General features: G+C 35.0%; 15 protein-coding genes and 1 non-coding gene across 24 annotated transcripts in view; 8 read left to right on the top strand and 8 right to left on the bottom strand.

The window, feature by feature from the left end:
- LOC109725334 (ATP-dependent DNA helicase Q-like 4A) overlaps positions 1-6,192 on the bottom strand; it is a 19,214-nt gene extending 13,022 nt beyond the window's left edge. Inside the window, exons 1-12 of one of the 4 annotated variants that reach the window (XM_020254488.1) lie at positions 5,966-6,192; positions 4,683-4,790; positions 4,373-4,558; positions 3,650-3,707; positions 3,171-3,383; positions 3,015-3,080; positions 2,137-2,319; positions 1,867-1,997; positions 1,331-1,718; positions 1,095-1,226; positions 449-535; positions 236-363 (exon numbers count right to left, since the gene is read on the bottom strand). In XM_020254488.1, coding sequence (XP_020110077.1) covers positions 236-363; positions 449-535; positions 1,095-1,226; positions 1,331-1,718; positions 1,867-1,997; positions 2,137-2,319; positions 3,015-3,080; positions 3,171-3,383; positions 3,650-3,707; positions 4,373-4,558; positions 4,683-4,705 — 1,595 coding nt within the window. In that variant the 5' untranslated portion in view covers positions 4,706-4,790; positions 5,966-6,192. Of the gene's footprint in view, positions 1-235; positions 364-448; positions 536-1,094; positions 1,227-1,330; positions 1,719-1,866; positions 1,998-2,136; positions 2,320-3,014; positions 3,384-3,649; positions 3,708-4,372; positions 4,559-4,682; positions 4,791-5,965 lie in introns of those variants that run through there. The other 3 variants (XM_020254486.1, XM_020254487.1, XM_020254489.1) reach the window with 3 other exon arrangements.
- On the top strand, positions 9,176-17,838 carry LOC109725707 (uncharacterized zinc finger protein At4g06634). Of its 2 annotated transcripts, XM_020255005.1 has the most exons (7): positions 9,176-9,382; positions 10,772-10,830; positions 13,923-14,122; positions 14,899-14,988; positions 16,125-16,130; positions 16,235-16,378; positions 16,884-17,838. In XM_020255005.1, exons 1-7 carry the CDS (start codon positions 9,297-9,299, stop codon positions 17,418-17,420), a joined length of 1,122 nt encoding a protein of 373 aa, XP_020110594.1. In that variant the 5' UTR covers positions 9,176-9,296; the 3' UTR covers positions 17,421-17,838. The 2 variants fall into 2 exon arrangements, with proteins under 2 accessions (XP_020110594.1, XP_020110595.1); XM_020255006.1 differs by lacking the exon at positions 16,125-16,130.
- Positions 22,024-33,152, top strand: LOC109725448 (MLO-like protein 4). The gene is made up of 15 exons (XM_020254639.1): positions 22,024-22,175; positions 25,082-25,139; positions 25,681-25,901; positions 26,420-26,536; positions 26,631-26,691; positions 28,150-28,241; positions 28,659-28,733; positions 28,835-28,920; positions 29,069-29,118; positions 29,219-29,259; positions 29,350-29,520; positions 29,633-29,668; positions 31,233-31,300; positions 31,970-32,030; positions 32,659-33,152. Exons 1-15 carry the CDS (start codon positions 22,062-22,064, stop codon positions 32,938-32,940), a joined length of 1,533 nt encoding a protein of 510 aa, XP_020110228.1. The 5' UTR covers positions 22,024-22,061; the 3' UTR covers positions 32,941-33,152.
- On the top strand, positions 34,870-34,942 carry TRNAR-UCU. Its single transcript has one exon. It is a non-coding gene; the product is annotated as a tRNA-Arg (tRNA).
- LOC109726070 (NAC transcription factor 32-like) lies at positions 44,289-46,781 on the top strand. Its single transcript, XM_020255500.1, has 3 exons — positions 44,289-44,549; positions 45,143-45,417; positions 46,134-46,781. Exons 1-3 carry the CDS (start codon positions 44,387-44,389, stop codon positions 46,590-46,592), a joined length of 897 nt encoding a protein of 298 aa, XP_020111089.1. The 5' UTR covers positions 44,289-44,386; the 3' UTR covers positions 46,593-46,781.
- Positions 49,487-55,911, top strand: LOC109725465 (aldehyde dehydrogenase family 3 member H1-like). Its single transcript, XM_020254661.1, has 10 exons — positions 49,487-49,798; positions 51,904-51,972; positions 52,091-52,187; positions 53,118-53,324; positions 53,642-53,757; positions 53,863-53,967; positions 54,173-54,345; positions 54,435-54,525; positions 54,748-54,897; positions 55,480-55,911. Exons 1-10 carry the CDS (start codon positions 49,607-49,609, stop codon positions 55,717-55,719), a joined length of 1,440 nt encoding a protein of 479 aa, XP_020110250.1. The 5' UTR covers positions 49,487-49,606; the 3' UTR covers positions 55,720-55,911.
- On the top strand, positions 57,307-64,034 carry LOC109725911 (E3 ubiquitin-protein ligase RGLG3). The gene is made up of 12 exons (XM_020255313.1): positions 57,307-57,362; positions 58,725-58,898; positions 59,229-59,313; positions 59,417-59,557; positions 59,868-59,981; positions 60,710-60,807; positions 60,894-60,973; positions 61,108-61,213; positions 61,776-61,903; positions 62,514-62,655; positions 62,776-62,832; positions 63,582-64,034. Exons 2-12 carry the CDS (start codon positions 58,767-58,769, stop codon positions 63,663-63,665), a joined length of 1,167 nt encoding a protein of 388 aa, XP_020110902.1. The 5' UTR covers positions 57,307-57,362; positions 58,725-58,766; the 3' UTR covers positions 63,666-64,034.
- LOC109726034 (probable mediator of RNA polymerase II transcription subunit 26a) lies at positions 69,416-71,457 on the top strand. Its single transcript, XM_020255464.1, has 8 exons — positions 69,416-69,787; positions 70,070-70,138; positions 70,256-70,338; positions 70,445-70,497; positions 70,583-70,705; positions 70,804-71,039; positions 71,135-71,231; positions 71,330-71,457. The coding sequence occupies exons 1-8, from the start codon at positions 69,416-69,418 to the stop codon at positions 71,455-71,457; spliced, it is 1,161 nt and encodes a 386-aa protein (XP_020111053.1).
- LOC109725454 lies at positions 72,456-73,496 on the bottom strand. The gene is made up of 2 exons (XM_020254646.1): positions 73,200-73,496; positions 72,456-72,906 (listed from the first exon to the last, which is right to left on the bottom strand). The coding sequence occupies exons 1-2, from the start codon at positions 73,395-73,397 to the stop codon at positions 72,739-72,741; spliced, it is 366 nt and encodes a 121-aa protein (XP_020110235.1). The 5' UTR covers positions 73,398-73,496; the 3' UTR covers positions 72,456-72,738.
- Positions 78,511-87,631, bottom strand: LOC109725813 (isocitrate dehydrogenase [NAD] catalytic subunit 5, mitochondrial-like). 3 transcript variants are annotated; one of them, XM_020255183.1, is made up of 8 exons: positions 87,568-87,631; positions 87,198-87,455; positions 85,911-86,231; positions 80,421-80,582; positions 80,275-80,349; positions 79,608-79,717; positions 79,459-79,531; positions 78,511-78,959 (listed from the first exon to the last, which is right to left on the bottom strand). In XM_020255183.1, exons 2-8 carry the CDS (start codon positions 87,366-87,368, stop codon positions 78,768-78,770), a joined length of 1,104 nt encoding a protein of 367 aa, XP_020110772.1. In that variant the 5' UTR covers positions 87,369-87,455; positions 87,568-87,631; the 3' UTR covers positions 78,511-78,767. The 3 variants fall into 3 exon arrangements, with proteins under 3 accessions (XP_020110772.1, XP_020110771.1, XP_020110770.1); XM_020255182.1 differs by lacking the exon at positions 87,568-87,631 and having other exon boundaries at positions 87,198-87,558; XM_020255181.1 differs by lacking the exons at positions 85,911-86,231; positions 87,198-87,455; positions 87,568-87,631 and adding exons at positions 81,557-81,877; positions 83,036-83,366.
- Positions 89,854-102,999, top strand: LOC109725389 (tRNA uridine 5-carboxymethylaminomethyl modification enzyme MnmG). Of its 2 annotated transcripts, XM_020254548.1 has the most exons (14): positions 89,854-90,042; positions 91,954-92,042; positions 93,167-93,318; positions 94,357-94,448; positions 95,462-95,575; positions 96,068-96,398; positions 97,271-97,450; positions 98,285-98,365; positions 98,627-98,845; positions 99,377-99,519; positions 100,432-100,598; positions 101,021-101,238; positions 101,697-101,789; positions 102,192-102,999. In XM_020254548.1, the coding sequence occupies exons 1-14, from the start codon at positions 89,897-89,899 to the stop codon at positions 102,390-102,392; spliced, it is 2,226 nt and encodes a 741-aa protein (XP_020110137.1). In that variant the 5' UTR covers positions 89,854-89,896; the 3' UTR covers positions 102,393-102,999. The 2 variants fall into 2 exon arrangements, with proteins under 2 accessions (XP_020110137.1, XP_020110136.1); XM_020254547.1 differs by lacking the exon at positions 91,954-92,042 and having other exon boundaries at positions 89,854-90,137.
- LOC109726032 (LRR receptor-like serine/threonine-protein kinase GSO1) lies at positions 103,865-106,166 on the bottom strand. The gene has a single exon (XM_020255463.1). The coding sequence runs from the start codon at positions 105,887-105,889 to the stop codon at positions 103,865-103,867; it is 2,025 nt and encodes a 674-aa protein (XP_020111052.1). The 5' UTR covers positions 105,890-106,166.
- Positions 119,707-121,164, bottom strand: LOC109726031 (probable LRR receptor-like serine/threonine-protein kinase At4g26540). Its single transcript, XM_020255462.1, has one exon. The coding sequence runs from the start codon at positions 121,162-121,164 to the stop codon at positions 119,707-119,709; it is 1,458 nt and encodes a 485-aa protein (XP_020111051.1).
- LOC109726030 (leucine-rich repeat receptor-like protein kinase PXC2) lies at positions 121,212-122,627 on the bottom strand. Its single transcript, XM_020255461.1, has one exon. The coding sequence runs from the start codon at positions 122,625-122,627 to the stop codon at positions 121,212-121,214; it is 1,416 nt and encodes a 471-aa protein (XP_020111050.1).
- LOC109725390 (probable magnesium transporter NIPA4) lies at positions 125,430-134,067 on the bottom strand. 2 transcript variants are annotated; one of them, XM_020254550.1, is made up of 9 exons: positions 133,697-134,067; positions 131,307-131,363; positions 130,891-130,981; positions 130,642-130,802; positions 129,997-130,124; positions 129,765-129,902; positions 128,847-128,939; positions 127,407-127,512; positions 125,430-126,074 (listed from the first exon to the last, which is right to left on the bottom strand). In XM_020254550.1, the coding sequence occupies exons 1-9, from the start codon at positions 133,881-133,883 to the stop codon at positions 125,989-125,991; spliced, it is 1,047 nt and encodes a 348-aa protein (XP_020110139.1). In that variant the 5' UTR covers positions 133,884-134,067; the 3' UTR covers positions 125,430-125,988. The 2 variants fall into 2 exon arrangements, with proteins under 2 accessions (XP_020110139.1, XP_020110138.1); XM_020254549.1 differs by having other exon boundaries at positions 125,430-126,089; positions 133,697-134,055.
- LOC109725879 overlaps positions 140,206-141,016 on the bottom strand; it is a 5,144-nt gene continuing 4,333 nt past the window's right edge. The window contains exon 4 of the mRNA XM_020255275.1: positions 140,206-141,016. This exon is cut by the window's right edge and continues 554 nt beyond it. Coding sequence (XP_020110864.1) covers positions 140,796-141,016 — 221 coding nt within the window. The 3' untranslated portion in view covers positions 140,206-140,795.

Here is a 141,016-nt window from a genome sequence, read left to right as displayed (position 1 = left end):
ACACAGTCGCGTTGTTTAGCCTTGGGCGGACAGAGGAGGTGCTGTCCGTCCGGCGTTTGTTTGATGCGCCCGAACCGGACTAAATTGGTAGCGGTCTCGGGGCGTGACAATCAGTCTATAAGACTAAATATAAAATTATATAAATCATGCATTATAAGCACATAGATGCAAGTTCGCAGTTAACAAGCATATTAGTATATTTAATATCCATAAAAACAAAGTGATTTCTACTTACTTGGCAACTTTTTCAGGAGTGACATACAATAGTTTATATTTACACAGACTAGACGTTAGCTCTCTAAATATCTCCTGCTGTTCAGCCCACTCCATATTGGCACTTAGATAAGCAGCAGGAATATTTGCCTGCTCCAAAGATATAATGTATGAGTTGTCGCCAAATATTTTAAAAAAAAAGGGTTACATACTTACATATGTGAAGAGTGCATACCTGCAATAAATGCATGATCTGATCCTGGATAAGTGAGACGAGAGGAGAAATCACTAATGTAATTCCTGGACTTATTAAAGCAGGAAGCTGCAAGAGTTTAAGATTTAGGCTTTTGCAGGAAAGAGAAAACTAATCTTTAGTATAAATAATTGCAGTAACCGTTAAAAAGAAACATATATTTACACTATTGGACTGAATAATCATCTATTTACATATTTATGTCCTACATTTTCATGTATGCCCTTCGGTGATATAGCTTCTTACATATATAGCACTGCACTCGATAATATTCCTCTTTGGAGATCTTTTTCCAACCCGACCAACTTCACCATGAATTGGAATATTGGATAACCAAAGCGCATTTATTCAAGGCTAAATAAAGAATATAGATTTCAGAGGGGTATATTTGCAAATAGATGGTCTTGTGGGAATATATATGTAAAATTCCCATAAAATGGTATGCATCATTTTAATTTTACAGAGAGGTTAAGACAAACATTAGGAGCTATCATGTTGCCTTGTCATAACCTCATAAATTAAACCTCATGAAAGCAAGGTGTAAAAGGTGACAATACTAAGCAACATATCTAATGGGAGAATCCATCAGAAACCCACAGATAGGTAATGTCAAGTGCAAAAGGTTTACCTGGTATGTCAGGCTCTTTCCACCACCAGTAGGCATCAAAACAAAAACATCATATCCACTCATTGTTGCATTAATCACCTCTCTTTGATTGGGGCGAAAGGAGTGGTTACCAAACACTTTCCTGTTATTAGCCTACGCAGAAAGTAACGAACACTACCAATAAGTTCAAAAATACCAAAAGGAAAGAAAGTAGACGAAAAAGGAAAGAAAAAAAAATACATTGTTTAGCATAGTACCTCGAGTTTCTTGGTCCATGGAAAATCCATACTCTTCCACCTTTTGTCACTTGATCCTTCTATGTACTTAACATCGATGAGCTTTGGAGTGAATACTTCTCTTTCTACAGGAGCTGATGGAACACCTAAATTATCTGTATACGAAAATGGCATAGGCGAGTTCCAAGTCCCACCATATCCTGACTCACTTCCTATATGAACATTGGATCTAATTCTATCAGGATCCACAGCATAAGTGCTTGTTGTGAAAGTGCTAACTGGGGTCATTGGTTGGAGTCCCTGTGTGGCAGTTGTCGAGGCCATTGAATGTGATCTTTGTCTTTCATCATCCTGTGTGGACCTTTGCATATATTTCTCAAGTTGCTGAATCTTCTTATTTAGTTGCAACCTGGTGGGGAAAAAAAGAGGCACAGAATAACTTACTACGACCAAACAAGAAGAGATATCTAACTGGCAGTTTCCCCCGCCTTCAGCTTCCCTGCTGCAGAAAGCAGAAGCAACAGAAAGCAGAACATATATTGGCCTTAAGGACAAACCGCTCTTGACGAAGATTTTCAGAATGTTGAGGGCTAAGATCAGCAGCATTATCCAGAAGTTCATTCGATACAGCAATTAACCGATCCTTCAGCTCTTGTAAATGAGCTGCAGCCTCTGAACAAAAAGCCAGCTGCATAATTTAAGACTGGATCATTATCATTGTGCAAAATGTTTCATAGTAAACAAAAACAAATATATACGTATGTACATATTGTATATATGGAAGGCAAAATGAGTAGTGAATATACGCGTATAATGAGAAGGCTTACCTTCAAGCCATGAACACATATTTCACATAGTTCCGCAGGCAAATTGTCTTCTTCATGAAGCATGATATTACTTCTATGATCAACTGGAGTAAAAGGTGTATTTCTACAACCTTTAGACACTGATCCTTCTGGTGTGCAAGTGGCTTGATAATGTTCCATGACTATTTGGTCAACATCAATATTCTAACATAAAAAACTCAACTCGTGAAACTCAATAATTGGTCTAAAATCAAATTTTTAGAGCAAAAAGAGCTGAACTTAGGGCCTGTTCAAGATGTCTGGAGCTTCTGCAGAAGTAATTTAAGAGATAAAGCTATTGAAAGAAGCACTATCAGCTTTTCATTTAAACCCGGGTTAATTAAAAGTATGGCCCCTGAATTCGACCTCAATTTCAATTTTATTGTAACAATTTGGTCCTTGAGTTCTTTACATCACAAGTTCAGTCTTTCGATTAGCTTAAGTTTAGAAAAGAGTCAGCTCATTTTTAGACTTCACTTTGTTAAAAGTTCAGAAACTTGGTACAAAACTTGATAGAAGATCAAATTTCAAAGAAGAAGTTGGTTGTTGAAACTCTGGGGATCAAATTGAAATTGAATCGAAATCAAACTCCACAGATTAAATTGCAGAAATTGAAACTGTGAGGAAGAAACTGAACTGTCACACTTCAGGCGCTAAATTTGTATTTAACACATAAAATCCTGCTGACAGCTTCACTTTGCAGCAAAAGCAGAAGTTTCAAATTGAAGTTCTGCTTTTGGGGTCGGAAAGCACATTGCTGCTTCCTACCATAGCAAAAGCCCCAGACACTTCTCAGAGTAGAGAAGTTATTCCAAGCTAGGTCAAAAAGAGACAAAATAACATCAAAATTAAACTCCTACCTCTAAAATCGCATCATCATCCATGGCATCTTGAAAATTATCATGAACTAATGCATCGTCATTAACCTGATGGTTTTCATTACCAATAATAAAAGAGTTGCCCGTAGTTGATGTTCTAATGGGAGCTGGTTGCATCATGTTTGAACCTAAATAAACCTTTGTATTGGTGTCATTATTTGTCGTCAAATGCTGTTCTCGACAAAAAACTCCTGATCTTGGGAGATTGTTAGAATTTCCGCAATTATCAGGCAAACTTCCAAGATGAATCTGAGCATTATCTGCACTGTGGTTCCGCTGGAGAGGAGCAGTTAATCCAGGCCTTAAATAATTCTTACCTGCCGCATGAGTATTGCAGAGAGCATGCCAAGCCTACCAAAAGGGTTGTGGATTGTGTTCGGTTAAATGCAATGTCACATCAATAGAATTATCATCTTAACAAAAGGGTGGTCAGAAAATAGTCATGTGCATAAATAAGAAATATGACAATTGCACTTGACTCAAGAAAAGATTAGTTCTCAAGATTTTGAAGTAAAAATAACAAGATTTTGAAGTAAAAAGAACAAGATAAATACTAGTGGAGAATTTGAGTTAGTGATGTGCCATTTGTCAAAGATTTGCACTCTAAATTAGCATACCTTTGGAATTTGTGCATCTTGCAGTCTTTCAGGTCCTTGAATTTTACAAGCAACATGTCTGAAAAAGCATATGCAAGTAATTTCTGATATTAGACAAGGAAAAGGACCTTATAAAGGTTGAATCATACTATTATTATGAAACATGACACACCTGAAAATCTCAAAATATCAGATTATTGGAGACAATTGAGGACAAAGTCAAGCTACTGCTTAGCAATATTCTCTTACAGATTGAGACACCAGCCATTTGCTAGGAATATTAATTTATAATTTTTCTGTTGTTTGTTTGCTAGAAATGTATTTAGATTCAGAAAAATGGATTTAAAAATGAAAATATAAAAATTACTAGTAAAGTTTTTCAGGTTATATTGTGATTGCTTCTTAGTCCAAAACAAGTGCCAAATTTACGTGCATTTACAGTAACTCTAGTCACAAAAGGCATATTTAAGATCATGGATGACTGGTCAATCCAGTTGTGTCCACAATGCATGATGTAGAACTAGTGTTTTTCCTGATTCATGAGAGGACCATATTATCTGATCTTTTTGAATCCTTCCAAGCAAATTTTCTACTGGATGAATTGCAAAACACACCATGCAAGGACCTTCCACCACATCCTCTCCAGCAAGTGCATGAAAGCTTGTTAGTTTATTCGGGAATTATCAGGGGTGAGATTAAATTTTCAAACAAACATGAGGATTAGGTCCTTCAACGTCGATATACCTTGTTGAACTCACTCCTTCAGCCCTTTCTTCTGCACAAGGTTTCTGAGATGGTAAGGAGAACAGAAAGCCCGAACTCAAATATTTTCCTTGACAAGATAAATCTTCGAAAGCAGCTGCGTGATGCTGCCAGTTGGTCTTAGGAAGTTTAGTACCACAAGAAGATCCCAAATTTAACTTGCTTCTGCTGTGCATCCAAAAATAGAAACAAAAAGGAAAAATAGAAAAATGACAAGAATTTCAAAAGAAAAGGAAACCAAGAATTTAGAAGTTAATGCAATATATGACGATTTATGCATTAATAAACATACATTGATAATACTTCGTTAGTCATCACTGTTGACAAATTCACAGGCTTCAAATATTACTTGCCAGAAATAACTTACTAGCAAGGACTAGCAAGGATACGGCAGAAAGACCTGCATAAAAGAAATTTTCATTCTAGATCAGACACAGTTTAATTTTACAACACATAAGCAATATTAAATTACCAATATCTACATAGTCCTTGCCGATATAAAGCCTAATAAAAATTTAAAAACAACCTCATGATTAGCAAGAAGTAGCATTCATTCAAGAAAACTTGACCATTCAAACTAGCAGGCATAATTAACACACTTTGTAAAGTAATGCCCTGTATGTTTCTTTTTTCCTAAAAATGGAAGACAATGTTGTATGCAGTGACAACAACAGTTAGTTGAATTATGAAGTTTCGATGACCTAACGTGGATGAGTATTTGGAGACTGTTGACAACTGCAAATGCGCCTTCTCTTTCTTGATCCACATCTTGTGTATCTTCATACTTTATATCTTTATTTAATTTAATGGGAAATTTCTCTACCTAAAAAAAAATTGCATTTGCACCTAAAAAGCAAATTGGACTTAAAGGGAGATGCTTCGTCACACCTATAGTAGTCCAACAACACAAGATGATGGCAAAACATTCGGATATATAAGAGCTGTGATGTTTAGTATCCATAACTTGCGCTCTTTGTCAAGATGCTAACTCTAATACGTTAGCTGGTCTATGCAGGTTGGATTAATACTATTTCACCAACAGTTAGGGTCAGTTTTTTTACTACTCTCTTAAAATCCAAACAAGAGAAAGGAATGCACCAATGTTACAAGGTGTAATAAAAGAATTCAACAGTGTATTCGGAGAAAAGCTACCTTCAACAAGCAATGCACTTTATAAACCCTAGTTTACTGGAACGAATTTCTAAACCAAACGCTCTGACGGCTCTGTATTGTCGACTATACACTACATGAAATGGGACTGAAATGTTAGGTGCCAATCAAAAGATCTTCTCATCCAATGTTCACATAATCCCAAAAATCATTATCATATGGCCGAATCTATACAAATCCGACCATAATGCCTTCAAAATTTTGTCTAATAGTAATTAACCTAAAAGCATACGCATTATATAGGCATTTCCACAAACAGTTCATCCCATATTCACTCTAGGAGCTCGAAACCATCGTTTTCATCGCAGATGACACCAAAAAGGGCGATTTCGAGCGAGAAAACGAAGGATTCGACAGTAAAACCGAGTAAATAGAAGATTCAGGAGCCAATGATTCGGAATAAACCTTACGATTTTCACATCGCCGCAATGCGGAAGGGATCGGGGACGAAGCGATCGATCGAGGCGCGGAATCTGAGAGGGGAGAGACGGGGGATTGGGGATCGATCGCCCCCACGGAGAGGATCGAAGAGGCGGGAAAAAATGGGTTTCGACTCGCTCTTTTCTCTTTTCCACTTCGAATGAGCGCGGGATTATTATTATTATGCAATTAATTTTGGAATTAAAATTGAAACGTTGGGGAAAAAATAAATATATCGGATTCTACAAATTTGATGCGACAGGAAAAAAAAAAAAAAAAAAAAAAAGAAGAAGTAAGGTTCTTATTTGAACTTGGGTAAATTACACTCTTGATCCTCAAACTATGACGGATGTGAAATTAGTCCTCAAAAGTTTAATTTAGGACTTTTTCTGCATTTAGCTCCCTCAGAAAAAAAAAAAATTTCACAGATAGTCCCATAAAATTTATATTTGTAAGATTGACACCAAGTGTGGGGTAAGTTGAACGCGGTGAACTATTCAGATGAATGATTCATCATGTTCATCTTAAACTTATAAAAATTACCGAAGTATATAATACAATAAACACAGTAAATCATTCACTATGTCCAGACATGGTGAATTATTCATCGTATTTAATTTAACCTGGACATCCACCGCGCTCATGTGGCGCTTGCGTCGCGGAAATAGGGTCAATCTTGCAAATATAAATTTGAGGGACTATTTGTTAAAAAAAAAATTCTAAGGAAGCTAAATGCAAAAGAGCCCTTTAATTTATTAGTAATTTTTTATTTGAACTTTCTAAATTATTGCGGTTAAATTCCAGCGTGTCGCAATGTAAAAGTAATGTAACAATATTATAATTAATGACGTAGCAATTATTAAAATATTATATCACTTTCAAATCATCAATATATTAATATTTAATAAATTAAATTGAGTTGTAAGACTTAATTATAATAATTTAAAATTTTGGCCGAAAGATTGCTATAAATGAAAATTTGGGGACCAATGTGTCACGCGACTCATATTTTGATAGGCAAAGTGTAATTTATTGTTTGAATTTGGTTTATTTTAATTCAACTATTTGACCTTTTAAATTCTAAGACCTTTTTGTATGCATAATTCACATTGCTTTTTTTTTTTATTTGCAAAAGTAAGCCAATTTTTTTTTTTTATTTTGCAAATTTAACTTAAATTTTTTCAATCCGGCCAAAATGCCTTTCACCCTATAAAGGCGAGTAAGGGAGTGCTTATCAAGGCCTTCACATGTAGAAAGTGGGCACTTAATCTTACCAAAGCCTTTGACTATTATACTTGTCTAAAACAGGTTGCACTGTTAGATTAGTTGAGGATTTGTATTTTTGAAAAAAAGTACATGCACTTGTGACTTATCAGCTGTGCTTTTCGAGAGAGATAATATTTATGTAAGGATTTGTTTTTGCATTTAGTCATCTCTTAAATTTTTTTTTATAAATAGCCCTACAAAATTTATAATTGCAAAATTTGCCATATCTCCACCACGCAAGCGCCATATAAGCATCACGTCAGCGGCTGTAGGGGATTAAATTGAACACGATGAATAATTCACCGTACTTAAACATGATAAATCATTCACTATGTTTGGACAGACTGAACAATAGCCAAGCTCCGCAATGCAGAAGAACTCAAATAATCCTGCAGTGTAGTTTAGCTTAAACATGGTGAACCATTCACCGTGTCTAAACATGATGAATACTAGTTTTCAATAAACTTTGGAAATAAGCTTTTCAAAAAAACTAATTTTGTTTGAAACCAAACAGACAGAAAATTAAGAAAGAGATTTTCTATAATTTTTTTGGCTAAATTACAAAAAATTTCTTTATGAATATTCTATTTTTACTTTTCGTACATAACTTTCAAAAATTTATATTTTATCCTCTTAACATTTCAAATTGTTGTATTTATTTTCCCTCTGTCAGAGTTGCATCACTATTTCGTCCATTTTTTATAATCCATATTGAAAATGCCCTTCAAAATTACAAAAAATATACGGACCGTCTCTAGAGCAAGTGGCAAAGGGCTTGGTAGTTGGTGCCCGAGACCCAAGTTCGAATCCTAGTTGATTCACATTTCCAGCTAAGTTTATTTCTAAATAAAATAAACGAAACAGGTAGCGTGCTACCTATCTCTCTCAAAAAAAAAAAAAAAATTTATTTTTTCTTATAGAAGAAATAAAGGTAATTTAATAATTTTGTCCTCTTTCATTAAAAATGTACCGTCATGAAAATATTTTTGAAATTTGAAGGAAATAAAATATAATTTTTTAAAAGTCGGAGAAAAAAATACAAAATAGATTTTATAATTTTTTTTAATTTAGCCAATTTTTTTTTACACTTTTTTGGAAACCAAACAACCCTAATGGGAAGAGAGAAGTGGAAGCAGCCCAATTGGGACAAAAATTTGGTGGACACTAGTTTGGAGATTGTCCGGATCGGCGCTATGTGGCAACCTGTACCTATCTCGACCGCCCAAAAAATTTATTATTTTTACTAGATTAAAATATTTAAAAAATTATTTTTGTTGGGCGGCTGAGATAAGCTCGGCTTGCCACATTACGCCGATCCGGAGAATCCCTAAAATATTATGTTCGGGGACTACGTCCACCAAAGTTTTGTCCCTAGAATTCCCAAGGAGCAAAATCAGAAGCGAGAAACAGCAACAGCAAAAATTTCTAAACAAACCAAACCATTCCCACTTCCCAGAATAAAATATAGAATTAATTTCATATAGGTCTCTAAAAATATAGCGAATTACAAATACTTTTTCATAAAGTTTAACTTTCATATATTGTCCCTGTAAAAGTCCTGATATTTTCAAATATGTCACTGCCGTTAAAATTCGTTAGAAAAAATTAGTTAATTATAGATAAAATACTTAACCCTAAATAATTAATCAGGTGAATTAATCTTTTTATCCCTCTTTATTTAATAGTTGGAACTATTTGGAGGGATATATTTGTGATAGAGAAAAAGTTATTTCACTTATAAAATAAATAGTATTTTAACGGTAACAAATCAGAGGGACGTATTTGAAAATATTATGATTTTTGTTAAAATAATATATAAAAATTGAAGGGATATATTTATAAATTATATGTTTTGTAGGGCCCTGTATGAAATTAACCGTAAACATAAGCAGTAGAAGTGCTTCCCCGTTCGGGCCCGATCACTCCTCCTCCAAAGAAACATTCATCAACCCCTCACCTCTCTCTCCCCACCCAATTACGCCGCTCTCCGAGGGGGGGGATCGAGAGATCGATCGAAGAACCCGGATCGAGCGGTCGCTTCCACCGTCCGATGGAGTTCCAGGCGCATCACTACCCGTTCGAGAGGCGCCCCGCCATCAGAGATCGCACCCCCGCCGTCCGATGGTGCAAAGAGTGGTGCGTCTCCTCCCTCTTCCTCCCTCTCCCACTCTTCTTCGAATCGATCGTGTGGTTTCACGTTAATCGGTGTTCTTGGGAGTTTCTAGGGTTTTGGTGGCGTCGATTGCTCCGTTACGCGCTTAGATTTGAGAATTTTGTGTTTCTTAGTTGGGTTTTAATGTGAATTGGTGATCGTGGAGTTTCTAGTGTTTCGTTGTCGTTGATTGCTCCATGGGGTGCGCAGTTTTGGTAACAATATTTTTTATTAGTTGTTTTTTGGTCTAGTATTGTGTGAATCGGTGACTTTAAAAGAGTTTCTAGGGTTTTGGTGTTGTCAATTGCTCCATTATTAGTTGTTTTTGGGGTGTAGTATTGTGTCAGTCGGTGATCTTGGGAGTTTCTAGGGTTTTGGTGGCGTCGGTCGGTTGCTCCATTACGCGCTTAGGTTTGAGAATTTTGTTTTTCTTAGTTGGTTTTTTAATGTGAATTGGTGATCGTGCAGTTTCTAGTGTTTCGTTGTCGTCGATTGCTCCATGGGGTGCGCAGTTTTGGTAACAATATTTTTTATTAGTTGTTTTTTGGTCTAGTGTTGTGTTAATCGGTGATCTTAGAGTTTATAGGGTTTTGTGTTGCTAATTGTTCCATTATTAGTTGTTTTTGGGGTGTAGTATTGTGTCAGTCGGTGTTATTGGGAGTTTCTAGGGTTTTGGTGGCGTCGGTTGCTCCATTACGCTTTTAGATTTGAGAATTTTGTGTTTCTTAGTTGGATTTTTAATGTGAATTGGTGATCGTGGAGTTTCTAGGGTTTCGTTGTCATTGATGGCTCCATGGGGTGCGCAGTCTTGGTAACAATATTTTTATTAGTTGTTTTTTGGTGTTGTATTGCGTGAATCGGTTATCTTGGAGTTTCTAGGGTTTTGGTGTTGTCAATTGCTCCATTACGTGCTTATATTTAATAATATCATTTTTGTTAGTTGTTTTTGTGGTGTTGTATTGTGTCAGTCTTGGAGTTTCTAGGGTTTTGGCGTTGTCGATTACTACATTAACTGCTAAGATTTGATAATTGTATGTTTATAAGTTGTTTTTTGTGTGTTTGATACCCTAAACACTCTCATTGTAGACCCCATATCTTGTTTCCCTATAACTCGTTTTCTTGTCGGATTGATTGTGTAGTTTCATGTGAATCGGCGTCCTTGGGAGTTTCTAGGTTTTTGGAGAGTCGATTACTCCGTTATGTGCGAAGACTTGATAATTATGTCTATTATTTGTTTTTTTTTTTTTTGTCTAGATTTATGTGAATCTGTGATCTTGGGAGTTTCTAGGATTTTGGTGTTGTTAATTGCTCCATTGCGTGCTTAGATTTGATAATATATGGTTTAATAGTTGTTTTTTGGGTGTTTGATCTAGGATTCCGCAGGAGCTCGTTGCAACCGGTGGGAAATGCTCACTTTTGAAGTGGGTTAGAGGTAGCTAATTACTTCTCAACTAAGGAGGCTAGAATCTATTCTTTACTTGGAATCTGGGTTATTATGAAATTTGGGTTATTCTATTCACGTTTGTTATTTATTATTATCTTTCTTTTTATGTACCAATCAGCAGTACTCTTTTTTAATATATATGTATACATTTATGGGATTGTTTTTTTGTGTGAATGGATATGTTGGTAAATTATCTTCAGTTAATCTAATCTTGGATTTTTGAGCCTTTTTTCTTTGTGAGAATGTTATACTATCGGTTAATTGACGAATAAGGTATGGTAGTTGATATTAGTAATACATCTTTCTGTGAGGACGTAGAAGTGGACCTATGAGCTGATTGCCACCCTAACCGATAATGATATGGCCCTATTAATGTGGAACTTAATGTATATGCACCTTTTTCTCTTCATAAAATAAATGTTCTAGTTCAATACGATCGCTCTAATTGTGTGGTTTGCTTTTAGGTGAGGAATATTCTTTTCCTTTTTTTCTTTTTTTTTAAGCATATAGATCATGGGAAGTACTCTTATTGGTGTGGAGCATTGTGAATTTGGGCGCTTTTATCTTGTTTGTGAGGGTGCAATTGGCATTATGCATACTGATTGTGAGTTATTTTATTTGGAAGAAATTTTGATCTCTTCAAGTTATTTCTAATTATTGACATTGGCCCTTATATTGGAGTACTAGTGTAGTTAACCGCACGATGCGGCGGATAGATATTATCAAAACAATTATTTTTTTAGTCATTGTTGATCATCGATAATATTTTGGAGAAATAAGTCTAAAATATACAGTTCATCAAATACATAGAAAATGATACTCTAAATATGAAATGAAGAACATTAGTTTAAATAGTTCGCAAGAATTGGTAAAAAACTACTAAAAAATAATTTTTTATCTGTATTCACTCAACAATCTATACAATTAAACTCAAAGTCAAGAAGCAAGATATAAAATCTTTAGAATTAAACAGTATACAGGAAACATGAATAACGTAAACAATTGTACATGCAAATAAATCACAGGATATGTCCGAAATTTACGGGTTCTCCCTTGTAGAGAGGAGCAATAAGGGTACCAAAGGCTGAGATCCTCCTTGCCGATGATGTTGAACCTCTGACGAAAATACTTGTGAAGAACCTCCCCAACGACATTTGATGCCTTGTTCCCCACCTCAAGAATCTGATCTATAGAGTTGAAAATTAGATTGATCAAAGACGAAATCAATAGAAAATAATGCGAAACCCTACCAATTCGAGGCGATTTTGAACCGTGGGCGAGATTTGCCAAAACTTCTTGAGCATTCGTAGAGAGAGAGATTAGTGATGGATAAATACTGCTAATAATTCAATAGAGATGAGACGATTATATTAACAAAATCTCTAAAACAAAATAAATAAAAAATTAGTAGTTAGCAAGGCTTCTATCAAGGGTCTTGATGAACTGGGTTCAAGGAGTGGCTGAGAGCCAACTTCAACCTCTGCTCTGAAATCCTACTCTGCACTGGATCACTATCACTTCCGGCCACTTCACGAAGCAAATGAAGTCGCCTCTTTCGGCCCTACAGGGCCCTCTGCCGATCTGAAGGAGGATCATTCCATTGATGCCGCTTGAATATGCTTCGCGGGGGTACAGAAGAGGCAGAAATCCTAAAAAGAGGGAGTTGATGAAGATAAAGAAAAGAGGGTTTATAAAGAGCGTGTGGAAAAAGTGCCAAAACAAAGTCTCGCATGATCTCAGACCATTGGATATATTGCGGGGGCGCCGCCAGTCGCTGCGCGCGCCGGAAGAGGAGGAGAGAGGGGAGCGGCGGGGTGTGGAAGGAGGAGAGGGGGGAGAGAGAGAGAGAGCCAGAGGGGAGAGGGGGATGAGGCAGAGATGGGGAGAGAGAGAGAGGGAGACAAAGCCCAGGGGGGGGATGCCATGTGCGCGGTCCCCTCTCACGGGGACACGCGAGCAGAGAGAGAGAGAGAGAGCCCAACTCGCCATGTGCGCGAGTCCCTTCTCGCGCGGGCACACGAGCAGAGAGAGAGAGAGAGAGAGAGAGCAGAGAGGGAGAGAGAGAGAGAGAGAGAGAGAGAGAGAGAGCCCGCCCCTCCGTCGGAACTGAGCAGGAGGGGGGGTTGCTGGGAAGGCGACGCGTGGCACTTTAAGGTTGCCCTTTTATTATATGTATTGATTGATGAGGAAATAATCGGTTTATGTCGATCGTTCGATTGAAGATTTTAAGGGTTTGGATTAAAAATGATGTGGGGTGTCTTTTTTGCCAAGACTCATAGTGGTTAGGGAAGAATGGGGAGTTATAGAAAGGGGGGAAGACGGAGGGACGCGGGGAGAAGAAAGGAAGAAGGGAAGACGGGAGGACACATGAGTTATATAGAGAGAAAAAGAGGATATGGTGGCTGTGGAGAAGAATGAGGAGTTATAGAGAGGAGGAAGACGAAGTGACACAGGGAGGGGAAGAGAAGACGGGGGACACTGGGGTTACATAGAGAGAGAGGGTAAGCAAGCCATCTAAATGTGAAAAAAAAACTCTCAAAGCAAGGATGTTGCGTCACGTCAGCAAAATTATTGGGAAATAATATATGTTTATAGATTTATAGATTTATAGATTATAGATATAGTGTATATCTACATTTTCCTGTTAGTAGCAATTAAAAAGAATCAGATGTAGCATTGCTATAATTAAGGCTAGCAAGGGAATGCGAGCCCGGAATTGTCTTTCATGAGATATATAGTTTATGAGTTGAAGCATTTGAAAATGGCATCGTTCAGATACACTGGAAATCATGGGTGAGGAGGTCCTTTGTTTCTGTTTATGTTTTGGAAACTATTCTTAGGTTAGTGTGCAGGCTCATTGGATATTAAACCTCTCTTTTCTTTATGCCTGAGTCAAGCCTGCTGTAGCGCGTTGCTGCCTTCATTCTTTTTATGAAAGAGAGGGAGTATTGTCATTCTCAATTTCAGGTAGTTCATAAAAGGGCATACCATCTAATAGTTATTGTATTATCCTAGTCATTCATTTTCTTTGCTCTTGTATGTATTGTATCTTATTTGTTTTTCATATGATTTTTGTATAGAGGATAAGTTGAAAGCTCTGGAAGAAAAAGCTGAGGAGCCAAAAGTTGAAGAGCTGAAACCGGAACCAACGACTGAGGTTCTTTTCCTCTGCAGCTATGAAGGTTGTGGTAAGACTTTCATCGATGTAGGGGCTTTAAGAAAACATGCTCACATCCATGGAGAGAAGCAGCATGTTTGCCACTTCGAGGGCTGTGGAAAGGTGATTCATAGAGTTACGATGTTCTTCATATTGCAGTGCATTGGTAGGAATCTATTAAACTGACGTCAACGTGTGTGCGTGCTCTGTTTGTAAGTTCTTGGCTCGCTTGCCTTATGGGATAACTTCTCTAATCTTGAAGCAGCTGCAGGCGTTTGTCAAACAGAAAGTCTGGAGATTTTTATGCGGTCTGAGCTGAAATGCTTCTAAGCCAAAAATAGAAGCACCAGTAGAACTGTTATTATTTTTTCAAACACCGCACACAAAACAGCATGTTTAGAGAAGTTCCAGTTTAGAGAAACAAGTCGTTAATCCTTCTCTCAATTTTTCGTGTTTTTATGTACGTTGTACGTTATTCTCTATCCAGCATTTCCGTTGAACGAAGTCATCTCCTGAGTTATTAATTATGATTAAAAATCCATTTAGATCCTTGTTGTATCTGGTAAGATACGAGCACTAACTCTTAGAATTGAAGGCGCACACTTTTGTTACTCTATTTATTTCCTCTAAGTTGATATCATCTTCTTTTTCTGTATGTAGAAGATCACGATTCGTATTTCATGTCAAATGAATAAGTAAAGCACCTTTAGTCTCCTTTTGTAGCCTTTAGTGCTACTTGATTCTATACAGGATATTAGCACATTTCTTTTTCTCTTCTTATGCATACGTTTCTTTGTTGATCAAAATTAATATATGATATTTGTTGGATGCTTTAGCATGAATATCATTGGACCACTTACTGTTTGTGTCAAAGTAAGAAACATTTCTATATTTTGCAGAAATTTTTGGACAGTTCGAAGTTGAAGAGACATTTTCTTATACACACAGGAGAAAGGGATTTTGTTTGCCCTCATGAAGGCTGTGGTAAGGTGATTATCTTGCCTTTTTTGGTAACTATTTTTTTGGTAACTATTTTTAAGTTCTTTTATTTTTTTCATACAGTTATTATACATAGTTGCTACTGTACCTTTCAGAAATTGTTGCAACTTCCTGTTTCTGTGTTTGCCATCAAATTGATTTTATCGAACAATGTAATGAAATAAGCCATCACATCTTTTGGAAGAGGGTGATCATCCTACTGAGAAATGGTTGAACTAAATTATTTTGTAAAGTTTGATCATAGCTCCATATATGTCCTCAGGCCCTGTTTTAGAAAAGAATATCCAGAGAATAAGACAGTTTATCCCGTCTATTCTGCCAATAACAGTAAAATTTGACAGGAATAATTTATTCTTTTCAACCGTTAACAACTATTCCTTCTCACCCTTGGAATTAGGCTATTCTCCAGTTTATCCTTCGTCTTGTTCTCCACAGTCCACACTACACTTTACCCCACTTTCATCCACCCTGTCGCCTCATTCTCCATACCGCACTTTTTCCACTCTTCTCTACTATTCTTAAGAAAATAACCAAACATAATTTTGGTTTTCCTAGGGAATAAGGATACATCGAACTAAACACAAAATTCCTTTTATTCCTCTCTCTATTCTAGAATGTTGAGTTATTCCAAGAATAAGAATATTTGTCCCTTCAAACATTATTCTGTTACCAAACACTAAAGTTTAACTGTATCAGTTTAATAGCTGAAGTTTTACTACGTAATAGCTTAAGTCCTCCCATTGATCTACCTCCAGAAAAATACCACATCATTATCAATGTTGAGATTGAACCCTCTAAAAAGCTGACATGGCAACGAGCTCTGATGATGATACCACCGGCATGTTGTCCTTTTTCAAATAAAATGTTAGAGAACTAAATTGTTATAGGGGACAACTTGAGGCACTAAATTGTTAGAACTGAAGCACCAAGGCCGTTTTTAAGTAGTGTCAAACTTCAAGGACTAAGTTTGTTATCAACCGTAAAATTAATGGAGGGACTGTCTCATCAAGACGAACAAGAAGAAAGTTCATCTTCTTATTACTTGGTTTTTTTTTCCCCCGAATATCATAAATCATTCTTTCTCATCTTTGTGATTGTTGGAATGCTAACCTGAGTTCCTCTCTAGGTCCAGGTGAATGGGTTGATTATATAATTGCGTGAATCGATGACTTAACCTTCAAAAAAAAAGAAAAAGAAAAAAAAAAGAATTGATGATCTGGAATCTCTAAATTGCAGGCTTTCTCATTGGATTTTAACTTAAGAGCCCACATGAAAACACATTCATTGGAGAACTATCATGTTTGTCCTTACCCAGAATGTGGGAAAAGATATACAAATGAATGCAAATTGAGAACTCACATCAAGACCCAACATGAAAAGGTAAGATTGCTCTTACTCACCTTTTCTTCTTTTGTCTCTTCCGATTGGTAACCTATTGAAACTCAAAAACTGTCCAGTTGCTTTTATCTTCAGTATGGACGTGTTGATAAATATGCAGTCAAATTTTTTTTCTTGAAAACATTCGGAAGTCACTGAGATATAACTTTATGAATTTGATAGGCAACATCATTTGGTACTGGCTTCTCTTATTTTTGTTTCTTGAAACTTAAATTACATATAATTGGTTATTGTTATTGCTGATTACTGCTGTTTGTTTTCTGTTGCCAAAGAAATCCTATAGATGTGTATAGGGTGTAAACAATCAACCACCACAGATTTTGAGTCAGAAAAAGAAAAAGAAAAAAAAAAAGGGTGGCAAATGAGGCCACAAACTTGCTATTTTCACTGCCAATTTACTGGTTGCAAAGTTCTACAGCGATGTGTTAATAATAAATCTTTCCTTTTTTTTGTGTGTGTGTGTGTGTCCATCTCTATCATTTTTCAGAACGCAGCCATTGATGCACCTAAGCATACTCCGCCAGCAGAGAAAGTCCACACCACCCCGAAAACCCCTGCACCAAATTATGCTTCTGCCACCTCCGACCGCCCGTACGCTTGCCCTTACGACGGCTGTGGAAAAGCTTATATTCACGAGTACAAACTCAACCTTCATCTAAGACGTGAGCACCCGAACCACAATTCAGATGAAAACATCGGCAAGAACACCCCCCATACCACCGACGAAGCCGAATCTGGTGCCGCAAAGACCCCTAACCCTAAGAGGAAACATAACCCAGTTTTGCAGAAGGCGCCACCGGCTAAAATTGTTCGGAAAGCACCTAATTTGGTTCCCCCTACAGCTGCTGCCGCTGCTACTAATTCTAGTATCGGGAATGCGAAGAAGCAGTGGGCGAGCAAAGAAGTGTACGAGGAAGAAGAAGAGGACAGCGAGGAGACTGAAGAGGATCGGGATAACATCGAGGAGGGCTGGAGGAATCGAGAAGCGAACGGGGATGATGAGGAGACGGAGGATGAGGATTGATGGCGAGGCCTAGAATGTTTTGATTTGGGCCGGTGTTTGTTGTATATAATTGCCGATATTGGAGCCGTTTAGACGCGTAATCTCAACTGGAGCAGGTATATTTCCCAAGCTGTCGTGCTTTTTAGACATGCCGAAATGTTTCCGCAAAATGGAATCAAAATTTCCAGGATAACTGGAGCTCTTTATCGGTCGTTAATAGCTCAACTTTGTACTGTATTAGCTACAAAACACGCGGTATGCTTTGATTATTTGTTGTTGTAATTTTTCACCAGTGCGAAAATGTTCAATATGCTGTTATGTTTTGAAATGTAGCAAATATCTTCTTAGTTGTCAGATTACGTTGTCAAATGTAGCAAGATTAGCTTCTGACCCAGAAAAAAAATGAATAATAGAAAGATTAGCAAATTTGGCTTTTAAATGGGTTTCTGCATTGATGGTGTTATGTGGTTTTGTTTTTATTTTATCGAGAAAATCTGTTATCGATGTTCATTTTAGTATTTTACCAACTGATCACTGCCCTGTCTGGTTTTTCCTAATTTGTTTTAAAATGATTAATTAATAATTTATTTCGAGATTTTAATCATTCTCAAATCTCTTCTTTGTTGGTTTTATGAATTTTCTGTTGTTATTTATTTAAATTTTAGATGATTTTTGATAGAAGCTATTGAGAGAGAGAGAGAGAGAGAGAGAGAGAGTCGCTAGGGCACTTTTTCCGATCGTTGAAGTTGAATCCGGACTGAATGAATATTTATTCGAATTAAATTTACCTTTTCAATTTTTTTAATTAAAATATAGTTTAAATTTAGAAATTAATTTTAAATTTGAATTTGTATTAAAAATTAAAATTTAATCAAGTATTTTGAGTCTAATTTATAAATTTGAATTTAAATTAAAATTTAATTTATATAAAATTTTATTCAAATTTTTATTTAAAATTTAAATTAAATTTATGGATTCAAATTAAAATTAAAATTTGTAATTTTAAGTTTGAATTTGAATAAATCGAAATTTAATTTTATATTTTGAATTATCCACTCAATTTCAAAGTTTAATTTTTTTTTAAAAAAATAGATTTAAAATTTTGACATTATTTCAAAATTTTGATATAAATTTGTAATATTTAATTTTCAGTTTGAATTTAAATTAATTTATTATAAAGATAAATTTAGTATATTAATTTGATTATATTTTTTATATCTACCTTAACCAAACACCGACAATGGGAATGATTTATTCCAGTTCTGATTCAGGTAACGAATCAAACAAAATTAGGTAATGAGTCATTTCGATTCCGATTCCAGCTTATTTCAATTCCGATTCTGATTCCGATTCCAACTTCTAACCAAACGCGCCTTAACTTTGATATAATTTAAAATCATAGAGTACTAAAGCGAGAAAGTGCGAAACTATACTGATCGTATTTAAAAGTTATTCTAAATTTAAGACTGAAAAAGTCAAAAGTACGTGTGACTAGTAATATTTTTAGATGCACAGTACAGATCGCTTTGCCGCAGGAGTCTGCGTTTTACTCCACACGAAAAAGTCTTGTTTGTGACAATCACAGCGCGCTACCTATATTTCAACCAATTAAATTTTTTTTAAGATATAATAAAATATTTTTTAAAAATTATAATTAAATATATAAATTTTAAAACCAAATATGATTGGCGGGAGCCACTGCGATTATCTATGCGACTGTCATATTTTAGGGCGCGTTTGGCATGAGAGATATTTCAGAACAGAATGGAATATTCTTTAACTTCTAGCCAAACGCGAACAGAATTAGGGAGAACGGATTGTTCTGATTAAAACGGAGTTGTTTTGGTTTATTCTGGAACAATCCGTTAAAAATTATTTTTAGGAGAACTGAGAACAACTTTGTTCTTCACTTTATTTTATTAGAAAAATAGATATATAAATAAATATATTAATATAAATATTATTTTTATGATAATATATTTATAATTAAATTTTATTATATAATATAAATTAATTAAATATGATATATTATTTATTTTATTCAGCTTTATCATTTATATTTTAATATTTTATTTTATATTAAGTATTATATATAAAAAATTATTTTTTCACGTATTATATATATTTTTCAATTTGTATTGAAATTTATACTATTATTAATTTAAATTATAAGGATATTGTTAGTATTATACTTTATTCATTACATATATTATAAATAAATTATATAAAATAAATTATTACATAAAATAAATCATTGTATATACTAAAATAAATATACTATTTTAAATTAAATTATTACATAAATATAAAAATAATTTTATATAAAATATACTAATATAAACTAATTATTTTACTTTTAAAAATATATTTAGACATTGTTCTAGACTTTTTATCCAAAAGTTACTAAGCATATCCTCTGGAATATTCCCGAATGCATCCAAACACAAATTTGCAATTGTTCTATCTTGTACCGGAATATTCCTTATTCTCGGAAACAACAAAAATTGTCCTCCAAAACTTAGTTATCGAACCAAATAAAGTCTCAGAGATGTCAATAGATATGGATGTCCGAAATTTTATCCGAATCCAAACCCGAATGAAACGGATATATCCGATGCTAAATGGATATGGATTTGGATATGGATATCAAAAATAGAAATCCGACGGATATGGATTCGGATATGGATTTTGACTGTACCCGACCCGACCCGAACCCGAATTTATTTTGTATTATATAATATATATATATTAAAATTTGATGTTATATTTGAATTTGTATTTTAAAAATTTAGATTTAATATAATATATTTTGAAATATTGAAAAAAATAATAATAATTTTGGGTTCAAATTTTAGGGTTCGGGTTCGGGTTTCCGATTTTTGGTTGGGTTCGGATTTGGATATGAATTTTTAAAATCCGTCAGGTTCGGGTCTCAGGTTTGGCGTCGGGTTCGAGTTCGAATTTTTGAAAATACGCTCCGAATCCGACCCGTTGACATTTCTAGATACCTACGGCATGAATTTGCGGAAGGATATATAAATTATTTGTTTAACATTTAAAAGGATGTATTTCAATTTATTACTTCTACAAAAAAAAAAAAAAAAGAAGCTGATTTAGAGGGGCGAATTGGAAATCGCAATACCTTCCGGAGCCTCGATGCAAATTAGCAACTTGCTTTAAAAATCCAGCCACTCTCCCCAACTAGTTTTTAACTGCAATTTATTTATTTTATTTAAATTTAAACTACCAGGATGTCGGAAACACGCCCATGTGCATCTCTCGCTTCCTCCACACATTCCTCCCCGCTGTTTTTTTTTTTTTTTCCCGCCCCTCGACCCACATTATTAATTTATTATAATTTTTTTTTTTTGCATTTGGCTTCTCAAAAAATGTATTTTTATAAATAATCTCACTAATTTTATAATTATAATTTTGATCCTATTTCTGCCACGCAGGCGACACGTCAGCATCACGCGAGCAGGGATTGTGGAAATGAAATAAGTTGAACATGGTGAATGATTCATCGAGTCTAGACACAGTGAACGATTCACTGTGTCTAATGTATTATATTACTTATGTGCGGAATCAGTATATTTATTAAACACGATGAATCATTCACTGTGTTTAGACACTGTGAATGAATTGTCGTGTTCAACTTATTCTACATCCTATATCTCTGTTCGTGTGATGCTGACGTGGCGGGTATATGGTCAAAATTGTAATTATAAAATTAGTAGGATTGTATGTAATTTTTTTTTTTTTAAACGGTAGGGCAAATGCAAAAAAAAATCCCTTTATTATTGTTATTATATAGGCCATGGCTACTATACTACTATGAGTATTTGAGCCATCGTACTCATAAGTTGTTTTCAATGATAGAGCTTCCGAATCGACGATCCACTCCGTTAAATATGATCTAGAGTATTTGAAACTTCTAAAAAATAAATTTCTTAATTTTTCGAAATCATAATAAAGTCTATCTAGTGGGCATAAAATGAACGCTTAAAATCGAACGACGTTCTAAAAAAGGATGATCAGATCTTTCAATTCAAGATCGGAGTTATTGATCTTTATCTATGTAGTGAATAGAATTTTCTATCAAAAATTCAACAAATTCCGATTCTTTTACACCGTTAAACTAGCAAGTATCTCATACCCGTCGTTAAAATTTGTCAAATTTTTGACCTTCTGATCGTAAGGTAAATAATGTCGAAAAATTATAAAATTTGATTTTTAGAAGTTTTAAATGCTGTAAATAACATTTAACGGTATGGATCGTCGATTCGGACGCTCTATTATTAAAAATGATTTATGAGTATAAGGGCGATCGTACATTCGTACTCATAATAGTATAATAGTATAGTAGCCGGACCCTTATTATATATATATATTATTATATATATTATTATATATATTATTTGTACTAACCACTCCCGGTACGCTGGGGAGCTATGAGCTACCAAATCCCACATGCAAAATCAAGAGGGAGTTTTATTATTATTTTTTTTTTAAAAAAAAAGCCGAGGAATCTCCTCGGTTCCCTCGCCCCCGGATCCCACCCACCCTGCCCCTCCCCCTCCCCCCACATCCCCAAATGCTTGCTTCCCCCAACCACAGTAAGAAGAAGAAGAAGAAGAGGAAGAAGGGGAGGAGAGAGGAAGAATGGGGGAGGGTCGGTCGCTGGCGGAGACGCCGACGTGGTCGGTCGCCACCGTCACCACCGCCATGGTCGCCGTCTGCTTCCTCGTCGAGCGCTCCATCTCCCGTTTCGGAAAGGTAACTTTCTGCCGCTCTGTTTGTTTGCTTGTCGGCATAAGTTAGTCGAAAAATATATGCATTTGGTGTAAAAGTTTTTCTTGATATTCATGATTTGGTAAGATAATAACGTATTTCGCCTGCGAGATGACTTATGAGTGATCACATTCTTCGTCTGCCGAATGTACGCTTACGAGATGATTTATCTTATTCTTATCTGAAAGAATGACTTGAAGGCCGAATATAGTATCCAATTCTAGACATTTTGATCACACTCCTCGTCTGCCAAATGTACGCTTACGAGATGATTTATCTTGTCCGAAAGAATGACTTGAAGGCCTAATGTAGTATTCGATTCTAGACATTTTGATCACACTTTGCGTCTGCCAAATATACGCTTACGAGATGATTTATCTTATCCGAAAGAATGACTTGAAGGCCTAATGTAGTATACAATTCTAGACATTTTGATCACACTCCTCGTCTGCCAAATGTACGCTTACGAGATGATTCATCTTATTCTTGTCCTAAAGAATGACTTGAAGGCCGAATATATTATCCAATTCTAGACATTTTGATCGCACTCCTCGTCTGCCAAATGTACGCTTACGAGATGATTTATCTTGTCCGAAAGAATGACTTGAAGGCCGAATATATTATCCACTTCTAGACATTTTGATCACACTTTCCGTCTGCCAAATGTACACTTGCGAGATGATTTATCTTGTCCGAAAGAATGACTTGAAGGCCTAATGTAGTAGTCGATTCTAGACATTTTGATCACACTCCTTGTCCAAAACTACACTTACGAGATGATTTATCTTATTCTTATCCGAAAGAATGATTTGAAGGCCGAATATAGTATCCAATTCTAGACATTTTGAACACACTTTTCGTCTGCCAAATGTACGCTTACGAGATGATTTATCTTGTCTGAAAGAATGACTTGAAGACCTAATGTAGTATTCGATTCTAGACATTTTGATCACACTCCTCATCTGCCAAATGTACGCATACGAGATGATTTATCTTGTCCTAAAGAATGACGTGAAGGCCGAATATAGTATCTGATTCTAGACATTTTGATCACACTCCGCATCTGCCGAAGGCCCAAAACTACACTTACGAGATGATTTATCTTGTCCGAAAGAATGACTTGAAGGCCCAATATATTATTCGATTCTAGACATTTTGATGACACTCTTCGTCTGCCAAATGTACAATTTTTTCAAGTAAGTCATGTGGATTTATATCTCTTTGGTTTACTCAAAGAAGCTATAATATCTCTTTCAATTTTTTTTTTTCGGAATAAGATAAATCAGCTCGTAAGTGAATTATGCTATCTTATCAAATCATGAATATTCAAAACCTTTCAAAAAACAAAAACCAAACCCCTACCTTTTAGTGGCACGAGAAAATCTTCATAGCAAATAAGTTACGAAGGCCCTATTTGGATGCATAAATATCTTGTTCGGTATATTTCCATAATTTACTTGAGAAGTTTATACAATTGGTAGATGAGGGGTGTTATCAAATATTTAGAGTTAGATGCTATATTCGGCCTTCAAGCCATTTTTTTGGATAAGATAAATAACTTTGTAGGTGAAATATATCCTACCAAATCATGAATATCAAGACCTTTTAAGGAGAAAAAATCAAACTTTTGCATAAAAATTACACTAGAAAATTCTTATACCGAATAAGTTATTCTTGAATACTTATTACGCCAAACAGGGCTGAATAAGTTATCTTTGGATAAGTTATTCAGTATAAGGATTTTCTAGTGTCATTATAAGTTTGCTCTTTAAAAGGTCTTGAGATCTATGATTTGGTAGGGTAACATATTTCACCTGACATCTGATCTATCTTATTCCCAAAAAAGAACTTGGAGGCCAAATGTGGTAGCCAATTCTAAACATTTGATCACGCTCCTCATCTACCAAATGCGCAACTTTCATCAGTGAATCAAGGAGGTATAACGAACAACATATTCATGCATCCAAACAGGACCTAGTAATGTGTCAAATTTGGCTGTTCCAATCATCCGATGTTAAGTTTATTATCAAAAGGATGATGTACAAATACCATACTAGCGGTTTTTTTTAATATTATTTTTGGAGTTCCTTTCCACCCGAAAAGGATATTTGTTGTTAGAAATGAGCTTTTTTCTTAGTTCAATCATCTGCTTTGTTAAATGTTTAGCTCTAATTCATGTCTTTAGTGTGTATTGTGAGTTAAAAAATCACTTAGCCGGCATTCGGATCATTTTTTCATACCAAAATCAACATTAGATGACAAAATGGTCCAATTTGGTATATTTTAAAAAGTTCAAGGGTTGTTAAATTTATTTTAAAAGAATCAGGTGCACAGTTTCTCTTGGTAGGTCGATCCTTCTGATAACATGGTACGATAGTCCATCGTAGGAACCCTTAGCTCCTTAATTCAATTCCCAACGTGTTAATGGCATACTTTTTGTCTGTTACTCTTCCATTACCTGGTCTGTCACGTTTCATCATTTTGTTTAGAATAGTTTAGGTAATGTGGTATCAGAGCTTGTCCTACGCCCCTCCTGAGGTCTCGGGTCACATCCACCATTTAGCGGCATAAAGTTTTGTCTATTGCTCTTTTGTTGTCTCCACTATGTATATAAGCGGGGGTGTTAAGACTATTCCTAAATTGTTTTCTATTAGATTAATAATAACATGTTATTAGAGCTTATTCTTTGCCTCCTTAGCACCAAGAGATTCTGGGTTCAGTTCCCACATTGACCATTCAATGACATATATTCTTCTCTGTTGCTAGTTTCAATTTCTGCATCCATTTAAAGGCGTGAATTCTTGTGTTTCTTTTCTGTTATCAGTGCACGAGACATGACTCATATGGACTCCATCATGATCTCTTCTTTGTTTGGTTTTAATCTGTTGCAGTGGCTGAAGAAGACGAAGAGGAAGGCGATGTTGGCTGCTCTGGAGAAGATTCGCGAAGGTAAGCTCCGAGAACTTCATCCCTAGAACAAGTCCATAGACCGCATCACTTTTTTGTGCCATTTTTAGTTATTCTGTTCTGTGCCATATATGTATGAAGTTTCTTTCTTCTTGTTTTTTTGATAATTATATTTTTTCCCTTTTCATTTTGATCTTCTAAAAACAGCAGCTCTAATGGAGCTTCTGCTTTCTTGCGCACTTGTTTTTTTGGCGGGGCAGTAAGGAGTAGTGCTGTTCGATGACATAGCTTAGACAGCTCTATTAGCAGAAGCAATAAAATCTCCCCACCCCCTTCTCTCTGTGGTAGAAACAGAAGCACTGAATTGGAGCTTCTGCTCGAGGTCTTGGGGTTAGGCGCTCATAATCTAATTACTGCTTCTTGCTATAGCAAAATCTCCGCGCTTTTCTGTTTGCTGAACGCGTCACTAGAGGCAGCTACAATGTAAAGCAAAAACAACATTAGTATCTTTCCTTTCCTTTTGTATATTGCTTTACTGATTTCTAGGGTGTTTGTTGATTTGCTTGAATGGAAAACAAAAAAGAGCTTATGCTACTCGGGTTCATATCGCTAATGCTGAGCCAGACGGCGAGGTGGATCTCCGAGATCTGCATGCCATCGTCTCTCTTCTCTAGTCGTTTCTATACCTGCTCCAAGAATGACTTTGAAGATCTATTGAGTGGCGACACCGAGTCAGGCCTTTCAAATCAAACAACACTTGCCAAGACCTTCTATGGTGGCTCACCTCCACATCAGTGTAGTGAGGTGTGTGATTTTGTTATTGCTGTAAATGTCCTTTCCTTTGGCAAAATGAAAAGAGTATCTTTGTCTGTTTATCCTGCAAATCAACACATTTAATCCTCCTTTTGTCATTGGTTTTAGTTGACCGTTTAAAATTGTCAGTTTCATGTCTCGATGACCATTAAGTACCTTTAAACATTTTGCCTAACGTTCATGTTATCTTATATGAACCTTAAACCCGCAAAACCACTTTCCCTAAACCCCTTCACTTTTTCGGGAGGAAAACATAAATTTTAGTGGAACATAATTGAAAGGGTATAACAGTCATTTAGATAATGATGATCAATTTTAAACAGTGAACCGTTGCAGTCAGTGAGAGGGATAAAGATGTTAATTTTGAATTTTAACTTTAATTTGCTAATATCAAATTTGGATGGATAAATGTTTTGTATATGTGTGCGTATCTGAGTGCACATTTGGGTACTTAGATCTCGATGTGAATGCCTTTTTAAAGAAAAATATGATCTGTTATTTGCTTGCAGGGTCATGAACCATTTGTTTCACTCGAAGGCCTTGAGCAGCTACACCGCTTCTTGTTTATTCTTGGGATTACTCATGTTTTGTATAGCTTCGTCACGGTTGTATTATCCATGTTTAAGGTAGGAGGCCTTTGTCCGACTGCGAACTTAATTCTTTTATTGTTGACTTTTTCATGGAGTGATGTTTTACTTCTTTTTATTGTTTGTAGTGCAGATATACAGCTGGAGGAAATGGGAAAACCAAGCCTATCCTCTATCTAGTCAGGATTTGCAAGGTAAAGTTGTCATTGGATGTAATTGTGCTTCCTGTGATTCTCTCTGCTAATGATAAAAGCTCTTATGAGCTATCATGGTTATAAATGTATCACTTATCTTAGAAAAGTTTGAAGTGTGGGTTGGGTTAATACAAGTTGCTTTATGCGTGGTGGTTGCTGACGTTGCTTGACGGTGCTTGTTTGGTGAATGTGAATCCCGGGGGTTCGTTGCAGTTTGAGTTATTTCAAATGTCATGACGGGCAAAATCATAGCATTTTAGTGAGCTAAGCAGTAGGTTCATCCATCTCGATCTCATTGAGACCTTTAGGCTACATTATTACAACTTTCCAATGTTTTGTGTTTGGATTGACCTAGTGAGTATGTATTTGTCAAATCTCTATTCGTGTCTTTTATGAGCGTAATCAGTTGTTGGGTCAATCACGCACAAAGTCGCTCATGTATATTTGTTTAAGTTACTAAACTATACAGCAGAGAACTTGTTTCACTCTCACTGTAAGAGAATATAGATGTGTAGCTTAATTTTATGGGTGTTGTATCTTAGTCTGATTGATTAAGGTCATGTTTGGATGCATGAATATCTTATTCAGAAAAACTCATTGATTTGCTCAAGAGGCATGTAGTATTTGGTTGTTGAGGAACGTGATCAAATATCCAGAATGGAAACCATATCTGGCCTTCAGGTCATTTTCTCGGAATGAGATAAATCATTTTGTAGGTGAAATATGCTGTTCTACCAAATTATGGATTTTAAGACCTTTCAAGGAGCAAAAGTCAATCTCCTAACTTTCAACCACGCAAGAAATACTTCATATTGAATAGTTATCATTGGATATCTTATTCCGACGACCAAACAAGGCCAAAGTGATATCACACGAAGGAAAAGTGATTAAATGTCTAGAATGGATACCATATTCAACCTTCAGGTCATTTTCTCGGAATGAGATAAATCATTTTGTAGGTGAAATATACTGTTCTACCAAATTATGGATTTTAAGACCTTTCAAGGAGCAAAAGTCAATCTTCTAATGTTCAACCACGCAAGAAATACTTCATATCGAATAGTTATCATTGGATATCTTATTCCGACGACCAAACAAGGCCAAAGTGATATCACACGAAGGAAAAGTGATCAAATGTCTAGAATGGATACCATATTCAGCCTTCAAGTCATTCTTTTGGAATAAAAAAAATCACTTAGTAGGTGAAATATATGTCTACTAAATTATGGGTCTCAAGACCTTTCAAGAAGCAAAAGTCAATCTCCTAACTTCCAACCACACAAGAAAATCTTCATATCAAATAAGTGATTATTGGATATCTTATTCTGACAACCAAACTAGGCCCAAGAGATATCACACGAAGGAAAAGTGTCTTTTCCATTATTTTCTATTCTTTATGCACCAAATTGTTTGTGATAATTTGTCAACATGCTTCTTTTTTCTGTTTTTCTGTTTTAGCTAGGAGAAGTAAAATGATGAGAAGGCAGTCCACATTTGTTTTTCATCATACATCTCATCCGTGGAGCAAGAACAAGATCCTTATTTGGATGGTAATTTCCCATTGCTGCTCTAAATCAGTTTCCTATGATACATTACACAATTTTATCTTATAAATGAGTTAGTTTATTTTAAACATAAACTTGACCTACATATGTAGTTAATTTTAGTACGACTTATTAAAATCTTTAAAATAGTAGAAACGGTATTTTCTTGTCGTATCATTGGTGAATGATGGTTGATGATTGTTTAGCTTCACTTTTCCTTATTAATTCTTTCTTGTAGCCCTGTTTTTCTGTTTGTGGCCTACTCTGCTCTTTAGTGATTTGGGAACATGTAATGAGATTGGTTTATTTATAGTTTTTAATATTATATTCTAATTATTTGTAATGATGAACTTACAGATCCAAATTACAATCATTTATATACTTTTGCATGACTCTGACATCGGTAACCCTAATTCTATGTAGCTCTGTTTCATACGCCAATTTAAGGGCTCTATCACAAAGTCAGACTATATGGCTCTGCGTTTGGGCTTCATAACTGTAAGTATCTAAGTCGCTGTGAATTGGTTGTTATGCATTTTATATCATGTTATGTGAACTAATATGGTTATGCTTTGATTGACTTGCATTTTCATTTCCAGAATCATATGCTGCCGCATTCTTATGATTTCCACAAATACATCGTGCGGAGCATGGAAGACGATTATCACGGAAGTGTCGGCATCAGGTATATACTAGGAACTAAAGGATCTTATCCCCTAATATTTACTTACCACTTTTAAACTCTTTATCCTGTTATCTGCATTTAGCCTTTTGAATCCAGATCTTTTCCAGTGCTAGTGCTGTTTGAGCTAAAGTTTTTATTGGCATTTCAGCTGGCCACTCTGGGTGTACGCCATAATATGCATTTTTGTAAATATTCATGGTAAATTACTCTTTTTCTTAACACTTTTTTGTCGGCATATTTATACAAGGCTATTCTTATTTCTAATCTCCTGTGATTTTTTATTTTTTTCTAATTGCAGGTCTTAATATCTACTTCTGGTTATCCTTTGTCCCTGCTATCGTAAGCATTTCATTATATCATCATCTTTTTGTTAGAGTTCAGTTGCATATTTCTCCGAGGATGTAATTCTTATTTTTGTATATACGAAAGTTGGTCATGCTGGTGGGGACGGAGCTTCAACACGTGGTCGTTCAATTAGCTTTAGAGGTTGTTGAGGCAACGGGGCCGTGTGTTGGGACACAGCTGAAGCCGCGTGATGATCTCTTTTGGTTTGGGAAGCCGGAAATCCTCTTGTGGCTAATACAATTTATCTCGTTTCAGGTATGCCTGTAATGCGCATATACTGGATAAATTATTTGTTACCATGTCGTATGAGTTGGTTATTAACTTATTCTAATCTCTTTCTCTCTCCTCTCCCCTTCTCTTCTTTCAGAATGCATTTGAGATGGCAACACTTATTTGGTCGCTGGTAAGATACAATTCTAGTATTCTATCTCTCAGTATTTGGTTCCTCATAAGCTAGGTTTTAAGTGCCCATCGGTATAGGCCGTGTCCATCATGTTGTACCGTGCCATTTCGTGCTAATAAGATATTAGCACAATACAACTCCTCTGCCAATGACACGGCTCAAAACTCTATTTTCTTTGAAATGAGATGGTAACCTCAATAAAATGTAACAAATTTGATAAAGATATATAATAAGCTATTAGAATATATTAATATCTTATGCCATCGTGTATCGGCACACATATTATTTTTGATCTTGACCGGCCACACATCGGCACGGCATGGCACATACCGTGCTAGCAAGTTTTCAGCATGACCCCATGCCACAACACTTAAATCCTTGCTTGTAAGTTTATCTATAGAATTGAGTAATCAATTTGTGCAAAATGCGGATCTAGGCCTTCTGCGATCCATAACCTGTGTTACGTAAACCCGGTTGCGGGATATGGGATAGGAAACAATATGGAAATGGTGATACTACAAATTCTCAAAAATAAGGATATGATACGTAGTGTTTGCAGGATTAAGAATATTTCAATGATGTTTATATTCATTTTATAACAATACATACTAAAATGATTTAGATGTTAGGGAAATACGAAGCAAGAACCCAAAAGATGAAGAAAATTGCTGTATACTATTTTTTTCTGTATACAAATGAACCCTCAATTGATCATTCCTTATACTCCCTGTACCTACCTTATATAGTTATATCCCTCTCACATCCTACAAGTTTTTTTTTTTTTTTTTTTTTTTTTTTTTTTTTTTTTTTTTTTTTTTTTCTAAAAATTCGGATACTTTGTAGCTGTATCTGACAAGTATCAGTTGCATACCTGTATACAATACGTATTCGGATGCAGCCACGGCTTGTAAAATTAAAGTATCTATGCATCCTAATGCATAAGAATATATGTTAATAGTTTTAGCAATTGTCTAAAGTTTGTATTTTTATATTTGAACCCCTCAAATATGGTATTATTTAATTTTCTCGCTCACTAAATTTACAAACTATTCGATCAAACAACATAATATGCCATTTAAGTTACAGAGTGTTTTGTCAATAATTTTATGGAAACAAGTTCTAAAGAAACTTGACAAAAGCAAACAATATGATTGCTGAGGCCTTCACAATCAAATTAAACATGAAGTTCAGGTACCTGTTTCAAAATCACCTATAGTTGCCGGGGCGGGAATTCTTCCTAACTTTCTTAAGAAAAGACTTGGTATGCATGCAGTCAGCTGAACGGCGGTGAGACTATTTAATTCCACATCAAATTCTTATTATCTGAAGAATCTGTGGATAGTATTTTTCTTGATTTTGTTTCCGTGCAATATGAAATACGAGGAATCTAGTGACCGCAATCAAATTCACTATTCTTATGGATGGAAATATTACCTAGATATATATAACTCATCCTTCTATTTATGCACAAGGCTCACAAACTCTCTGATTTTTTTTTTTTTTAAATATTATTTTTCGTACTTGCTGTAATATCTTCTTGCATGAATATGATCACTCTTTGCAGTGGGAATTAAGTGCACAGGCATGTTTCATGAAGAACCATTACATGGTCATAATTCGCTTGGTTTCAGGGTATGTGCTATTCACTGTAAACTTCTTTTACTCGTTTAATTAACAGCCGAGAACTGAAATGAGCTGGCCGCGAAATCCTATTTAGTGAATGAGATCTATATAATAATTTCATTGCGGAATTATGCCCTTACTTTCCATGATGCTTTTTTATAGCTCATTTGCTTCATAAAGGTGTTTGTTTTTTATTTTTTTAAATAGAATTTTGTGTATCAACAGGTGTAAGAATTTTCTATCTATGTTTGTTACTTTTCTTTTGTTTTTTTGCTTCCAAATCAAGCTGTTATCTATCACTTAGCCGGATGTATTGTATGCTAACTAACTATAACAACAAAAGGAAAAAAGTCTTTCCTTCAACGCATCAAATTATACAGAATTAATATTTTTTTTTTCAAAAAAAGGGATTACCGTCTTTCGACAATTTATCAGTAGAAACTTGTATGTCTTTAACATTTTCCGTTAGCGTTCAAACTTGTTGGTTTATTGCAACTAACTTAACATTTCTCTCTATCTCTATTTGTGCAGAGTCCGATCGTATCTTTGTCTAATATGTGCATTAAATAAGAAAAGAAAAATTGCATTTAATAGATACCACTATTATCCTATATTTTTACAATGAATAATAGCTCGGCCGCATTCTGTGATTCTGATATTGGTCCTTTGGTATCACAGGTTGCTAGTTCAATTTTGGTGCAGCTACTGTACACTGCCTCTTAATGTGATTATTACTCAGGTATCGTAAACTTATCTGAGCAAAACCTTATCTGTTGATTTCTTTTCTTATATGTAGTTATTGACAACATTATTTTTTTGTGTAATTCAAACATTAAAACAGGAAAAACTTCAAATACCACCTATGTGGTTCAGCCCCTTTTCACTTTAGTACCTTATGGTTTAAAGTGTATCACTTTAGTGTCTTATGGTTTCGTTTTTTTTCTTTCCGTTATCTCTTTCCGATAATTTTTTTCGTTAACTCAGTGAGAAAATTAAAACCACAGAGGACTAAGTGAAAATTCGGGAGAACACAGGGTGCTAAAGTGAATATTCGATAAACCACAGGGGGGACGGGGGGAATGTCTAAAGTTTTTTCTCTATATATATGTTTTAACAGAGAGTTAATGGTAGTGCTTATGGAAAGAGAAAAACGAAACCACAGGATACTAAAGCGATACACTTTAAACCACAGGTTACTAAAGTGAGAAAACGCTAAACCACAAGAGGGATATTTGAAGTTTTTCCATTAAAATATCACTAGTTCAATCTTGTGCATTAATGCTTTTTTCTTAACTCTCAATTTCCGTGTCTTTTTGCTTTCATTCCTCAATTCATGGAATACTTTTCCTGTTCTTCAAAATCGGTAGATGGGATCTAAGTTCAAGAAATCTTTGATATCCGAGAGCGTGCGGGAGTCGCTCCACAGTTGGTGCAAGAGAGTCAAAGGGAAGGCTAAGCGCGACTCGTCGTCGCTCTCGCGGCTCGAAACCGTTAGGTCGACGTGCTCGTTGGAGTCGACCGTCTACGAAACGGATGAAACGAACACGGTCGGCACGTTGTCGAGAACCATTTCGAGGGCCTCTTTAGACGAGCTCGCCACCACCGCCACCGTCGACGAGGAGCCGGCACAAAGCAAACCTCACCTCTAATTGTAAGCATTGCTAGAAAAATCCATAGGTTATGTGCAAACATCTCCACAAAGGAGATTTCGACCCTCTCAGCTAACATATTATTTGATTTTAGAAAATTTCATGTGGTTGAAGATACACAAGTATTTTGTTGAAGTAACAGAATGTTCTGTAGTTCCATCGAAAATGTTACAAACATGATTACCTTTTGATAATTTATTTAAGATAAAAAACGTACAGAACTTATCTGAACTATAGATCATTTTGAGTTGGCTGCATAATCTTTTAAAATTTGATTTTACTACACAATTTTTCAATTTGTTTGATTGGAGTCAATCAACGCCACTCTTTGATTTTGATTTCAAAATTTGATTGTGTCATTTACTTTTACAGGTTTAGTATGTTTCATGCAATTCTCGCAACTATAATTTTATTAAAGTAATTAACTAGTTTTAAATTTAAAAGTCAAAGTATTATTGGTTGACTCAAATCAAACAAATTGAAAGGTTGGATAATAAAATCATAATTTTGAAAAATTGAGTAGCTGATTCAAAATAGTTCATAGTTCCGGTAAGTTATGTACGTTTTTACTTAATTTTATTTAATAGTCGAGGGGTTTGAATCCACAGAAACTAAAGTTCAGGGACTTTGCATTTCAATATCCTGTATGGTTGAAGTTGTGTCTAATGCCTAAACTCTGTTTTGTTTTTTTTTTTGGGGGGGGTCTAACTATTTATTCCTGTGATTCTAAATTGGTACTAAAAGGCAATGTGTGGCATGTATGAAGCAACTACTTTTGTTGTAATAGTGAGATCACATCTTCTTTAATGATGTGAGAGTGAGGGGTGTTTGGTTTCTCTAAAAATTGTGGAAAAAGAAAAAAAAAAAGTTTTCGTGAAAAACATCTGTTGGCTTAAAAAGGCCAGTATTCAGTATCCAGTCCTATGGCGGGAGGCCAGGCGGAATCGAGTTATATTCGAAATGGCGGGAGATTTGATTGGGCCGAGTTTTGTTCGAAGTGGTATGAGACTGGTTGGGTCGAGTCGTGATCGAAATTCGTTGACGTTGTGTCTGTACGCTTTAAATGAATTAATTGTGTATTTCTAATAGCTCAAGCTTTTGAGATTAATTTTTAGTGCTAACGATACAACAATATTTTTTTCATGATTTTCGGATGAAAAAAATTTGAAAAATGAATAGGAGAGTTTTTCATGAAATCTATAAAAAAAAATTTTGGAAAATTATATTTTCTAACAACCAAACAGAAAGAAAAATATTTTTTCGACCAGAAAACTATTTTCAGAGATTTTTGTTCTCAGCAAACCCTAACAATCTAATTTCTCATTTATCATGAAAAGATTTAAACTTTTCGTCAAATATCGCAAATGAGTTCTCTGAAATACTTTTGAAATATTTATTTTATATATAGATATCATCGTCCTCGCTAAGCAATAGGTCTCGAATTCAAGTCACAGTTATATACTTGCTAAATTTATCTTATTTAAAAATTTTTAAAAATTAAAATTATTAAATTATAATTTGGCTAAAATACAAAAAAAAAAAATTCTATAAATACCCCGACTTTTCACTTTTCTCCTCCAATTTTCAAAAATCCACATTTTACCCCCTTAAATCAAGTTGATGCATTTAACCCCCGCCTTCAGGTTCCGTCACTATTCCATCCATTTCTTATAATTTATACTAAAAAAAATACTCTTAAAAAAGACAGAAATACACATTCTTATAGAACAAGTAAGAACAATTTGGTTATTTCACCTTCTCTATTAACACCGTAACCTTTTGAAAGTATTTTGAAACTTTTAAAGGGGCAAAATATAGATTTTTGAAAGTGAGGGGGGTAAAGTGAAAAGGCAGATTATTTAGCCTTATTATAATTTCCTTTGACATGTAATTATATATAATTTATAGGGGTAAGCTGAAAAATGAAATGCGCCCGTGGCCTAATGGATAAGGCGTCTGACTTCTAATCAGGCGATTGTGGGTTCGAGTCCCACCGGGCGTGTATTTTTTTATTTTTAGGGTAAACTTCATATACCACCCCTATGGTTTCGCACTTTCGCACTTTAATACCCTGTGATTTAAAGTGTATCAAGTTAGTGTCCTATTTTATTTTTATCTTTTTATCAGCTTCTCTGTTAATGTTTCGTTAAATTATGTACAAAAAACTTCAGATATTCCATCTAGGTTTATCGAATATTCATTTTAGTACTTTTTAGTTTTAACTTTGTCAGTGATTTAACGAAAAAAACTAGTGAAATCGATAATAAAAAGATAAAAATGAAGCCACAGGATACTAAATCGATACACTTTAAACCACATAGTACTAAAATGAGAAAGTGTGAAACGATAGAGGTGGTTTTTGAAATTTTTCCTTATTTATTATTATTATTATTATTATTATTATTATTTGCAAATTTCTGTTTTTTTATTATTATTATTTTTAGGTTTCGAGCTCCTCATCTGTGTCTTGATTCGCTGTTACGTATTAATTATTCTTGAGTTCCTTTTTTTTAATATTATTTTTGAGTTTCATTTTTCTATTATTATTATTTTCAAGTTTCCGGCTCCTCATCTGTATCTTGATTCGCTGTTACATATTAATTATTCTCGAATTCCTTTTTTTTTTTTAATTATTGCTTTCGACTTTCGTTTTATTATTATTATTATTATTATTATTATTATTATTAATTTCAAGTTTTCAGCTCTTTATCTCTCCCTCAATTCGCTGTTATGTGTTAATTATTTTCGAGTTTCTATTTTTCTTATTATTACTTTTGAGTTTCGAGCTCACCATCTGCGTTTCGATTCGCTATTGCTTGTTAATTTTGCCTCTGTTAGATAGTTTATCTATACGAGTCCAGTTAGTATTTATTTCATGCCATTCTCGTCATCAGCCATCTCGTTGTAAAGCCCCTGATCTACGTTTTTTTCTTTTTCTTTTTTGTTATTTTTGAGTTCCTATTTTTCTTAATATTGTTTTCGAGTTTCGAGCTCTTCATCGGTGTCTCAATTCGCATTTACGTGTTAATTTTACCTCCATTCAATAGTTCGTTGACGTTTTTTAATGCTAAATAAAATCTAAAAAAAATTTAAAAAGTTTACGTTCACAGATTCAGTTAGTACATACTTCATGCAATTCTCGTCACTAGCCATCTCGTTGGGGAGCCCCCCAACCCCAACCACTATTCGCTGTCAAGTGTTAATTTTGCCTCCATTCAATTAATAGATGGTTGGATGATTTTTACTCCTAAACTTTAAAAAAGATTTAGAAAGTTTTATCAAAATGGTGCACATATCAGATAAGTTCTATTCGTTTTCATTTTATTTTTAATGGCATAATCTCTCTCTCTCTCTCTCTCTCTCTCTCTCTCTCTCTCTCTCTCAAATATTTACTTGACCACTTAACAAAAATAGTAAAACCCTATTCTTTCCTTTTTTAATATTGTTATTAGCAAAATATCTCAGTTTACCTATTATATGTTTTAGCATAATCTCTCTCTCTCTCTTTCAAATATTTACTTCATATATGTAACGCCCCAATAGTCCCACATCGGATGGGATACTGATTCCGATCAGTTTATATGAGGCTATACGCTAGTAATAATAACTGTGCTTAAGCATTTTGGGCCGATGGTTTGGACCCAACGGGTTATAATTGCTAGCGGGTCGGATCGTTATAATTGGTATTAGAGCCGAATACCAGCCGGAAGTGTGAGAAATAAGTCCTATGCAGGACAAAATGCTACACCAACAAGTTTGGTGGGCTCCACCTCTTAAACTCGTAGGAGCCACCTCTAGAATCTCTGGTAATTCTGGGAGTTTGTAACGCCTCAATAGTCCCACATCGGATAGGATATTAATTCTACACGCTAGTAATAATAACTGGGCTTAAGCACCAGTTAAGCATTTTGGACCGATGGTTTGGACCCAACGAGTTATTTTTGCTAGTGGGTCGGATCGTTACAATAACATCCTCTCTCAAGAAGAAACTTCACATATTTACTTTTGGGTCTCTCTCTCTCTCTCTAACATGCTTGCACATAAGCAAAATTTATTATGTGGCATTTTCAACTTCTATATATAGCTGAATAAAATTTACTAAATTAAAGCTCTTGCTTTTGGTGTTTAGAATAAGGATTTAAGTGTCTACCAGTACGGATCGTATCCACCGTGTTATATTTTGCCAAAAAATATCAGCACGATAATTCCATGCCAATAGCATACCTTAAAATTCTATAATTTTCAAATTAGTCAGTTTGTAATTTTCTCCATAAAATTTAAAAGATACGTAATAAAGAATTAGAGTATGCTTTTGCTAAACAAAATACATGTTTCATGCTATCATACGTCGGCACATATGTATTTTTCGTTAGATGTGACTCGAAATTTAATAATTGACTTCAGTTTTGGCTTTGACTCGCCGATAGTTTCGCGGTGCGACCAATTTGGAAAGTAAATTGTGAAGGAAAAATAAATTCACCGGGGGGTGCGGGGGGCGGAGCACCCTGCGGTACAGATCGGATCCGAAATCATTAAGAGTTTCCTTTTTTCGTTTTTTGCTCTAGAGGCGACAGATGGTGGTTGGCTGTACTCGAACATTATATTCCTTTTTTCGATAGTGTAGTTCTCTCCTCCCCCGCCTATGATTTTTTCCTGCAAAAGATTTTCATATAAATTTGTGTGTTCTTTTTTATTTTTGTTTGTGATTTGATTATTTCGTATTCGTCATTTTTGTTTTTGTTTGTGCATTTATCGTAACATTTTTAATGAGACACGTATAGTGCGACTCGTGCCGTATCATATCGGTAAGTTTACAGCACAATCTTGTGACGATATTTAAATTCTTGATTTAGAGTGTCAATTTAGTTTTGCATAAAAAAAAGTAGCGCCGACTTTTTTTTAATTTTTCTTTATCGATATCTGGTGGAGAAAAAGCACGGCGGAGATGAGCTTCTAAGCACCAAAAAGCAAATAACTTTTTTTTTTTTGATTCTTCCAACTTCAACTTTTACATTATATAATATTCCCACGTAAGCTCAAGGCACGTGGAATGAACCTTTTTTTTATTCTCCTTTTTAACTTCATCAGTTTTTCTCAAAGATCCAAAAAGGAGATAAAAAGAAAACTCACAAACTGGATAGCAAATATATCTAAAAAATACAGTGTAGCTTTAAAAAGAGAGATTTTGACTGAGGGAGGGTTTTTTTTGGATAAACTTCAAATACCCCTATGTGATTTCATATTTTTTTATTTTAGTATTCTGTGTTTTAAAGTCTATCAAGTTAGTACTCAATGATTTAATTTTTCTCTTTTTATTATTCATTTTACTAATTTTTCTTATTAAATTAGTGACGAAGTTAAAATTAAAGGGTACTCAAATGAATATTCGATAAATCTAGCTAGGGTATATGAAGTTTTTTGTATATAATTTAACGAAATATTAACGGAGGAAAAAAAAATTTGTGACAAAGTTAAAACTAAAAGGTACTAAAATAAATATTCGATAAATCTAGACAGGATATCTGAAGTTTTTTTGTATATAATTTAACGAAATATTAACAGATGAGCGGACACAAAGAGAAAAATAAAACCACATGGTACTATATTGATGCACGTTAAACCACAGTGTACTAAAGTGAGAAAGTGCGAAACCATAGAGTACTAAATTGATACACTTTAAATTACAGAGTACTAAAGTAAAAAAAGTATGAAGCACAGGGGTGGTATTTGAACTTTTTCCTTTTTTTTTTTTCTTTTAAGAGAGAATTTATTTTTTTTACTATAATATATATAGAGAGATAATCTCTAGTTGACGAGAGATGTATGAAAATAAAAGAAAAAAAAACAAAGGAGATGATCCCATCTCTATCTCAGAGTCCAACCTCTTGAATTATTCTGATCACTTTCTTTTCATGCCGTACTATAAAACACATCACATAGTATTAGACAGACCAGATAGATTAAATTTATTGTGGTTAATTCATGGATAGCAAACTTTATGAATATTAGGAGGCGTAGCTAAGAAAGAGGACAAGAGATTCAAAATTCAAAAGTAAAACATCAAGGCAGGCTCTGTAATATATACAGATATGTACATTGATCTCTGGTTGATGAGAGATGTATGAAAAAAAAAGAAAAAAAAAAAGAAACAAAGGAGACGATCCCATCTCTTTCTCAGAATCCAATCTCTTGAATTATTTTTTTTCCGATCATCTTCTTTTCACATTGTACTATAAAATACACCACATGACATTAGACAGAGTAGATACATTAAATTTATCGTGGTTAATCCATAAATAACAAACTTTATGAATATTAGGAGGCGTAGCTAAAAAAGAGGACTCGAGATTCAAAATTCAAAAGTAAAACATCGTGTCATTTTTCATGGGCAGTTACAATCGCTCTGTAATATATATACAGATATGTACATCGATCTCTGGTTGATGAGAGATGTATGAAAAAAAAAAAAGAAAAAAAGAAAAAAAACAAAGGAGATGATTCTATCTCTTTCTCAGAGTCCAACCACTTGAATTATTTTTTTCCAATCACCTTCCTTTCACATCGTACTATAAAACACACCACATAGCATTAAACATAACAGATACATTGAATTTATAAAAAAATATTTTTTCATTCTCCCAAATTAATAATACTAACAATAAAATTAATCTATTATTTTATTAATATATAATAGGTTCATCCAACTTGGTCATATCCTAATAAGATTCCCTTGGACAAATGTGTTGCTGTTATTTACCAAAAAAAAGAAAAAAGAAAAATCAAAAACTTGGTTCAATGTTCTTATCAATTGACCCCTTTTTCTTTTTTTTTTTTCTTAGGCTCGTGTAGCTTTCAAAAACTTAACCTTTATTAGTTGTATAATATCTCCAATCAATGCATCAAAAGTAGTGGGCCAACATGGTCTTTGTTGAATTATTTATTGCCTAGACTTGGTCCACCATATCAGATATAGACCGTCCAGTTATCTGCCCTTCATTTGATCCGATCCCGCAATCTAAAAAGTAGTTTTCATAAGCACAATGTTTTTAATATAAAAGAATATATATGTGCTATTACTGATTGGCTCAACTTAGATAAAAATAGTTTAACGGAATGTTTTGTCTTAAAAGAAAAAGACGATCCATGGAAGAATATTTTTGTTTGTCTAGATCTTCGGCATGGAAATCGCGCTCTTTGTCGATCGATCAACAAGCGCAGGCGTTCGAAAGTGACTTGCAAACCGCAAATTATGTTTTGGGAGCGTACAGATCAACTTTGTGCATAGAATGAGGTCGTGATATATTATCTCGTTACCAATGCAGAGTCGACGTCATATGTACAACCAGAGCTTGCAACCTCTCTAGTTTTGCGACTCTGACGAAATAAACAGACCGTGAGCTATTATGCTGCGAAGTATTTTTAATATTTAATAAATTTAAATTCTAAAATAAACTGTACTGGTTTTAAGAAAATGTAGCATAGAATAGCCAGAGTGATTGGGCGGTCCACAGCTTATGCGGTAGATCAGATCCACACAAATTTCTCATTCAAATACGACTTAAAAAAAAGAGATTTTATTATGTATTAGTCACACCACATTATTTATTAATAGCCAATCATATTTATCTTTTTTGAATAAAAAATATTATAAATTTTTTAATAATTATGACGGGACGTGAATTTATAAAAAATAATTTAATCGGTTAGTGACACCATATCGACAGTACGATTGGTACGTTTTTTATTTTTTGGACGATCCAGATCCGTCCACGTCAGCGGCACAAAACGCTCCCGGTCTCCGCGAATCCACGTCACACCCCACGTGCCACGTCACACCATCTAAAAAATTAAATAGATTAATAAATTAATTAATTAATTAAAAATTATAAATGTCCCAATCATATTACCCTTTCGTGGACGCAAAAAAAAAGAAAAAGAAAAAGAAAAACATGTTCATCGTTATCCTCACATCCACATGCAAACGACAAAAAAGAAAAAAAAAAGAAAAAAAAAAAGAAAAAGTCTCCGCGCATTCGCCGCGTCCCCAAATTTTTAATTTTTATGGCCTAGACCGGATGTATAAGTAAATCTCATGCACCGCACTACTAAAAGAATCCTATAATGGCCGCACAAAATTCAGAAACTATAACAATTTTAGAAGTAATTTTTGACGCGAAAATCGCGCACTTTGTCGATCGATCTATAAGTGTAGGCATTTGAAGGCGACTGGCGAAGCTATAAATTATGTTCCGTGAGTTACCAGAAACATACTCATTAATTTTATGCGTGGCGTGAGATCGAAACAGAGTCGAGACGTATAATCTGAGCTAGCGATCATCCTACTTTTGCGACTCCGGTGAAACAAACGAGCCCTAAGCTATTATACTGCAGAGTATTTTTAATATTTTTGTTCAATTAATTCAAAATTCTCTAAAAACTGAAATAATTTTAAGAAAGAATAACTATAGTAGTTGGGTGGTCCACAGCTTATGCGGTAGACCAGGTCCACACAAGAAACTTGTCATTGATGATTCGTCACACCACACGAACCAGCTCCGTCCACGTCAGCGGTCCAATAGGCTCACGGTCTCCGCGAATCCACGTCATACCCCCCACGTGCCACGTCACACCTCCTAAAAAATATTAAAATATTAAAAATCAAACTATTTAAAAAAACAAATTAAATAAAATAATTAATAAAAAATTATAAATATCCCAATCATATTGCCCTTTCGTGGACGCAGCAACTCCTTAAAAAAAAAAAAAAAAAAAAAAAGCAAAAAACACATTCATCGTCATCCGCGCCTCGGAACATTTCGCCGCGTCTCTAAATTTTAAGGTATCATTTGATTCAGATATAAATAAAAACTATTTATTCCAAAAATAAGTATATATTTTGGTGTAAGTGACAATCAGATCAACTTTGTGTTTGGATGAATATATTTTATTATTTCCGCGAATAAGAAAAATAGTATTTGGATATATAAAATAGAATAAGAAAAATAAGGATAGTTATATATAAAAAATAATGATATTATCCCTTTCATTATATTTAAATTTAAATTTTTAAATTTTATATTTATTTTTAAATTTAAAATTTTGTTTTTTTAATTTTAAAATTCAAAATTAAAATTTAAAATTTAGAAACCAAAATTTTAAATTTCAAACTTTAAATTTAAGATCAAATTTAAATTTGAAAATTTTAAAATACCAAATGTAAAATCAAAATTTTTAAATTTAAACTTTAGAGTTTAACATTATAAAATTTAATTTTGAGATTATAAATTATAAATTTTAAGAATAAAATTATAAATTATAAATTTTGAAAATAAATTTTTAAATTTTAAATTTTAAAAATAAAAATAGGGGTGGAAACAGCTGTTCCAACCCTTTGCGAGTTATTCAGAGATAATAATTTAATATTAATAATTTAATACTATATTTAGAATTAATTAGAGTTTAATTAATCTTATTCTCGGTTGTTTTGGGAATAAATATGGAATAATAATTCTATATTTATACCGGATTATACCAGCTTATTTCGTATAAAAAATAGCATTTGGGTATAAACAGGGAAAAAGGGCTTATCCCCCTTACCTTATCTACAAACAAAACAAGGTGTTAAATTTTTATGGCCTACACCGGGTGTATGAACAAATCTCGTGCACCGCACTATTAAAATCCTGTAATGGATGCCCCCAAATTGAGAATTTATAAAAATTTAAAAAGCATAAAAATTGGATAAAAATTAATTTCTGAATTTCAATTTCTTATAAATTATAGAATTCTTTTTCTGTCGTTAATTTTTGCCACTACTCGATACCTAAATAATAAAATTTTAAATTATATAATTTTTTCGGGTAAAGAACACTTTTGATCGATCCTTAAACTTTAATTCGCTGTAATGTCTGGATCGAATTTACAACTTATTATAATTAAATTTCAAAACTAGATTTAGTTGGTTAAATATTGACGGATCGTTCAAATAAGAACAATGTAGTATATTAAATATTTTGGCATAATTACATTAGAGATACATAAATATCTGGCCAATAATTTAAAATGTTCGAAAAAAAATTACAACGAATTGAAGTTTGAGGACCAGGTGTCATGCAATCCACCAAAAGTATAATTTACAATTTTTCTTATGTAGGATATTCAAATTTTGCTGATTATGTTTGTCAGATTAAATTTTTATTGTAAAATATAAATCATCAAAGAAGTAGGTTAAAATAATGTATCATTTATGAAGCATGTGAATTAATGATTCACACTGTTAACCGTTCTAAAAAAAAAATTATCAGATTTCGGTACAGAGCCTGATTATTTGGATGAAAATGGAGATGGGTGAAGTCATTTTTAGTCGTAAATGGTTATTTTTGTAATTTGGCTTGCCGTGATAAAAATACTATCGAAACTCGAGTTATTCAGAATAGCGTAATTAACTTCCGGGAAGGGATATGGTGTATAGCATGTACACATGCACGCGGTGCAGGGGGCTTATTTTAAATATCCGCCACTGTCGCGGTCCCACGTGTCCGGGGGCGGCGGTCCACCGCGGTGGTCCGTGTTCCGCACGTGCGCCGCCGTACTTAAATATTAATAAAATATAACAAACCCGCGGTCCACGCAACCGTGCGCGTGGTCCAGCTGGAAGGTGACGTCATGGTGCCACGTCACCCGCAACCCCGGCCCGCGGCGTCCCGAGCGGTCGTGCCACGTCGGATGGGCCCCACCGCGCCCCGTAGGCGCCACCCCGACAGGTTCTACTCGGTGCAACGCGCGTGTCGCGGGTATTTAACTGACACGTGGGGCCCACGTTGTACACGTCAGCTTTTCCTCTTTTTTATATGTGCATATTACATACGAATCCCTTTCGTTTTGATATCAGTCCCTAACTTCCGATCTTTTAGTAAAAAGGTAAACTATCAAAATATGCTTAAATTTTAATCAAAAAAAATTCTCGATTAACTTTTTTTTAAAATATGAAATTAGACAATTTTTTGAGTTACTTAGGAAATAAAATTATGTAAAAAGTGAAGGACTTGTTTGTAAATTTGCGAGTCAAATTTTCCCACGCGAAGAGACTCTGCGACGACCACACGTTCAACCCCTCCAAAGGGGCGCGGCGACGAGTCCAAAACAGATGTCGTCATCCATGACGTCATCCCCGCCCCTCCCTATATCTTCGCCACGTGTCCCATTTCAGCCGCTGGATCTCGGCCACGTCCTCCCTCCAAGTCAACGTGCGGATGACGCACACGCGCTCCTCCCCTGTCCCGCGGCCCACCAGATCTCGACACGTGTTCGTCCCCTCCCTTTATATATACTCGGCTCCTTCAATGTTCTCACTTTCAGTTTCAAAGCTTCAACACATTCCCTTCTTCTCTCTCTCTCGTTCCCTTCTGTTTTAATAATTTTCGCAACCTAAAAAAAAAAGAAAAAAATGGACGGCGGAGATTTGATCCTTCCTCCGGGATTTCGATTCCATCCGACGGACGAGGAGCTCGTGATGCACTACCTTTGCCGAAAATGTGCCGGGTCGCCGATCTTTGCACCGATCATCGCCGACGTCGATTTGTACAAGTACGACCCCTGGGATCTGCCAGGTCAACGCTCTATCTAAGACTATTTCTGTATCATTTCCTACCAGACAACCTGAATTTAATTTTTATTTTTTATTTATAATTATGTAAAAATAATATATGATTATCAAATTTATGGTTTTAGTAACTATCTGTCGTTAATTAATTTAATTTTATTTGTTAAATGATAACTAAATTTAATAAATTATTATTATTATTTTTACATAATTATAAATAAAAAATAAAAATTAAATTCAGGTTGTCTGGTAGGAAATGATACAGAAATAGTCTTAGATAGAGCGTTGACCTGNTCAAATTTATGGTTTTAGTAACTATCTGTCGTTAATTAATTTAATTTTATTTGTTAAATGATAACTAAATTTAATAAATTATTATTATTATTTTTTAATTTAATCCACTAAAATTAGTAAATTTTTATGGGGGGAAGTGTTAGTTATGAAAATTTTTTTTAAGATTGATTTATCTAATGATTACTACATTCATTGTAACCTGTCACTTCATTAATTTTTGTGCTAGTCGAATGAATGAATATCATTATATGATGATTTATCATTTTATCAATTTCGAGCTGATTGATTGATTGATCGATGGAGCAGGCATGGCGAAGTACGGAGAAAAGGAATGGTACTTTTTTTCGCCGAGGGACCGAAAGTATCCGAACGGGTCGCGACCAAACCGCGCGGCGGGGACCGGGTACTGGAAGGCGACAGGGGCAGACAAGCCGGTGGGGACGGCGATCAAGAAGGCGTTGGTGTTTTATGCCGGAAAGGCCCCAAAGGGCGAAAAGACAAACTGGATCATGCACGAGTACCGACTCGCCCATGTCGACCGGTCTGCACGCAAAAAAGACTATAGCACCAACACCTTACGGGTATGCATAACAAAATATTTTCTTTTTTTGTTTTACACGTGGCATGGTGCTATTGGTGGAGTTCTTTTTTGGGTGAAAAAATGTAATGGGGACCCTTTAATTATACTAATTACAGCTTAGTTGCTAAAACAAAACTTAGTGAATAATAGTTGTATTTGATGATAGAAACTTGTGTTATGCTTTTTTATTGGAGTTATAGAAATATTAAGTACACATCACATGACATTTACTTGTTATATTTTAGTTAAAAAATTTAAATAATGGTTGATGACAAAATTAATTTTTTTGTTAATAATAAATAAAAATTATTATATTATATATCTCATGTGGGTCCCACTAATTTGGCCAAATATCTTATGTGTGAAGAGCATCAAATCCTCATCACCTCTTATGGTACTTATCTCCTCTTTGCTTATTATTATAAAAAAGCTAAAGAAAGTGACAAAATGCTCTTATCTTATTGGATAAATATGCATGGACACCCCTCGAATATAAGTTATTTCGAATCGACTCTCTAAATTTTAATTAATATTTTGTGATTTTAGTAAACATAAGTAGTAGATAATGAGTAAGAAAATCGTGACATTTTTAGGAGAAAATTTTTAGGGGCGTAATTAAAAATTGTTAAAAGCTGAGGGTGTCCTCGGCGCATTTGTCTCACCTTTGTTACTCGTACGGAATTAACGAATAACGCGTTGCCACGTGTCGTTTTGCAGTTGGACGACTGGGTGCTGTGTCGCCTCTACAACAAGAAGGGCGTGGTGGAGCGGCCCCACGCCGGTTCGACGAAACCGGGCGCCGCCCCGAACCCGGTCCAGCTCCCGCAGCGGCCCAAGACGGAGCACGTGACCGCGCCCCACGCGCACGTGCCGGCGCACCAGGAGCTGATGGACCTGGTCTACCACGACCCGTCGGAGCCGCTCCCGCGGCTGTACGCCGAGTCCAGCAGCTCCGAGCACGTGCGCTCCCCCGACCCGGCCACGTGCGAGGCCCTGGAGGAGGCGGAGAGTCGCCACGAGCAGGGCACGTGGGGGATGCTCTGGGAGAAGGCCCTCGGGGGATCGTTTAATTACGACGATGCCACCGAAATCGCGTTCGCGGTGCCGCCGTTTTCGCCCGCGTTCCCCGACGCCGCGTTCCACGACGCGCTTTCCTACCTCCAGAGGCCCTTCTAACTTGCGCCGGTGAATCCCTTTTTTTTTTAAATTTTTTTTTGCTAACCTGCGCCGGGAGGGAGGGTAACCGTCCGATCGGTGGGGGTGACGTCATCGTGGCGTCAATCGCCGCATTTTGCGGCTGAGATTGAATCTCTTCGATTTCGGATATATATATTTATATATATCTATATATGTAGATATTTGTAGGGGTTTAAGAAAAAATTTCAAATGTCACCCCTAGGTTTCAAATTTTTTTTTTGTTTTAGTACTTTGTGAATTAAAGCATATCAATTTAGTACGTGGTTTTATTATTATTATTTTTATTATTCCTCCATTATTTTTTTTGGTTAAATCAGTGACAGAGTTAGGTTTCGTTTGAGATTGCGGGGAGATTACGTTACGTGCAGTGAGAAACGATGATGAAAAAATATTCTGTTTGTTTTTGTACGTAATATTACGTTCCGTTAGTTGGTTACTATGCAGTCCTATCGGAGAACGCAGAAGTATAACCTATATGCTCCATTCTATCTAATAGCGTTAGATTCATCTCAATATCAAACTAAGCCTTAAAACTAAAAGGTAATAAAGTGAATATTCGATAAACCTAAGTGAGGTATCTGAAGTTTTTTGTATATAATTTAACAAAATATTAGCGGAGGAGTTGACGAAAAGAGAAAAATAAAATTATAGAATATTAAATTGATACATTTTAAATTATAGAGTACTAAAGTGAGAAAGTACGAAACTACAAGAGTAGGATTTGAAGTTTATCCATGAATTAATGTAAGTGGTTTTGTTATCATTTTTGCTTTTTTTTGTGAATTATATAAATTACATTTTGTTGCTGATTAGTCTCACTACTACCCACAAAAAAAAAGAAAAAAGAAAAAAGAAAAAAATCTTTGATGAAGGTTTCAAAAATTAAATCATAATATTTTAACTATTTTTTTTTTTAAGAAACCCCTTACGCTTTTTGAGCCATAATTAGATACATTAGTGAACTAGGACGGTTCCGTAAAAATAAATAAATAAATAAATAAAAAAAAAAATAGAGTCAATAAATTATATAAAAAAAGCAACTGAAAAATAAGCAACTATTACTGTAATAAAAATATAAGAATAATACCTCTACAAATTTAGGAATAAACCATAAACAGTATAATATTTTCAACTGGTTATATTTCAATTTTACCATCATAAATATGTCCCTTCAAAAATCATAACAATATATTATAAGAGAGATAAAAATGTCAAAATATATCATAGAAAACTTTAGGAATAAACCCTAAATCCACTTAATTTTAAATTTTAAATATTTAGAAAAAGTAAGTTGCCACGTCTTTGGTTGAAATGATTCTATAATAAATTTTTTAAAACCCAATCTTTCAAATTTTATTTTGATTATCCAATTTTTCGATATATTAGATTTGAATCAGTCAATGGTACTTTAACTTTAAAAATATGAATGTATCGTTTAGTTCTATAGATTTAGACAGTATATTTTATGCAATTCTCACAAATAAATTTTATAAAATATAAAATTAACGTAAATGTTCAATAGTATAAAATTAAAATTTCTTAATTTACAATCTATATCTAAATGCTCAATAGTATAAAATTAAAATTTATATTTAATACAAACATTCTAAACTATTTAAAAATTATTTATATATTTTAAATTTTTATAATAAAAAATAAAAATATAGATTGAACTTAAAAAAAAATTATAAATCTTCTTCTCCATACATGAAGAGAGGGAAAAATTGAAGAGAGAGGAAAAAAAAACTCTCCTCCCCTCTTCCCCCGCTGGCCCCCACCCACACTGGGAGTCTGGGCCCAACCTACGCGAGCACCCGTGCCCACGCCGACTCGCTCCCGAAATATTTGGTATTATATCACCCAAAAGTCTAGTTCAATCTGAATTTCACCTTCAGTGAAACAAATAGGCTATTGAAATCGAGATTTTTGTACTGCCAGATGTCATTTGTTCATTCATCGTTGTCGGAGTTTCACTGAACCAAAAAAAAAAAAAAAAACTTTTCCGTAAGTTAATTTGGTTGAATCTAGGGATAAAAAAAAAGGTCGGACGACCTGGGGCTGGCCCGACCATAAATTTCACCCACAGTTCAAAATAATTCATAATTCAGATAAATTATATATATTTTTATCAAAATATTTTTTTATCGTATTTTTTCGTCACGAATAACACTCTCGCTCTGCAATCTCAACATTGATTTAATAGATACAAGTAAGGCATCAATTAGTCTTAACCTAGTTAGTTACTACAAGTATCTCAATATATAAATTAGTGTTAGGTTGTCCAAAGATAATAAAGACAAAGACTCTAGATGCATACAATAAAAAGGCCACAAATTTTGAGTATTTTCAAACCAAACATTCCTAAAAGAGTGGGTGTGAGTAGCTTAGAAAGTGAAGGGTATTCTTTAAAAATAAATTAAAATAAACATAGTTTAATATTATTAGAAATCCAAATCACAACTTAAATTAGAGTCTATATATTTCACTTAAACGGTAGTGTGATTGGATGTAATTATAAATACAGTATAGAGCTATAAATACTTGGTTAAATGTAGATTGTATGTAATTGGAAAGCATTTTTAGAGATTTTATTGTTTTATATGTAGAATGGTTAGATTATTTTTAAAATAGGAGAAAAATAAAATATAACTATATAAAAAATTAAACAAATAAATAAATAAATAAATAAATAAATAAATAAATATATATATTATAATTATAAGTTATTATAATAATAATTATTAATAATATAATAAAATAGATAAGATACCGTATATATAGTTTGTTAAGATTAGAGCACGAATATTAAAGCAAGAGTTCGCTCCTCTATATAAGCCCTCTCAACTCTCCCCACTCCTCCTCGGAGAAAAAAAAGAAAAAAATTTTAAAACCAAACCCTCGTTCGCTCTCGCGCTCTCATCGTCTACGTCGCCATTACCGAGGTCCGAGAGAGAGAGAGAGAGAGAGAGAGCTTGGAGCGTGCAACGACACCAATGGCGGCGGAGGTGGCGGCGGTGGTGGAGGAGGTGAGGCGGGGCTTCGAATCGGGGAGGACGAGGGCGTACGAGTGGAGGGAGGCGCAGATTAGGGCGATCGCGAGAATGATCGCGGAGAGGGAGGGGGAGATCACGACGGCGCTCCGCGACGACCTCGCCAAGCCCGAGATCGAGTCCTATCTCCACGAGGTTGATGAGCTCTCTCTCTCTCTCGATCTCTTTCTCTTTGCTCTTTTGTGATTTCCTGTTTCCAGTTGATTCGGATTGTTACGATTTTGGGTTTTTGTGTAATGTAGGGTTTTGGGGAGTAGAGAGATTGTGGTATCGATTTCAAATCGAACAGAAAACTTTTTGAATTCTGTGTAAAGGTGAGATTTATTTATTTATTTTTTAAAAAAAATTGTGGGGGTTTATGGAGGGGTTTTGTTTATCTTGTTTTGGTTTGTTGTACATTTGCTTGTGCTACTTATATCGAGGGGGTTTAGGGAATAAGGAAGTTGTGGTATATATTTGAATTCAAAAGAAACTATTTGATTCCTGTGGAGGTGTAACTTTGTTTGGGTTTATGGAGGGATTTGTAGATCTTGTTTTGGTTTGTTATAATTTTTTTTTATGCTATTATATGTTAGGATTCAGGAGTAGGGGGGTTTTGATGTCGATTTTGAGTTCAAAAGAAAACCTTTTACATTCTTTTATGTTTGGGTGTATGGAGGGATTTGTAGATCTTGTTTTAGTTTGTTATACATTTGATTATGTTGTTCACCTGGAGAGAATTAAGGAGTAAAGAGGTTGTGGTATCATTTTAGATTCAAAACAGAACATTTTTAAACTTCATTTAGGTGATCTCTAGAATTTGCTTTTGTGCTTTTTTTTTTTACTGTAAAATACAGGGTGATTCTGTGTGCACTTCGTTTAAATGATGTTGTATAAACAAGGGTGTTCTATAATTTGTTATGAATTTGCTTATGCTGCTTATTATGGAGGGAGTTCGGGAGTAAGAAGTTGGGGCATCTATTTCAAATTCAAAACAGAGTTTTTTAACTGTGTGACCAAGTTATTGATTCTTTCATTTGCATTTATGGAGGCATTCATTGATCTTCTTTTGGTTTGTTATCCATTTGATAATGCTAATTGTGGAGGGATTTGAGTATAGAGGTTCTTCTATCAATTTTATATTTTGTTTGTTGAGGGATGAAATTGAGTCTGTTCTATAGAGGGGTAGATTTAATGTTCAGTACTTTGCACTGATAGGCCCCGAACTTTGAGGCAAGTTTCATTTTGGTCCTCAAACTTTTGATTTTGATTTTTGAGACAATCAACTTTTAGTAAGGTTTCAATTTAGTCCCTAAACCTTCAAAAGTATTTCATTTTAGTCCTTATCTTAGATTAAAAACTATCGCTTGCACCTAGTTCATCGGCTTGTTCATACACCATGAATTCATTGCTTCTTCATCCATCTGATACTTTCAATTAAAGATCTAATTTTTTATATTAAAAAGAAAATTGCAACTTAATGAATAGCAACGTTCAATATGCGATGAAAAAATAGTCAGTAAATCCATGGTGAATAGATGTATAGGACATTAGGACTAAAGTGAAATAGTTTTGAGAATTTAGTGACCACTAGCCTCAAAAATTGATATTTCGAGGACCAAAATGAAACTTGGCTGGACGTTCAAGGACTAGTGTAATTTACCCTTTAATATTCTTAGTGGAGCAATGTAGTATTTGGTATTAGTTCGAAGTTTTGAATTACGGAGGTTTTTATCCATAAAGGTTTCCTCTCATCTTGGTCTTTCTTTTATTTCTTTGAGCTTAGGTTGTGTTATAAATCAATAAATTGAGTAGGGATATTTTTTGTTTGAACTGAAACAAAATTCTCTAAAGATGTGTATTCTTGTATTTGGATTAGGGAGGATTGAAATTAATTCTGTTATATATTGGGAAGCAATTAAAACTATCGCATGGAACAGTGTGGTAATCATTTGAGCATATATATATTTTTCTTTCTTTTTTCAAAACTTTATTCCAGCAATCATAATGATAGCATGGCTTGGAACTCTTTCCTGGTCATAATGACCAAGTTAATTAACCTGGATTGGATCTCTTTGAACCACCATTTTGATGACAGACATTGCTTATTCTGTTTCCTTTCATCTTTAATATTGAAATTTCTTGACAAATCAGTTATGCATTTTGTATTTTCCTCGCATCCGTTCTTCATGTATTTTTTTACATCTTTTTGTTGCAAACTGAGTTTTCCAATATCTCATGATAAACTGTTCATGATGCAGGTTTCAATGGCAAAGTCTTCCTGTATGTTTGCTTTAAAAGAACTCAAAAATTGGGTGAAACCAGAAAAGGTACAGGACGAAACCGCTCTTGTAAATTGGGATAGGAAGTAGCAGCAGTTATTTGCTTGGTTTGAACATAAATCCTTTGATAACATTATTAACAGCAAAAGCATTATTATTTTTGCAGGTGAAAAGCTCTATAACAACCTATCCATCAACGGCAGAAATTGTGTCGGAGCCACTTGGGGTGGTTCTGGTTATTTCAGCATGGAACTATCCCTTCTGTAAGATTTACAATCTAATTTATCTCATGCCAGTGCTTCTACTCACATCAAAATACTTCAATATACTCTGCAAAGCAAATGGTTTGCGATTGGTGTTTTATTATTGAAATTTCAAGAGAAAAAAAAGCTGATTCACTATTATGTTGAAATTGTCTTTTCCCCTTTTTCTCCCTTTTAGTTTGGATATAAAAAATGTAATAATCATGCCTGTTCTCTGATTTCAGAAGACAGTTTTACCATCATCTGGATATGCAGCTTTCTTTTGACAAGCTGTGCATTTTGCAAAATCTTTCGCTTATTTGTCAACCTAACATTGTCATCGTTTACCTAGATGGAGATGTTTGAACCTAGAACTGAAAGATTTGCAGTCCTGAGTGAAACAACTTGGGAAAGCTTTTCTCTGATTTGAGACACTTGGTAGTTCCATACAAAATCCTTCTTTGAGTTATCTATTTCACAAGTTCTGTACATGATTTTCTTTTTGGCATGTTTATCTATCTTTATAGACTCGAGTGATATTCTTGAATTCAGTTAGTAGTTTGGAGGCGATATACTATAATACCATCTTTCATATGGAGAAATAAATTGTGGGGAGTTTACTCATTCATCCTCAGATTCAATAGAGGAAAAAGCGTCTAGGTGGCATGGGCAAAAACAGAGTACTAGCCTTAGATATGAACTCCCTCTCTTCACTGATATGTAATTTAGATTTGCTATGGACCGCAATTTACATTTCTTTAATAATGGAAGTTTGCGAACGGTTCAATGTTCATATATCTGATCAAAGACCTTGATAAGATGAATGCTTTAGGACAGTAGGAAGCAATCGTTAAATCATTTCTCATTCTTCATGATTAATTACATTGTATCTGAATTCTACTTATTCCATTGAAGATACTCGAGAAATGACTCTCCTTTTGTTCTTCGCAGTGTTATCTATCGACCCAATCGTTGGAGCTGTTGCTGCTGGTAACGCTGTTGTTCTGAAGCCATCAGAACTCGCGCCAGCTACATCATCCTTATTTGCAAAAATTTTACCCGAATATGTTGATAACTCATGTATAAAAGTTGTAGAGGGGGCGGTTCCTGAAACCACTGCTCTCTTGGAGCAAGAGTGGGATAAGATATTCTATACAGGTTTTTCTCTTGTTACCTGTACCTCAAGTTTTAGAAAGATATAATAGTACGTAGTTTAGAAAATGTAGGTTATAACGCTCTCAACATTCTAACATTAATTCAACAATAGAAGATCGGCGATTGTTCACTTTGAGAAGTTAGGCGATATATTTATCTTGAAGATTCAAATATTGAGCCTCTTGAGTAATGCCCATTGAGTTGAAGAATGTGCACTTTTAAAGATATTTAATATGGCCCTATCCTGATATAATCATATTAGCTTCACAACAAATAGTCTTCTTTTATAGTCAACAACTCTGAGAGTTTGGACTTTGCAGGTAACGGGAAAGTAGCTCGGATTGTGATGGCCGCAGCTGCAAAGCACTTAACCCCCGTAGTTTTGGAGCTAGGAGGGAAATCTCCTGTCGTCGTGGATTCAAATATTGATCTCGACGTAATCACTGTTTTCTATTTATGAACTTTCTTATTATTGTAGTAGTAATAATTCGCTTTGAACTAATTTCTTTTCTATTTTTGTAATTTTATTTTATTTTTCAAGGTTGCTGCTAAAAGAATTGTGGTGGGCAAGTGGGGATGCAACAATGGACAAGCTTGCATTGCTCCGGATTATATCGTAACCACAAAATCATTTGCCCCACAGCTGGTAGGGACAATCATATGAATTCGAAATTCTGCTTTTACGCCGCTAAAAAAAAATCCTTTATTTAAAAGTTACAAGGGCACATATGTAAACATTCAAATTCAGATTTTGCGGTAATATATACATGTGAATATCTATACAAAACAAATAACTAAATGTTACAATCGTGTAGTCCTTGTATTCATTTACAGATTATAACTTTTAACAGGTGGATGCTTTGAAAACAACTTTGGAGAAGTTTTACGGGAAAGATCCATTAGCGTCGAAAGACTTGTCTCGGATTGTGAACTTCAATCATTTTAACCGATTGACAAGTTTATTGGATGACGAAGGAATCTCCGACAAGATTGTATATGGAGGCCAGCGAGATGAGAAGGGCCTGTAAGCATTATTAGTTCATGGACTGTTAATTTAACTGCCGCATCGCTCGTAAATATCGAATCACTAATTTTGTTCGCATTTTATTGCAGGAAAATAGCTCCTACGCTGTTATTAAATGTTCCAAATGATTCGCCCATTCTGAAGGATGAGATATTTGGTCCCTTGCTTCCAATTGTTACTGTGAGAAGCTCTCTTACACTTTATCTTATTTTATAAATAAAAACCTCCTCTTTTGTTCATAAAATAACTAATCATATGTTAAATGTGATTGAAAAAGGAAATGTGTTAGCCTCATTATTCTAATCAGGGTGCAAATGCATGTAAAACTGAAAATTGTTTTGAAAATTTAGAAAAGCATTTGTGCAATCTTGATTTTCATTTCTTTAATGTTAATTTTCTTAGGTTGATGAAGTTGAGGATAGTTTTAATATCATCAAGTCGAAAACAAAGCCTCTCGCAGCATATCTCTTTACCAAGAACAAGAAACTGGAAGAGGAGTTTGTGAAAAATATATCTTCTGGGGGTATGCTTATAAATGACATTGCCTTGCATGTAAGTTCTCTCTCTCTCTCTCTCTCTCTCTCATGTATTATTAACTTCAAAATGCTTAAGCCCAAGTTACTATAGCCTAGTTTGGCATGTGTTTTTTTATGTTCGGTCGCTTTGATGCTTTAGAACGCCAAAAGACTCCAAATGCGCGTTAGAATTTTTTCTCCTTCAAATGCTCTACATAATAGTGGTGGAATCTCCACCATGGCGGTTTCACCCATGCTTTTCAGAATTTTGTAGTAATTGGAGAAATGAAGCTCTAATTTGGTTTCATGGAGCTCTAAGGCATGACAGCAATTTCTTTTGGAAATACATTCCCAATCTAGGCCGAAGTGCTTGTTTGATCTTGCTTTCAGTTCAACTTCTCTACTTTGAGAAGCAGCGGCTAGATATATAGCAAACAAAAGTTTTGAACTGAAATGAGCCTTTGGTTCTCAAATATTGAAACTCTTAAATGAAGCTTCTCCTTCTCGCGTTTTTTTTTTCAAACAACTTTAATTGACATGCTTATATTTTAGTACTTGTTATACTGGTCATGTTCTCACCATTTTCAAAATATTGAACTATTTTTCGCTTATTCTCCAGCTATCCAACCCGTATTTGCCATTTGGCGGAGTCGGAGAGAGCGGGACCGGCTCTTACCACGGCAAGTTCTCTTTCGACGCATTCAGCCACAAGAAAGCGGTTTTATCCCGGGGTTTTGGTGGAGAAGCCCGTGCGAGGTATCCACCATACACGCCACAAAAGCAACGAATTCTACGGGGATTGATCGACGGGAGTATCATTTCCCTACTTCTCGCTCTATTCGGATTCCCTAGAGATTAGTTACTCCGTTTAATTTTTAGTATTTTTGTTTATATTTATGCAGGGGCAACACATGAAGTTCATTGGTTACTTGATTTTTTATTTTTATTTTTATTTTTATTTTAAAACCTGTATAGTGAGGCTACATTTTCTTTTTTAGAAATTAAACTTTGTGATTATGTTTTTCATCAACATATATTTGAATTAAATTTATGCAGTATAAGGTTTTCTCATATATTATCCAGTGCATAGTGTATTGTTTTTGAGTGTGGAAAATTGCACCACTACCACCCAAATTTTGACTATTTGCAGATAACCGCCTGAACTTTCAAAACCACCTAGTTTTATATTTTAACAATTTAAATTCATTAATATTAGCCAAGTGATCAAATTACTTAAATAACCTGACGTATTTCCTTTGAAGTTCGATTATTTAGTTAAATATGTGATAATTTGTAGGTGTATTTGCAAATTTTCCATATCTTTGAATGTACTTATGACCCAAAAAAAAATTAAATTTGGAAAAAGCACGTATAATATTTCTACATTAGCGTGTAGTAGTGAGTTTTTGAACAGGTCTTTATTTTTATTTTTATTTTTGATTTCCACGCGAAAAAGATCACATGAGAGTTACTTAAACGAGAATCTTCAGAGGAAAAATAAAAAATAAAAAAATACAAACTTTACAAATGTACAAAACTTAGAATTTGGACATTTCTAAATCAGCACCTAATTTTTTAAAATTTAAATTAATTATTTATTTTAATAAATATGTGAAGATATACGACGTATTTAAAATTTAAAATATAAATATTATTGACGAAATCAAATTAAATAAATTAAAAGAAGAAATTTTGAAAGGTTGGATAGTAAATTTTAAAATATTTAAAATTTGCATAAATTCCGTACGTTTCCACGATGCTCAGGGAAAAGGGATATCCTGCAAGCCGTACTGTACAATATACGGCATCCACGTACTGCACGCACGTGGCGCGTTGTAATGCGTTCCTGTGTAACGCAAACTCGCGCCTCCTTCACAACAGAGCCAATCATTATGCTCCACGTAACCTCCGTCGTACTAATTTACTACTTCCATAGATATATTTTCGGAATCTGCGCCCATTTCCCCGGTCCCTACGCCGCCGCCGCGCGGATCACACAACTAAATTAAAAAAAAAGGGAAAACTTCGAATACCCATGTGGTTTCGCAGTTTTTCCTGTAGTTTAAAGTGTATGAAGTTAGTATTCTGTAGTTTCGCATATTTTTACTTTAGTATTCTGTGATTTGAATAGTATCAAATTAATACTCCGTGGTTTAATTTTTATATTAAATTAGTACCCTGTGGTTTCAATTTTCTCTTCTTATTATTCATTTCGAGATATATAATTTAACGAAATATTAAACCAAATGGTACTAAAGTGAGAAACCACAGGGTACTAAGTTGATACACTTGAAACCACAGGGTACTAAAGTGAGAAAGTGCGAAACCACAGGATACTAACTTGATACACTTTAAACTATAAGGTACTAAAGTGAGAAAGTGCGAAATCACGTGGGGGGTATTTGAAGTTTTCCCTATTATATATATATATATACTCCCAATATTTGCGCATTAATTTTCGCCATTCGTATCCAAATCTCTGATTCACTCCCAGAAGAAAAGGTGATCTCTCTCTCTCTCTCTCTCTCTCTCTCTCTCTCTCTCATCAGCAGCAGCAGCAGCAGCTGCTAAAATTTTTAGGGTTTAGATTTCATTGCTTATTGTAATCTATTTGATCTGTTTCTGCGACAAATTGGGGGAAAAAAACGAGTCCATTTATTGATTGAATTGTTGTTTTTTTCTTTTTTTATGGTTTTGATCTTAATTTGTACTAGGAATGTGCACAAAAGAGGAAATTAGTTGGTTGTTTTGTTAGTTGAGAGGAAATTTGGGTGAGTTTAGCTGGTTAGCTTTGGAATATGGATAAGATACTAGGTTTTTGGGGATCTTGTTTATGCTTTGTAATGGGGATGTGAGTATTTGGGTATGGGATTTGTTGTTAAGCAGAAGAAGATATAGATTAAAATTTGGATTAATTGGTATAACGAGATTTGGTTTTTCTTTCAGTTCTAGACGTTTTCAGTAGAAAATTTGACAAACAGAAAAGTTTGAAGCTTTTGATATGACCGATAAGCTTAAATAAGATTTCGAGCTCCAAAAGCAGAGTTTCTAGTTTGGAGCTTTTGATTTTGTGTTTAAAAGTAAGTAGAAAAACAGTAATGGCACCAAAAGGAGACTTTCTCTTGGAAATTATGTTTTTAGGGCCCATAGCTTACATTAGATCCTACCTATCACGAAAAGCTCTACAACTTTGGCTTGCGAAGTGCCTAGTTTCTAAGAGTTAGACCTAGTTTGCTAATGTTATGGCTAAAAGCATAATTTTTATATTATGGAAGATTCCAAAATTTTAAAAGCGCTTTCAATCTTTCTTTCTTTCTTTTCTGCTATAAAATTGCAGTTGCAACCGTCACCGGAGAATCATATGGCTACATTCGTCTCTGGTGGTGGTTGCAACCACAATTTTAAAGCATTAGAGAAGGAAAAATTGTTAGCGGCTTTTTTTTTTTTTTTGGATCTTCCATAGTATAAAAATGATGTTTTTAGCCACCCCATTACCAAACTAGGCCTTAGTAAAGAAGTTTTAGAACCCAAGCTAGAAAGGTAGTAAACTTATGCGCATGGATGTAATTTTTCTTAGGGGGAAAGGGAAATACACCATTATTGTTGTGAGTTGCAATATTGCCTGACAGCTTCGTGCTGCAACGAAAGTAGAAACTTCGAAGTAGAGTTTCTCTTGAAGGTTGAAGCTCATTTTAGCTTCCCAGCATAGTGAATGCTCCAGACCTTTTATTTGCCAAACGGTTGGTGATTGCTTTTCAGGATAAATAAGCTGCTCCATAAGCTAGGCCAAACATGAAATAATGCTGTAATTTTTTTTTTACTGAAATATTATCTTCAAGTTCAAATTTGGTAGCTAATGTGCAGAATCTTTCTCCGTGTTCGTGGTTCATAAGAAATCCACATCATATGAAGAGTACAAAATCTCATCACAAGCACTGGCATGCTCATGGTGCGAGTTCCAAGCACCACAAAAATCATGAAGCCGATGATATGCAAGGAGTGAAATTCATACCTGATAATTTTAGCTCAGTTGATCAGGTGAGCACGTAGGAAGTCCTGCTTTCTCAGAAGAACTAATGTGCAGAATGAATGATGTGTGGTAATTGAATTGTGCAGCAAAATCTATTTTCTCTTAATATGGGTAACGGATGATACATTAATTGTTGAACATGGTTTACTACTGCTATAATAGTCATTCTTGCAATAAACTTGCTACTATCTGTCCCACAAATTGCACATAGCAAAACTTTTTCAATTCCACATCTCTTTAGTTCAATGCATCAATAATATCCTTGAATGCTGCATGTTGATAATCTGATTTTAGAAAGGTAAGCTTCATAATTGTTCATAGATACTTTATTATTTCAGGTTATTGCTGCATTGAGGGAATCTGGACTTGAATCATCAAATTTAATTCTTGGTATTGATTTCACCAAAAGCAATGAATGGACAGGTGATGTGAGGGTACTTAATACTTTTTTCTAGCATGTTTTGAGAGGTTTTTAGATGCATATGCTTTTCTCGTGGAGAGAATGGATTTTGACAACTGGTTATAGGTCGGTATTCCTTCAATCGAAGATCTCTCCATGCAATTGGTGATACTCCTAACCCATACGAGCAAGCTATTTCTATAATTGGGCGTACTTTATCACCTTTCGATGAAGATAATCTGATACCATGCTTTGGTTTTGGGGATGGTAAGTAGTTGTTCTGGTTCTTTAAACTGTATGGCCATCTTGCAAAAAGAGTCCGGTGTTTTCTCTTTTTTCCGAATACACAGTTTTGATTCACCTTTTTTATTTTTGCATAAATGAAAGACTGGAATGCCCATGTGGTATATTTAATAGGGGCATTCCAGTTGATGAAAAGAAATTTTGACCCAGAGGACTAAAATTGCAAAATTCACAAAAACATTGACTGTTTATGCAGAAGCCAAAAATTTTCTTTGTGGCATCAATTGTTTCTCTTAATTTGTCTATAAATTTTCTTCCTTGTTCTACTTTGTAGCATCTACACATGGCCATTCTGTATTCAGCTTTTTCCCTGATCACCGTCCTTGCCGCGGTTTTGAGGAGGCTCTTGCACGATATCGGCAGATTGTTCCACATCTGAACCTTTCAGGTTAGTAGTGTTTCCTCTCTCTGCCTTCTTCTTCTTCTCTTCCTTCCTTCCTCCCAAACCGGCTCAAGTGATCGAAGTTTACTTCATCATGCGGTTAGCAACTTCATATCCTTTACTTCTTCTGAATTCTGAAGCAAGACTGCAGATTAGAATCTTCACTTAATTAGTGCTACAAGTTTGCATGCTGGAGGCATCCACACTCTGATGAATCCAGTACAATTGGAATTAGGAAACTTTTGTATTATTATGTAATTCTAGCTCATATTATAGTAAACTGTGCCTTAGTTCAAGAAAAGTGAATAAAGTGTGAGGAGAAACTGCAGTGTTTGTGTAAGAAACTAAAGTTGTATCGTTCATAATATTTCGAGGGTGCAATTTGAAACATCTTCATAATTCATGTTTCTTTTAAACTGATCCGAAAGGATGACTTGAAGTGAAAGATAATCAATTGCAGATAGACAGTGATTATTTATGAATTTTCAATCTGTCTCAGTGATAAGTTTGGTTTCCTTTTTCTTTTTCGGAAATATGATTTGAAAATTAGTATAAAAAAAAAAAAGGTTCATCAACTATGTTGAGGTTAGTTATTTCCTACTTATCATTTATTAGAAAATACATTAAGTTGATATTCATTCTCAAAAACTCATTTCAAAAGTTGTCCTGGATTTCAAAACGCTTTAAAGGTATTGCTCACATGTGATTCGTCCTTTCTTGTTCTTCATGTGAAGGCCCAACGTCTTTTGCTCCTCTCATCCGCACGTCAATTTCTGTGGTTGAAAGAAATAATTGGCAATACCATGTACTGGTCATTATTGCCGATGGGCAGGTACAAATATCTTGTATTATAGAATAAATTCGCGTGACTTTTTATACATGCATCTCATTTACCTCATTATTCATTAAGAAGTGTAGGTGACCAGGAACACGGATGTTCCTCGTGGGAAGTTAAGCCCACAAGAACAGGCTACTGTAGAAGCAATTGTTGATGCCAGGTATGATATCAAAATCAATACATTAATAGATAATTCTGTCGGTGTATTGCGCAGACATGTCAATGTTTACATTAGTTTTATCTTCTAGTATTGAAGTTCTGCTGAGTTGTTCTGAACCGTTATTAATTATTCAGCCATTATCCTCTTTCGATCGTTATGGTTGGCGTGGGTGATGGGCCGTGGGATGCGATGCAGCACTTCGACGATTGTATCCCTGAGCGAGCTTTTGATAACTTTCAGGTTAATTTCATCACTTGTAGTCACTAGCATATCTTACAAGCTGAGCGAACCTTGGATAACTGTATTAAATTTAGTATAGCCATTAATTTATAACAGCATAACATATTCGCTTCCACTTATCTAGGTGGGGGAATAATTCATGTATTTTATTTACACTCCAAGGAAAGTACTAAATGTATAACAATGTAAGGGTGGCATTTGCGACTTTGTCCTCACCTTTGCTCCGGAACTTTCTCATATTCAGCAATATTATCCTTGACCGTAATAACAATCTTAGTTTTTACTTTTTCCTGCAAAGTGATAGCTTGTACTTCCTTTTCAGCACACCCGAAACAAAAATCGTCATTTGTAGGAAAAGGTCGCACGTTGTCAGATTCTCTTTTTTTAATTAATGATCAAGGATGGAATTGTAAAATATGAGAAGTTAAGAGTTCAATATGGGGATAGTAATTAGTACGGGGAATCATCTACACGCTCTATGTTTTTCTTTTTCTTCTTCGACATTGAATTATTGAGTGTTATTTATTTCTTAGTCTGATCAGAACTTATTTATCTATTCCAGTTTGTAAACTTCACAAATATCATGTCGGCAAACATGCCAATGTCGAAGAAGGAAGCTGCATTTGCTCTCGCAGCTCTGATGGAAATCCCCATTCAATTCAGAGTCACACAAGGCATCCGACCTCCGGAGTAAATATTTTTGCATATATTTTTCTTTTTCTTGTGTAGTAAGCCATTTTTCTCAATAAGGAAATTCACTTGTATATATATATATATAGAGTCCGGCTACTATACTATCGATAGTATCATGCCCTTAGTACTATCAAGTTTTCTGCCATTAGATCTACCCTTTGATCATTTCCACCCGTTAGATTATACTATTCAACCAACCACCCATTCAACCCTAGGGGACCACTATCATCCTAACTGCACATCCTTTCGTCCAACTGTCGAAAACTCGATAGCACCAAGCGCTTGGTACTATTTATAGTATAGTAGCATAATTCTCTCTCTCTCTCTCTCTCTCTCTCTCTATATATATATATATATATATATATATTTCAATTTCCATTTTTACAAATGTACAAAAGAAACTCCCTTTTTTTCCCCCTCTTTGCAAACTTAAGCCTTCATTTTCCCTATGATTCTTAATTTTTCGGTCAGCAAATTTGCGGAACAACCTGTTTTTTTTCCCTGTTTTGCAGCTTAGCCACTTGCATTTTCTTTTTACCGTAGTGAAACTTTGGACCAGATTTTTTTAATAAAAAAACCCTAATTTCTCTTCATCTTCGTCTCATAGGAGGCATAAAGAAAAACTAGGTGATCCAAGGGTCCTTCCTCCGCCCAAAGAAATTATTGAACTTGATCAGAAAGCCGCGGTGATGCATCCTCCTGATACTGCTAGCTCTCACTCAGCTGGCTCAAATGCTGCAAGAGAGCAGGTGCATTTTTTTTTAGCCTTCAAATTAAGCACTTTTGATTCACAAAATTCATATAGCTTGTTATTCCTTACCCTTATATCTCTTTTCCTTTTTATTTTATTTTATTTTTGGCATTTCAAGGTCTGCCCTGTTTGTTTGACGAATCCGAAGGATATGGCGTTTGGATGTGGTCATTTGGTAAGCTTTTTTTTTTTTTTTTTCTTTTTCTTTTTCCGACAGTCCTATTCATATTTGCACCTCTTGTTAACTATATATTCGAAATGATAGACGGTCAAATATTATCACTTATGTAGGAATTTTGCAAGTGAATGGTTCACATAGGGGGTCTTTGATTCCTCGAAAAAGTGTGGAAAACTATTTTCAGAAAAAAAAAAAAAGTTTTCTATGGAAAAACACCATTTTCCACAGTTTTCGTCTTGTGGATAAAATATTTGGAAAACGAAAATACTATTTTCCATAAAACTTGGAAAAAAAAAATCTAAAAAAACTACTTTTCCTATGAAATAAACGGACGGAAAATACTTTTCCAAAACTGTTTTCATCCACCCCCCAACAAAGGGGTTAATTAGTTCTTTCTATACGCACTAGGAAGCAAAAAATTAAATGATTACTATTTATATGCAGATTATTTGCTTTGGATAGTGAGAATAGGTTGAATCTTCAATCTATTCAATTGGATACGCTAAGTATTAAATTTTTTAGGGCTTTTAAATGTCTAGTCCACTTACATCATACACATACACAAATATACGAACATTCATAAACTCATACATAATAAATATTTGGTACATCTACAAGTGCCCATATACATGCATACTAGCATGTACAAAAGTAAATACTTGGTACGTACATACGTATATATACACATGAATGAGTACTTGTCAAATCCGCGCATTCCTATATACTAATCTTTTCTTATGTTTCAGACATGCAAGGAATGTGGACCGACGCTGTCGACATGCCCCTTATGCCGCGCACCCATAACCACGCGCGTCAGACTGTACTCCTAAGACAAATATGGCTCTTATGATCAATCTGCAATCATATTCGTTTTTTACGTCCAAACAGCGTTAAACAACGCAACGTAGGAGCCGACCATCTTCAGCTAGTTCGAATGCAGGAAAAACCCTAAAAATGGCGCCAAAAGGAAGCAGCAATCAAAACCGCAAATTCATGTTGTGTGTTGTATGTTGTGCTATCTTAAGTTTCGCATTAAGCTATTGTTGAGAGAGTTCAATTGTACCAATGATGATACATGTACATTGTAGAATGTTGTGTCCCTTCATTTGATGTATATCTAAACTGATCTATTTTGAGACAAAAATAGTGATATAATAGTGATAAGATATTTTTAAATATTGGACTTATGTAATTAGTAATTGGGGACTATGTAATTAGGGTTTGATGCAGTTTTCTTTTGTTTGAGACTCCAGGATGAGAAGATAAATTGAGTATGATATGTAGTTTCAGAGAGGTTACAGGATAGAATGGTAAGAGAGTATTGTTTTATGTCTTCCTTCTCAAATTAAACAAAAAAAAAATTGTAATCATCTAAAATAGTAACAAATGGTTAGGTAGGGTTTATCCTTAAAAACATGTGAATATATAACACCAATTAGGGCATCAACGAGCCGAACACGAGCAAGCTGGGGCTGGTTCGTGTTTGCTTGTTTATTAAATGAGCCGAACACGAACCGATTTGATAAACTATTGACGTAAAAAATTCAGGAACTGATTTGATAAAATATTGACATAAAAAATTCAAGTCGTGTTCGGTTTATTTATTACTGAGATGAACGGCTCATAAACAGTAAATAACATTGTGAGCCCTACACATGGACACAAAATTGAAAGAAACTAAAAAAAAATAGAATCTTAATCTAATAATTGAAATTTATAAACTACAGATCTCTTTATATTTGGATTGGCCTGAATTTTAAATAGTAGAAAATTTTGTAATATATATATATATATATAGAGTACACGTGCAATGCGCGTCGCATCGCATTTGCCGGTTAAATTTTATTTAAATATAAATTTCAGCTTAAAATGAATTCTGAATCTGAAGTTTGAATTTAAAATTTCTATTTTTTAATTTATTTATTAATAAATTCGATTTGTTTGTGAGTTTGTTTTAAATTTAGTTATAAAAATATGTATTTCAAAACATACAATTTTTTTGTGTATACCAAAAATTAAAAAAAGTTAATTTGATTCCAAAATTGAAATTAAAGCTTGAATTTATAGTTAGATTCATGAATCCAACTCAAATTTAAATTAAAATTTATTTATTTATTTATAAATTTATAAACATATGAATTGTGAACCTACCCATACCTCTCTACCCATGCTTCCCCATCTCTCCATCCTCACCAACTTCCATCTCTCTACATAATATAAAAATCAAGTTAAATTATAATTCATTAGTAATTTCATCAGATTTAATAATTTAAATTATCTTTGATCAATTTTAATTTGGCTAAGTATAAAAAATTTAAATTTAAAAAGAAATTAGAATTTGAGTGAGTCTCAATTCAAAAAAAATTAATAATTGAGGGTATCTGTATATTTTTACCCATATCAAAGAGAAGGATACAATTTTGTGCACGGGATGTATAAATAAAATTTTCACACTTCATTTCAAAAAACAAATTTTTTATAAGCTAATGTGTTAAAAACTTTTACAGCAATCGATATTTGAATAAATAATACACTTGTATTACCTTCGTTTATTTCATTTAGAAATAAACTTAGTTGGAAATGTGAATCAACTAGAATTCGAACTTGGGACCTTCAGTATCAATTACCAAATCTTTTGTCACTTGCGTTAGGGACGGTCGGTATTAGGCAGAGAATTAAAATACGAATTTTACTACTTTTATTTGAAAACTTTATATAAGTGAGAGTCTCACACCCATCTTTGGAAGCTTTTACTAATAATATATGGTGAATTATAAATTTAGTTAATTATATTTGAAATCTAAATTTAGTGAATAAAATTAGTATTACCAGAATCAAACTGGACCGGCTTGTCGAATTGGAGAAAGTCTATATAGCAACACTTACACCACATCATCTATACCCAGCCTAATCACATTTCTTTATTTGAGAGCAAAGTACACACTACAGCAGAATAAAATTATAGGGACACATGTTTGGAACACTTTTGTATAAGTGTCCCATTTATACCAAAACTTTTTAAAAAAATCTACTAATGCCTAAATATAAAGCTCAATCCAACCAAAAATAAAAAATTACTCTACTCAACCCACCCCACCCAGCTCATTTGGCCTGCTTACAAACAGAAAAGAAAAAAAAAAAGAAAGAAAAATCGATTAATATCTCTCCTTCACCCCTCACTCAATCCACTGAAATCCTAAACGAAGAGCCCCTCCCTCTCTTCCTTCTCTGCCACCGCAGCAAAAGAGGTAGAGTTCCGGCGATTGTTAAATGCTTAAATAAGTATTAATAAATTAGTAGCACTCTTTTTAAGTTATACCGACACTCTTTAACTGTCACTATATACCTAGCGACCCCACATATAGCAACACTTTTTAAAAATGTTTGTAATTTAGCCAGCAGCACTTTTTTTGACCTGTACCGACATTTAAAAGCGTCGATATACACCGTTTTTGTTTTAGTGACAATAAAAATAATTTTCTAATAATCATGATGGGATGGGTGGGAAGGATCTGATTGGTTGGAGACGACACATTAGCAATATAATTAGTACATTCTAAACTTTTTTTTGTTGAATTGAGTTAACTGTAACTCCATGACCAGTTCATAGTCTCCAAACATTGGTTTATCTGCATCGGTCACTTGTTTTATTCCAAATAGATTTTTTTTTTTTTGAATTATTTCATAGATACCTTTTTAGGGATCAATAATTTTATCAATATTCCTTTGAAATACGGATGTATGGTGCTGAGCTAACACGACCCACATTCATCGAGGCCAAATTCGAGCATATCGGTCCGGTATGTACCGTATCGTTCTGTGTCCGGATCCATGCCAGCCCACTAATTTTTATTTTTTTAATTTATAAAATTTTTACTTTTAAAAATTAAAAAAATCAAAATATTTTCTTTTATTTTTTAAACTATTAGTTTGATATTATGATTACAAAAGTAAAATTTAAGTTTTAAATATAATTTTTTTTAAAAAAATTAAAAAGTAAAATTTAAAAATATTTGGAAATAAATTAAAAACTTAAAAAAAGTATTTGAAAATTTTTTCTGCATTATTAAATTATTAAGTTATCTATAACATTTAATATATATATATATATATATATATATAGAGATAGAGAGAGAGAGAGAGAGATGCAGGGCTGTGTGTTCTCAGGAGCACGGAGGCCTTCGTGTGCTCACCTGAGCCGTTTTCGATGATGAAATTTTGAATCGACGATGGTCGGTTAGACTGTACTAGGATATTTGAAGTTTCTAGAAAATATTTTTGCTATTTTTTATATCATTTATCTATAAGTAAAAGGTTTAAAATCAATAATTTTAATAGTTGATATCTGCCGTTTCAAGTTTAACGGTGTACAAGTATTCAAATCAGATGAAAGTTTTGATAACAAAATTCTTATAATTATCTACAACAAGATCATCAATATTTCTGATTTGAAATATTTTAGTGCTATATACCACTTTTTATAGATTTTATTTTCACGCGGTAAAAATTATTGATTTTGAATCCTTTCGATTGCTAGGTAAATGATATCGAAAAATCGTAAAAATTATTTTCTAGAAACTTCAAATACACTAGATCAATCTAACGGACCGATCGTCGAATCGGAAATTCCATCATCGAAAACAGACTCGAACACGAAGGCTTCCGTGCTCCTGAGAGCACAGCACGCCGCTCTAATATATATATATATATATATATATATATAGAGAGAGAGAGAGAGAGAGAGAGAGAGAGAGAGAGAGCTAGTCTCCTATACTATCTATAGTATCGGGGCTCCGATACTATAGCCTCGTTTTCAATCTTCAGGTCTTCAAATTAACAATCCATACCATTAAAACTGATCTAGGGTATTTAAAGTTTTTAGAAATAAAATTTTATATTTTTTCGACATAATTTACTTTATGATCAAACCATTTCAAATTTGTCAATTTTCAATGGCTACTATGGCGAGTTTGGAGTTTAACGGTGTAGAAGAATCTAAATTTCTTCAAATTTTGATAAAAAATACTTTAAACTATCTAGATTAAGGTTAACATTCTTGATCTTGAATTTAAAAGTCTTATACTCAAATTTTAAAGATTATTCAATTTTCACCGTCCATTTTGATATAATTTATTTATTAAGTAAACGATGTCGAAAAAAACTAAAATTTTATTCCTAAAAACTTCATATACCCTAAATCATATTTAATGGTATGGATCGTTAATTTGAATGTCCTAGGATCGAAAATAAGACTATAGTATCGGAGCTCCGGTACGATACATAGTATAGTAGCCTAATTATATATATATATATATATATATATATATAGGGAAAACTTCGAAAACCCTCCATGTGGTTTCGTATTTTTTCATTTTGGTATCCTGTGGTTTAAAGTGTATCAAGTTAGTACCCTGTGGTTTTTAAACAGTAAGGTGAAAAAGTGCGAAACCATAGGGTAGTAAAGTGAGAAAGTGCGAAATCACAGGGTACTAACTTGATATATTTTAAACCACATGGTACTAAAGTGAAAAAGTGTAAAACCACAGGGTACTAACTTGATACATTTTAAACCACCGGATACCAAAGTGAGAAAAAGTGAAACCACAAGGGGGGTATTTGAAGTTTTCCTATATATATATATATAGGGTACGGCTTCTATACTCTTATGAGTATAAACTTTTATAAAGAAATTTGCACTTAGAATGATAATGGTCTCCTAAGATTGAGTGGGTTGTTGGTTGAATAGTAAAATCTAACGGATGAAAATGATCAAATAGGTAGATCTAACGGTTGAAAATGTATAAATACAGAAAAATCTATATTTATAAAAGTATAGTAGACGGACTCTTATTTATTGGGAAAACTTAAAATACCACCACTGTAGTTTCATACTTTCTCACTTTAGTACCATATGGTTTAAGGTGTATCAATTTAGTGTCATGTGGTTTCATTTTTATCTTTATATTATCGATTTCACTAATTTTTTTTTGTTAAATCAGTGACAAAGTTAAAACTAAAAGATACTAAAGTGAATATTCAATAAATCTAGATGGGATAACTGAAGTTTTTTTTTGTATATAATTTAACGAAATATTAACGGAGAAGCTGACGAAAAGATAAAAATAAAATCACATGGCACTAACTTGATACACTTTAAACCACATGATACTAAAGTGCGAAAGTGCGAAACCACAGGGATAGTATTTGAAATTTACCCTTATTTATTTATAAATAAATAAACAAGATTTAACCGTTGAACCGTTAGTGGACTCTGACTGTTATTTTCCTAATCCGAGTAGGAAAGTAGCAAATCCTAATAATAATAATAAGGGTTATATAATAATAATAATAATAATAATAATAACTATATATTTNCTCGGACTATGCATGCATCCATGGGCATGCAACTTCCTTCCACCACCCTTGGTCTAATCATCAACTCCTCCTCCTCCTCCTCTCAACTATATATATATACACAGACACCACCAACCGATTAATTAGAACTGTAATATTTCGTCTGTGTTTCTTCTTCTTCTTCTTCTTCTTCTTGCGTTGCTCTTTAATTTCCTGTGCTACTACAATGAGCAGCTGCGGCTCTCTCGATTACTGGAGAAATGTATTTAACAGCACGGAGAGATCTATCTTTGAGATCATCGAGATGTCGATCGCGGTGGCAGCTGCCGACTGTCCGGACGAGCTCGTCCGCCGGAGGGACGGGATCGTGAAGTCGCTCTACAGCTTCCCGTCTGTCGCCGCCGGCAGACCGGAGGAGGAGGCAGAGCAGCAGCAGCAGCAGCCGGCAGTCAGCTTCTGCTGCTCGTCCGGCGGCAGCCAGAAAAGCTCCTCGGAAGAAGAGGCCGACGACGAGCTGCAGGATGCGATCGACGACGCCTTCGCACTGCTCGACGAAGTCCTGCGGCTCAAGAAGATCCTCGACAACAAGAACGAAGAGGTACGTACGTACGTACATACATACGCACGTAACCATGCATGCATGCACGTTAATATAATAATATAATTAATCACTTTCTACGTACGTACGTAGCTAGTTTTAAATGTTTCTTGGGATCTTGATAGTGATTATGGTCGAAATTAAATTAAGTTTAGTTTCTTTATGTTTTTGGGATCTTGATAGTGATTATGGTCGAGATCAAATTAATTAAGTTTAGTTTCTTTTCCAAGTACTGTAGTGAGTAACTTAATTACATGTTCGATCTTATTTGTTGCGTTGCAGAACGAGAGTTCTTTGTTCGAATCGCTGCGGCGCCTGCAGTTGATGGAGCTAACTGTCTCCACCCTCACGGTACGTGTTATTTTACGAAAATAGTGATGATATATATATACATGTTGGAGATCTTAATTCTCTTACTTGGTATAGAGAATTTATGTAACTTGTTTTCTTTCTTGGGTTGATGATTAGGCGACTGAGATCGAAAACAGCGTGCGCGGTGTGGAAGGCCACGGTTCGTTGCGTGTCCGGCAACTCGCCCGCGCCCTGCTCGAGTGAGTTTCTGTCGCAGTTCTACCAATTCCTTGCCGCTCACATCGGTAGATTTTAGTTGAAATTCGGCGGGGAACTGATCGCGGTAATCATTTGTTTTCGTTGCAGCGGCTGGGCGGAATTCGGGAGTGATTCGTCGAATGTTACGGAAGCCGTCGCAGGTAACATTCACAACCAGGTTTTGTCTTCTATTTCAAGTTGTGTTAGGAATTGTATGATGGTTAAGCAATGAACTGATGCATGCAGATGCTCCGGACACGGCAGCGAACCCGTCGGATGATCCATGGGTCAACTTTCCACCTCTGGACGAGGGAGCGTTGCGTGCGATAAATGGCCCTCCGATCGATCTCGACGAACTGTTCAGTGAAAGTGAGTTGCAGCTCTAGCTAGTTCTAAAACTAACCGCCTTTAGTAATATCGTAGGGAATATCGAACTGACAGAATTTCTACTCTGAATATGTGTGCAGATCCTCGAAAGATTCGCAAATTCAAGAGAGACGGCGTCGAGAGAGCTGACGACAGATCAGAAACACCGAGTAGATCCGCAGGGCCTCATAATACGCTGACCGAGAGAGGCAGGACTATCAATGCAAGTTCGAAAACGTCAGGAAAGGACTTGAAAAGATATTTGAAAAGATGTGCTGAGACGATGGAGAAAGACGACTGCGAGCTCGCCAATGAGCCGTCCGCCGTCGCGAAGATGGCAAGTTCCTCAATTTCTCACAGTGCTTGATTTTTAGTCATAACTTTCTTAACAGTTTAAAATGTTAATGCGTTTCTGATGTGTATGTACTACAGACTTGGCAGCAGTGCCCTACCGATGATTTGCTCGTCGAGGCGAAGCTCGAGGCCTCACGGATGCGGATCCGTGAAGGGTATAATCAGGCAAAAGATGGTATGGTTGATTCTCGTCTCCGATCGTAGTTATTGAAGTTCCTTTCGAAAGCATATATTCAAAGCTTGATGCTTACCTGCGCGAATTCGATTGTGCAGAGAAGAAGCGGCGGAGAATTCAGCTTCTCGATCTGCACGACATTCCGAAGCCTGTCAGCAGCATGAAGGCTTGTAAGTCGATGGCTCGTCGAGACCGCCGCGGTTTTACCAATCGGTGGAGGAGATGATGCTGCACGGTATATGTAGCTATGCTGGGACTAAACTGAGTGCCAGAGTTTTACAGAGGCATTCATTCTAGCAGTTGATCTGCAAATGCTACACTGAAGGATGATTTATATACAGTACAAGATGGTTGTTTATTTTTTGTGTATATGGTGGGGTAACTACTTGTAACCAGTTTTTGGGGATAAGGGGAGTCTCAGTCTGATTTTTTCATTCTTATTTTTGGTCTTACTGTAAAAAAAAATTTATTTTATGTTATGATAGTTTGGGGATTAAACCTTTTTATTTTTCAATAAAGAAGTTGATATGTTTGTTATTGGAATTTGTTACGACAAACGCACAAACGAAAACAACCGACACATAGATTTACGTGAAAAATCCTTTGCAGGGAAAACCACGGGCGAGAGAGGAGAGAACTTTACTATCAAACAAAAAAAGAAAATACAATATTCAGATAATACAACCGACCACGATCTCACACTTCTAGAGCAAAAACGAAAAGGAAATTCTTAACGGGTTCCTTCACAAATTTATTTTCTAATTTGGTCGCACCGCGAAACTGTTGGCGAGTCGAAAACCCTAACATAAGTCGATTATCAATTTCGAATCACATCAGACAGAATTTCCTCTTCTTCTTCTTCCTACTTTGTTTTCCAATTTGTTGGAAGCAAGATGCATGCAAATTCGACGCAGAGATTATATGAGAACTAACTAGCCCAAGAACTATCACCTCATGCAAATCAAGAACATTTGTAAGCTTTACATTGTGAAACTGTGGAAGATAAAGAGGGTTGTTGTTTGGTTGTTCGGAATTCGGGACTCAAGAGGGACTCAGTGAAGTCCCAGTTTCGCAATCGCAGAATTAGCTCACTGACTTCGAATACATCACTGAAAGAACATAAAATATAGGACCCGCAAAGATGAAACATGAACAACACATGAAGTGATGACATGCAAGATCCACTTCCGTGTGATGATTCACAAAATGAATAGCACAAGCATATACAATCATCGACAACATCTACCGCTTTTATCAGAAATGCTCGACGACTCAATGGGAGTTAATTGAAACAACATGTCACCAACATTCATTAATACAGTATTAAGAGCTCAAACAGCATCCAGATAAGGCGGAAATACAAGACAGTAACAGACAATCCCCATGATGAGGGATTGGCATGGAACAGCAACAAAACAAGCATAGCACCAAATCCAGCACAGGTAAGAGCAAATACTACTTTACTACTCCCCGGGTCCTTTACATTTCCTCCTCCACCATCTCCTCCTCATTCTCGTACTCGCCCTCCTTGTCGGCACTCCTTGTCGGCAGTGGCAGAAATATGCTCCAGTACCGACTCAATATGGTCATGGATGTCCATCAAAGACTCAAACATTGTATGCATGGCAGGCGGATCATCAATTAGCTTTCTGATACTGTACTGAGTTTGTCCCACCTGCATTATAGATAAAAATTCACTTTTTTCGATCTATATTAACTATGAGTGATCCACCGTCTTTATAAAAAATTTCTGACGTGTAGCCTATGTGGCGAAAAGAGTATTACTTTTCCAAATAAAATTTTCACTGAATCATTTTCCAAATTACAAAATTTTAGAGAGTCATTTTATAAAAAAATTCCTACACAAACGAATCATAAACAAGTAAAAAGCAACAAATATCAAATCCAAAAAGCACTGGGAATCGAACTTTGCTCGATCAAACGCCGCAAAGCGGAGTGCGAGGATACCATCATTCGGATCGAAGGGGAGGGGGCGGAGAGGGAGGCGATGGAGTAGGGGAGGGTCTTCACGAGTGCGGGCTCGAGCTTGTCGTCGTCTGCGATGGCGAAGCGCGTGAGCATCCGATCGAGCAACTCCGCCCTCTCCTCCTCCGCTTTCGCCGCCGCCGCCGAGAAGGAGGAGGGAGACGAAGAACCCTCCGCCATTGTTGCCTCTTTTCGAGTTCTTCGAGAACAAGAAACGTTGGGAAATTGAGAAGGCAAATAGCCTTTCGTTCGGCGGAGATAATTCGCTCGATATATAGAATTAGGCTGGAATATTATTAATAGTAAAATATTTTTTTTTTTGCTATTAAGTTTTTAATTTTTGAATAAAAAATTATAGGATCAGAGTAATGTTAGTCGGTTATATGGCAATCGGAATAGGGATAGGAATAGGCCCTTATCCCTCTCTTTATACCCAAATGCTAATTTTTTATTCGAGAATAGTAGTTCTCGGTTATTCCCACCAACACCTCTATTTTCTATATAAAACTACCTAAAATTGTTCTTATCCCCGGAAACAACCCAATTTTCATCCAAACACTATTTTTCTTATCCCCATACTTATACATATCCCTGTAATAGCTAGTTATTGCTTATACCCGAACCAAACGGTAGTTGAGTGGTCCTCCTAGGGTTGAGTGGTCCCTACTGGATTATAATATTTAATCCAATGGTTAGAAATAATGAAAAGAGTTGATCCAAAGGCTAAAAAACTGATAGCAAATAATAGAATTTTGCTATTAATAGTAGTCCAGTCCAACTCCAATATATATATATATTAGTACATATTTTAATATTAAAATTTATATTAAAAGAATAATTTAGATTTTAAAAATTATTTGTGTTGTTTCGCACTTTCTCACTTTAGTATTATGTGGCTTCATTTTTATCTTTTTGTCAATTTTTTCGTTACTATTAAGTTAGATTATATACAAAAAAAACTTCAGGTATTCCACCTAGATTTATCGAATATTCACTTTACTACACTTTAGTTTTAACTTTGTCATTGATTTAACAAAAAAAAAAATTAGTGGAATCAATAATAAAGAGATAAAAATAAAACCATAAGATACTAAATTGATACAGTTTAAACCACAAGGTACTAAAGTGAGAAAGCGTGAAACCACAAGAGTGGTATTTGAAGTTTTTATAAGGGATAACTTCAAAAACTCTCCCTGTGGTTTCCAACTTTTTCACTTTAGTACCCTGTGGTTTAAAGTGTATCAATTTGCCCCCCTGTGGTCTCGTTTTTCTCCTTTTTTTATCAATTTTATTATTTTTTTTCTCAAATCAGTAACAAAATTAATATTAAAGGGTACTAAAGTAAATATTCGGTAAATCTAGATGGATATCTGATGGTTTTTTGCATATAATTTAACGAAATATTAAGAAAAAAGCTATAGAAAAAATAAAAACAAAACCACAGGGGGGCAAATTGATACACTTTAAACCACAGGGTACTAAAGTGAGAAAGTTGGAAACCACAGGGGGGGTTTTGAAGTTATCCCTTTTTATAATAATTTAGAATACAATCTCACTTATCATCTATAACTAATTAACCATATGCATTAATATTTTTTAATATTTATATCACTATTAAATAATTAAAGATTAAAGAATGAAATTAAAATATACTTGGCATTGAAAACATCTAAACCTAATTATTAAAATAAATACATTAATTTAAAATAAATGAAAAGTTTATTACAATATTAAAAAAGATGAGTAATGCTTTTTATTATCATCGCAATAGAATTTATAAATAAAAAAATTAATTAAAGTGAAAGCTAGTTGTTCTCATTTGTCTAAATTTAAATAATAAATCAACTTAATAGCTCAAAGCTAGTTCTTCTCATTTGTTTAAATTAAAATTAAAAGTAAAATTACATATTTAAAATTTAAATTAAGATTAAAATTTCGAATGCAAATTCAAATATCAAAATAAAAAAAACTAAGTTTGAAATCAAAATTTAGATTCAATTTAAAATTCTAATTGCTAATTAGTTTAAATTTTAGTATTAATTCCGGATTTAAATTAAAAATTTTAATTTTAATTTTGGGGACTGAAGTGAAAAAATTTGAAAACTTGATTGAAAAAAAAAATTAGGGACCAAAATGAAAGGTGGTGGAAAGATTGAGGATTAATATGCAATTAATATTTTTTAAAAAAATTATATGTGAACCCCCACAAACCCCCCAAAATAAGGGGAGGGTTTCTTTTGGTTCCTAAATCATATATTTTAAAATTGGGCTAGGGCTACTATCTTATTAATAGGATAGTAACACTTGTCCTATCAAATATCTAAAAACTAAATTTCATAAATTTTAAAAATTATTTACATAATGATCAAAGTATCGTAAAATTGACTTTTTTTTTTTTTCGTTTGCTTGTTTAACGGTGTAGAGTAATTCAAATTGTTTGAATTTTTGATAGAAAATTCTTTATACTACTTAGATAATATTTGATAACTCTAATCATGATTTGAGAAAGTCTAACCTCTATTTTAAGAAGGTTATTTATTTATGACCGTTCATTTTTTCGACTCTTCAATAGACTTGATAATGATTTTCAAAAATTACAAAATTCGGTTTTTAAATATTTTTTATAGTGTAGATCAATTTTAACAATGTCGATTATCAATTTTAAGTGTCGATCATTCAAAACTATTTGATAGGACAATGGTCCCAATCCTATTAATAGGATAGTAGCCTGACTCTTAAAATTGCTTGATGGCCATGGAAGGATAGGTGATTTTGTGTTCTTTAATAATCATGAATTATGAATCGCATACAAATCTTGATATTGAGTTCAGAAATATTAATCTACAAACTGTAATTATGTAATAATATTTTGAGTGAGGCTACTATGCTTCTGGAAGCACGGAGCCTTCCGTGCCTCCATGTCGTTTTTGCTGTTGCGACTTTCGAATCGTCGATCGGCTCCGTTAAACTTGATTTAGAGTATTTGAAGTACCTAGAAATTAAATTTTACAATTTTTCGATATCATTTGCCTAGTGAACTAAGGGGCTCAAAATCAACGGCTGAAAATAAAAATCTTATAAAACGTGATAATATGACATTAAAATTTTAGATCAAAAATATTGATCTTATTTTATATATTATAAAGAATTTTCTATCAAAATTTCACGTGATTTGAATATTTCTATATCGTTAAACTTGCAAACGGCTCACCACAGCCATTAAAATTATTGATTTTGAGTCCCTTCGATCACTAGGCAAATGATATTGAAAAATCATAAAATTTATTTTCTAAGTATTTCAAATACTCTAGATCAAGTTTAATGGAGCCGATCGACGATTCGAAAGTCGCAACATTGAAAACGATATTCGTGCTTTCAGAAGTATAATAGCCTCACTCTAATATTTTTTCATTGCATCGCATGGATTTCTTAACTAGTTGATATTTAATTTTGAACGCCACATAATCATGCGGTACACTATTCTTTTTGATATCAACCCACACAAATAAATAGTTTTGAACAAGCCCATCGAATCCAAACCCGAACAAAGCAAATTTATTCGATGCTAAACGAATATAGTTTTAAATATAGATATAAAAAATAAATATCCGACGAATTTGAATTCGGATATGAATTTTAACTGTATCCGAACCCAAATCCAAATTAATTTTATATTGTGTGTGTATATATGTGATATTATATTTAAATTTGTATTTTAAAATTTTAAATTCAACGTAATATGCTTTGAAATATTGTAAAGAGAAATAATTGTTTCGGATTCGGATTCTGATTCGGATTTCATATGTTTGGTCAGGTTCGAATTTGTATATGAATTTTTAAAATCGGTCGGATTCGCATTTTGATTCAGATTTCAGATTTGTAGTTGGGCTCGGATTTTGTATATGCACAAGTGTGAACAAACAGTTGTTGGAAGCTGGAAGCTTGATTTTAGCTCCTGGAAAGATTTTGGCATCAAAGAGTTCGTAGGATAGCGTATCCCACCTGCAAAATAATATCTTATTCCAAAATAAAAAAACAAAAAAAACTAAGGATTAAAGGTTGGATATTGTATGTCACTCTATACACATAATCAATCGCATCTATCAAATACTGTAAGCTTCTTGAGTAAATCAAAATTAGATATTGTACAAATATATTCATGCATACGAGCAGAATCTAAAATCTAACTTGGAAGTCGAATAATAACTTATTTTCGCGTGATAATTCTTTTGTGTGATTATTAAAAGCAAGGAATCTGATTTTGCTTAAAAGATCTTGGCATTTATGATCTGACTTCAAAATAATTTATCTTATTTTGAAAAATAACTTGAAAACTGAATACGATAGACATTTAATCACACTTCTCATCTATCAAATACTACATGCTTCTTGAGTAATTTTTTCGTGATTAAAAACGAGTTTGATTTTGCTTAAAAGATCTTAACATTTATGATTTGATAGGATAGCATGTTTCAACTATGAAATAATTTATCTTATTCTGAAAAAATAACTTGAAGACTGAATATGGTTATTCATTTTAGACATATAATCACACTTCTCATCTATTAAATACTTCAAGCTTTTTGAGTAAATGAAAAGGGTATATCAAATAAGATGTTGATGCATCAAACCAAGGCCTAAGTGTAAATTGCCAATGTAGGTCATCTAACATTGAGTCTAACTACTACACTCTTATGAGTACGATCGCCCTCGTACTCATAAGCCGTTTTCGATGATAGAACTTCCGAATCGACGATCCATATAATTAAACATTATCTAGAATATTTAAATTTTTAAACATTAAATTTTATAATTTTTTAATATCATTCACCTTACGATCAAAAAGTCACAAAATTAATAATTTTTAACAGGTATGAAATACTTATTAGTTTAACGATGTAAAAAAATTGAAATAGATTGAATTTTTGATAAAAAATTTATTTACTACCTAAACAAAAATCAATAACTCTGATCTTAAATTGAAAGATCCGATCATCCATTTTTAAAACGTCTTTCGATTTTGACTGTTCGTTTTACTTCCGCTTTATGAACTTTATTATGATTTCGAAAAATTACGAAATTTATTTTTTATAAATTTTAAATACTCTAGATCATATTTAACGGAATAGATCGTCTATTCGAAAGCTTCATCATCGAAAATAACTTATGAGTACGAAGAGCTCTTACTCATAAGAGTATAGTACCCTTAGCCTCTAACAGTTCATATGATCCCATTAGTGAAGCTAAGGCTAGAAATGGTATTTCATATACACAAACATAACAACAATAAAAGTTGAGAGCTAAAAATTAGGAGTTTTGTTTAAACACCAACACTTCAAAAGAAATGCAAAAAAAATTAGCATCAGCATATCAGAGGGTCAATGATTGCTGGTGATTTTGTTTATTTACATAAATCGCGGAACAAGAAAAATAACATGATTACGCGAGAGCATTATTTTACTGTCATCAAAGTGATCTCACAGCGCAAAATAACTGTCGGAACTAAACTTACAAAGTCACCAAACCAACGGAGATGATATGCCTAAGTTCTCAGAGATGATCGCACACGGCTTCTGTAAACTCCGTCGTTGAAGAGCGCCCCCCGAGATCGACGGTCAGGTGCTTACCTTCCGCGATGGTGTCGAGAATGGCGCTGTGGATTTGATCGGCTTTGTCGTTCAGCTTCAGGTGGCGTAACATCATAACGCTGCTCAGCAGGAGGGCCGTCGGATTCGCAAGATTCTGAGGCGTACCATCGGGCAACATCAGAAAGCTAACTAGCATCAATCCCAACATACAATTTACAAAAGGAAACAGCCTAATTCCGGTTTAAGACCCATTGTTCGGAAAATAGAACTGCCGCCTGAGGTGCAGTTCTCGTTGCCGGTTAGAAATGCAGTTGAATGCCATGAAAATGAGCACACGATAACACAATGTGGTTTACTGAAATGCTACGAATGAGGATTTAATTGCTTATATATTGTTGGTCCACCTTCATTATAGCCATTTAACCGTCAGCATGCTCTAGTTTCATGACATTGAAAGGCGATCAAAACAGCACCCACAAAGCAATTAAAGTACTGCAAAATTCGAGCTCCAAATCATCTCACTATGGGTCAAGCATCCCCATGTTAATTTTGTTGCATACGAACCAATCTCTTTACGGGATCTTCTGTTCTTTGGTTCGGGACAAATTTTTCGATGATCCAAAATAAAAAATATGATGGCTGAGGGAATGTACCTTGCCGGCGATATCGGGAGCTGAACCATGTACAGCTTCTGCAAGGGCAATACCTCCTTCACCAATGTTGCAGCTACAAAAGGAACCAGAAGTTAAGCTATCATATGCTTTTATAATTAATTTTTGGGGAAAAATATACTGTTTATTACCTTGGGGTTAATCCCAAACCCCCAATAAGACCAGCACTGAGGTCACTAATGATGTCACCGTAGAGATTCGGCATCACTAACACGTCGAAGAGGGCAGGATTTTTAACAAGCTAAAACAAGACCAAAGTCGGAATAAGACAAGAAAATTACAAAAAAAGGGAAAAGAAAAGAAAAGAAAAAAGACAGTACATCAAAGATTAGTTGCTGAGTTTGAACCCTATTTCAATTACATCCTCAAAGTTACAGATTATGACAAGCTAGTTCCTGAAGCTTGTTCCACATGACAATTATCCTTCATTAGTCTACAATATAAACCAATTCCCCATCAACACCATCAGTAAAATGAAACCAAAAGAAACTTCATGTCGGTGATTTAACAATGATGCTGAAGTGGCATCTCTAGATGCTAGACTGAAAGGATTCAATTTTTATGTTGGACAAATCTTAGGGACAGCCATTGAGAAATGAGAATGTAACTTAAATAGCAGTCAAACTTTACAGGCAACTTTTGTAATTAATCCAAAGATTAATCAGTTGCAATATACAAATAACATCATATAGTCCATGTAGTCCCCAGCAAAATCGAGTAACCTCATCACTAAACAGTTAGACAAACAATACTAAAAGCAACAGAAAAACTAAACAAAAGAATAATTTTGTTGCATACCATCATACAACAATTGTCAATGATCACTTCCTCATAAGTTATTTCAGGATACTTCTCAGCAACTTCACGGCAGCACTGCAGATGAAGTAACAATAAGTCTCCCCTTCCATGTAAGTAAGAAAATGCAGGTAAAATACAATCAATACCTTGAGGAAAAGGCCATCGGTTTTCTTCATGATGTTGGCTTTGTGAATAGCTGACACTCTTTCGCGGCCGTTAGTCTTGGCATAGTGAAAAGCATATTCAGCAACTCGCAGACTCGCCTGACGGGTAATAATTTTTAGACTTTCTACAACACCTCTCACTACCTGGAAATTTGCATATAGATCACAAAAATAACACATCACAACAGGATAATAAATAAACGAGATATTACATATACTGTGCAAAATTACTCATTGGCATATATCCATGCAAAATTCTAAACTTTCACATAAGCACTTCCAGAACTTAATTTCTTGCATATGAAACTTTGGTAAGAATATATCAACCTTACCTGATTTATGGCATGTTTTGACATGGGTACCTCAACCTTAAAGGTATTAATTTTACAATCTAACCTTTCATTACTTTTAATGTCAAAAAATTTCTTTATGTTAGAACCTAGCTGTTGAATATAAAAATAAAAATACCGTTCTCTATTAGCTTAACCTTTTGGAGAACAGCAATTGTTTGACATTCCTTAACATGGTATTAGAGTAGGAGTTTCGAATGTTGCCACGGTCCTAGTGTTATTTAATTTCTTCTCATTTAATTGAATTCACGTCTTAGGCATATTAAAAAATCTCGAGCCCGAACGTGAGTGTTGAATATAAAAATATAAAACACTGTTCCCTCTAAGCTTAAGCTTTAGGAGAACAATGGCAGTTTCACATTCTTTAACACTAGAATTTTTCATGGGAGAAAAAAAAAATTATCCATAAGGTGGTTAGGTTACAGTATACTCTCTCAAAAAAGTTAAAAACATCATAAGGTCTGAAGATACCTAGCGAAATCAAGTATACCAGAAGGTTAGGGAATAAAAACAAAGTTTTGTAGTTCCAAGTACCCATTCTGAAATGGGATATAGTTCAAGTTTGTACATATTAACCTGAACTTTTTTCTAATACTAAATGAACTTGAATTTAATGACTCCCAAACCTAAGATAACAACATTAATATAAGAAGCTACACTTTATACGGACATACATAAATTGGTACTTTAAACGAGTGAATGTAAATAGTTAATTTTGAAGGGATTATAAGAAAAACAGCTGAATATAAGAGTTCTTGAAATCCTTACTTGGTGTTCGAGACCGCTATACTCTCCTTCGGTATTCTCACGAATTGTGATGAGATTCACATCATCATACCGAGTGCGATAACCAGGAAGGCTAGAGCAAGGTCTAACATTGGCATAAAGGCCGAGCTCTTTCCTTAATGTGAGATTCAAGGACCTGTGACCTTTTCCGATAGGTGTGGCCATGGGGCCCTTTAGGCCCACGCCATTTCTCCTCACCGATTCAAGACTTTCCCATGTTAAAAAGCTCTCCGTTCTGGGGTCAACTTTGTCGCTCACATAATGTTCTTCCCATTCTATTGGCACTTGTGCTGCACTAAAAACCTACACTAACACAAATAATATGTAAAAGGATTGAATAGAAATTAAGTCCTCAAAGTTGTTTTGCATAACAAGTTAACAACTAAGTCCTCTTGTTAGTAACCTATCAAAAAGAAGGTGCAATGTCAGAATCAAAGTTTAACTTTACTTTGTTGAATTGCGAGTCAAAGGACAACAATGAAATCAAATCGAACACAAATGAAAATCCAAGGGCGGAATTGAAATCAGAATACATCTAAACAGATTAATATCTAAAGAGCGCCATATTCTCTGATTTGACACTCAATGCAGAATCTTTTCATAGAAAAAAATAAAAATCTAAATTTAGCATCATATCAAACCGATTCCTTTGTTTGAACTAGAAATAGCTAATTCAATTAAAATTGATCACAAAAAGCAATGCTAAATGTTTCTATAATAGAATCGGGGATACGAAATCAAAGAAAGCTAACCAAGTTCATACATAACAGGTAAAATTGTACATAGACACTCAACTATACGCCATTCTGAAATAGAACCCGAACTACATATTTTTGTTCAATCGGCACCCTCTTAACTTTTAATTATTTTGATTTAAATATTCCTTTATTTGAATCAGGAATTTCGACAAAACTACGACTTCATCAATCAGGGATACGAAATCAAAGTAAGCTAACCAACTTCATACATAACAGACAAAACTGTACATAAACCCTCTCAACTATAGACCGTTCTGAAATAGAACCCGAACTACATATTTTTGTTCAATCTGCACCCTCATAACTTTTAATTATTTTGATTTGAATATTCCTTTACTTGAATTAGAAATTTCGTCAAAACTACGACTTCATCAGCCATTAAGCATCAAAATCAACATTTCTATTAGCTAAAACTGGTAAAATCATCAACTTAACAAAATCATCATCGTATTTAATGAAACCCTGAATCACATAAATCAAAACAACTAAAATTTTTGCTGGAGTCTCGACCTATAACATTTTTAAGTGGAGCCGCCAATTTCATAAAGGCCTATATTGAGGGGCCTCCTCGCATTTTTACCTATATCATACAAACAAGCAAGCTCTAGATCAAACAATCTACATCAAAACAAAGTATAAAAAGGGGGGAACAAAAGGATAAGAAAAGGTATAAAATTCGACAATAAAGGATCAAAATCCGAACCTGCTTCACCGATTCGGCGATCTCCGGCCCAATTCCATCGCCGGGGAAGAGCGTGGCTCGGATCGTGTCGCTCGGCGACGCCGCCGCGGAGAAAGACGCCGCCGCGGAGAAAGGCGCCGCGGACGATGCGAAAACCCTAGATACGATTGGGATCCTCGAGCTCCTCCCAAGGAGCCGCCGAAGCGCCATGGCGCACACCTCACCTTTCCCTAGGGCTAAGAAGCGTCGAAGAAGAGATCAACGACGAGGGTTTTAGTTAGTTCCGATTGATCGATTCTGCGAAAATAAGGGTAAAATTGAGTGGAAATTGGCGGAAAAAAGGATCAAAAGATGCGAAAACATGCGATTAAAAATCGATTATTAGGGTTTTGTGAGAGGGAGCGTTTACCAGAGAGAGAGAGAGTTTAGAGAGAGAGAGAGAGAGCTCTAGAGAGAAATATGGAGAGAAAGAGAAGGGAAGGGACTCTTTTACAAATAGACCCTTAAAAACTTTACAATTTACTAAACACTTCTATCGAAATTTAATAAAAGAGCATAAATTTGTTCTGTGAAATTGGTCCATCACGTCACCATGAACCACTGCTCGTTTTTATTATTATCATTAGGGCCAATTGCATACAGGTCCCCGCAAACGTAGTGAATTACAGATGTATCTCTATAAAGTTCAAACTTTTATAAGTTATTTCTACAAAAGTTCTAATATTTTCAGATATGTCCCTCCGTTAGAAAAGTTTAGTTAACCATAGTTAAATACTTTATCTGGATTAATTTTTGATATTTTTATCCCTCTTATATTATACTGTTATAATTTTTGGAGGGACATATTTGTGATAGCAAAATTGAAAATATAAATAGTTTTCTAATAGTTCTTTAACCGTAACAAATTAGAGGGACATATCTGAAAATATTAAGGCTTTAAGATGGATAACTTATGAAAGTTGAACTTTATAGGGATATATTTATAATTCATTATATTTGCGGGGACCTGTATGCAATTAACCCTTATTATTATTATTTTTGGTAAACCTGTGCATAATTTACATAAACTATGAACCATTTTTAGTTAACTATTCAATTTTAAAATTTTTATTTTTTTAATTTGAGTCAATTAATGATATTTTAATCTTAAAATTTATATGTGCTGTTTATTTTCATCGACTTAGTTAACCTAGGTCATGTAATTTTCGCAACTACAAATTTGTTAAAGCAATTAGCTTAAATTTTGATGTACAATTGCTTACTCACAAATCAAACAAATAAAAATATAAAGCAGTAAAATCAAATTTTAAAAAGTTGGATAATTGACTCAAACTGATTTATAGGTTAGATAAGTTTTTTTCTGTATCTTTTTTTTTTCTATTTCAGGGCATGATTATTTCACCAAAGGTGAAATTTAAATTAGAGTAGACTTTTTGGCGAACTAGAATTCAGATAAAATTACTTACCATTCGCTATTTATTTGTGTGACTGTAGAACAAAAGGTTTTTTGTTATGCTATTTTAGTTAGGTGTAACTATCTATATTCTTATTAATTTTGACCAAATAGATCATAAAAAAAAAAAAAAAAAAAAGATCATAGTTTCGACACTGTTTAAAGTTTAAGAAAGAACTTGGCTTACTCGGCTCAAGGTCGAAGATGTTAGTTGCTCCAAAAAAGACAACATACATCATCTGCAAGGTCGATGCCGTCACAGATGCGAACGATGAGATGGAGGCTAGTGGTTGGATTTGGCTTCGCTCTTCACGACACGAGATCGAGACAGTCATAAATGTGGAAAATAAAATTAAGGCATGAGATGAGACTGGGTTCAGTTGGTCATAATGTGAGGTCGAGACAATTACAGAAGTGAAAAATGAGATTGAGGTCTATAGTGAAATTAGGTTTATTAAGTTGTGTGCATATATCGGAGAAGAAGCTGGAGACCTACTATTTTGAAAGAAAAAGCTTAGGAACCGGTAGGGTAATTCGTCCTAAATTTTTGGGACCTGTTTGAAAACATAAGGAACTTTGGGTACCAAAATGAAAAATCGGATAAATTCTGGGGCCATTTTACGCCCAAAGGTGAGAATATGAGATAGAGGTGGATATATATATATATATATATATATATATATATATATATATATATATAGAGAGAGAGAGAGAGAGAGAGAGAGAGAGAGAGAGAGAGNTTTATCTAGGTAGTGAATAGAATTTTCTATCAAAAATTCAACCTATTCAGATTCTTTTGCACCGTTAAACTAGCAAGTATTCCATACCGGCCGTTAAAAATTGTCAATTTTGTGAGCTTTTGATCGTAAGGTAAATGATGTCGAAAAATTATGAAATTTGATTTCTAGAAGTTTTAAATGCTCTACAAAATGTTTAACGGTATGGATCGTCGATTCGGAAGCTCTATCATCGAAAACGACTTATGAGTACGAAGGCGATCGTACTCATAAAAGTATAGTAGCCAGACTCTCTCTCTCTCTCTCTCTCTCTCTCTCTCTATATATATATATATATAAGGTGGTTAGGTTACAGAATACTCTGCCAAAAAAGTTAAAAACATCGTAAGGTTTGAGGATAGCTAGTTAAATCAAGCATACCAGAAGGTTACGGAGTAAATACAAATTTTTGTAGTTTCAACTTTCAAGTACCCATTCTGAAATGGGATATAGTTCAAGTTTGTACATTTTAAACCTGAACTTTTTTCTAATACTAAATGAACTTGAATTTAATGACTCCCAGACCTAAGATAACAACATTAATATAAGAAGCTACACTTTATACGGACATATATAAATTGGTACTTTAAAGGAGTGAATGTAAATAGGTAATTTTGAAGGGATTATACGAAAAGCAGCTGAAAATAAAAGTTCTTGAAATCCTTACTTGGTGTTCGAGACCGCTATACTCTCCTTCGGTATTCTCACGGATTGTGATGAGATTCACATCATCATACCGAGTTCGATAACCAGGAAGGCTAGAGCAAGGTCTAACATTGGCATAAAGGCCGAGCTCTTTCCTTAATGTGAGATTCAAGGACCTGTGCCCTTTTCCGATAGGTGTAGCCATGGGGCCCTTCAGGCCCACGCCATTTCTCCTCACCGATTCAAGACTTTCCCATGTTAAAAAGCTCTCCGTTCTGGGGTCAACTTTGTCGCTCACATAATGTTCTTCCCATTCTATTGGCACTTGTGCTGCACCAAAAACCTACAGTAACACAAATAATATGTAAAAGGATTGAATAGAAAGTAAGTCCTCAAAGTTGTTTTGCATGACGAGTTAACAACTAAGTCCCCTTGTTAGTAACCTATCAAAAAGAAGGTGCAATGTCGGAATCAAAGTTTAACTTTACTTTGTTGAATTGCGAGTCAAAGGACAACAATGAAATCAAATCGAACTATGGGACTAAATTGTTACAAATGAAAATCCAAGGACAGAATTGAAATCAGAATACAGCTAAACAAATTAATATCTAAAGAGCGCCATATTCTCTTGATTTGTACACTCAATACAGAATCTTTTCATAGAAAAAAATAAAAATCTAAATTTAGCATTGTATCAAACCGATTCCTTTGTTTGAACTAGAGGTAGCTAATTCAATTAAAATTGATCACAAAAAGCAATGCTAAATGTTTCTATAATACAATCAGGGATACGAAATCAAAGTAAGCTAACCAACTTCATACGTAATAGGTAAAATTGTACATAGACCCTCTCAACTATAGGCCATTCTTAAATAAAACCCGAACTACATATTTTTGTTCAATCGGCACCCTCTTAACTCCTAATTATTTCGATTTGAGATATTCCTTTATTTGAATTAGGAATTTCGTCAAAACTACGACTTCATTAGCCATTAAGCATCAAAATCAACATTTCTATTAGCTAAAACTGGTAAAATCATCAACTTAACAAAATCATCATCGTATTTAATCAAATCCTGAATCACATAAATCAAAACAACTAAAATTTTGCTGGGGTCTCGACCTAAAACATTTTAAGGGGCCTATTCATAATGGCCTATTGTTGAGGGGCCTCCTCGCATTTTTACCTATATCATACAAGCAAGCAAGCTCTAGATCAAACAATCTACATCAAAACAAAGTATAAAAAGGGGGAACAAAAGGATAAGAAAAGGTATAAAATTCGACAATAAAGGATCAAAATCCGAACCTGCTTCACCGATTCGGCGATCTCCGGCCCAATTCCATCGCCGGGGAAGAGGGTGGCTCGGATCGTGTCGCTCGGCGACGCCGCCGCGGAGAAAGGCGCCGCGGACGATGCGAAAACCCTAGATACGATTGGGATCCTCGAGCTCCTCCCAAGGAGCCGCCGAAGCGCCATGGCGCACACCTCACCTCTCCCTAGGGCTAAGAAGCGTCGAAGAAGAGATCAACGACGAGGGTTTTAGTTAGTTCCGATTGATCGATTCTGCGAAAATAAGGGTAAAATTGAGTGGAAATTGGCGGAAAAAAGGATCAAAAGATGCAAAAACATGCGATTAAAAATCGATTATTAGGGTTTTGTGAGAGGGAGCGTTTACCAGAGAGAGAGAGTTTAGAGAGAGAGAGAGAGAGAGCTCTAGAGAAATATGGAGAGAAAGAGAAGGGAAGGGACTCTTTTGCAAATAGACCCTTAAAAACTTTATAATTTACTAAACAATTCTATCAAAATTTAATAAAAGAGCATAAATTTGTTCTGTGAAATTGGTCCATCACGTCACCATGAACCACTGCTCGTTTTTATTATTATCATTAGGGCCAATTGCATACAGGTCCCCGCAAACGTAGTGAATTACAGATGTATCTCTATAAAGTTCAAATTTGTATAAGTTATTTCTATAAAAGTTCTAATATTTTCAGATATGTCCCTCCGTTAGAAAAGTTTAGTTAACCATAGTTAAATACTTTATCCGAATTAATTTTTCACATTTTTATCCCTCTTATATTATACTGTTATAATTTTTGGAGGGACATATTTGTGATAGCAAAATTGAAAATATAAACAGTTTTCTAATAGTTCTTTAACCGTAACAAATTAGAGGGACATATCTGAAAATATTAAGACTTTATGAGGAATAACTTATGAAAGTTAAACTTTATAGGGATATATTTATAATTTATTATATTTGCGGGGACCTGTATGCAATTAACCCTTATTATTATTATTTTTGGTAAACCTGTGCGTCATTTACATAAACTATAAACCATTTTTAGTTAACTATTCAATTTTAAAATTTTAATTTTTTTAATTTGAGTCTATTAATGATATTTTAATCTTAAAATTTATATGTGCTGTTTATTTTCATCGACTTAGTTAACCTAGGTCACGTAATTTTCGTAACTATAAATTTGTTAAAGCAATTAGCTTAAAAATTAAACAAATAAAAATATAAAGCAGTAAAATCAAAAATTTAAAAGGTTGGATAATTGACTCAAACTGATTTATATGTTAGATAAGTTTTTTTTCTGTATCTTTTTTTTTTTTTATTTCAGGGCATGGTTATTTCACCGAGGGTGAAATTTAAATTAAAGTAGACTTTTTGGCAAACTAGAATTCAGATAAAATTACTTACCTTTCGCTATTTATTTGTGTGACTGTAGAACAAAAGGTTTTTAGTTATGCTATTTTAGTTAGGTGTAACTATCTATATTTTTATTAATTTTGACCAAATAGATCATAAAAAAAGAAAAGAAAAAAAGATCATAGTTTCAACAATGTTTAAAATTTAAGAAAGAACTTGGCTTACTCGGCTCAATGTCGAAGATGTCAGTTGCTCCAAAAAAGACAACATACATCATCTGCAAGGTTGATGTCGTTACAGATGCGAACGATGAGATGGAGGGTTGTGGTTGGATTTGGCTTTGCTCTTCATGACACGAGATCGAGATAGTCAAAAATGTGGAAAATAAAATTAAGGCATGAGATGAGACTGGGTTCAGTTTGTCATAATGTGAGGTCGAGACAATTATAGAAGCGAAAAATGAAATTGAGGTCTGTAGTGAAATTAGGTTTATTAAGTTGTGTGCATATATGGGAGAAGAAGCTGGAGACCTACTATTTAAAAAGAAAGAGCTTAGGGACCGATAGGGTAATTCGTCCTAAAAATTCAGAACCTATTTGAAAATAAAAGGAACTTTTGGGACCAAAATGAAAAATCGGATAAAGTCCGGGGCCATTTTACGCCCAAAGGTGAGAATATGAGATAGAGGTGGATATATGTATATATATAGAGAGAGTTGAGCTGGAATGCTATCGATAGCAAACGGGCTCTGTTACTATCTATTTATTTTCGATGATGAAGCCTCCAAATCGACGATCGGCACCGTTGAACATGATCTATACCACTTGAAGTGTCTAGAAACCAAATTTCAAATCTTTTCGACATCATTAGTCTTATGATCAAAGAATTTAAAAAATTATAATTTTAATGGTAGATACGAGATATTTTCTCGTTTAACGGTGTAAAACTATCCAAATCAATTGAATTTTTATTAAAATTTTTTTTAAACTATTTAGAAAAAGATCTATGCTCTCGATTTTGATTATAAAATTCTTATCATCATTTTTTAGAGGATATTCATTTTCAGCCTCTCATTTTTACGCCCACTTGATGGACAAGAGAACAAAATCGGAAAAGTATGAAATTTGATTTCTAGATATTTCAAGTGGTATAGATTATTTTTAACTGTGTCGATCGTCGATTTGGAGGCTCTATCATTAAAAATAAATAGATGACAACGGAACCCATTTGCTACCGATAGCATTCCAGTTCAACTCTCTGTCTCTTTCTATATATATATATATATATATATATAATAGTGAACCTCTTCACTCTCCACCTTGTTCCTCCTCCCACGGTGCGCTAGCCAATGCTCCTCCGCCTCCGCCCCACGGCGGCGATCGCAGTCGCCGTCGCCGCCGCCGCTTCCTCCCTCCGCCGCCTCCACCCGCCCCTCTTCTCCTCCTCCTCCTCCTCCGTCCCCGTCACTGCGCCTTCAACCCTAAAGCTCCCCAGGACGCGTCGGAGAAGCCGCTTCTCCACCTCTGCGTCGACGGCGAGCTCCCGCCGCCGCGGCCTCGCCACCGCCTCCGCCTCCGCCTCCGCGAAAGGTCGCTCGGTTCCAACTCTCCTCTTCCTCCTTTACCTCTTTAGGTTTCTTTACTCGTCGTATTGGGGGTGAGATTGAAGCTTACACGCTATTCCTCAACGTGATTGGGGGTTTTTCTGAACAATTATGGGTTTGGATTTGAGGAATGATCATAATTCTCAAGGAAAGGTTCGATCTTTGGCGCGGTTCGAGGTTTTTGAATCGTTCTTTTCAGAAATTCTGGCTCCTCGACAGCTTCTCTATTCGAGAAGCCAAAGTATTGACAAGAATGGGAAAGGAAAAGAAGAAGGAAAAAGAAGAAGAAATTCGAAATTCTAGGGCTTCTGGATGGAATGAGAAACTTGAATGAGCTTCTGGAGCTGAATGCAGAAGCTCTGATATGAAGTTTAGCTTCAGCAGGAAGCTTTTGGTACTTCCTAATTAAAAAACTAGTGGGGCTTTTCTGAAGAATCTACTCAAAGAGCATCGACTTCTATAGAAGGCCTAGATAGGCCCCAAGTTATGACTCTTGAGTTTTGAAACATATTGTGAATTAGAAGTAGTGGCAGAGCGTGTCAACCTTCAGATTTTGAGAAATAGTTTGTCCAGAATGAAGCAAAATAATAATTATATCTTAAAACTTGTGTTTATATCCCCAATTATCTTTTGTGTATTTGAAAACATGGTCATATTAAAAAGGTATTTGATGGTGAATTTTAATAGACCACACTCTTCTTTAGAAAAGATAGGCGCTTAAATTATCTGGAAAGCATGAGAAGTAGGTGACATATTTAGGCCTTGTTTGGTTATGCATCAATTTTACATTTTTCCCCCCCTTTTTTATCTCTTTCACTTAATTCCATGCTTTGCGATAGTCTGATGACAGATTGTTTGCAATCTCTGCATCGATGGTGTTTGTTTTTTTTAAAAAAATAGTTAGGAACAATTATCTCTTATTTTATTTTTTTTTCCTTAAACAAGATGGCTTTGTAACATAACCAACAGTAATGAAAATAAAGAAATCTATATGCCATGCACACTCCCTTGTGTTGAATTTCAGTTGAAAGGACGAAAAAAATGAAAATGTAACCGTGTAAGACCTTAGTTTTGCAAAGCTGATAGAAAGNTTAATTTGAATTGCTTTCTTCTTCTTTTTTTTTCTTTTTTTTTTTAATGTTTTATTTGATATGGCGACGTAAATCGATTCAAATTAACCTGCAGAGATTGACGATATGGAACGTTCCATGGACAATCCGAGTCGATCCGGTAAACTGCTAGGAAGGTTCCTTTGATTTTTCCTCCTCAACAGTGCAATTTAATTATATCTGAAGCTGAGAAGTGATTTTTTTTTCAAAATTTTGCAGTGGCCTCTCCTATTGCCTTTGCTTTTATTGCCTGTTACTCAAGTTTTTGTATTGGCTATAGCTCACTGCATATAGCTATTACTTTTGTTGATATTTTACTCTTTCTAAAATTTTACTATAATGCTCTTCATTGTGAACTAATATTTTAATACTGGCATACTATAATTTTATTTACTTATGTTCATATTTTATTATTTATAAATTTTTTACTTTAGCAGTAATTACCCGCCGCATCGCGCGGGTACCTACACTAGTATATATAATAAGGAACCTCTTCACTCTCCACCTTGTTCCTCCTCCCATGGTGCGCTCGCCGATGCTCCTCCGCCTCCGCCCCACGGCAGCGATCGCCGTCGCCGTCGCCGCCGCCGCCTCCTCCCTCCGCCTCCACCCTCCCCTCTTCTCCTCCTCCTCCTCCTCCTCCTCCTCCTCCTCCGTCCCCGTCACTGCGCCTTCAACCCTAAAGCTCCCCAGGACGCGTCGGAGAAGCCGCTTCTCCACCTCCGCGTCGACGCCCAGCTCCCGCCGCCGCGGCCTCGCCACCGCCTCCGCCGCCGCGAAAGGTCGCTCGGTTCCAACTCTCCTCTTCCTCCTTTACCTCTTTAGGTTTCTTTACTCGTCGTATTGGGGGTGAGATTGAAGCTTACACGCTATTCCTCAACGTGATTGGGGGTTTTTCTGAACAATTATGGGTTTGGATTTGAGGAATGATCATAATTCTCAAGGAAAGGTTCGATCGTTGGTGCGGTTTGAGGTTTTTGAATCGTTCTTTTTGAGAAATTCTGGCTCCTTGAACAGCTTCTCTATTCGAGAAGCTGAAGCCAAACTATGGGAAAGGAAAAGAAGAAGGAAAAAGAAAAAGAAAATCGAGATTCTAGGGTTTCTGGATGGAATGAGAAACTTGAATGAGCTTCTGGAGCTGAATGCAGAAGCTCTGATATGAAGTTTAACTTCAGCAGGAAGCTTTTGGGACTTACTAATTAAAAAACTAGTGGGGCTTTTCTGAAGAATCTACTCAAAGAGCATCGATTTCTATAGAAGGCCTAGATAGGCCCAAAGTGATGACTCTGAGTTTTGAAACATATTGTGAATTAGAAGCACCGGCAGAGTGCGTCAACCATCAAATTTTGAGAAATAGTTTGTGCAGAATGAAGCAAAATAATAATTATATCTTAAAACTTGTGTTTATATCCCCAATTATCTTTCCTGTATTTGAAAACATGGTCATATTAAAAAGGTAGTTGATGGTGAATTTTAATTGTCTACACTCTTCTTAAGAAAAGATAGGCGCTTAAATTATCTGGAAAGCATGAGAAGTAGGTGACATATTTAGGCCTTGTTTGGTTATGCATCAATTTTACATTTTTTCCCCCTTTTTTTTCTCTTTCACTTAATTCCATGCTTTGCGTAGTCTGATGACAGATTGTTTGCAATCTCTGCAACAATGGTGTTTGTTTTTTTTAAAAAAAGTAGTAGGAACAATTATCTCTTATTTTATTTTTTCCTTAAACAAGATGGCTTTGTAACATAACCAACAGTAATGAAAATAAAGAAATCCATCCGCCATGCACACTCCCTTGTGTTGAATTTCAGTTGAAAGGACAAAAAAAATTGAAAATGTAACCATGTAAGACCTTAGTTTTGCAAAGCTGACAGAAAGTATCGTGTTTAATTTTGTACTACACAGATGGGAAAGATAAGGTGGAAGCAAATGAAGAGCGATATGATGTAATTGTTGTCGGAGGAGGGCATGCAGGCTGTGAGGCTGCATTGGCATCTGCCCGGCTTGGGGCCCGGACTCTTCTTCTTACCCTCAACATTGATCGAATTGCATGGCAGGTCTAGATTAACACTGAATGTAGATTTATTATTTTTCTCTCTCTTTTTTTTGTTTATTGTTGCTTTGTGTGAAAAAAAGAAACCTTAAAAGACTTAATGTTTCACCTCAATTTATGTCTTAAGAGGCACCTTTCTCAGTCTTCCTGCTATTATTGTTTGTTTGTATTATAACAGAGTATAATTTGAAGTTCCTTCAAAAGTATTGGGACTGGTGGTGAGGTACTTGTTCTATATTCAGATTAAGATGTTCCAATTGAAACAAGAGATAGTTAGAAATGATTTTTCATATTGAAACAATGAGAGTTTAGAGTTAGTGATGCACCTGCTGAGTACAAGTTTGAAGTCGTCGGAAGGTGAATACTAAAAGAAATTAAGTTCATTGTGATCATGTAGGCGTTAAGGAGTTATGAATAGCTAAATAGTAGTTATTCAAATGTTGTCGTTCCTTGAAGAACACCTAAACTGCTGAGATAACTACTAATCATAGAAACCATGATAAGAAGCTTTTTCATTATATCAATTATCAATTTTATGGGAGTATTCAAGATTCAAAATGATTCCATGGAAAATAGAGTTTTGCTGTTTATCGTTTAAAGTGAAAATGTTGGGCTCAGAACTGCTGCAGTAGATCGATTTAGCCTTTCAAGTGAAAATTGTTGCAATAGAAATAGGCCTTTCTTTGTGTCTTTCAAAATATGAACTATTGGTAAATAAGGGGGCTGATGACTTGATGCATAAACTTGGAAAGGCATTGCTGAATAAATTACATTGGATTATTAGGTGCGCATGCATATTGGCTATTCTGGCCCTAGATGCTGTGAATATTCGAAAAAGATCTCTGTTGGTTCCTTTTATATCCTATATTCTTAGATTGGTATTTGAGTTATGTTTTTACACATTCAATTCCGTCTTCTCTCATTACGAGGTGCCTTATCTAGTGAACTGCATGAAAACGAGACGCATTCTTTACATTCTTGAGGTTCTAATATGATTGTAAACTCCGAAATTTTCCTTTCCTTTTATTTTTGTTCTACTCAGCCTTGCAATCCAGCAGTTGGTGGACCTGCAAAATCTCAACTGGTGCATGAGGTTGATGCCCTTGGTGGTGAAATAGGGAAAATTGCTGATAGGTAGAAACTCAAACTGATCTTGCTTCATTTGACACCGATAAGTGATGTTGTTGGATCTTAATTTTGGTGCTGCTTAAATGCTTAGAATGAAGTTTATTTATAACGACCATCAACATTTAACATGGTAGATATATTATTTTATTGATTCAGATCCAGTGTTTGAAAAGGCGTGCTTGAGGCACGCTCCTCGCAATATTCAAGTTTTCAGGAATTTTTTATTCAAGTTTTCGAGTTGTCGGATTTTGAATTTGCATATTATACTTTAACCCGATAAGATCCTTAAAAAATATTGAAAGAAATCCAAAAAAATTCAAGTTTTCGGATTGTCGGGTTTTGAATTTGCATCTTATACTTTAAACCCAATAAGATACTTAAAAAATCTTGAAAGAAACCCAAAAAAACCCCTAAAAAAATTAGCCGCTCACCCCCTCCTCTCGGTCTCTTGTTCTCCCACATCCTCTTTCTATTGAGCATCAATAGCAGCTGTGCTAGCAGCAGAAAGTAGCGGCAACAAACTAGCGGAGGCCAGAACAAGCAACCAGTAGCAGTGGCAACAGGAAAACAAGAAGTAGCAGCAGCGAAAACAGCAGCAGCGTCAGCAAGAACATCAAATTAAACTATATGCATGTGTTTTCTTTACTTTTTTATAATTATTTTGGGATTTTTTTAATGTAGAATATCAAATTAAACTAGGCTTAGTAGATGTGCGCTTTACCTTCGTGAGGCGCGCGCCTCGCAGTGCGCCTCGGCCCTAGGCTCCAGGAAAGTCTTGCGCCTCTCCGCGCCTCGCGTCTTTTCAAACACTGTTCAGATCAAATTTGTAAGAACAACTGCCAACATTCAAACTTACCTTTAGAACAAATAAGAGTTCCTTTAAATTGGAATGAACCTGCTTTGCTATCTTTAGTAGATCAGCATATTTTTTGTCATTCTAAATATAGGAACTGGAACCTTTTTCTGATACATCTTTCTATAAAGAACACCAGTAAATTCTTGTTAATTTGCCATAACAGATGCTATTTACAAAAGCGTGTTTTGAACCTCTCGAAAGGCCCTGCTGTTCGAGCTTTGCGTGCTCAGACTGACAAAAGGGAGTATGCTATGGAGATGAAGAAAGTTGTTGAAAGGTTGGCACTGAAACAATATTTTATATTTTCTATGTGCTATGTCTTCCACCTATGGTGTAGAATTGCAAGGCTCCAGTTTGAATTCCTGCTTGAGAGTTTCCGTTTGGTGCCTATATAGCATGTATTGGTATATACATACAATCATATCAATTTGCGTTTATATCCCTGCAGAATCTGTCTTTTCATATCTACCTTTTAAAAACTTAATTTGTTTGCATATATGCCCTTGTACTTACAAAAATGCCTTATTCCCAAATATAAAAAAAACCAGCTTTCCCCATGAATTAGATGACTCCCAAATTTAAGGGTTTTTTTATTTTATTTTATTTTATTTTATAATATACTATACGTCAACAGGTACATATGAAAATTTTGCTTGTATAGGGTATATGTGTCAATCGATGATTCTGTGAAAAGATATAAGTACAACCCCCTAATTTCTTTGCTAGTAAGCCTTCTTTATGAAAATTCTAACCTGTTCTGCCATTTTAGCACTCCGAACCTATTTATCCGAGAGGCTATGGTCACAGAGGTTTTAGTAGGCAAGAATGACAGTGTGGAAGGTGTCTGCACTTTCTTTGGAATGAACTTCTATGCTCCTTCTGTCGTACTCACGACAGGAACATTCATGAGCGGTAAGATTTGGGTTGGTAGGGCGTCAATGTCTGCAGGGCGAGCTGGCGAGTCGGCTTCTCATGGGCTTACTGAAAACTTGCAGCATCTGGGATTTGAAACTGATCGACTAAAAACTGGAACTCCAGCACGAGTTGACTTGAGAACTGTTGACTTTTCTGGTCTCGAGCCCCAGCATGGGGATGAAGAGGTATACTATTGATATTAATTCTTGTTTTGTTTATTACTGAAGTCCTGTTCGGGCCGGTTAAAGCTGCATTGTTAATTTAAGTTGTTCTAAAATGTAGTAACATCTTTTTCATTAACTCCCTCCCCTCAAAGAGCTTCTAGCTTTAGTAGAAGCTTCAAATTGTAGTCTCTGGTTTTAGGGCTTAGAAGCTCATTCTAGCTTACTGACACTTTTGTCTTTTGGAGTAGCGAGTCCTTTTCAAAAGTTAGGCCAAATATGCACTGATTGGTGGATATAGAGTTTACATAGGTATTATATACCTCTATTTTGTCCATTTCAGAGGTGATGCTTCTTAATTCTGCTTTCTGCTTAAGCTTGGAGCTAATAGACTAATTGTAATGCTTTCAGTTATTTTATTTTATTTTTATTTTTTATACACCTATAGGAAGAAGCAGCATGATCAAGCTTTCTTGCCTTTTAAGTAATTTTGGTTGAATGCGTACAACTTTTATAATATTCTTCTGTAATAATGTGTGGATATTCTGTAGAAAAGTAATTTTGGAAGAAATTCGAATGACAATGCAAAAGCTTATTTCGGAGCTTACTCCATATTTGGATTATATATATTTATGATTGTCAACAAATAGGAAACAGTGACAATCAAAATATTCTGGTTGTCTTATATCTTCAACTGGCTTGCTTGATATTCACATATCAACCTTTTTGTGTTAATTTTTCTGACATCAGTAAATATATTCTGTGAATCTATCATATGAATATTTGATGCGAAGACAACAAAAAGCCTTTTATTTTTTTCTTTATTTTTCAATTGTTTCTTTATAAGGAAATAACTTTATGTTGCATGTCTGAGTGATGTGGCTTTTTGAAAACAGGTAAGCTGGTTTAGCTTTGATCCTGATTTCCACATTGAAAGAGATCAAATGTGTTGCTATTTGACACGAACAACAAAGGAGACCCATCAGCTTATTAGAGACAACTTACACGAAACACCAACCTATGGTGGCTGGGTTGAAGCGAAGGGGCCAAGATACTGCCCATCTATCGAAGATAAGGTATAAATTTGCAGTTATTGGCTCATATAGATTGAATAATGTAGGTGATTCTGTATTGTTTTCTTTTCTCATAAATTTTCTTTTAGTTTGAAGAACTGCAGAAGAAGAGTTCCACAATCTTTACTTTGTTTTCTCTCCCACTATTTCAGATGGGATGAACTAGCCTTGGGAACCTCTTTTCTTTGGTTACATTATAGTATATCCTTCCATGACTATGCATTGTTTCATGCTCATTCTCACCAATTCAAAAGACCAATGACTTATAGAACAAGAATTGAATTTCACTCTTTTTTGCTTTCTTATTTATGCGAAGCCCTATGTCTTTTCTGTCAATACATCCGTTTGAAAAACTTGCAATCTAAAAGTTTCAAAATAGGTGGGTTAATAGGAGCAAGATGATAAATAGAGGCTTGTCACTTATTTGTCGTGTGACTGCCATTTATCTTTAAATTGAAAAGTCAAAAGTACTGTTCTTTTTTGTTCTAAAAAATATGATTATTGAATGTAGCATTTAAACTGCAACTTATTGTTATTATTCATTTTTTTTTTTTTTGAGAGATAGGTAGCACACTACCTGCTTCGTTTATTTCATTTAGAAGTAAACTTAGCTGAAAATGTGAATCAATTGGGATTTGAACTTGGGACCTCAGGTACCAACCACCAAGCCATTTGCCACTTGCTCTAGAAACTTATTGTTATTATTCGTGGCAGAGCATTATTTGTCATTGTGTATGTAATTAAGAGTTTTTTTTTTCTTTCTCAGTTATTACCCAGAATTGAGTTTTTAGAATTTGAAAGGCGACAGTCTTGAAAAAGAAGTGATTTCGATTTCAGATTGTAAGATTCCAAGATAAAGAGTCCCACCAGATTTTTCTTGAACCAGAGGGCAGAAATGTTCCAGAGCTTTATGTGCAGGTTATTCCTCCCCCTTTATCTCTTTTTTTCCATTACATTTATATAATCAATTGTGTAAAATTTACTTGCCTGTTTGTCATTTTCTTTCATTTTCCCACAATGATAAGTTGAACGCAACAGTATATAATCATCTATGAGAAACTAGATTAGTCTCATTATGAAATAAGATCCTACATTTATCACATAAATTGCTTCTACAAACTGCAAAATACATTGTCAGAGATTGTAAATCAAATAATATTCTTCGTTCCTCTTTACTAGGGCTTTTCGACTGGTTTACCTGAGAGGTTGCAGCTACCACTCCTAAGAACATTACCAGGACTTGAGACTTGTGTAATGCTAAGACCTGCCTATGCTGTGGAATATGACTATTTGCCGGCTCATCAGTGTTCGAGATCACTCATGACAAAGAAGTTTGAAGGTTTATTCTTCTCTGGTCAGATTAATGGAACAACAGGCTATGAAGAAGCTGCTGCTCAGGTACTGTCATTTTCTCTCAAGGGATTTTACATCTATATAACTGCAAAATTATCTATCTATCTCTCTCCATATATATATATACACCTCTAGAAAAGTTGGGTTTTTTCTTACTAAATCCCTAAAAAATGCTGTCTTATACAAAAATCTTCTATGCTAAGTTGGAAAGTCATCTAATTCATGTGGGAAAGCTGGTTGCCTAACAGAAAAACGAGGGGCATTCTTTAAGCACATGGGTATATATGTAAGAACCTAAGGTTCTTAACGGTATCTGTGAAAATTCAGAATCACAGGGATGTAAATGTAAATAGATAGTTGTTTACTGTGTAACTATTCACCGGTATAAAAGTAATCATCTTGCTTTTTATTTTTTCTAATTCCTACAAATACTAAGATTTGTAATTAGAACTATGCCTAAGTAGTGGACTGGGTCTTTCTACTTCCACCATGTGAGCGTAGCGTGCACAAGAAAGTTTAAATTTCTCTTCTTCCATTGCTTCTCAGCTTCTTGCTGTGCTTTTAATTGATCTTCAGGGTATTATCTCTGGAATTAATGCTGCGAGGCATGCAGATGGGAAGCCCGTTATTATTCTAGAGAGAGAAAGCAGCTATATAGGCACTTTGATAGACGATCTTGTCACAAAAGATCTCCGAGAGCCATATCGTATGTTAACTAGGTAAAAATATCTTTCTATTAAATCATTATTTGTATGCTTATTTGAAAGTGATGTAATAAAAGCGCGAATTGGTTGGTAGGAACTAAAGAAGGACTAGGAGCTAAGAGCAGAGTAGGGTTTTTGCTGGAATTTTGTAAAATTCAGTTTTTTTGCTGATGAACTGGAAAGTTCTATAATACAATCATGACAATTAATTAGACGGGTCAAGAATTTGAATGTTTAGTTGGCGATTTAACAACAGAAATGAATTTTCAACAAAAGAAAATTGAAATGAAGGAAAAGACTTGTGGTTACTAGATTTTAGTCGATTGTATTAATAGAACAAGACAAAGTACTGAGATGGGAACATGAACTCTACTTCTGAGATGGGAACGTGAACTCTAAAAGTTTGGATTTCAGTACCCAACATTTTGCTGTATTTGATTTTACTGCATCTCCATCAAGGTTTAATGATATTTGTAATTTTTTGAATATTCTTTGGCCAAACGAGATATTTTGTTACTTGATGAAAAATCCATTAATTCTTTCTGACCGAAAGCTGAAACAGTGAAACTATTTAGCTCAGGCAGAACTTAACAGAGAGGTACTGAAATCAAGAAAAACGAATGAGGTACTACTGAACTAGAAAAGTTTCAACTACCCATTTCAAATTGCGCTATCATTCACGTAGTCTCTGTACCTTTCTTTTGTTTCAATATGTTTCTTGTTCATGAAACATCTAGGGATTTGTCTTTTTCACAAGTGAATTGCATTTCACCGGGCTTGAACTTTACTCCTTGCTTGGTTAATTTTTCTCTGCCTGATTACTTAAAATTCATGATATGTTTAGTGCATATAAGCCTCCTGTGAGCTCATAATTTCTCATTACTAATATTTTTCCTGCCTTTTACATTGATTATTATTTCTCTTCAGCCGCTCAGAACACCGACTTCTTCTTCGTGCTGATAATGCTGATAGCCGGTTAACTCCTTTGGGACGTGAGATTGGTTTAATAGATGATAGACGATGGGACCTTTACAAATCAAAGCAAGCCCGCATTACGGACGAGAAAGAACGCCTGAAGTCTGCGCGGGTTTCAGGTAAACATTCACCATGTACCAACTTCTTTTCAACATTCTATAATTTTGGCGTGTATGTAGCTCCCTGCAAAATCATTTATTTACATTCATACCCTTCTAAACTACAATTTTTCATATATACTCCTCGAAGGTGCAGTATCCTATGAAAGGTACCCATATGATAAGTTATGAACTCATCTGATTCCTGGGGTAAGTTGGTTTGTAGTATAAAATGCTTCCCCAGAGAGCAGGATAACTGTGAGACAAGCGCATACGGGTGTGAAACTAAGTTCTTAAACAGCATGAATGAAAATTCTGAGTTTGCAAAGACACAAAATTAGACATTATTTTAGCATATGTGAAAATATCATTTGACTTTCTAGATTTTGTTTGAGCTTGCTTCAACTGGTTTCTTTGTTTTGGGTATGTTTTTGTTGTTACAGGAGGGGAATTTGCTTCTGAGGTATCTACTGTATCTGGACAGCCTGTGAAAGATTCCTTTACGTTGGAAAGCATTCTAAAGAAGCCACATGTACAGTATAAGCTTCTTGACAAGCACGGCTATGGGAATGAGCTTCTTTCAAGGAGTGAAAAAGAATGTGTCGAGATTGATATCAAGTATGAAGGATTCATAACGCGGCAGAAAAGCCAACTACAGCAGGTACTTTGGTGTATAAATAATTGAAAGATACGTAATAATTCTTTCGTAATAATTCTTTCTCTTAACTTGAAAGGCTTAAACTTTGCATTAGTCCTTCAAAGCTGTGAATCATGATTCTGTAACTGAGGGGCAATTTGGTCCTAAAAATTGTAAAGTCCGGTAAAATTGGAAAAATGACATAGATATCCGGTTTTTCTTTTTGCAAATTCGAAATAAATGGGTTTTCTTTTGGACAAAACCCTCTCTTCTATACTCTTGCTAATTGCCATGTTATTTTATTTCATAGCTTTAATTTTGAAATTTAAGATTATTCATAAATATTGTCGTATGTCCATCGTTTTCACCATTCTACTGTTTATTCAGATAATAGACTAGCTTGATAAGGAAATATTTATGGTGCTAAGACAAATTTCTGAGATGTCGTTTAACTTTGCTTTACTTTTATTTTCTTGATTTAGATTGTTAATCAGCAACACAAAGCACTTCCTGAGGACTTGGATTATTATTCAATGACAACCTTATCGCTTGAAGCTCGCGAGAAACTTTCCAAGGTATGCAGCTCAAAGAAAAGTTCCTGGTCGTTGATAACGTATGCAGCTACTGCATTTAGCGCAAAATTTCCATCTTTTTTCTTGAAACAGTTTTTTATGTGAACTTTCACTTGTAGATATCAGTGTGAGTTGCTTCTCAAATTGAGCAGTGAAAAAAGAGTGTTCCAATAAGAATTTAATTTCCCCCCAAAAAAGGGGAGAAATTTTCCTTTTGAAGTGTAACCACGAAATCATCTAAGAGAAGCGCTTTTAAGTCGAACAAACCTGGAGTGAAAGCATTTCATAGTAGACCAAGCAATTCCCCCAACTTGTTATTTTCCTTGAAGAAACAACTAGTTTGTAATTTAAAACAAGTTGTGATTATTAACTTAGTCATATGGATGTACTCTCCTTTATTTGCAGGTAAGGCCACAAACAATAGGCCAAGCAAGCCGGGTCGGCGGCGTGAGCCCAGCGGATATCACGGCTCTCCTCATTTGGGTGGAAACGAATCGGAGAAAAGCCAATGAAAGGAGAAAACAAGAGTTGTTAAGATCTTTTCCAGCTGAGAATGAAGAAGCGAGCTCCTCTGTGGGTGACATTATGCAAGCAACCACTGCGTAATTTCGATGCATTTCTGTGGCTGATATTTTCGCCCTCTACAAAAACACCGTGAGTTTAGCGTCGCCCCTTTGAAATTTAAGTCTATGCGTTCTGATCTATTCAGCTATGAGCAAAGTGGTAGATATTGCCTCAGAGACACTAATTGAAGGAGGCAAAATGATGAAAAGTTCTAGTTTTAATGGGCTATAACATATCGAGGTTTCAGTCACTTTAGGTGGAAAAGTGAAATAGTATAATGACAGGAGATTTCATGCATTTTGGGGCTTTATTTATACTTTTCATTCCCCTCCCCACCACAATCATTAATGCTGTTTCCCAGCTCTGTTGTAAAGTTGTTCCATTCCAGTTTATTGAAATAGTTCAACTTGGAGAAATTATTTTTGTAGTATACATTTTTTTTTTAATTACATTTCAACCCTCCCTCACAGGACCTAAAATTAATAGATGCCCTGCAAGGCTGCGCAGTTTAAAGATGTCATATCATAAATTCACTTGTTTACCTTGGAAATATTTTTGAGATTTTCACAGATGCTATCACATATGGGGCATTTGTAATCTTTCAAACTTTTGAGATTTGTCTATAATATTTTAAACTTTTTTGAAAAAATATTGAAATTAAGTAGCCTGTTCTAGAAATTTTTTCTTTTCTTATTTTAATGCTTGTGTAAATTTGTGAGGCTTCAAGGTTGTGTTTGGTCTGCAATCTTCCTTTTTCTTTTTATGTGTGCGCGCGCATGCGTTCTGACTTGCAGATCTTTTACCCCATAGGGGCACTCCGCCCGTCCTGGGACTTGTGTGTGTGTGTGTGTTTGGATTTGCAGGTCTTTTGCGGACGCACTCTGCTCACCTTGGGGCCTTTCAGGTACCCTTTAAAGCCCTAGCAAACCAGACTTTAGAACAGGTTTTTTTTTTGTGAATGGTTGAAAATAGTTTTTAATAGAAATGTTTTTTTTTTTCTTCTTGTGTGTGTGTGTGTGTGTGAGCGGGCGCGCACACGTGTATCTCTTATCTTTCCCTCTCTTTATGTGTGTAAGTGCGCTTTTGTTTGTTTGTGTGCATGAGGTCGCGTGCTATACATGTTATGCATACAAAATCTTGATTTGTTGGGTTATTGGTTTCTTTGATATATGCTGAGTTGAAAATTCTTATCGTAGTTCAATATATGTTTTTAAAGAAGCCAGCGGACATCGTTCTTTCTCGATTGGACATGCTATTGTTTGTTATTTTTCTCCTCTTTTTTTTTCCTTCTATTTTCAGTTGGATTTTCTTCGGCGATGACATATCAATTTTTTCTTGTATTTATCACATATAAAAAATCTACCATGATAGCATACATTACTAGGAGGCTCTTTGGCCTTGAACTGCTTCTCTATTACACATTTAGCAAACAGAGATATCTAGAGGTCTTACTGTGACGATGAGCTCGAATGAGTTATTGGGCTTCAAAATTTAAAAACTCCTAATTAAAGAGCTTATGTTGCAGTAGTGAGTTGTCCCAAGTAGTACCGTTCGTGAAACCTTCTAAGTCTTTGTACCATCTGCAGGTTATTCCTGATGTTCAAATCAGAAAGGTTGTCTTCATCTTGCACATCAGCTGCTTGTTTACGAATCAAGAATTTCCAAGTCAGTGAAGACATGAAGAATGAAACAGAAAAACCGGCCACAAAAGAAGAAACCACGGCTAAGGCAACCAGGATCTTTCTTTTTGATGAATCGTTTGTAACAAAAACACCATTTTCGGGCGAATTGGATTCGGTACTTCCCTTCAGAACTATGAGATCCTTATTTCCAATGGTTACGACATTCACTGATGGCAAAAATCTTGAGAGATCAAGATGTCCTGAGAGATTATTGTAAGAAAGCACCAACTCTATCAATCTATTCATGAAGGAAAGGGAATCTGGTACATTACCTGAGAAATTATTACATGAAAGATCGAGAATTTCTAGATAGCGTAAATCACCGAGGGACGATGGTATCGATCCGTTAAAATAGTTGCTACCGAGGTAGAGTTCGTTTAGAGATTCCAAACCGTTGACTGAATAGGGTATTGACCCATAGAACTTATTGTGCTGAAGGGCTATGAATGCAAGCTGTTGAAAGTTAGAAATAGTTGGTAATATCTCTCCTGTGAATGAGTTACTACTGAGATTCAATCTATACAAGCTCTGTAGCTCATGCATTTCAACAGGGATCTCCCCACTAAGATTGTTCGTTTGAAGTGCCAACACCTCTAATTTTTGAAGATTACCAATCTCCTTTGGTAGCTCGCCGTATAGCGCATTCGAAGAGAGATCTAAGAGTTCCAAATTGCTGCAGTTCCCCAGTTGTGATGGTATCTCAGAATACAAATTGTTATGATCCAATTTTAGATGTGCCAATTTCGAGAGCTTTCCTATTGATGTTGGGATTACACCAGAGAGAAGATTTCCACTGAGTCGTAGGCGATGAAGCCTTGTAGATAAATTTGTGGGAATAGCCCCTCCGAGACGATTACCAGAGAGATCAACATACTCCAAATTAGGAGATGCGAGAAGATCAGATGGGATCTCCCCACTAAGGTTGTTGTAGCTGAGATCCAAAAAACCGAAAAATTTGGTAATACTTGGAATATTTCCAGTTAAGTTGTTTCCGTCAGCTGCGAAGTGAAAGAGCGTTGTGATATTGGATAAAGTAGCCGGAACTTTTCCGGTCAGTTGATTCGTACAAAGGGTGAGAGTTTTCAAATTGGAGAGCTTTTCAATCTCTTCTGGTATAGTCCCAGATAGGCTATTTCCTCTGAGATCCAGCATAGTAAGATTCTCATACTCAAAAATCTCACTGGGTATCGTGCCAGTGAATTGATTATGCGAAAGCACAAGCTCTTCAAAGACCGCAACTCTTCTACCGTCGACGATGAAAGTGGGGATGGTTCCAATCAAGAAATTAGAGCCAAGATTCAAGCTTTTCAATTTGGATAAGGAACTCAACTGGGTTTCAACAGTTCCTTGTAAGGAGTTATAGGACAAGTCCAGAGTCTCCAAACTGGCAAAGCTCGAGAAATTACGAACTGGGCCGGTCAATTCATTGGAGCTGAGATCGAGGGACTTCAACCCGGACAGGCCGGTGCAATTGGAGAAAAACGAATCAGGTATCATGGCTATGTAGTTTTGCGAGAAGTCGAGGTTTTGTAAGGTGTCGAGGCGACAAAGAATGCTAAAGAAGTCGCCGACATTGGCGGCAGTGGGGATACTGAGATTGGAGAGGGAGAGGCCGGTCACGACGGTCGAGGTGCCGGCGGAGCAAGTGACCCTGTCCCAAAGGCAAGGATTTGGGTCACTGGTGTTCCAGTTATGGTATGAATTTGGGAAGAGGCTCTTGGAGAGATTTGCCATGATGTTTATTTGGTCATGGTTGAGTTGGAGTGATGAGGCCATAGACTTACAAACAAACAAGGAGTAATTTAAGAACAAGAACAGCAAGGAGAAGGAGATAAAGAGATTTGCATACCTCTCCATTCCTTCTATTATAACTTTTATGGAGTATCCACCTTTTCTTCTTCTTAGTTCCTATGTATATTTCTATAACCTCTTTCTCTCTCTCTCTCTTTTTATAAAACAAAATAAAAATAAAAATTTGGAGGAGGTATTTATAAATTGAAATGGATTAGAGAGAATGGGAGAAGCAAAGACTTTGTCATAGGCAAGAGGAGTTTCATAGTCTGTGTTGGTCAAGTTGACTAACCTAATGCACTGTGGATTATTAGCCTTTGAGAGAGATGAAAAATATGGAAATTAACTTGTGTACTTTTCTAAGGTACCCCAATTGTCATAGATAATAAAGACTAAACTTATGTAGACATCCGTGTTGAAGGTAGATATTAGAGACGCCATTCTCTGTCAATTTAATTAAGTTTTGAAAGTAATTGATTGTTGCACATAATATCATAGTAGAAGATTCAGAGTTTGAATATTTTTTAGTTTAATTCTCAATATATTTTCTCTTGAAATCTCGAGCCTTAAAAAAGGGGTACTGTTTAAAGTGCTTATCTTGGCCCTATCGAAAAGTATTGATCTTAAAAAATGATACTGTTTTAGACCAATTAGTTATTTCACAACTTGAAATATAAATTGGGGACTCTAAGAGGGACACTTAGGGGTGTGCCCATAGCAATGCCCATGAGAGATGTGCAAGAAAATTCTCTTGTTTCTCTTGGTGACCTATGACTTGTCATAAATTGACTCTGAAATTTTGAATCTTTCATACTTTCTATGTCTTGTGACTTTTTAATCTCCTTGATTCCTATTTTATATTTTTCTCTCTCCTTGTGACATTTTTTTGTAATTAACTTTGTTTTGGAAAAGTTGAAGTCTCAATAAGCTGCACACACGCAGAGTGATTGAAATAAAACTTCAAAATATCAGAAAACGAGTAATCTTTTTTACTACATATTTTTTTTTTTATAAAATTACCTGCGCATTGCGGCAGACTAATTCTATAAAAAATAAAAGATTAAAAGAGTTAAAATTTTAAAAAATTTAACTTATCATGAGATATCAATAAATACGGATAGAAAATATAAAACAGATATGTACAAATATAACAAAACTTATAACAACAAATAAATTATATATAACAATAATGAAAGAAGCGGTAATAGAATTACTACTACATACGCACCTTGGTCGCGCTGCTGAGATCGGGGAGACGATTCCCATTCTCCACATTGCCTCCACCGTCATTGTCGGCGTCGAGCTTCTTCTTGGTTACAGCCACGTCGATGCCGTACGGATTCCCCCACAGTCACGGCTTCTTCCCTTTCATCAACTCTAAATCCATCGCACTTCACCTCGCCGTGATCCTTGGAACCCTAATTTCAATCTCCACACACTTTAAAAAAATAGAAAAAAAGATTAAGAAAAATACAAAAAATGAACCCTTCTTGTGCAAAAAAAAAAAAGAAAAAAGAAAAAATGTGATAAAAAGGAGTATAAAAGATCTTATTTTACTTTTTTTTAGAAGCGATTTATTTAGATGAAAATGGATCATGTGAATACATTAATTAGAAAATAGGTGGGTGGGAAGAGGAAGAATTGGGTAGAGATGAGGGTGGGAAGACGAAGCATCAGGGAGTAGGAAGGAAAGTAAAGGAGGAATTGCCACGTAGCAAACTCCATGAGAAATAATGTATAGGTATAGGTATAGGTATAGATATACTTCCAATTAAATAGGTTAGTTTGACTTTTCGGGCTCCAATCTAGGGGCGAAAATGAATGCGATATTATTCAACTAGTCGGGGACGGATTCAGATTTGGATATAGATGTTACGCATACAAATGGGTACAAATACATAATTAAGAAGTACACACATTTGTTCCTGTGTCAATAACATGTGAGCTAATTTAATCGTTACATCAATTTAGCAACAACCATATTGTCCGTAAGAGATGACGCGTCAGCTGAGTTAACAACCATATCTTTTTTCTATTAAATAGAAGTTACATTGTTTACTGGAATGGAAATCAAACTTCACCATGTCAAGTTTTCAAATTTTGAAATTCAATAATTTACGGTGAATTTCGCCATATGTTATGTGACCAATGGATTAAAAAAGCAGTAAAAACTAGAAGAGAATTGATACATCTTGTATGATCACCTTTTAGATTCTCGACAATTTTTCAATGGAGCAAAAGATAGAGCAAAATTGTGAATTTAATCAATCTTCGTTCTGCTAAATAAGAAATGTATATGAGACTAAACTTGTGTAGACATCCGTGTTGAATGTAGATATTAGAGACACCATTTTCCGTCAATTTAAGCTTTGAGAGTAATTAATTGTTGCACATGATATTAGAGTGGAAGATTCAGAGTTCGAATATCTTTGAGTTTAATTCTCAATATATTTTTTTTGAAATCTCAAGCCTTCAGAAAGGGAGACCGTTTAAAGTGCTTATCTTGGGCCTATGGAAAAGTATTGATCTTAAAAAATGATATTGTTTTCTCACATTTAGACTAATTAGTTATTTCACAACTTGAAATATAAATTGGGGACTCTAAGAGGGACACTTTGGGGTGTCCATAGCAATGCTCACGAGAATTGTGCAAGAAAATTCTCTTGTTTCCCTTGGTGACCTATGACTTGTAGCTTGAAATTGACTTTGAATTTTTGGATGTTTTCGCACTCTCTATATGTCTTAATCTCCTTAATTCCTATTTTTTATTTTTCTCTCTGCTTGTGACATTTTTTTTAATTAACTTTGTTTTAGAAGAGTCAAAATGTCGGTAAGTTGCACACATGCAGAAGTGATTGAAATAAAACCTAAAAATATCAGAAAACAGGTATTTTTTTTATAATTTTATCTTCTTTTGTACTTACTTCCAATTAAATAGGTCGGTTTGGCTTTTCAGGTTCCAATCTAGGGGTGAAAATGAATGCGATATTATTCAACTAGTCGGGGACGGATTCAGATTTGGATACGGATATTACACATACAAAGAAACGTAAATGGGTACAGAAACATAATTTACGGAGAATTTCGCCATATGTTCTGTGACCAATGGATTAAAAAGTAGTAAATACTAGAAGAGAATTGATCACCTTTCAGATCCTCGACAATTTTTCAATGGAGCCAAAAATAGAGCGAAATTATAAATTTATTCGATCTTTGTTCCGCTAAATAAGAGATGTATACGAGTTTCAAATACAATGCAAATTCCTGTTCTATGTGAAACGTACATGAAAAAGAATTGATGCAAATACATGGGGTAACTACAATAAGGGAAAAGTGTGGGAAGAAGGAAAAGGACTATACAACTGCACAGCCAAAAGGGGTATTTAGCCTAGCTTCTAAGGAGTGATTCTTAGCCTAAAATCACTTTTGAGTTCAATAGAATGTTTGGGAACGACATATGAAAAATTTAATTTAATTTTTCAGAATTAGAAAACTGATTTCGAACACTCCAGAATAAGAAGCAGAAAAAAGATGCTTCTCCAAAACTGGTTTTGGACTTAAACTTCAAATTTTTATTTTTATTTTAGATTCAAAGCATAAATTTAAAATTAAATTTAAAATTTAAAATTTAAAATTCANTATTTATTATATATAAGGACACTACATAAGGTACCCCAGTTGTCATAGATATATATATATATATAAAATGATACTACATAAGGTACCCCAGTTGTCATAGATAATAAAGACTAAACTTGTGTAGACATCCACGATGAATGTAGATATTAGGGATGCCATTTTCTGTCAATTTAAGCTTTGAGAGTAATTGATTGTTTCACATACTATTAGAATAGAAAATTCAGAGTTTGAATACTTTTTGAGTCTCTTTATATTTTCTCTTGAAATCTCGAGTCTTAAAAAAGGAATACTGTGTAAAGTGCCTATCAAAAAGTATTGGTCTTAAAAAAATGATATTGTTTTCTAGCAGTTTATGCTTTTAGACTAATTAGTTATTTCACAACATGAAATATAAATTGGGGACTCTAAGAGGGACATTTAGGGGCACTCATGAGAAATGTGCAAGAAATTTTCTTTTTTTTTGGGCGCTATTTTTGCATTTAGCCCCCTGACAAATTTTTTTTTTTAAAATAGTCCTGTCAAAATTTAATTTGCAAAAATGACCCTAAACCTATCGCGCAGGTGCCACGTCAGCGCCACGCGGGCGGGACTGGGAGCGGTAGTTAAGTTAAATACGGTGAACCATTCACCGTGTCTAAACACGGTGAATGGTTCACTGTGTTTGGTATGTATTTTTTGTATATTGAAAAGAGGAATAGAAAATTTGTATTCCTTTTCTTCTCTTTTTCAAAAATCCGAACTCGAACCCGAAAATCAAATTAAAATCCAAACCCGGATCCGAACCCGACGGATTTTAAAAATTCATACCCATATCCATATCCGACCAAAAACTCGAAATCCGAATCTGAACCCAGCGGGTTTTAAAAATCTATACCGTTAGATGAAAATCTAAGAAATAAAAATTATTAAATATTTTATATATTGTATAAATAAATAAAAATAAATTATGTATATATACATAATTTATTCGGGTTTGGATTCGGATAATATTTCGTATATCCATACCTATTGACATCCCTACTCCCTATTTCTCTTTTCAATAACAATGCGTACTCAACACGGCGAACCATTCACCGTGTTTGAACACAGTGAATGGTTCACCGTGTTCAACTTAACACACGCGCCCCGGTCCTGCCCGCGTGGCGCTGACGTGGCGCTTGCATAGCAGGTCCAGGATCATTTTTGCAAATTAAATTTTGACCGGGCTAATTTTAAAATAAAAATTTGCTAGGGGACTAAATGCAAAAAAAGCCCTTCTTTTGGTGACTTATGACTTGTGGTCAGAAATTGACTCTGAATTTTTGGTTCTTTTCACACTTTCTGTATGTCTTAATCTCCTTGATTCCTATTTTATATTTTTCTCTCTCCTTGTGACATTTTTTTTTAATTAACTTTGTTTTAGAAAAGTCGAAATGTCCATAAGCTGCATACATGCTGAAGTGATTGAAATAAAACTTCAAAATACCAGAAAAGAAGTATTTTTTTTTTTTATAATTTTATCTTTTTTTATACTTCCGATTAAACAGGTTGGTTTGGATTTTCGGGTTCCAATCTAGGGGTGAAAATGAATGGGATATTATTCAACTAGTTGGAGATGGATTTAGATTTGGATACAGATATTATGCATACAAAGATACCCAAACGGGTACAAATACATAATTAAAAAGTACACATATTTGTACCTGTGTCGATAACATGTGAGTTAATTTAATTGTTACATCAATTTTGCAACAATCTTATTATCTGTAAGAGACGACGCGTCAGCTGAATTAACAACCACATCTTTCTTTTATTAAATAGAAGTTACAGTGTTTACTGAAACTTTACCATGTTAAATTTTAAAAATTTAAAATTCAATAATTTATAGAGAATTTCGCCATATGTTCTGTGACCAATGAATTAAAAAAGCAGTAAAAACTAGAAGAGAATTGATACCTTGCATGATCACCATTCAGATTCTCGACAATTTTTCAATGGAGCAAAAGATAGAGCGAAATTGTGAATTTGATCGATCTTCGTTCCGCTAGATAAGAAATGTATACAAGTTTCTCAAAAACAATGCAAATTCCCGTTCTATATGATACATAAATTAAAAAGAATTGATGTAAATACATGGTGTGACTACAATAATAACCTAGCAGGAAAAGTGTGGGAAGAAGGAAAAGGACTATACAACTGCACCGCCAAAAGCCCCATCAGCATAATAGATTGATATGTGGTTTTCTCTAAAAGCAGCTTTCGACTAAGCTAGTAGGAAATGGTACTTCAGCAACCGGTTATGTAGCACGATCAAGCTGTGTACTCGAGTTAACGTCGTGCCTCGGAAAAGGAAAAGTGCACTGACACAAAATACGGAACACGACATGACTCGGACTCCGCGACTCGATAGCTTTTAAAAATATTAATTAGAATACGGACACGACATGATCACCACTAATAAAATATAATATTATCAATATAATAATATATTTTTATTATATATAAAATATTGATTTTAGTAAAATATTGCTATATTTTTCATACGAATAAAAGTGAGTAAAATTTTTATTGATAATTCATATATTTTAAGAAAAAAATTCTCCACCATAGATAATTTATTTGTATTGTCAAAAAAAATTATATGTATTGATCAAAAAGCTAAAATATTTATCATCTTACATTATATATGCATAGAAAAAGTAAAAAAAAAATATGTATATATTTATTTTAGTTGTATGCGCTATGAATCAACATTAAACGTGCGTTCAAAAAGTGTCCACATCAGACACGTGTATGACACGGACGCGCGTGTACGACACGAACATGCGAGGCTTATAGAAATGTCAGTGATACATAGAAAATTACAAAGTTTTATTTACAATTCACAAAAATCCGAAAATAAATCCACTTTGTTTAGTCATTATATGGTCCAATTTTTAATTTTCTTGGATGGATTTAGCATTTTATATGAGATTTAGACATTTTTAACTTTGAAAATTCTATTATTGAATTTAGAAACATAAAAATTCTAATAAAGTCAAAAAACTAAATTGACATTATTGATATTTAAATTTTTTTATGTATTTGTCATATGATTTTTTGTTAAATTTTCATAGTTAGATCTCACAATTTTTCTAAAAGATTTTAAGAAAAAATAATTTTCTTAGAAGAGTTTTGCAAATTTGCATAAGAATTTTAAGGAAACAAGTAATATTCCCTAATTTGTATTTTACAATTTTTTAAAGTCCAAAAAAGTAAAGATAAATAAAAAAATTTAAAAGTTAATCAATTTTTAACATAAACTTGCTTTAATTATTCATCATATTGTGTGAAATCCCAGATAGTCCTATATATAAGATATAATAGGCTAAACTCTTAACCCGGCTTAAGCATTTTGGGTGGTGGCAAGACCTAAGAGGTTAAGAGAGTTAAGCGTGCTAGGACGGGAGTAGTCCTAGGATGGGTGACCCCCTGGGAAGTCGGGTATCAGAGCCAATTACCGCCGGAAGTGTTAGATAGTCTCGGCTGAGTCAGTGTCCTGGATGACGGACGAGTCTCACATCGTCTGGTACTTGTGAGTCTAAGCCTGACGAGGACGTCAGGACTTAAAGGAGGGGAGATTGTGAGACCCCAGATAGTCCTATATATAAGATATAATAGGCTAAACTCTTAACCCGGCTTAAGCATTTTGGGTGGTGGCAAGGCCCAAGAGCTTAAGAGAGTTAAGCGTGCTAGGACGGGAGTAGTCCTAGGATGGGTGACCCTCTGGGAAGTCGGGGCGTCACATATTGTTTATTATTAAATATTAAATTTTTATGGATAGATCTTACAAAAATTTTTTAAAAAAATTAGAATAAATAATTTTCTTATAAATTTTTTCATAACTATTTATAAAAATTTAATTTTGAAAATGCAATGTGGTCCTATTCTAATTAGTCTAGTCATCATAAGATCCCTCATCAAATCAATATGGATGGATCTTACAAATTTTCATAATCAAATTCATTTTTCATAACCCTATTTTCATTTTGCAGTTCCCTAGCTGTGGCGGTATCTCGGAACACAAGTTGTTATGATCCAATTCTAGATGTGCCAACTGCGAGAGCTTTCCGATTGATGTCGGGATTACCCCAGAGAGAAGGTTCCAACCCCGTCCAATTTCGCAGGATACCTCGCGATCGGTTTCCAACCCCGTGAGGTTCGATCTGCTAATCGGACGGTCAGGATCGGATAACGGAACTCGGCTCTTGCGCGCATCCTCCGCTCCATGCGATCGAGACGTAGAAATCAACGGTGCCCCTGCGCCCCGTCGTCTCCGTACGCCCATCATTGGGGCCCACACAATCGCACGCTAGTGTCCGTCCCCAAACATTATTATTATTATTATTATTTTTCCATCCGGTTCGAGGCTCAGCTGTGACACTCGTGTAGCCTAATTCATCAGTTCAATAAATAAAGCGGGTAGCACGCTATCTTATTCTTAAAAAAATATTTTGGAGATTGTTCAGATTGGCGCCATGTGGCAAGCAGAGCCCATCTCAATCGCCAAATAAAAATAAAATTTTTAAATATTTTAATCCAGTAAAAATAATATTTTTTTTGAACAGTTGAGATGAGTACAGCTAGTCACATGGCGTCGATCCAGATGATCCCCAAACTATTATTTTTGGAAACTATGTCCACCAAATTTTTATCCGCTAATTTGGGCTGCAACATGAAAATCGAAGACGGGGAGAGCAGGGTTATAACAAGTACACGACAATACGGAATGAAATTCAAATTGAGTTATAATTTATTGCAAGCAAAAGATTTCATTTCTAAATGAATTCAACTGAATTCTTGTCTTTTGAAATCTACTGAATCACATTTAGATTTGGTGCCAAACACACTGAAAAGAAAAGTAAGGTTAGGCAGTAAAATCAGAATTTTTGAAGTTTAGATACAAATTTCAAAATGCTATCTAGTTTGGGTAAGATCTTCTTATCTACACCCATGATTTGTCTCTTTTTTTCCCGTGTTTAAGGGATGAGCTTAGATGCTTGTTGCTGGCAAATGCTCATGACACATGTTTGACCGAATCGAGAAGCTAGCTATTCAACTACAGCAGTAAGTTCCTTCTTGTTGCTCATTTTCTCCTTTTCCTTTTGTTCGACATATTTTGATATGGATACAGCTGGATTTTTCACATCACAATGTTGTTTTTTTTTTTTTTTTTTTTGAGAGAGAGAAGGTAGCATGCCACTGCTTTATTCATTAAGAAAATGAACTTGGCTCAGTATGAGGCAGCCGGGCCTGGTGGCGAAACAAACAAAAAAAAAGAAGGTGAAGATCAGGCTCTATTTAGAAGACAAAACCGTAACCAAAGGTCTCTAAGCGAACGGATCTTGACTAATAGAAGACTAGGCGGGCTTTTTTTATTCTCAAAGACTCTACTGTTCCGCTCAAGCCAAAGAACTCCCCACCACATGGCAGCAATAGTCGTTAGCTCTTTTCTCCTCTGAACTCCTTTTTTGTTACAGCTATCCTCCCAAATTCCACATCACAACTTTATTCGTAGTTATAATGTTCTTGAGCAGCTTTTGAGAAAATGGAGGCCAGTTTATGAGGTAAACGAGTCATACAGAAGCTTCCTACTATTGCATTCTCGCATTGGATGACAGTCTTGCTGCCTATTAGGATGGTAGTATGTATTTTGGCAATCTCTATATATGAAGTGCTGAGAGATGTTGAGTTATTAAGGTTATGGTTATGAATTAATATGCAGTACCTACTTGTTTTGGTACGGTAGACATAGATTATCTATACAATCTTTACTGTCAGGGTTTTCGACATCTTGTTATGAGCTGAGTTGAAATTTTTTTTATGCTTAGTCTAGTTTAATAAATATGTTTATAAAGAAGCCGCCACGCATTCCTCTTTCTTGAAAAGACATGTTATTNTTTTTTTTGAACGGTTTTTTTTTTTGTTTGGAAAGGGGTTTTTTTAAATTTTTCCTGATTTGGGCGTGTCACGCCCCAAACCCGAGGCTTAACAGACGCCGCATACCTACTAAACTAGCAAATATGCAAGGCTATAGAATCAGACAAAAGCTAGCAAAAGATGATTACCAAATTTTCCACTAAATCCAAAGAATCATAGGATGAGACTAAGAAATTAAATTTTAACTAAAATCAAATGAAATTCTAACTTCTATAGAACTAAAGCTTACTACGAATCACAAGAGAGGTTCGAAAATACCATAAGTGACAAAAGTGGGTATGAAGATATAACGAAACAAAATAGATAACAAACGATCATAGATAATTCAAAAATACTAGATGTAAAAACAAAAGAGACTAAAATCAAAACTTGCTACGTCTAACGTTCACTCAGTCTCAGCCCCGCCCGGCAAATCGGTCTCGGTACCTGGGTAAGCAACCATACACCACATTAGTCGGATTAAGCATACAATAAATGGATACACAAATTAATTNTTTTTTTTTTTTTTTTTTTTTTACTTTCAGTTGGATTTTATTCTGCGATGACATATCAATTTTTTTTTGTATTTATCACGCATAAAAAATCAAGAGGTTTTCTGTCTCTGAATTTCAACCTTGCTTGTCCCATGATAGCAAACATTATTAAGAGGCTCTTGGGCCTTGAACTGCTTCTCTACTCTAAGAAGCAGCATTTATACATTTAGCAAACAGAGATATTTAGAGGTCCTACTGTGGCAATAAGCTCAAATGAGTTTTTGGGCTCCAAAATTTAAAAAAACTCCCTAATTAAAGAGCTTCTAATGCAGTGGTGAGCTGTCCCAAGTAATACCGTTCGTGAAACATCCTCAGCCTCTGTACCATCTGCAGCCTATTCCTGTTGTTCAAATCAGAAAGGTTGTCTTCATCTTGCACATCGGTTGCTTTTTTACGAATCAAGAATTTCCAAGTCAGTGAAGACATGAGGAACGAAACCGAAAAACCGGCCACAAAAGAAGAAACCATGACTAAGGCAACCTGGATCTTTCTTTTCGACGAATCGGTAGTAACAAAAACGTCATTTCCGGGCGAATTGGATTCAGCACTTCCGTTCAAAATTATAAGATTCTTATTTCCAANGAGATATTGTTCATACGTATGCAGTTCGAAGACTGGAAAAGGACCAAGCAAAGTTAACACCTGCAAGAAATTAAATGGAACCGATAGGCCATAATGATCTAAGAACTGTTTTATCAATTATATTTGTATTATTAAAGACATCACATCGTATTAGATAATCTATATTATATATTTAGTTATCTTACATAATGTAAATGTTATATATATATATGTATGTTTCGTAATAAATAAATATAATAAAAGTCATATTATTAGCTCTCAACTTTACGACCTCCCGCCACGAAGCGCAGGTCATTACACTAATAGACTGATATGCAGCTTCCTCTAGAAGCAGCTTTTTGACTAAGCTGGTAGGAAATGATATTTCAGCAACTGCTTATGTAGTACAACGGAGCTCTAATGTCATGCCTGGGAAAGGGGAAAGAGTCTACTGCTTCAAATAGGAGGCAAAAGTAACCATCGAGCCTTGCTTGATGTGAAAAGGATATGTAGAGCTTCTTCGACAAGCTGATTGCCTCAGAAGCACTTTCCCTTTTCGCCGGAGGGAATTTTCTACCATACAAGAGCTTATGGAATGTGCGACGAATCGTGACTTCTAAGTGGAATGCCCTCGAGAGGAAACACATCCTCGTCGGCATGATTTTCGAGTCAAATTGGGAGTGGAAGATCTGTTAGGTGGTATTTGGATGGGATATAAAGAGGGGAATAAACTCTTATTCTCCTTCTTATACTCAAACACTAAACTGTTTGGTTCGGGAATTAGTAGGAACTAGTTATACTGGGGATGTGTACAAATATGAATTTTTGTAAGGATAAAGATATTTTTTTTTATTTGGATGAAAATATGAGTATAAGTTGGAACTAGAAAAAATTGCGTTTGGATGGTTATTGAAAATAAGAGGAATAGTTGTTAGTTATAAATAAAAAATAATAATATTATCCCTANGCGCGGATAGGCGCAGGCACCCGAAGGCGCAATACAAAGACGAAGCTTGCTTCTATAACAAAGTACATGTCGACATGGCCAACATAAGCATAGCAGAATACCAAGAGACATCATAATTCAAAGTGTATCCAGTCATTAATTTACAGAGCAGATTATCAAATTTCAAAAGTTTATTTTGCTAAAAGGACTTGTCAATCACGGTTGAAACTTAATTTACAGAAATATTTAATAATATGCTTAACCCTTAATTTTAAATTCTACAAAATAAGATTTTCATATAATCAAAATATTTTTCTATATTATCTTACAAAAACTAACGGGTGTTCGGTCGCTTACTTTAACGAATACCTCAAAGATAGAAAAATTATCCAGTTGAGAATGCGCCGAAAATTCAATCGTCGGAATCCAAAATAGAGATACGTGATTCTCTATAAGCTAACCAAAATGAACATGCAAAGGGGATATAAAGGTATGCAAATAGGTCGGGATGGAGCACAAAGGGATTTAGAATATTAAATTCGACGAAACTCAATTAACAATCAAAGAGGATGATGAGTTTCAAAGATTAAAATATTCAAAAAACAAGATAACATGAATGAAGTTTTAAATAATAAACGAAAGATCTAATGCTCGAAAAGAGGGTTTTCAGATGTTGAAATATCAATAGGCAATTTACAATCAGATAGGATCGGAATTAGAAACAAAAACAAAGTTCGCCCTCTCTTAGGCATTTTATCGAACATGTAAGGAGCGTTACAAGAAGCATGCAGAATATGGAGGGTTTATATAACTAAATCAGATAGAAATACAAGATAAAATGATAGATCGAATAACACATATTTAGATCAAAGCAAATCAGATTTTGGTAGTTTTAAATTTCGATCATCATTAGGCGAGTATTCAAAATAATAATATAACGATAAACAAGAAGGTTGGATGATCACAAGGTTCGATATAGAGATAAAATAAGGGAAAAAGAAAAACCTTCTCGAAAATGGTGAAAATGACGGCAGGATGCCATCGATAGTGAACCAAAAATAACGGCCAAAGAGGATTGCGGCGGAGGCGGCTACGGATGATGGCGACGATCAGATGGTGTCGCGTGCGCACTTGCGGAACGACAGAGGTCGTACGGATGCGGTAAGGAAGAGAGAGAGCGAGTCGTAGGGGAGGGGAAAAAGAGGGATTGATCGGGTGAGGGTTAGGGAGAAAATTAATTAAGTTAGATACTAATTAAGTAACAAAATGCCGCCGAATCCCTCGAAGATAGGAATTTACGAAAAGGTCCAAACTTAATAAGAATAGGAGTCAAATAAAGAAGTTTAAAAGTACAGGGTGTTATAGGGCGAGCCGCGAGACCAGCGACCCGCGACCCTCGAGCACGGGCGCGGGCGCAGGCGCGAGCGCGAACCGTATTTTTGGCGAATAATTCGGCGCGTGAATTATTCACAAATAAGTATTTTCGACCAAAAAAACGTATTTTTTTCTGAATTTTTCAAAAAAATACGAATACGGCCGATAAATTCGTTTCTTCAAAAATTCGCGAATAATTCGCGAATTAACTAACAAAGATTTTGATATGGATACAGTTGGATTTTCCACATCACAATGTTATTCGTAGTTATAATGTTCTTGAACAGCTTTCGCGAAAATGGAGGCGAGTTTATGAGGCAATCTCTACATACGAAGTGCTGAGAGATGTTGAGTTATTAAGGTTATGGTTATGAATTAATATGCAGTACCTACCTGTTTTGGTACAGTAAACATATATTATCTATACAATCTTTACTGTCAGGGTTTTCGACATCTTGTTATGAGCTGAGTTGAAATTTTTTTTTATGCTTAGTCTAGTCTAATAAATATGTTTATAAAGAAGCCGCCACACATTCCTCTTTCTTGAAAAGACATGTTATTAATTATTTGGTTTTTCCCCCTTTTTTTTTTTTTTTCTTTTTTACTTTCAGTTGGATTTTATTCTGCGATGACATATCAATTTTTTCTTGTATTTATCACGCATAAAAAATCAAGAGGTTTTCTGTCTCTGAATTTCAACCTTGCTTGTCCCATGATAGCATACATTATTAAGAGGCTCTTGGGCCTTGAACTGCTTCTCTATTCTAAGAAGCAGTATTGACACATTTAGCAAACAGAGATATCTAGACGTCCTACTGCGGCGATAAGCTAGAAAGAGTTTTTGGGCTTCAAAATTTAAAAAAACTCCCTAATTAAAGAGCTTCTAATGCAGTGGTGAGCTGTCCCAAGTAGTACCGTTCGTGAAACATCCTCAGCCTCTGTACCATCTGCAGCCTCTTCCTGTTGTTCAAATCAGAAAGGCGGTCTTCTTCTTGTGCGTCGGCTGCTTTTTTACGAATCAAGAATTTCCAAGTCAGTGAAGACATGAGGAATGAAACCGAAAAACCGGCCACAAAAGAAGAAACCACGACTAAGGCAAACTTGATCTTTCTTTTCGACGAATCGGTAGTAACAAAAACGTCATTTCCGGGCGAATTGGATTCAGCACTTCCGTTCAAAATTATAAGATTCTTATTTCCAATGGTTACGACATTCACTGATGGCAAAAATCTTGAGAGATCAAGATCCCCTGAGAGATTATTGTAAGAAAGTGCCAGCTTCGTCAAATTTGGAATGGTGGAAAGAGAATCAGGCACTTGACCTGAGAAATGATTATACGAGAGATCGAGAATTTCTAGAAAGTGTAAATCTCCAATGTTTGGAGATATCGGCCCGTCAAAAAGGTTGCTACCCAGGTTGAGTTCTATCAGATTTTGCAAACCATTGATTGAATTGGGAATCGTCCCGATGAACTTATTGCGCTGAAGGCCTAGGTTTGAAAGCTGATGGAAGTTAGAAATTATTGGTAATATCTCACCCGTGAATGAATTACCGCCGAGATTCAATACTTGCAAGCTCTGTAGCTCAAGCATTTCAATAGGTATCTGCCCGCTAAGATTGTTCATTTGAAGCGCCAGCACCTCTAAATAATTTTGAAGATTACCAATCTCCTTTGGTAGCTCGCCGTGCAGCGCATTCGAAGAGAGATCCAAGTATGCCAAATTGCGGCAGTTCCCCAGTTGCGATGGTATCTCAGAATACAAATTGTTATTATCCAATTCTAGATATGCCAGCTGCCAGAGCATTCCGATTGATGCCGGGATTATCCCAGATAGAAGGTTTCCACTGAGTTGCAGAAATTGAAGCCCTATAGATAAATTTGTGGGAATAGCCCCTCCGAGCTGATTAGCAGAGAGATCAACATACTCCAAATTAGGAGATGCGAGAAGATCAGATGGGATCTCCCCACTAAGGTTGTTGTAGCTGAGATCCAAAAAACTGACAAATTTGGAAATACTTGGAATATTTCCAGTTAAGTTGTTGCTTTTAGCTGCGAATCGAAAGAGCGTTGAGATGTTGGATAAAGTAGCCGGAAGTCTTCCGGTTAGTTGATTCGAAGAAAGGTCGAGAGCATTCAAATTGGAGAGCATTCCAATCTTTTCTGGTATGGTCCCAGATAGGCTATTTGTACTGAGATCCAGCATAGTAAGATTCTCATACTCGAAAATCTCACTGGGTATCATGCCAGTGAATTGATTATTTGAAAGCACAAGCTCTTCAAAGGCCGCAACTCTTCTACCGTCGGTGACGAAAGTGGGGATGGTTCCCATCAATAAATTAGAGCCAAGATTCAAGCTTTTCAATTTGGATAAGGAACTCAACTGGGTTGCAACAGTTCCTTGTAAGGAGTTATAGGACAAGCCCAGAGTCTCCAAACTGGCAAAGCTCGAGAAATTACGAACCGGGCCACCCAAATCATTGTAGCTGAGATTAAGGGACTTNGCCGATTACTAGAGAGATCAACATACTCCAAATTAGGAGATGCAAGAAAATCAAATGGGATCTCCCCGCTAAGATTATTCATTTGAAGCTCCAAGGAGACCAATTCATGAAGATTACCAATCTCCTTTGGTAGCTCGCCGTACAGCGCATTCGAAGAGAGATCCAAGTAATCCAATTTCGAGAGCTTTCCTATTGATGTCGGGATTATTCCAGATAGAAGGTTTCCACTGAGTTGCAGAATGAAAAGCCCTATAGATAGATTTGTGGGAATAGCCCCTCTGAGACGATTACCAAAGAGATAAACATACTCCAAATTAGGAGATGCGAGGAGATCAGATGGGATCTCCCCACCAAGGTTGTTGTAGCTGAGATCCAAAACACACAAAAATTTGGAAATACTTGGAATATTTCCAGTTAAGTTGTTTCTTTTAGCTGCGAATCGACAGAGGGCTGAGATGTTGGATAAAGTAGCCGGAAGTCTTCCGGTTAGTTGATTGGAAGAAAGGTCGAGAGTTTTCAAATTGGAGAGCATTCCAATCTTTTCTGGTATGGTCCCAGATAGGCTATTTGTACTAAGATCCAACATAGTAAGATTCTCATACTCAAAAATCTCACTGGGTATCGTGCCAGTGAAGTGATTATGCGAAAGCACAAGCTCTTCAAAGACCGCAACTCTTCTACCGTCGATGACGAAAGTGGGGATGGTTCCCATCAATAAATTAGAGCCAAGATTCAAGCTTTTCAATTTGGATAAGGAACTCAACTGGGTTCCCACAGTTCCTTCTAGTAAGTTGTGGGACAAGTCCAGAGTCTCCAAATTCACAAAGCTCGAGAAATTACGAACCGGGCCAACCAAATCATTGTAGCTGAGATCGAGGGACTTCAACCCGGAGAGGCCGGTGCAATTGGAGAAAAACGAATCAGGTATCGTAGCTATGTAGTTTTGCGAGAAGTCGAGGTTTTGTAAGGTGTCGAGGCGACAAAGAATGCTAAAGAAGTCGCTGACATTAGCGGCAGTGTAGATTCCGAGATTGGAGAGGGAGAGGCCGGTCACGACGGTCGAGGTGCCGGCGGAGCAAGTGACCCTCTCCCAAAGGCAAGGATTTGGGTCACTGGTGTTCCACTCACTCATAGAATAAGGAGAGAGGCTCTTGGAGAGATTTACCATGATGTTTAGTTGGTCATGGTTGAGTTGGAACGGTGAGGCCATAGACTTATCAACAAACAAGGAGTAATTTAAGAAGGAGAACAGCAAGGAGAAGGAGACAAAGAGATGTGCATACCTCTCCATTCCTTCTATTATATCTTTCATGGAGTATCCACCTTTTCTTCTTCTTAGTTCCTATGTATATTTCTATAACCTCTTTCTCTCTCTCTCTCTCTCTCTCTCTTTATAAAAATAAAAATAAAAATAAAAATCTGGAGGAGGTATAAATTGAAATGGGCTAGGGAGAGTAAGAGAAGAAAAGACTTGTTATAGGCAAGAGTAGGGGTGGAAACGAGCCGAGCTCGAGCGAGCTTATTTCAGCTCAAATTCGGCTTGAAATTAATTTCGAGCCTAAATCTAGGCNCCCATCAATAAATTAGAGCCAAGATTCAAGCTTTTCAATTTGGATAAGGAACTCAACTGGGTTGCAACAGTTCCTTGTAAGGAGTTATAGGACAAGCCCAGAGTCTCCAAACTGGCAAAGCTCGAGAAATTACGAACCGGGCCACCCAAATCATTGTAGCTGAGATTAAGGGACTTCAACCTGGAGAGGCCGGTGCAATTGGAGAAAAACGAATAAGGAATTGTGGTTCTGTAGTTTAGCGAGAAGTCGAGGTACTGTAAGGTGTCGAGGCGACAAAGAATGCTAATGAAGTCACTAACATTAGCGCCAGTGGAGAGACCGAGATAGGAGAGGGAGAGGCGGGTCATGACGGTCGAGGGGCCGGCGGAGCAAGTGACCCTCTCCCAAAGGCAAGGATTTGGGTCAGTGGTGTTCCACTCACTCATAGAATAAGGAGAGAGGCTCTTGGAGAGATTTACCATGATGTTTAGTTGGTCATGGTTGAGTTGGAACGGTGAGGCCATAGACTTATCAACAAACAAGGAGTAATTTAAGAAGGAGAACGGCAAGGAGAAGGAGATAAAGAGATGTGCATACCTCTCCATTCCTTCTATTATATCTTTTATGGAGTATCCACCTTTTCTTCTTCTTAGTTCCTATCTATATTTTCATAACCTCTCTCCCTCTCTCTCTTTTTATAAAAATAAAAATAAATTGAAATGGGTTAGAGAGAGTGAGAGAAGCAAAGACTTGTTATAGACAAGAGGAGTTTCGTAGTCTGTGTTGACCAAGTTGACCGACCTAATACAGTGTGGATTATTAGTCTTTGAGAGTAGGAACTATGGAAATTAACTTGTGTACCTTTCTAAGGTGTCACGCCCCGGATGTCTCGTTCCCCGGGCACGCCGACAAATCCGTCATATACAAAGAAATTTTTTTTATATACGAAGCGACATCAGTACCTGTAAATCAAACAATACTACAAACAGTAGTATAGAGCTGCTCGAGTAAACAAAAACTAAACAAACTGAGCTTCATATACATAGTTCAGAATCCAAAATACAGCATCACTCGCACTGGCGAGTTAAGTACTATGTACATAAGCTCGAAGTAAAACAACTACCTGTAGTAGGGTGCCTCTAGCTCTGCTCAGCGGGTAGGGCTCTAACTCGCGACGCCCTTGCCTCGATCCTGATCCGCGAAAGGCGCAGTACCCGAAACCTGTGGCTCTGCAAAACAGGGGTAACATCTGGGCGTGAGAACTACTGTAAAAACAAGTAGTCCTCAGTGGGTGCCGCCCAAAACAACATCGATCCACCCACTAAGTCTACAGAAGGGAGCCAGGATAGTAGGAAAAATGCAGGAAATAACTCAACCGCTATAAGTCACTACACTATCATGCTCTANGCTATAAGTCGAGCGAGTTCGAGCTGAGCTTTAATTTACTCGGCTCGAACTTGTTTTATTTTCCGAGCTTTAAGTAAAGTTCGGCTCGAACTCATAATGAGCCGAGCAAGCTTAGCCGAACACGAGTCGAACGCGAGCCGGCTCGCTCGTTTGCCAGCCCTAGGCAAGAGGAGTTTCAAAGTCTGTGTTGGCCAAGTTGACCGACCTAATACAGTGTGGACTATTAGTCTTTGAGAGATGAAAATATGAAAATTAAGTCGTGTACCTTTCTAAGGTACACTAATTGTCATAGATAATAAAGATTAAACTTATGTAGACATCCGTGTTGAATGTCGATATTAGAGACACCATTCTCTGTCAATTTAAGTTTCGAGAGTAATTAATTGATTTCACATGATATCAGAGTAGAAGATTTAGAGTTCGACTACCTTTGAGTTTAATTCTCTATTTTTTTTTTGAAATCTCAAGCCTTAAAAAAGGGAGACTGTTTAAAGTGCTTATTTTGGGCCTATCCAAAAGTATTGATCTTAAAAAATTATACTGTTTTCTCACATTTAGACTAATTAGTTATTTCACAACTTGATATATAAATTGGGGACTCTAAGAGGGACACTTTGGGGTGCCCATAGCAATGCTCATGAGAATTGTGCAAGAAAATTCTCTTGTTTCTCTTGGTGACCTATGACTTGTAGTGAGAAATTGACTCTGAATTTTTGGGTCTTTTCGCACTTTCGATATGTCTTAATCTCCTTAATTCCTATTTTTTATTTTTCTCTCTCCTTGTGAGATTTTTTTTTAATTAACTTTGTTTTAGAAAAGTTGAAATGTCGATAAGCTGCACACATGCTGAAGTGATTGAAATAAAACTTGAAAATATCAGAAAACAAGTATTTTTTTAATAATTTTATCTTTTTTTATACTTACTTCTAATTAAACAGGTTGGTTTGGCTTTTCAGGTTCCAATCTAGGGATGAAAATGAATGCGATATTATTCAACTAGTCAGAGACAGATTCAAATTTGGATACAGATATTACACATACAAAGATACATAAATGGGTACAAATACATAATTTACGGAGAATTTCGTCATACGTTCTGTGTTCTGTGACCAATGGATTAAAAAAGCAGTAAAAACTAGAGGAGAATTGATACACCTTGTATGATCACCTTTCAGATTCTCGACAATTTTTCAATGGAGCAAAAGATAGAGCAAAATTGTGAATTTGATCGATCTTCGTTCTGCTAGATAAGAAATGTATACAAGTTTCTCAAAAACAATGCAAATTTCTGTTCTATGTGATACGTACATGAAAAAGAATTGATGTAAATACATGGCATAACTACAATAATAACCTAGCAGGAAAAGTGTGGGAAGAAGGAAAAGGACTATACAACTGCACCACCAAAATCCCCACCAGCATAATAGATTGATATGTGCCTTTCTCTAAAAGCAGCTTTTCGACTAAGCTAGTAGGAAACAGTATTTCAGCAACTGCTTATGTAGCACGATCAAGCTGTATACTCGTCATGTCTCGGAAAAGGAAAAGCGCCTGCTTCTTCAAATTGGAGACGAAAGTAGCCTTTGAACCTTACTTGATGTGAAAAGGATAAATACGTAGAGCTTCGTCAACAAGCTGATTGCCTCAAAAGCAGTTTTTCCTATTTCATTGGAGGGAATTTTCTACCACAAGAACTCATGGAATGTGTGATGAATTGTGACTTCTAAGCGGAATCCCCTCGGGAGGAAATCCATCCTCGTCGGCATGATTTTCAAGTCGAACTGGGAGAGGAAGACCTGTTAGGGCAAAGTAAGGAATCGTGAATTGAGTTAACATAAAATGGGGCGGTACGTAACAACAAAGACTCCAGAGTCAACTATCAGGAATTTTCGATATAATGGTCCTATTCCTCTAATTGAAGTTCGTTTGGATCTGCTAGAACTTCCGTAAAAGTACTGTTTTGTTAGACAATCTGTCTATTCTTTTAATTAAAATGTATCCCTTTTTTTTGAATGAAAAGTACTAGCAACCCAAAAACATAATAATAATAAAAGGTAAGGTTCAAGTGTAGGTGAACCAAACCGAGTATTCGTGCTCATGCTCGTGTGTGTATTTGTGGATGGCACCACTCTTATTATCACCCAAGCAACTAGCTTGAAGATGATGGAGTATAAAAGGCACTACTACATGTCTTGAGTATTCAATGTGCGACTAAATTCACATGTAGCAAGATATGCACAGGCTCCCAGGTAAAACCCATTTGATATTTGGCCACCCAAGAGGTCCAAAGGCTAAAAATGGAGTTTTAAGTCACTTTAAATAAATAAACTCTAATATGTTTAGCAAAGTTGCTCGAAAAACACTAACAGCTGTTCCATTAATGCCCTCAACAATAGGGGTGACTCCAAACCAAAAACCAAACCGAAACTTAACCCCAATTGTGGTTTGCTTTATTTGATTTTTGGTTGCATTCATATTTCAATATCCATGTATTTAGGTTTCTGGTTTTTGTTTGGTAAAGAAATTTTCTCAACCGAACCTAATTAAAATTGACCAATGATCATATACATATACAAGTAGTACAAATTGAGTCCTATTTTATGGATCATTATGTGATGACCAAATTCTAATGTAATAAGTACATTTAGAATAGCTAATTATATACTGATAGATCATATCCATTCATTTTAAATGAATGGATTCTTACAACTAATGTAAAAAGCTTACAACAAGGAGAAGCGCAAATTGATTGGTTAAACCTAAATTCGGTTTGGTTCATATTTTCACATAGAAGAAGTACGGTTTAGGTCGGTTTTATCAATCTTTCAATGAAATATTTTGGTCGGTTGACAAAAATATAATCAACACCGAACCAAACCAAACTGAGTCACCCCTACTTCCAGTTAGCTCCCATTCTGCCCAAATGCCTAAATACTAATTGTCACAGTAGAAAGCTTTGTCTGCCAAATGCCTAAATACTAATTATCACAGGAGAAAACTTACTCCAAAAACTAGGGCAAACAGGCATTTACGCTATTTAATGTTCTTTACGGAAACCAAGTGGTAAAAAGGAGTGGTTTGACAATAAATACAAAAAATGAAATGATATATACCGTCAACCATATCCTTCGTCTTGTGAAGAAGAAAAGTCCCAGAAAGAATAGTCACAAAGCCACACATCTCCGTGACGATCTGTGTTGGGTTTTGCCCATCCCAGTCCTGTATTTTATAGCACAGGATTAGTGATTAGATAACGTATAAGATACTAAGAGTATGCATTTCGGCTAAATTTCAAATAATATTATATACCTAGAGAAGTTGTTCAAGGAACCAGGTTAGGAAGGCATTTAGTTAACCATTAAAATCTATAACGCAGCTAGCTATGTTAATGTTTGTCGTATTTTACTTATGCTAAATAAATTGCTTGATAAAAACATCCAGTGGCTATTTTGGCTCTGACAAGAAAATGAAATAAGAAGCTACTCCCAAATAATAAAGCCATCACTTGCAATAATCCTTGAAGTCCTCACAGTCAATTGGTTATTCAGAACAAGGGAGAAATAGCAAATTTTGAATTTGACACAGCAATCAGATTATGTGATCAACAAATCAGGGAAAGGAAATAGAGAAAAGAGTGAAGGGTCCAGAGAAGGGTTAACAATTTCTTTCCATTTGTTTCCGTAAGTAATATTACGTCATGCATAATGCAAGGAATCAGTTAAGATATAAAGTCTGTGATCCTACTGAAAAAAATGGAGAAACATATCTCTCTTTATGCTTTTGCCCCAAATTCTTTTCACCCTGTAGTGTTAGGCAGCCCTCAATACCACACAGGGGACTCTTAAGTGCAGGGAATAATCTGTTTATGTGAGAGATAATGGACCAGGGTGTCATTTGTCAAAAGTTCAAGGTTACTTGTATTGTTATATTCACCGAAGACTTGTTCCAGAATTACAAAACAAGGTTACAAGGGATAAACAAACATTTATCTTTCTTTCAACTTTATACTTAATATGTGTCAAGTAATCTGAGTTAATCACTGCTGCGATGGGAAAGGCCAACTGAAGAAACCGAATGCATTGTTGGAATATAATCTCCCTAGGCAATACTGACACTTCCATATTGCACCAGAATTTTTTTTTGACCTGTAGTCTTTAAAAAGGAAATATAGACCACGAAATTGAAAGCAGTAGATATATTATTTCTGACCTAAATTTCTTATGAGATCACAACCCTCTGTATAATGTTACATCCTATTCAATGAATGACATGAATCAATTGGGGTGTCTAAAAATTGAGGAGAGGAGAGAAATGCCTAGCAAGTTCAAACTTTTGCCCACAAAATGTCTCTTATATAGGCTTTTCTAATTTTCTCAATGACATCAAATATGGGGACAAATAAGAAATAGTATTTTATCACAAATGGAGAGAAGGAAAGAAAAAAAGAAGAAGAAGAAGAAGAAAAAGAGTAGCTTAAACGAAGAAAAATTCAGAAGCTCTCAAATTGTAAAGCATAAAATGTGAAAAGTCAAAAAGAAAGACCAGAAGATTACCTTGAACATGATCACGCTGGCTAAAATGGTTAATGATGTAAACATCACATAGTATATTGGTGATACAACTGCTGTATTGAATGTGTCAAGTGCCTGCAAAATACAAGAAAGAAATATCTTATGGGCCCTAAGCAGCCAAGTATGAATGCACATAGAGAAAGGCATAAAAAAAACTTTTGCCTAGCAATAATGGAGAGCATTTTGAAGAACCTTCTTAAGTTTTAAGTGTAATTCTCAGCAATAACTAAGCTATCAGTTCTTTTATAAATGAGAAGAATCAGGCCAAAATAATCTGCATGAATATAACATTATCTTGATGGCAGGTTGAACTTTGAAATAATAATTATATTTCAGTCGTTTCATCCTTTTGGTTGTAACAAGGTTCCCCAAACATTCATTAAAAGAAAACATCACATCCACCCTTTTTTTTCCTTCACAACAAACTAGTAATTAACTCCAGGGTCGAGTCCAACATAGTATTGCTAGAAAGTAGATTAGCTCCTAAGCAAAATAGCCCAAGTTATATTGTCTTTGGACTTCCAACATATATTAAACACTGAGACAAACAGTTGCTAATAGTACATTAGCTCTCAAGTAATATAGCTGTTTGAAACTTAAAAAGGTAGATTAGCTCCTAAGTAGTATAGCTGTTTGAAACTTGCAATGGTTTTTGACATGCACAAAGGAATGTGACTTCTTATCTGTCGTCCATGAGACCTTTTAATTAATTTGCTTGCTTCATTTGAAACTTGCTCTTTCAAACACTACTCTTATATGTAAATATCACTTAACAAGTCTCATATTTTGAGAGTAAGTTGTTTATTTAATGGAATGAGGGTCCAAATAGGCTTTTAAGTTATTATTAAATCCAATATTTGAATAAACTTGAACTTAAGAGGAAAAATTGCAACAAATTACCTTATTTAAATAGTTGATTTGGGTAATGACACAAGCCGCTACAATTAAGGTGAAGGCCCAAGTTTGTGGATATACTAATTGGTTGACTCCTGAGAAGGTCAACTTCAAAGCCATTCCAAGAGCTTTTACACTCATTACCTGTAGATCCAAAACTGTAAAGAGTTAATGCAAGCATAAGCGAACAAGAACGGCATCAAATTAACTACCTTGTTTCTGTAGCCAAAGTACATACCGTGAGAGAGCCAATAAGAGAACAGATGCCAATGTACACCATTATATATGTTTGCCCATAGTGAGGTGCAAAGCGAAATATAAGTATAAACACTGCAGCCAGTACAATTGCTGTATAGACTAGAAAAGCTGCAGAAAAAACACAGCATAAGGTTCAGTATCTAATAAAGAGTGAACCTCAAAATTGGCATCAAGTTTATGTGTAATAAAGAGTGAAACTCAGTATCTAATAAAGAGTGAACCTCAGTATCTAATAAAGAGTGAACCTCAGTATCTAATAATGAGTGTAACTCAAAATGTGCATTATATATCCCCTGCAACATCAGACGTTACATATGGTCCTCTCAGAAAACAATTTCCTCACACATACTCCTGTGCATAAAAATGTCCTTTCTTAAGACACATTTTTTCATGGAAAACCACTTCCCCATGACTTCGGTGACCCCAAAAACTTAAGGGTACTTTTGTAAGAAACTATACTTTGAGAGGTATACAAGAAAATTCCGACTTAATAGGGGCATTCATGTAAACAGATGACTTTGCAGGGAGATATTGTGAAGGCAAGCTCCCCAAAAAGGTGATTGTATCACAAGTAAGTCACAACTTCAAGAGTTATTGATTAATTAATTAGATTTTAGTAGAATACCTGGTTCAGTAGCAAGATCCCAAACTTCTGTCACAGAGCTGATCTCACGCTCTTGTGGAGCATGCAGAACAATCGTGGTCGATCCCACAACACAAAGAACACAACCAAGCATGCCAAAAATGTGTAGCTTTTCCCTTAAAATAACATATGCAAGTGCAGCACTGCAGCAATTTTGATATCAAAGAATTAAAAACGTAAAAGTGTATCAAAAGATGCTTATGCTATTTGAAATTCAATGCTGGGTTATACCTGATGATTATGCTAAGTGCCCCAAGAGGAGTAACTAGAATAGCTGGAGCAAAGGCATAAGCTGCAAAATTAGCTATTTCTCCGACAATCACTGTTGATAAGAACAGCTTGTTAGTAACCACATAAATATAAAACAAAAAGCCTCAATTCATGGTCGCAATCTTATAATAAAACTATAAAAGCGTGACAATGCACTCGAGAATTAGAACCCACTGACGTATTTGGTTAGCTACATTAGTAGTAAGAGAAGGAGAAAACCATAGCTTTCAACAATATTGAAGTTGCAGCCACACTTCAAGATCCAAATTTCTAATTAACCAACATACTTAAATGGGCAAATGAAAATACAACAGAGTAAACAACTTGTGCAAGCAACCATGAAGAGTTAGGCAAACAACAAGAAAAAAAAAACTTACTTGTGACCATGCCTGCCCACCAAAGAGGCTCGTATAAGTAAGAATAACCTCCAATCCCTGTTGAAAAACCAAAATAGGACAGGTTGATGAGATAGGGCATTGATAAACAATAGGAAAAATATTAGTGTAAGGAGCATTGAGAAAAAAGGAAGTTTTCCAGAAGAAGAAGAAAGACACATAGAGCCACTGCCACTTTTATTCTACTACTTACTTCCCCAGGTACTCCTAAGTTAGGTGCTAGAAAAAGTAGTGAATTTTGATTAAATGTAAAATCAGGATGTGTGAATCATCTGCCAAAGAAGATGGACTGTATGGAATTCTCGGTGTTCTTTGTTTCAGCAAAGACTTTAGATCCAAATGCCTTTTTTACTGAATAATGAGAGAATGTTCAGTCGTGGATAAGTAGCACCTTTCATTTCAGAATTTGAAGAGATTGTGCATAGAAGTTAGAACTGCTACTACTAGTACAGTTTTCCTCTCGCACCCCATAGAAAATTTTTTTTATATATCTTTTTCTTTAAAATTTCCCATTCGGTACAAAAAATCCAGAATCAGATCAATTACAGAAGTAAAAGCCGGAAAATCAGAATCAGATCACTTACACACCCTAACCGCATTTGTCGACCCAGAAATCAATTAGAACATGAGGTACTAAACCAACAACCCAAGGTAGTCTAATAACACTTGCTATCTTATTCTCCCTTTTATTACTACGCATTTTTCCTTTTCTGGGAAATGAACACCCATTTGTTCACATGAGTCAAGCTCTTCAAAGAAGATCTTTACTCCTTACACAAAAATCTCACAACAGCTTCTAATTGCAGTAGAAGCAGAAGTTACAATTTGGAGCTTGTGCTTTTCTGGCCCAAAAGTCTACTTCACCTTCCGGCGACAATAAAAATTTCCAGAATTTCTTCTCTTTTTTTTTGCCAAACACCTAGTTTTTGCAACCTTTGGCTTTCTCAAGTTGAGAAGCCATTCCAAGAGCCAAGTCTAACATACAAATGGTAACATCCAAAGTAATATTTACTTTTACTATTGCATAATCTGATGGAACACATAAGTATAACTCATCCAAAGTGAGAATAAAATTGTGTTTCTCCTATTAGAACTTTTTAGAAACCAATTTGAAGCCCTTTTCTCTTTCTTTTTTTTCCCTTTATCAAACAAGATTCGCGCACAGATATCTAATGTAATCACCACAAGTTACTTATGAATTTGATCCATCTACTCGAAACAGAATCCAATTTTACCACGAATTAATAGCTCAGAATGCAATAAACGTAGCTACTTTTCATCAATCTCAGCAAAAAAAGGGGAAAAAATACTACTAAAATCAGCATAAAATCCCATCTAAAATCAATTTGAAGACCTTTTCTCTATTTTTTTTTCCCTTTACTAAACAAGATTCGCGCACAGATATCTAATGTAATCACCACAAGTTACTTATGAATTCGATCCATCTACTCGAAACAGAATCCAATTTTACCACGAATTAATAGCTCAGAATGCAATAAACGTAGCTACTTTTCATCAATCTCAGCAAAAAAAGGGGAAAAAATACTACTAAAATCAGCATAAAATCCCATCTAAAATCAATTTGAAGACCTTTTCTCTATTTTTTTTTCCCTTTACTAAACAAGATTCGCGCACAGATATCTAATGTAATCACCACAAGTTACTTATGAATTCGATCCATCTACTCGAAACAGAATCCAATTTTACCACGAATTAATAGCTCAGAATGCAATAAACGTAGCTACTTTTCATCAATCTCAGCAAAAAAAGGGGAAAAAATACTACTAAAATCAGCATAAAATCCCATCTAAAATCAATTTGAAGACCTTTTCTCTATTTTTTTTTCCTTTACTAAACAAGATTCGCGCACAGATATCTAATGTATGCACCACAAGTTACTTATGAATTTGATCCATCTACTCGAAACAGAATCCAATTTTACCACGAATTAATAGCTCAGAATGCAATAAACGTAGCTACTTTTCATCAATCTCAGCAAAAAAAGGGGAAAAAATACTACTAAAATCAGCAAAAAATCCCATCTAAAATCCAACCAAAAGGGGCATTAAAGCCATGTACCAATCTCTCACCTACCCTGATTCCCTAATAAGCATCTGTTTATAAATCTCGGAAAACAAAAAAAAAAAAAAAACCACAAAATACTACTAAAATCGTCACAAAATCCCATCTAAAATCCAATTAGAAGAGCCATTAAATCTATATTACCAATCTCTCACCCGCCCTAGATCCCGAAGCATCTTTTCATAAAAATCTCAGCAAAAAAGAACCGCAAAATACTACTAAAATCATCACAAAATCCCAAATAAAATTCAATTACGAGAGCAATTAGAGCGGCTGCGCCGATCCCTCACCTGCCCTAGACCCCGACGACCCGGCCTTTTGCAAACCCTTCTTCTTCACGATGAAGCTCGCGCCGATGAAGACGCTGGAGGAGAGCGCGAGCACGAGCCCCTTCACGTTATCCGCCGACAACGCCCTGTACGCCGCCACCGCCCATCCCCCTCCTTCGCTCCTCTGCGGCGCCGCCGTGTCCGCCATTTCCGCTCGCTCCGATCCCCTCTCCGTCTCACGCCGCCATGGGCGCCGCCGCCACGAGCTTCGTCTCCTCCTCCTCCTCCTCCTCCTCCTCCTCCGCACCGCTCCCACGAAACCCTAACCCTAACCCTAGGGATCGGTTTCGTTGAGTTTTTGCGGAGATCTAGCGAGGCACGAAGACGAAGACGAAGAAGAAGAAGAAGAAGAAGAAGGAGGGGAGAGAAGGGCGCGAAGGGTTGGGAAAAGGTGGAGTGAGGATATCGAGGAGGTTTAATTAACGATGCTAACCTGTCCTAACTTAATCACGTTAATTAAGTTAATTAAACCCTTAATTAAGTTGGATTAGCGCCGACGCGGGATTCTAAATAACGGACCCCGGTGGTTTTGCGGTCCGCATAGTGTGCTCCATGCGGACGTTGGATCTAAATTGCAGCAAACCCCCTGAATATATGGTATTTATCATCTGCCTCCTTTATCAATGTTTAACATATGAAATAGATCTAACTTTTTGTGATGTTTTCGCTTTATTCAATTCCATACATTATATGACCTGGAAGTAATATTTAAATATTCTCTTTTATATTTTTAACTTTTTTACCGCTGCTAATTAATTGTTATCCTTAGGTTCCTAATAATAAATTAAAAATAAAATAATTATCAGCTGCTTAAAAAAGTGGAATGAAATGTTTGGATAATATTTGAGATTAAATTCAATAATTATTTTAATTTTCATGAACAATAAAATTACGGACAAGAATTTAGTTAGCGAACAAAAAATTTAGAGAAATTTATGTTAGGGCTTCAATAATCAAGAGACTAAAAAATGTAGCATTACTCTTTTTTTTTTCCTTTTTTTTTTTTGCTAAATTACACTCTTGGTCCTCAAACTATGAAACGTGCAACTGTAGTCATTAAACTTTTAAAATTATTGCAATTAAGTCCGATAATTAATTTTATTCAATCTATATACTGGCGTGTCTCTGATACAGTAATAATCAGTTTCTTGAACCATAATGCTACTATATTATTAGTACGTAAATAACAAATTAGTAATTAGTCCACTAAATTAGGCTGGTATTTAATTGTAGCAATCTAAAGAAATTTTGCTTAAAGGTTGAGGGCAATTGTGTAACATCTTTACAGTTTGAGGACCAAAATGTAATTTATTTATCTTCTTTGTTGGATTTGTCGTAACGAAGGGTGGATGGTGCGTCCGCATAAAGGGTTGGTTAGTTGGAGTTCGGATGCGGAGAGGGATTGAGGTGGCGTGCACGAGAGAAAGGAGGGGGTGAGAGTAGCACACGCCACGTGGAATATGCTTTTCCGCGTGATTCGGTTCCGAAAACGGCGTGAGGATCTTGGGCATGCAAATGGATCCGGGTTCGTGGAGTTTCTGATCCGATCCGTTTCAAATAAAATGGTAAATAAAAAATATAGTAGAACTATTATGCTCTTATCAGTATAGAGTCTTTTATACTTATAAATTATTTTCAATGATGGAACTTTCGAATCGACGATCCATTTCGTTAAATATAATCTAAAATATTTAAAACTTCTATAAAAAAATTTCGTATTTTTTTTGAAATCATAATAAAATCTATCAAGCGGACATAAAATGAACGATCAAAATCGAACAACATCTTAAAAATGGATGATTAGATCCTTTAATTTAATATCGGAGTTATTGATCTTTATATGGCTAGTAAATAGAATTTTCTATCAAAAATTCAATCGATTTTGATTCTTTTACACCGTTAAACTAGTAAGTATCTCATATCGACAGTTAAAAATTATCAATTTTGAGATTTCTTTTTCATAAGGTAAATAAATGATGTCAAAAATTTATAAAACTTGATTTCTAAAAGTTTTAAATGCTCTAAAAATGTTTAACAGTATAGATCATCGATTCGAAAACTTTATCATCGAAAATGACTTATGAGTACGAAAGCATCGTACTCATAAAAGTATAGTAGCCGGACTCATGAAAAATATATATACATAAAAATATAATCCATTTCAGATCAGTCTTAATCCGTCAAGTAAATGGAGCGGAAGATGAGAAACCATTTTCTTTCTTCGATCCATTCTAATCCGCTAAATACTCGTCTCTGTCCTGATCGGCCCGAATAGAAGGGTAAATAAAGGCAAAAAACTAAAATTAAAATTAATCCGTCCCGAATCCACCTCAAGCCGACAAGAAATGGAGCTGGAGGCTGTCCCATTTGCATACTTAAGCAGATTGTACAAAATTAATACAACCTAAACACACGGCGTTAACACAATCCTTCTTCTTAATTTTCCTGTATATTTTAGGATAAACTTCAATTTACCCTCACGCCGAAATCGCATTAATCATTCAAAAAATTATAATTTTTTGAACCACAGGATGGCAAAAGAAAAAGTTAAATCATAGGTATATTTTATGCTAAATTCAAAAAAAAAAAAAAAAACCTGTATTTTAGCTTTGTCCTTAATTAATAACATCCTTACATAAATTGTATTAATAGGTTTCGGCGTGACACTAATATGTTCTTGTAAACTTTTTGATTTTTAAACCTGTATTTTAGCTTTGTCCTTAATTAATAACATCCTTACATAAATTGTATTAATAGGTTTGCTATTTTCATTACTATCTTAAATTGGTTTAAAAATCAAAAAGTTTACAAGAACATATTAGTAGAGACATTTCTGGTGATTAAGAAAAATCTTTCTTATTTTATTATAGATTTATCATTTCACTCGTAATTAAAAAAACTAATTAGTAAATTAGGAGATTTTCTTTATCTACATTTTTTTTATATATTTTTTGAGTTGCAAATTACATTAGATATATGTTGAGATGTGGAACAATATGATATGGCAACTCATTTTAATAAAATTTTACATCTTAATTTATTAATTTTTTAATTTTTTGAATCTATTTAAAATTGTGATAAACAGTTACAGCTGGCACCGCACAGCTGGCGACACGTGGCATTCGACATATCACATGTTGTTGCTAAAATAATAATTGTGTGCAAAATTTAACTAGTGTTTATTTTTAACTTTGGTAAAAACGTATAAAACTTATCCGAACTATGAATTAGTTTAAGTTGGCTATTTAATTTTTTAAAACTTTAATTTTACTATCTAATTTTTTAATTTATTTGATTTGAATGAGTTAATGATATTTTGACTTTAAAATATGAATGCGTCGTAACTCTTTACGGATTTATATAGCATATTACATATAATTTTCAGAGCTATAAATTTACTAAATTAAGTAATTAACTTAAATTTTATAGTCAAAAATACTGTTCACTGACTCAAATCAAATAAATTGAAACGTTGAGTAGTAAAATCAATATTTTGAAATTTTGAATAGCTGATTCAAAATGGTTTATAGTTCAGATAAGTTTTGTATGTTTATACATGGTTTGCACTTTGCAAAATTATTTGAAATTTTGAGAATTCGATTCTCTAAAATTTGGGTAGCAAAGAATATGGGATTCTTTGGGCTCTATTTGAAGGTCAGAATATAACATTTAATGATAATATATTCGATGCCAGAGTTTCCTTAAAAGATTTTCTAATTCCGACTTTGGTAGTATAATATATTTTACCTACGAAATGATTTATTTTATTCTAAAAATAATAATTTAAAGACCAAATATGATATCAATTCTAGACATCTGATCTCCTTATTCATCTACCAGATACTACATGTTTTTTGAGTAAATAGAATAGATATGTCGAATAAGATGCTCACGTATTTGAACCAGATATTGGTTGTTTCTGTTTTTCCATTTAGTTCGCACAATTTAGATATTTGAGAATAAGAAGTTACTGAGTTTGGTTCACAAAAAATATTTTTAATAAATTTAATAATAGATGCAAATGAATTTGGGAATATAGAATTATCAGATTCAGGAGACTACTTTTATGATCCGATACGGATTTAGGGTGGGAGACGGAGAAAAAATTGATCCACCCCGCCCTAAATTCATCTAATATAGCTCCAAATGTAGTCATGTATATAATTAGATAAAAGCATACAAAACATGAGAGTTTGGTTTCTAAAAAAAAAAATCTGAAAATTACTTTTCTGACTAGAAGTATATTTTCTGTCTATTTGGTTCCTAGAAAAACTAAATTTTTTGAGAAAGTTCTTTCCACATTTCATGAAAAAGTCTCCTTTTTGTTTTCTGGATTTTTTTTTTAGAAAATTAAAACTATGAAAAAAAAAAAAAAGCTTTTCACTTCTTTTTTTTTTTGAAAAAAACAGCTTTTCATGATTTCCTTGTGAACCAAATATTCCCCTAACCAAGAATTTAAATGTCGTGGTATAGGATCATGCCAAAAATCTGCCGGCATGGTACGGCAAGGTGCCTGCCAGGCCGTGCCGATACGTGTCGGTCACAAAAATATTTATTTTCTTTAGCAATAAAATATGCCAATTATTTATTATGTATTTTTATCAAATCTCTTAAACTTTATTAAGAAAATTACTTACTAATTTCAAAAATATAGAGTTTCGAGTTGTGCCGTCGGCATAAAGACTATATCGTGCCGATATTTTGCTGGTACAATACTATATGGTGGATATGGTCCGTGTCGATGACCACTTTAATCCTTGCCTCTAACTTAATACAATTTAAACCTACAATTGGAACATATGAAAAACTAGGGTTGCTAATGGGACACTATGGGCCACAGCCCACAAAGCTGGAACTATTGGGAATAAGATTGGGCTAAAAAAAAGGAAAAAGAACAGGGCATGGCATATATGTATTCAAACTTAAAATTTTGCATTGGAGACTATGGGGGAATAACCCCGTTAGTCTCACATCGACTCAATAGTCCCACATTGGATATAAATAAGATTGTAATTGGAATAACCCCGAAGGTCTTACATCGGCCTGATATCCTATATCGGATAGAAATGAGGTTGAGTCCTACATCGAATGGAAATATGATTGTAATTGGGAATAACTCCAAGGGCTTTGCGTTGGCCCAATAGTCTCACATCGGGGTTGCGAGTCTCGGATGAAAATAGAGTTGTAATTAAGAACAACCTCAAGGACTTTACATCGTCCACCCCAAGAGCCTTAAATTGGGAGTGGGCTTAAAGAGGAAGAGTCTACAAGTCCCTAATAATTCCACATAAGATAAAAATAGGGTTGTAATTAGGAATAACTCTAATAGTCCTACATCAGATGGAAATATAATTGTGATTGAAAGTAAATCACATAAGAAAGAAATGAAATTTTGATTGAAAATGATCCCGATGGAAAAGAGATTGTGATTATTGAAAATTATGTGTGTTTTGGAATAGCTCCAATAGTGCCACATTAGATGGAAACAGGTTGTGATTGGAGATAGTGTGCGTGAATGCAAATTCCCCTCAATATATCGCATGTTGTATTTTACTCTCTAGATATAAAAAATATGCACTGAACCCTATCTCAAGAAATCAAAAATATCTTATCATATGTGCACTTAACCCCCCTCTCAAAAACACTTAACCCCCCTCTCAAAAAATCAAAAATATCTTATCAAATATGCACTTAACCCCCTCTCAAAAAATCAAAAATATCCTATCAGATTATAGTGTTAAAAAAAATTAGTAAAATGACCAAATATGCCTTTATTGTTTACTTTTCTTTTTCTCCTTGGATGAAGTGTATACTTTTTTTATCTAATAGAGATTAAATACTAACAACATAAATTTCCAGAGAGATTAAGTGCATATTTTTTTTAACAAACAGTTAGTGCAATAAGAACATATTGAAGGGGGTAAAACGCATTTTAGCCTTTCAAAAATGGCCTCATCTAGGTATTAACACAAAGGAACAACTTGTTGCTTGTTTTATAACATTTTCAAAAATGAAAGCAACCCTGGATCTACCAAATCTATGATTTGGTCAATCAAAATCTTGGATTAGGAAAAAAGCAAGGAAACAAGCAATATTTTTGCAACAACTCAAAATTTCAAAATGAAGTAATGAATGGTTCAATTAAACATGATAGAACAATGAAAATTCTAAAAATAGCAATGAAATGTGCAAGTACAGATCTGCAAAAATAACCTGCAAGAGTCTCTTTATAAGACTATCACAAAAATGAAAACAGAATGAAATTAAACATCAAAAATTAAAAAAAAATTACCAAGTTGAAACTTCGCAGTTGAATAGCAGATTGAATCAACCAAATTTCAAACATAGAACTCAAAAAATGAACAAAATATAAACAACATATTAATGATTTTTCAAGTATATTGTTTAAACAAGATTCCTCCAATTGTATGCATGAGAGAATAGCAAATAAACTAAAATTTAATCCCTTTTTTTGGTATTTGTTTATAATATCTGAATTTCAATGAATGCAGGAGGCAAATATAAACAAACTGCATCTGCTAACGAAAAGAGCAAAATATGTATCTAAATGGCTCAGCCTTGATTAAAGGCCACTGTGAGATTACATTCTGCAAATGCAACCACTTTGATACTTTCAAGTAATAAAAAAAAAATCTAAAGGCACTCTGCTCCTCCGATAATAAAAGAAGAAAAAGTGAGAACCTCCACCGGAAAAGCATTTACAAGCCCCTTTTGTCAGTTTCTGAGACAAATTCATTTAGCGTCAATGTTTGGCCGGTAAAAAGTCTGGAGTCGGGAATGGCGCACAAGCTTCAACTTAAGTTTGTACTGCTTGCTGCGGTGTGAAGTTGTTCAAGAGATTTTAACAAAAAAAGTTATTGAGGCTTCTTCGAACAACTCTATTATTTGAACAACACTTCTACAAAAGCTCTCGCCAAACCAATCGATAAATAAACCCTAAAGCTAATCAATGATTTCAAATATCTTTGGCGCCCATAATGAGTCTTTGCAGAATCAGTAACCTAATTCAATTCGGCCAAAGCTGTCATCATGGTGTGTACTATGAATCTCCACTTTCATTTGCGATTCTAATTCCCTCATACGCCTTCAAGTTCTCCATAAAGAAATTCTCCAATGCTTCAAATATAGGAACTAACCCACTTCGCAAAGAGCTTGAAGCGGCATGATGAACTCTTTGTATTGCCTCCTCATGTTTTTCTATCTCCTCATCCCTTCTTTTCCTCACCGAGTCTAAAACCATCGTATGATCATCAAGATATT

This window comes from Ananas comosus, linkage group 20 (genome assembly GCF_001540865.1).
Source record: "Ananas comosus cultivar F153 linkage group 20, ASM154086v1, whole genome shotgun sequence".
Classification (NCBI taxonomy): domain Eukaryota; kingdom Viridiplantae; phylum Streptophyta; class Magnoliopsida; order Poales; family Bromeliaceae; genus Ananas; species Ananas comosus.
This window is presented reverse-complemented; position numbering and strand designations above follow the sequence as displayed.

Excerpts from the sequence above, each read along its gene's own strand:
- LOC109725707 (XM_020255005.1), top strand. The coding sequence starts at position 9,297 with ATGGAGTTCCAGGCGCATCACTACCCGTTCGAGAGGCGCCCCGCCATC. Across the intron at positions 10,831-13,922 it reads ACTTTTGAAGTGGGTTAGAG|AGGATAAGTTGAAAGCTCTG; the intron begins GTAGCTAATTAC and ends ATTTTTGTATAG. Across the intron at positions 16,379-16,883 it reads TCAAGACCCAACATGAAAAG|AACGCAGCCATTGATGCACC; the intron begins GTAAGATTGCTC and ends ATCATTTTTCAG.
- LOC109725448 (XM_020254639.1), top strand. The coding sequence starts at position 22,062 with ATGGGGGAGGGTCGGTCGCTGGCGGAGACGCCGACGTGGTCGGTCGCC. Across the intron at positions 25,140-25,680 it reads TCTGGAGAAGATTCGCGAAG|AGCTTATGCTACTCGGGTTC; the intron begins GTAAGCTCCGAG and ends AAAACAAAAAAG. Across the intron at positions 26,692-28,149 it reads ATCTAGTCAGGATTTGCAAG|CTAGGAGAAGTAAAATGATG; the intron begins GTAAAGTTGTCA and ends TTTCTGTTTTAG.
- LOC109726070 (XM_020255500.1), top strand. The coding sequence starts at position 44,387 with ATGGACGGCGGAGATTTGATCCTTCCTCCGGGATTTCGATTCCATCCG. Across the intron at positions 44,550-45,142 it reads CGACCCCTGGGATCTGCCAG|GCATGGCGAAGTACGGAGAA; the intron begins GTCAACGCTCTA and ends TCGATGGAGCAG. Across the intron at positions 45,418-46,133 it reads ATAGCACCAACACCTTACGG|TTGGACGACTGGGTGCTGTG; the intron begins GTATGCATAACA and ends GTCGTTTTGCAG.
- LOC109725465 (XM_020254661.1), top strand. The coding sequence starts at position 49,607 with ATGGCGGCGGAGGTGGCGGCGGTGGTGGAGGAGGTGAGGCGGGGCTTC. Across the intron at positions 53,758-53,862 it reads ATTCAAATATTGATCTCGAC|GTTGCTGCTAAAAGAATTGT; the intron begins GTAATCACTGTT and ends TTATTTTTCAAG. Across the intron at positions 53,968-54,172 it reads AATCATTTGCCCCACAGCTG|GTGGATGCTTTGAAAACAAC; the intron begins GTAGGGACAATC and ends AACTTTTAACAG.
- LOC109725911 (XM_020255313.1), top strand. The coding sequence starts at position 58,767 with ATGAAGAGTACAAAATCTCATCACAAGCACTGGCATGCTCATGGTGCG. Across the intron at positions 58,899-59,228 it reads ATTTTAGCTCAGTTGATCAG|GTTATTGCTGCATTGAGGGA; the intron begins GTGAGCACGTAG and ends TTATTATTTCAG. Across the intron at positions 61,214-61,775 it reads GAGCTTTTGATAACTTTCAG|TTTGTAAACTTCACAAATAT; the intron begins GTTAATTTCATC and ends TATCTATTCCAG.
- LOC109726034 (XM_020255464.1), top strand. The coding sequence starts at position 69,416 with ATGAGCAGCTGCGGCTCTCTCGATTACTGGAGAAATGTATTTAACAGC. Across the intron at positions 70,498-70,582 it reads TGTTACGGAAGCCGTCGCAG|ATGCTCCGGACACGGCAGCG; the intron begins GTAACATTCACA and ends TGATGCATGCAG. Across the intron at positions 71,040-71,134 it reads CGTCCGCCGTCGCGAAGATG|ACTTGGCAGCAGTGCCCTAC; the intron begins GCAAGTTCCTCA and ends TATGTACTACAG.
- LOC109725454 (XM_020254646.1), bottom strand. The coding sequence starts at position 73,397 with ATGGCGGAGGGTTCTTCGTCTCCCTCCTCCTTCTCGGCGGCGGCGGCG. Across the intron at positions 72,907-73,199 it reads CCCCTTCGATCCGAATGATG|GTGGGACAAACTCAGTACAG; the intron begins GTATCCTCGCAC and ends TCTATAATGCAG.
- LOC109725813 (XM_020255181.1), bottom strand. The coding sequence starts at position 83,224 with ATGGCGCTTCGGCGGCTCCTTGGGAGGAGCTCGAGGATCCCAATCGTA. Across the intron at positions 81,878-83,035 it reads TCGCCGAATCGGTGAAGCAG|GTTTTTAGTGCAGCACAAGT; the intron begins GTTCGGATTTTG and ends GTGTTAGTGTAG. Across the intron at positions 80,350-80,420 it reads CCGATGGCCTTTTCCTCAAG|TGCTGCCGTGAAGTTGCTGA; the intron begins GTATTGATTGTA and ends CTTCATCTGCAG.
- LOC109725389 (XM_020254547.1), top strand. The coding sequence starts at position 89,897 with ATGCTCCTCCGCCTCCGCCCCACGGCGGCGATCGCAGTCGCCGTCGCC. Across the intron at positions 90,138-93,166 it reads CGCCTCCGCCTCCGCGAAAG|ATGGGAAAGATAAGGTGGAA; the intron begins GTCGCTCGGTTC and ends TGTACTACACAG. Across the intron at positions 101,790-102,191 it reads CTCGCGAGAAACTTTCCAAG|GTAAGGCCACAAACAATAGG; the intron begins GTATGCAGCTCA and ends CTTTATTTGCAG.
- LOC109726032 (XM_020255463.1), bottom strand. The coding sequence starts at position 105,889 with ATGGAGAGGTATGCAAATCTCTTTATCTCCTTCTCCTTGCTGTTCTTG.
- LOC109726031 (XM_020255462.1), bottom strand. The coding sequence starts at position 121,164 with ATGGGAACCATCCCCACTTTCGTCACCGACGGTAGAAGAGTTGCGGCC.
- LOC109725390 (XM_020254549.1), bottom strand. The coding sequence starts at position 133,883 with ATGGCGGACACGGCGGCGCCGCAGAGGAGCGAAGGAGGGGGATGGGCG. Across the intron at positions 131,364-133,696 it reads GTCGTCGGGGTCTAGGGCAG|GGATTGGAGGTTATTCTTAC; the intron begins GTGAGGGATCGG and ends GTTTTTCAACAG. Across the intron at positions 130,803-130,890 it reads GCACTTAGCATAATCATCAG|TGCTGCACTTGCATATGTTA; the intron begins GTATAACCCAGC and ends AAATTGCTGCAG.